General features: G+C 39.1%; 1 protein-coding gene across 1 annotated transcript; it reads left to right on the forward strand.

The window, feature by feature from the left end:
- The first annotated feature begins 48,872 nt into the window (after positions 1–48,872).
- Positions 48,873–51,490, forward strand: LOC118667423 (pre-mRNA-splicing factor CWC22 homolog). The gene is given in 3 exon segments (XM_036330751.1): positions 48,873–51,101; positions 51,104–51,216; positions 51,308–51,490. Coding segments are annotated over 3 exon segments (2,508 nt in total). The 5' UTR covers positions 48,873–48,889.
- The last annotated feature ends 92,689 nt before the right edge of the window (positions 51,491–144,179 follow it).

A 144,179-nucleotide genomic window follows, 5' to 3' on the forward strand; every position in this document is an offset into this window, starting at 1 on the left:
CCCCTGGTGGTCAGCACACATCATAGCGAGCAGTGGAATTTGTGGTCAAACTCCCAGTCGAGGGGACAATTTGCATATTAGGCTTTTATTCTATAGATGGTCTCTCATCTCCCTGCCCATCCCTGTATAATTCACTTATACAGGGCTGGGCAGGCTCTCTGCAACTGCATTCTTTTGTCAGCTGGTTTCCTGTTAGGCTCTGCCAAGAAGGGACTACTTCCTTCCTTTGTTACTTCTATTCTTATCAGGGTAACTCAACAATGTTCATACCATCTATAGCATTTTTTGCTAGAAGTAACACTAATTGTCAATTTGTAGTTTTCTAATAACTTCAAAATGAGCATTTTCTTGCTCACTCAGAAATATCAGTATGTTCTGGGTGGAGTACACTTTCCAAATTCCTGGACCTCAGCTCCACAGACTCCTTCATCCAAGAGCCTGATAATCAGTATTTGCTGAGCAGGGTCCTTAATATCATTGTAGCTTACACTAATATATTAAGTTTTAATATTTCCAACCTTTCCCCTTGTTTTCTTACCCTCCGATTGGTTGCTGCTTCCTGCAATTATCACCTGCACAACATGTGATACTTTAATTAACTTCTTTCCTTCCTCCCTAGTTAACAATTTTTTTTTAATTCTTACTTGAGAATATTTCTTCCATTGATTTTTTTAGAGAGAGTAGAAGGGAGAGAGGAATGGGAAAGAGAAAGAGAGACATCAATCACCTGCCTCCTGTCCGCACCCAGACTGGGCCAAGATCCAGCCCACAACAGAGGTACCTGCCCTTGCTGTGGAATCAACCTGCAGTTCTTTGGTCCCATGACCTTTCAGTCCCTGCCTTAGCTCCAACCACTGAGCCAAACCACCAACAATTCTTTTATAATTTATTTCTTTTATTGTGGCAAAAGTACAGAACATAAAATACAACACTTTAATCATTTAAATGTACAATTTAGTGGCATTAAGTATGTTCATATTATGCAACTTTTACCACTATCCAGCTTCATAATTTTTCACCCCAAAGTGAAACTCTATATCCCTTAAAGCTATAACTCCAAATTCTACCCTCCATCCTATGCCTGAAGACTATTATTCTACTTTCTGTCCCTATGAATTTGACAATGCTAGGTACCTCATATAAGTGGAATCATCCAATATTTGTTCTTTTGTGTCTGATTTTTTTCACTTAGTATAATGTCTTCAAGGTTCATCCATGTTGTAACACTTACATTAATAAACTCTCTCTGTTAAAATAACTGGTACATTTTCTGTCTCTTAACTTGATCCTGACCAGTACAGTGACTACAATAAATCCCCTTTCACTAGCCTTCAATTCTGGGTAAAATGTTAACAGACTTGTTTTCAGATGACAGATCCATCCATAGGGTCAGTTATGTGAACTATCAGTGATACAATACTTCTGGGTGAAGTTCACTTTATCTGACCCACTACATTTTGAAGGAAGCTTTCAATTTTTTCAGGAAAGGGAACGGGTCTTCCCATGACATTTTACCTCAGTCTGATTAATTTAAATTTGTTTAAAAGCAAACATGAACTAATTCTCATGTTTTTTATATAATTGAGATTGAGATCCTTCTATTTTAATAGGGTAGGTAGACGAGGCAAACGAGTGAGAAAAGTGACATAGATGAATCAGAAGGGGAGATTTCGTTATTAGTAGTTTTGATTCACCTTCTGAGTGGGTAAGTGACAGCTAACCTTCTTATGCTTTCTTTTATGTCCTCTGGCGTTTTATATTTCATGGCAATGTCATAAGAGTTATTTATATAGTACTCTTTCTTTGGAAACACTTGTAAGGAAATTTAGGGGCAGAAAGTGCAAACTGAAATGCTTTCATTAAGTCTCATTAATTGGCCTTATGTACAAGCTTTAAGAGCCCCCCTGTACACTCTAAGGTTTAAGAAAGCCTGTGAGTAGTTCTATCTCTATTGGAGCCACTAAGCCATATTCAGTTCTACAGTATTGTTATAAAGAAACAACAGACCTCCCTAACCGGTTTGGCTTAGAGCATCAGCCTGAGGACTCAAAGGTCCCAGGTTCAATTCCAGTCAAGGGCATGTACGTTGGTTGCAGGCACATACCCGGTAGAGAGTGTGCATGAGGCAGCTGATCGATGTTTCTCTCTCATCTATGTTTCTAACTCTCTACCTCTCTCCCTTCCTCTCTCTAAAAAATCAATAAAATATATTTTAAAAAAAAAAGAAACAGCAAACCAAAAATGGAGTCACTTGTACTAGTACTGAGCCCCTCCAAGACTTCATACCTAACCTAACTGCAGTTTCAGTATCTCCCAGGAGTGTATTTTAAACTAATTAGTCTTGATTTTCCGTATCAACACTAGTAAGATAATCTTCTAGATAAGGCCCCTATCTTTCCCTAATGGAAGGTGACCTTGTCTGAAATAATTCACTCTTCTAACTTCCTTTGCTGACTTCCTTCTGCCTATAAATCTTTTCATTTTGTAGAACTCATTGGAGACCTTTTCTATTGCTAGATGGGACTCTGCTTAATTCAAGAATTGTTCAATAAAGCCAATTAGATGTTGTCAGCATAAGAAATCTCCGAACCTGCGGAGAATTTTTATAAGACTTTATTTGAGCCAAAACTGATGGCAATTGCCAGTTAGCAAGATATAAAATGCTCAGAGGAATAATAGTTTTGCAGTTTCTTTTATGCATTTGAAACTAAGGAGGAAACATGAGATTACATGAAGGTGAAAGAAATCAAGGTGGTGATTGGATTACAGGATGGTTAAGTAATGTGGTCTCTTGAGGGTTATACCTTCAAAGGATATTACTGTTTCAAAGGTGTGCTAACTCAGGTGCATAGAACAATGAACAGGGGTTGCTTAAAAACCTTTCACTAGCCGGAACCGGTTTGGCTCAGTGGATAGAGCGACGGCCTGCGGACTGACGGGTCTCAGGTTCCATTCCGGTCAAGGGCATGTACCTGGGTTGCAGGCACATCCCCAGTGGGAGATGTGCAGGAGGCAGCTGATCGATGTTTCTCTCTCATCGATGTTTCTAGCTCTCTATCTCTCTCCCTTCCTCTCTTTAAAAAATCAATAAAATATATTAAAAAAAAAACAAAAAATAAAAACCTTTCACTAAAGAAGTTACAGGCGGAAAACCAAGATGGTGGCAAAAGTAAACACCGAAGTTTGCTGCCTCGAACAACCACTTCAAAAATACAACCAAAAGACAGAACGGACATCATCCAGAACCACAGGAAGGCTGGCTGAGTGGAAATTCTACAACTAGAAGGAAAGACAAAAGCATACCAAGACTCAGAGGAGGCGCAGTGCGAAAGTAAAATACTAAGGTACAGAGGCGCACACGGAGCAGGCTGGCAGCTGAGGGTGTGGTTGTTGTTTTCAATTGGGAGGGAGTCTCAGGCTCTGAGCTCCAGCTCCGGGCGAGTCTCTGGGGACCCAGACTCATACGGGAGAAGCGGGACTGTCTGGCATCGGTCGGAACTCAAGGGCAGCTTTCTCTCAGAGGGGCTTGCAGCGATTGCCGAGACACTGAGGAGCTGGGCCTCTGAGAACAGCCATAACTGCTATCCCCGCCCTGTTGATCAGATGGGACCCACCCCGTCCATGCCCTGCTGGGAGACTTTTGCTGGATAGCCTCAGGCAGAGGCTAGATTAGCACCTCCCTAGAGATCCAGGAACCAGTGTACCCAGAGGTCAGAGTGGGACCATCCAGTTTGCAGCTCCATGGAACCATAAAGGACACACTCAGGGGGCAGACTCAGTGAGAACCAAAGCCCCATTGAAGCAAGTCTTGCCCCGGAGGGGTGTCTCCAGCACAGAAGTTCTCCCACTGCAGACACAGCTGATTCTCACAGCCAACTGGCCTGGAGGTCAATTCCTCTCAGAGATACCTACAATAATCAAGGCTTAACTACAACAAGACTGTGCACAAAGATCACAAGGGGGTGCACCAAGAGTGCCCTCCTCAGGTAATTGGGGAGGCTGACCCACTGGTCCCTAGAGGACACTTAGCACAGAAAACCACTTTATCAACACAGGGGAGCATAAAAAATGCGGAGACAAAGAAAAAGGACACAAATGACAGAAATGGAGGAAAGCAAACTACTGGATATAGAGTTCAAAACCACACTTTTAAAGTTTTTCAAGAATTTTCTAGAAGCTGCCAATAAACTTAATGAGACCTACAAGAAATCTAATGGGACCCTCGAGGTTGTGATAAAGAACCAACTAGAAATTAAGCATACACTGACTGAAATAAAGAATATTATACAGACTCCCAACAGCAGACAAGAGGATCGCAAGAATCAAGTCAATGCTTTGAAATACGAAGAAGCAAAAAACACCCAACCGGAAAAGCAAAATGAAAACAGAATCCAAAAACACAAAGATAGTGTAAGGAGCCTCTGGGACAGCTTCAAGCGTACCAACATCTGAATTATAGGGATGCCAGAAGAAGAGAGAGAGCAAGATATTGAAAACCTATTTGAAGAAATAATGACAGAAAACTTCCCCTACCTGGTGAAAGAAATAGACTTACAAGTCCAGGAAGCGCAGAGAACCCCAAACAAAAGGAATCCAAAGAGGACCACACCAAGACACATCATAATTAAAATGCCAAGAGTAAAAGACAAAGAGAGAATCTTAAAAGCAGCAAGAGAAAAAAAGTCAGTTTACCTACAAGGGAGTACCCATACGACTGTCAGCTGATTTCTCAACAGAAACTTTGCAGACCAGAAGGGAGTGGCAAGAAATATTCAAAGTGATGAATGCCAAGAACCTATAACCAAGATTACTTTATCCAGCAAAGCTATCATTCAGAACTGAAGGTCAGATAAAGAGCTTCACAGATAAGAAAAAGCTAAAGGAGTTCATCACCACCAAACCAGTATTATATGAAATGCTGAAAGGTATCCTTTAAGAAGACGAAGAAGAAGAAAAAGGTAAAGATACCAATTATGAACAACAAATACACATCTATAAACAAGTGAATCTGAAAATCAAGTGAATAATCTGATGAACAGAATGAACTGGTGATTATAATAGAATCAGGGGAATAGAAAGGGAGAGGACTGACTATTCTTGGAGGGGGAAATGGGTGAGGGGGATGTGGGAAGAGACTGGACAAAAATCGTGCACCTATGGATGAGGACAATGGGTGGGGCGTGAGAGAGGAGGGTGGGGTGGGAACTGGGTGGAGGGGAGTTATGGAGGGAAAAAAGAGGAACAAATGTAATAATCTGAACAATAAAGATTTAATTAATAAAAAAAAGGAGTTACAGGCTTGGAGCATGTAACTTCTAATACTAGAAGTTATGATCTTAGAAGTTAGCATTGACTACCCCCCCATGATCTGCCTAGTTAGGAATTTATGATTTATTATAGTACCCTTTTTCTTCCACAATCTTTAATTTTACTCTGCTGCATTTTTGTTTCTTAACAGTTGTAATCTGTGCCTCTGAGCTTCATCTACTATCTGTTAAGCATATGCTCTTGATCCCAAGGGAACTCTTGATTATTAAAGACTAGAGGCCCAGTCATGAAATTTGTGCACTAGGGGGGTAGGGGTCCCTCATCCCAGCCTGCTCCCTCTTGCAGTCCGGAGCTCTCAGGGGATGTCCAACTGCCTGCTAGCGGGCCTATGCTGGCAGTTGGACATCCTTAGCACTGCTGTGGAGATGGGAGAGGCTCCCGCCACCACTACTGTGCTTGCCAGCCCTGAGTTCAGCTTCTGGCTGAGCGGTGCTCCCCTTGTGGGAGTGCACTGACCACCAGAGGGCAGTTCATGCTTTGAGCATCTGCCCCCTGGTGGTCAGTGCACATCGTAGTGACTGATCATTCTGCCATTTGGTCGATATGCATATTAGCCTTTTATTGTATAGGATAAACTAACCCATATAAAAAATAAGGCCTACAAGAGTTTAATTCAAATGGTGCTCTCTTTTCCTAAAGAGACTCATAATCTCAAGAGTTCATTATTCACAGGAGGCCTTTCTATGGTCATTAATGAGACCCTGAAAGGGAAAACTTACTCAAGATTTTGCTAATCATTTTCTTTCATAATTTATTTCACCTGGGTTTAAACAATTTTCCCTTAAAAGTTATGTTTTCTTCATTATTAACAGTCATAATTTAATGATTTCAAAAACATCACAGCATTACACATAACTAAAGATAATGTATTTACCTATAGAATCCCAGCATTTATAATATCAAAGTATTTTTATTACTCCATTACCTTCCATCCTTTCTCACAATATTAAACTGATTTTATTGGCTAGAAACTTAGGAAATATCTGGTCTTTAAGCCAAAATTTGGTGCTATTTGAAAGCTGTTAAAAATTTTAACATAATATATGAATGAAATATTCATTATTTTATCTAGTAGCACAGGCACTATTGCTGACTAAATTTATTTAGCAACCAAAAAAAAAAGTAAAAAAAACCCAGGATTTAACCTCTCTCACCTGATTTATATTTATTATATAAAATTATAGTTGCCAAAACCGGTTTGGCTCAGTGGATAGAGCGTCGGCCTGCGGACTGAAAGGTCCCAGGTTCGATTCCGGTCAAGGGCATGTACTTGGGTTGTGGGCATATCCCCAGTAGGAGGTGTGCAGGAGGCAGCTGATCGATGTTTCTCTCTCATCGATGTTTCTAACTCTCTATCTCTCTCCCTTCCTCTCTGTAAAAAATCAATAAAATATATTTAAAAAAAAATTATAGTTAAGAGTTAAATAAATTTTAATAGAAATATAGTCAGTTTCTTGGTCAAAATATATGAAAAAATACTAGTTGAAGAATATATTTGCTTTATAATTGAGAACTGATGAATGATGCATATTGCATTTATAATATTATATTCCATTAAGGAACTTGAAGGGAATTGTGCTGGGTACTTTAAAATGTAATGTCTGATAATACTCAGTTGCTGCAAAGGTCAGTTTCAGTTTTGTAATCTTAGATTTCACTAAAGATTATAATATTTAAAAGTAAAGCTCCAAAGCAAGTATAAATTGTATGTTAGGTATTCTATTGTATTTCTGTTGCAGACACAGCGTATTAACTAACCTGTAGTTATCCTTCTCCCTACCCCCATTGATCCCAGACACTATCTTTTTTTACTAATAGAACCCAAGTATCTTTAGTCAAAAATGTGCTGGATTTTCAAGATGACCCTTATCAGTCTAAGTCAGTCATATTTTTTGCCAGCTATGTCTTTGCTCAACATTCCCAAACCAGGGCCTACCATGTGACTCAGAACTAGTCAAAGACAGGGAAAGAATGTCTGAGGGTTCTGAGAAACTCTCACTGGAAAAAAAAGAATAAAGGACAAAAAAAAGACTTCTGCTTCTTCGTACTTGGGATATAAATGTTAATAGATTACATCTGAAGATGTGCTAAGCCTTCATATATTCTTTCCCTGTCTTTCACTAGTTCTGAGTTACATGGTAAGCCCCTGTTTGGGAATGCTGAGCAAAGACATAGCTGGCAAAAGGGCTTGCAATTAATATGACTGACTTAGACTGATAAGGGTAATCTTGGAAATCCAGCACATTTTTTACCTAAAGATATTTGAGTTTTATTAGTAAAAAAGATGGTGTCCAGGGTTGATGGGGGTAGAGAGAATAGATTACATCTGAAGATGTGCTAACATTATATTACTTTCCAGATAAATGATAGTAGGAAAAAACTCACATTTTTATAAATATTCATTGAAAACCTGGCTTTTCGTTTTTACCCCACAGAATATGCATGCATATTCTCTTTTGGGAGAATTCATACAGCATATATATATTTCAAGGGTATTTTGCAATAGTTATATATTCATATACTTATTGCCAATATAATTGATTTTGAAACATTGAGTAGAATTAAAATATTTGAAAGTATATTAGACAGTGGCCTCTATTATGTGTGTGTATTAATTAAAACACCAAAATAAAGAATAAAATTTAAATAATCTTTGAATTAATTATAATTAGCCTCTGCTTAGAAATGGAGCAGAATTAAATACTAAAAAAGGTAAATATCTCAAAGTCCTCCATCTTATTTTTAAGACATGCATTTCAGTAGTTTATGTACAAGCTGAATTATCTACATATATAAAAGGCTAGGTGTCCTTCTGACCATCTGACAGGTCGCTATGACACACACTGACCACCAGGGGGCAGACGTTCAATGCAGGAGCTGCCATGATGTGCACTGACCATTTAAAAATAAATGACACGGCAGACCTGGTGCAGACAAACCAACACCTCAGCTTCCCCCAAGTAGGACACAGGCCCCACTATCACCCTGGAGCAACATCCCACCAAATCACAGCTGACACTGCCGAGACCCCATGGCGCAAAATGCTGCTCACAGCCCCGCTCAGCCTGGAAATGGTCACTGTGGGAACCAGGTAATGATGTCACGTAGCAACACCCAGATTCCTTTCCCTAGAGACTAGCCTCTTTGCAGTTTCTTCAGCCCAGGAACATGACTTGCTTTATAGCCAGGTGCAAACATTTTTCACTTTAACCAAATGTCTGTGAAGCATTTTCATGTCCCTCATCTCATTTGGTCCTCACAGAAGTCCTGGAGTAGGTACATAGGAAACTCAGTAGAATCCTATTTTCTTTTCATTAGCTGGAAAACACAGATTTAGAAAGTTTAGAAACTTGGCCATACTGAAAAGAAGTAAGAAATGGTGGAACTTGAAAATGACTTCAGGTTTTCTCGCTGTGCAGAATATAGGCAAACACTGCTACAGTTAAACATTTCACCCTTTGTTCTCCCTGCGTGACCTACAATAATAATCTGCTTCATGTTGATATTTAATGCTGTGTTGCTGACAATTACCTGAAAGAGAAATTGAGGTGCTTCACTGGGCTGGAAAAAGTTTAGCTAAATCAGAAAGCAGATCTAATTAAACAAGTTTATCTGTATATATAAAGCTCTTGCCCTAACCGGTTTGGCTCAGTGGTTAGAGCATCGGCCTGCTGACTGAAAGGTCCCGGGTTCGATTCTGGTCAAGGGCATGTACCTTGGTTGCGGGCACATCCCCAGTTTGGGGTGTGCAGGAGGCAGCTGATCGATGTTTCTCTCTCATCGATGTTTCTAACTCTCTATCCCTCTCCCTTCCTCTCTGTAAAAACTCAATACAATATTAAAAAAAACAAAAGCTCTTGCTGGTGCCAATCGCACACATGTGTTTCGATTTATCATTGTTGATCATGAATTTGGTTGACACTTCTATTATAGACAAAGGGCGAATAGCGATATTAAAATATTTCTTCTAATTAATTTCCTTTCAATGATCATGAATCTGTGCATCGGGGCACTAGTATACAATAATCATTTTAAGTGCTCACCCCATCCTGATATTCCAGGTTTATAAAACACATAAATGCCATCACCCAAACTGTCTCATAGATATAAGTAATATGAAGTTTAAATCTTATAGAAGAAATTCAGGTATGTGTTTGCCTCACAAAGGTGATATTTGTAAGGATCAAAACTAACTTGCTACAGAAATTTTTTAATTAATTATTCATTCTACACATCAAACCTTTAAAAAACTTTATTGTAGTTATTTATGAAGGCCAGCATTAAAGTATTTTGAGGAATGGCACTTCACAGAGAAAATGACTGATTGTTTAATGTCTTGTGGGGCCACTTTAGTGATGTAGAAATTTGTATTATAACTTCGGCCATCATGTATTCCAAACTGAAGCAACATAAAAACAAAAATTAGAGTAAAATTTTACCAAAGTTACACTAAAAATCATAGCTTTAAATCCTTATAGTCATAGCTAAATTTTATTAATTTTTAAAAATGATTAGTCATTAATTTTATATGGGAGAAATAAAGGAACAAACCACATACATTAATTGTATTTTATTTTATTTTATTTTATTTTTTATACCAGATAAAATAGACTTTATGATTTTTGGGGGATTTTGGAGTCTATTTTTTAATAATTGAGAACAGATATTATATTATACAAAAGCATCATCATGTTACATATTTCTCATACAACACATATCATGTTGTAGAGTCCTAAACAAAGTTATTAAGTATAGATGGTATATGACCCATCCATTATTTTCTCAAGTTAACTCAATATTGATTAATTATATACTATCTCAGCTAATAATATCAGAAAATGAGTTTGTGTTAAGATACAACTCTTTTAGCCCTTTTCTACCTATAAAGATGTATGAATCCATTAATTCACCTATTTTTTATTTGAAAATAAAGCAAAGCTAGAAGTAACTGCTATTAAAACAAGTTTCCACAGAATTGCTTATACATTGTTTTATTTGTATAATTTCACTATGAACAAATTAAATTCACTACAGATTTATTAGACTTGGCTTAGACTAGGGATCTAAAAACTGTTTTTCTGACAAGAGCCAGATAATATATACTTAGATTTTGCAAATCCTTAGGTCTCAGCTATTGAAAGTGTGGTGTGTTTTTTAATAGTGATAGCAGCCATCTAGTACCTAAATTGGTGGATGCAGGTGTTTTCCAATAAAATTTTATTTACAAAAACAGGCAGCTGATTGGATTTGGCTTGTAGGTACAAGATGAGACCCTCCATCCCAGATAATAATTCCTTGAAAGTTAACAAAATTAGGACAGACTAGCTTTAATTATAGAAAAGCTCAGAGACTTGGGGAGAAATGTGGAAATAAAATGATAGCATAAAGTAACATGCTTTCAAAAATGGCCCACCCAAGGTTTATGGAGTTTTCAAAGAAACTCTTTCACAAATTTGCTATAGAAGAGGAAACAGCCCTAAAATAAATAGAAAACTGCAAATTTAAAATAAATCTTGGGTGTTCTTTTTCAATCTATTTCTTTTTATTTTATACCTGAATCAGAAAACTAAATCACTTATATTTAAATATAGAATTAAAAAAAATGCCCAGGTGTTCTAGGTTTTGGATAATAAATTACCCCAATAAAACCACAATCTTGTATTTTCTCTTAACATTTTCGAGGGTACAGAATCCAGGAGTAGCTAAGCTACTTTGGATCAAGCAGGATATATTTGTCTATGAATATGCAGTGGATTTGGGGCCACAATACTTTTAATTTGAGGTCACATGAATTATTTTAATTTATTTTAAAATTAGAAGAAAACATGAACTGTTAGGTCAGAGTAAAAATGTAACATGTATTAATATATTCATTTTTATAACAATGTGGTGAATATATGTGGTTAAAATATTGTTTGGAACAAATGTAATACACGCTTTTGTGCAGGGATTCCTCAATCTTCCCTCTTGTGTCCCATCCAGATGGGAGATATAGTTATACATATAGATATATTTTTATAGAGAACGGAGCCAACAAAGGCAAAATTCAAAGTGAATGAAAAGTGCGTAGGGCCCAAGAAAGTCACAATGAAGCTGTGTGGCTCTGGCTTCAGTCTCTCACCAGGTTCAGTCAAGTGTAGTCAGGAATTGTAGTTCCCGAGGCCTTGACTGAGGCTGCAACCAAGCTCTTCATGTCTGATTGCCAGAGACCTAGGTTCCTCTCCACATAGGTTACTGCAAAAGATTAGCTTCCTCAGAGCTAGTGATCGCAAAGAAAAAATGAGAGAACAAACAAAACAGTCACGCCGTCTTTTACAAACTCATCTTGAAAATGGCACACCATCAGTTCTGTCATATTCTACTGTTCACAGAGCAAAACCACAGTGATGTTGGAGAGACTAGGCAAGAGTGTGAATGGCCAGAGGCAAGGATTGTCTGAGGCCACCTTGGAGGGTGGCTACCACAGCAGGGGAGTCAGGATTGCCAAGGGACATCACTATCTGAGAAGCCATGTGGGTAGAAGTGATAACAGTGAACCTGACAGTGTTGAACTCACTCGATCCAAAACTTCAAGCCCAAATTTTATCATGAAAAATTACTTGTAAATAATCTAATAAATCAGAACTTTGTATACTTTACATTCTTTTTAAAAATAATTTTTAGCTTGGTACTTCTTTTTTTTAAATTTTTGGGGGTGACCTTGGTCAACATGATCATATAGGTTTCAGGTGTGGGTTTCTATATTATAAGATCTGTATATTGTACTATGTGCCCACCACCCAAAGTCAAATGTTATCCTGTCACCATATATTAGGATCCTTATCTTCCCCCATCCTCTTCCCTCTGGCAACCAACACACTGCTATTTGTGTTCATGAGTTTCAGTTTTATATCTCACATATGAGTGAAGTCATATGATTCTTAGCTTTTTCTGATTGACGTTTTACTTAGCATAATATTCTCAAGGTCCATCCATGTTGTTGCATATGGCAGTATTTCATCCTTTCTTATGGCTGAGTAGTAGGTACTGAATTATGTATATGTACCACATCTTCTTTATTCAGGCTTCTACCGCAGGACACTTTGGTTGTTTCCATGCCCTGGTCACTGTGAATAATGCTGCAATGAACATACGGGTGAATATAATCTTTGCAAATACTTGTTTGGGTATATACCTCAGAGAGGGATTGCTGGGTCATATGGTAGCTCTATTCTTAATTTTGTGAGAAATCACCAAACTGCTTTCCATAGATCACTGTAACAGAACAGAGAACCCAGCTATAAAACCCCTTACACGTGGACAGATAATTTGTGACAAAGGAACCAGAAACACACAATGAAGTAAAGATAGTCTCTTCAATAAATGGTGCTGGGAAAACTGGAAAGCCTCATACAAATGAATGAAACTGGATTGCAATTTGTCCCCATGTACAAAAATTAATTCAAAATGGATTAAATAAATAAATATAAGACCTGAAACAAATAAGTTACATAGAAGAAAATATAGCTTATGGAATTGGGTCATAGAGAACATTTTATGAACTTGACCCCAAAGACAAGGGAAGGGAAGTACAGGCAAAAATAAACGAATGGGACTATAACTAAAAAAACTTCTACACAGCAAAAGAAACTGACAACAAAACAAAAGGGGCTGCCAACCAGATGGGAGGTGAGATTTGCAAACAGTAGCTCTGAACAAAGGTTTAATTTCCAAAATATATAAAGAACTCATAAAACTCAACACCAAACAAACAACCCAATCAAACTATGAGCAGAGGACCTGAAAATACACCTCTCCCAAGAAGACGTACAAGCAGCCAATAGATATGTGAAAAGATGTTCAACCTCACTAGCAATTAGGGAAATGAGAATCAAAATTACAATGAGATACCGCCTCACACCTTTAGAGTGGCCATTACCAACAAGACAAGCAGTAACAAGTGTTGAAGAGGCTGTGGGAAAAGAGAACCCTCATTCACTGCTGGTGGGAATATAGACTGCTACAATCACTATGGAAAGCAGTCTGGTGATTCCTCGAATATTTTACATTTTTTAGTATAAATAAAATGATGTTACAGGATAACTAAAAACTGCCACTGCTTACTCTACATATGTAAAAATGATAAAGTTGTGATAAAATCCAATTTATTGGGGATAGCCATGCCATATTATTTTTTAAGCCAAACATTCTATAGAATAAAAATATACGCATCAAGTGTTTGTATCTTTTATTTGTTTTTGTATATCACTAACTCAAATATTCTGGAGAACAAAAAATTCATAAATAGAAACAAAACTTGACCTGGATAAGATATAATTCTGTGATAACCTTTCTTTTAAAAGAGGTTCTGTGAAATTAAAACTTGTCTGACATCAACAACTAGTTAATACTTACGTCTTTATTTCATTTCTGATCATTCTGAGTTGCTAGCTCTGCCTGTCCTGCTGGTTTGTCTCAGCAGCTGGATTTGTCTTTTTCCCTGGAGAGACTGCATATAGAGGATGTACTTCACCTGTCTCTTTTCATGAAAAAATGAACACAAGTTGTATACTTCTGAGTGAAACCGGAGCAAGCTCCTTGGGTTTTTTTTCTTCTCCCCGTTTCTTTTTGCTATAATTGCTGACATTTTTTGCTGCTGAGCCCAGATACTGAGAAAACCATGACTCCTTTTCCACCTAATAGAAAATGTGTATCCCTCAGTGGCTCCATGGGGAGAAGATAAATGCAGAGAGGATAAATAAAATTATCAGTCAGAACTGAAAGATGCTGACTCAATTTTGTACCTACAGTGCTATAGCCACTGCTTCTAAAATGTAGTTTTATATAGACACCAGAAGTAATCCTTCCCAACATGAGCTTTCAGGAATAATTTAGAATTGCAAACAGTTGATTAGAAACATTGTCCATGCAGTTTTTGCCCCTTGTATCCAGAAAGCTTTCATCCTATCTAATAAAGAGGGAATATGCTAATTGACCCTCACACCATTGCAAAGATGAGGGCACCCACAGCCAATAAGGAGAGAATATGCTAATTGACTGCCCTGTCCTCAAAGATAGCAGCACCCACCACCACAAGATGGCTGGCAGGGGAGGGCAGTTGGGGGTGATCGGGTCAGCAGGGGAGCAGTTAGGCGTCAATCAGGCTGGCAGGGGAGTGGTTAGGGGGTGATCAGGCTGGCAAGCAGAAGTGTTTAGGGGAAATCAGGCAGGCAGGCAGGTGAGCAGTTGGGAGCCAGCAAGCAGTCCAGGATTGTGAGAGGGCAGTTTGACATCCCCCGAGGGTTCCCAGATTGGAGAGGGTGCAGGCTGGGCTGAGGGACACGCCCCCCCCCCCAGTGCACAAATTTCATACACTAGGCCTCTAGTTTAATATAAAATCAATGGTTATTTAAAATAATAAAGTCGTTTACATGGAAAAATAGTTTATGCCACAAGCATATTTAAAAATTATTTTTGTTTCCTGTGCCTACCTACACCCCCCCCCCCCCGCCCATTAATTACATGACCCTTCTGATGGCATCAAATTCCCTTTCCACAAGATTTTTGTATCTCATTATTTTACCACTCTTCCATTTCTATACTTTATAAGTTAAATGATTTATTCATCAGTTTATTCAACAATTCAACAGTAGTCAAATGCCAATAAAATGAATTTAAACTACAGAAAATACAGATATAAATAAGCCTTTTTGGTAAATTGTTTCAGAGCTGATATTTATCTGTAGGATGATACACTTTTGACTAAACTGATCATGGATCACCTAACTAAAATATGGTTTTAAGTAATTATGTATGTTGATAAGAATAAAGTAATACTTTTGTGCAGAGATGGCTCACTCATCTATTTTTTTGTTTGCTTAATTAATATGTAAATTGAAATTATGAAAAAGCTGTAAGTAATACTCTTCCAATGCACAAAAAAATAAGACAATAAGGACTAGTACATTGTACAAGTGAGAAATATGTCATTGTTGTTGATGGTGATGTTGTTGATGGTGATGCAGAGGGGTCTAGAACGATTAGAGGCAATACATTCAACACACAATTCTACTTATTAAGACAACAGCAAAAGAAGAGACACTAGTAGGAGCTAATGAACAGCTCCTAATTGGAGAAGCAAGAGCAAGAGTGGGACAGATGGAGAACAAACCACTTGGATCAATTTTCATACTGACAATCAACAGCTTTGAGAAGCAGCTGTGCTGGAAGTCTCAGGGTTTTTTTTTTTTTATTTTGTTCTGTTTTGTTTTCAGTGCCTAAACCAAGCAGAAAGCTGGTTCTCATGTGACTCCTCCCTCATAAGACACCAAGCAGCATTGGGAACAGCATTGGGAAGAGCGACTTTTACTATCTGATGTTTAATTAAATTGAATCCAATTTCAAACCTAATATTTTAATATAGGCTTTTCATAGATGTCTGGAAAATGAAGGGAGTGGCATCAAACGACAATGTCCACATTATCTCTCATCTTGGACCCAGAAAAAGTTACCATCACAGGCCAGGTGGCCTTCATCTCAGTTTCCTGAAACATATGGCTTACGTAGTTCTGATAGCCCTCATGGAACCTGACTGTCAGGCTCCTTATCTTTACTATCCAATTAAAACAAGAAGATTCAGATGAAGTGCCATGATTTTCCCAACCAAGCTCAATGGAATGTCATGAGTAGCATGAAGAAATATTAAAAAAATGGTCAAAATTTTGCCACATTTAAAATTATTTTTTTAAACTTTGGTATTTTTAGGTGATAGATCCTATATAATAAAGAGCTAATATGCGAATTAGACTGACCAGCAGAATGACCATCCAGATGACCTTCTGGAAGAAGCTGGGGCTGTGAGGGCTAAGTCCCTTACACAAATTTTGTGCATCGGGCCTCTAGTTGCTATGTAAAAATATTAAACTCCTTTTGTAGGTGAATTTTATCTCAAAACTTATCAGTCAGAATATATTACATAAACTGTATACATTTTAATCAAATTAAATAATGACTTAGAATTTACATGCTGACAGCCTGTTCGAAAAAACACTCTGTCATTATTGAGTGATTTATTGCAAAAAAAATCAAGAAGTCTTAAGCAATGTTTAGAACCTGAGGAATATGTTTTTATCCTTTAGCTCATCCTGGTCTCATACATTCTGATTTTCCAGATTATGAGGACACCTGCACTTTTAATTCTCATTTCTGGGACAAACTTGGGCCTAGAAATCTTTGCTGATAATGGGAGCCATGGAGACCAAGCTCAGGTTCCTAAGGGCAATGGTCAGACTTTGTCCTCGGCATTTACTCACTCGTCCTGTTCACAATGGCATCTATTCGGGGTCTTACGGAATCTTCCCTCAATCTCTCACAAATGTAAAAGTTATCCACCTGCTTCTCCGCTATATTAGCAAAATACCCTCAGGAAAATCAAACATCTGGATGTCAAAAACCAGGAACACAATTATACACTTGCTACTCATATTTAGCCTAGCAACACTAATCTCTCCTGGGGCCAGGACACGAGCATTCTGAAAGGGGAAAAGAGATAACAGGGAGAATAAAACACAAATTAATATCTCATTAAATTATCCTGCCCCACTTGCATCCTTAAAATAGAAAAGAGAAAATCCCATTGTGGTATATGTTAATTTTAGCTGGATATTAGACCTGATTTATTAGTATTTATTTCCACAATAAAAGATAGCTTAATTGTTTGTGTCAGTGAAGTATATGCTCCTTGAAAGATTTTTCACAGCTCACCTATTAAATGTTGAGTCTGATGTTTTATTACAAGTGATTCATTGGGAAATTATAATAATTATAACCTTAATACTATCTATCTCTTAATAAATTTTGTCTGTTATGTGCCAAAAATATGTCAAGAGATTTGCATAGATTATCTCATTAACTCTCAAGGATGCTGAAGCAGGTATTATTGTTCCAGTATTTCATATTAGGCTAAATTAAATGCACATATATAGTAAGTAGAAGCACCTTAAGTCCTGGGTAGTTTCTCAATGGCAGCAGTTTTGCTGGTGATCCAAATTGGTTTGTTTTTTACTCTTGCATTGAAACAAGAAAAATGTAAATTATATGGCACTTCGTTCTCTCTTTTTGTGTTAAATAAATCAAATTAACAACTTGTTTGATTGTCTTTTTCCAAGTCCATGGTGTTGCCTTCATAAGGGGGCAGAGTCTTTTATCCAAGTTCTTCATTAGCCAATGATCGGTCTCTTTATTAAATTTGTTTTCCTAGCTACAGTGTGTATGAGAAGAGACCCTTGGGGGTGAAATCTAAGCTAAGACATGGAATGAACTCATAGCTAAGCTAGCAGGTACACAAACCTGTGTCCTCATACAGAGCAGGAAATTCATTACCAGCTACAGAAGTTGCACCCTTAACCTTCTTGACATGCAACTGCACTAATGAAGGGAGTCACCAAAGATCATTAGCTCCCGCTTCTCTGGAGTCAGATTGAGGCAGGGAGGGAGAAGCTGGGGGAGCAGGGAGAACAGGGAAAGGAGGAGTGGGTTCTGTGCAAGGAACAGTGCCTTTAACTTGAATTTCTTGTTCTCTTTCTCTCAACCTTTTCTTCTAGCTATCAGAATTTTTTTTTCTTAGAATGATATTCATTTCATGAATAGCAGTATTTATTTGGTTGAAATGAGGCTTGTAAAAGAACCCCGGGGATGGGGGGGAATGTTTATTCATCAAAAGACAAAAACAACCACTGCAAGACTGAATTCTCATATATTCGTTCCAAATATGATAGACAGATACTAGCTTATTACGATAAACACCTGTAGGCAATATTCCTGGCTTCTCATTATTTTCCAACTATGTGATGATCCTAATGGGACTTCAGATCCTTTATTACCCATGCTTATTCTATAGTAAAATCTTGTATTTGGAAAGGATAGTTTTGATATATTAGGGATTTAGACAGACATGAGCAGAGTAGGAACAATAGGCCAGGTACAGAAGGTACCCAGGGCAGAAAGCCCCAGGTGCCTAGCAATGGGCAAAATTAGGCTGGAACCTCACCCCAGGGCACGTTTTCCTCCCCTAGCATATTGCTGGGCATGTGGTTAGACTCCGTGACCTTTAATATTGATGGTCTTGCTGTTCGGACTCTCCCCTGACCTTTACTCCCCTGGCATGAGCCTAGTCAGTGGTAGAGAACCTGGTCTTTCCATGGCTGATATCAGGATTAGGTGCAGTGACTAATGACCACTGCCTTGGCTCCAACCAATCAGTAGAGACCACAACCCTGAAAGGACACACCTGAAATGCTGATGAATATTCTATTGAGATCCTCCCCTGAGACCTCAAATAAAAACTTTCAAGATAAAGGACTCAGTGTTCTCACTTTCTCTAGAGCACTCCAGCACCTTCCCACTCCTTTCTTCCCTCAAGGCATACACCTTTGCTTCCTTTCTCCTAAACTCCAAGAGCCCCTCTTTTACCTCTGTAACTTTTTTCCTGAGCCCGTGCAGCCCAGCTGGCTTACCAGGAATGCAGAGGCTGATGGATTAGGTCTCAGAAACACAGGGATGACACACACCCTATCATCACTTGACCAGTTTCAGAATGCTGACCATCCTGTTCCAGGGACTAGTAATGAAGACATTCATTAAGACCCAAGACCCCCACAGGGACTCAAATTCCAGGACTGCAAATCACCACAAACACCTTGTACTATTTACCCCTATTTTCTTCCCCTGATTTCCCTATGTAAGCTTTCTCCTAACGAGCTTAAGGGGAAGGTGAATGTTAGGGTTTTTGCCCATCACCTTCCCAGATTTCCACCTTCTGATATCATTAAATGCATACTTACAATCCAATCTCTGTCTCTGCTTTTTGACTGGGTAGTGAGGGGCAGTAGAAGCCCCAGACGTGGTTGGCCTCTAGTTTCAACTATACTTTTAAAAAAAAAAATCAAAATTTTTTTATTGTAAGAGTTTGCATGTTGTTATGCCCAGATTTCAAGATCCCCCAAAGGACACCACCAGGGAGCACCGAGTCTGATGCAAAAGCATAGAGTCTTTATTCAAGCTGAGCTTGGTCCTTCTGTCTTCACCAGCGCAGCGGTAGGATGCGTGAGGGCCCGGAGTCCCAAGAGAATAAAGAATTTATAGGGCTTGGAGTCCGGGGGGTGGGGGCACTTGGTAGATTCCGGTTGGTTGAGTGAGGGCTGGGGGCTAGTTTCCCTTGCTTTCTCATTGGCTGAGATAAGGGCAGGCTGAGTAACTGATACATTCTGTGGCTTTCCTGGGAGAGGAGTTAGGGACACAACTATCAGTTTCATTCTGTTCTTTCATTCCCCCCTTGTTTTGGAACTTCTGGCTCAATCATGAGACAGACTGCATTTTTATTTCACCGTTGCTAGAAGCCTGTACTGGGTGTGCAGAACTATCGACTGAACTACCCCTATATGCTTCTTTGATAAATTGGACTAGTCTGTTAATAATGCAAGGGCCGAAAGTCAATAGCATTAGGAAGATTACAAGGGGTCAGGCGAGGTCCGCTGTCTTCTTGAGGGTGATCTACAGCGGGTGTGTTTGGTTAGAGGTCACCTTTCACTAAGGCTTTCTGCTGTCCTGGGCACAGAAGGAGCTGGGCTTGTGATTTGGCAGAGACAAATTGTAACAAATGGTCCAGTGGAAGGGAAAGAAACCATTTTAGTTTTAATAATTTCTATTGAAATAGGATTTTTTTAAAAATTTCTTTATGGTTATCAAAAAAAACAAATTAAGACTAATTTATTTACTGTATTCAATTTGTCCTGATGTTTACATAAATACAACAAGAATGGTAACTGACTATCTTTGCTGGAATTTTATGATTGAATTTTAATGTGCCCTGTAGGGCCAGGAAGCCAAGCCATCCAGCTGCCATCAGGCCTGCCTGCAATATTTGCTGTGTAAGGTGAATCCCTCACCTGTAGCAACTCCACCTGAGCCCACGCTCTAGGCTTTAAGGCCCATTTCAGTAGCCCTCCTACTCGTTGCGGCCTAGAGTGTGTGGGGGTTCCGCAGGGATGCAGAGGCATCCTTATTGCTTCCTTTCTATTCTGACCAACTGCCAGTGATGGTAGGGCATGAGCCTGACACTCCAGTGCCAGCCATCTTCAGGGCTTCCAAGCAGGATATCAGGCTTTCTCCAGGGCACTCTTAGTGGTTTTAAGTTTTTAGAGTTCAGATAGGTTTTTTTAAAACATGATATTCCAGTTAAAGTTTTTCAATTAATAAAACCATTATTAGGAACCAGTTTTATTGAATCTATGCAAAGAAGTGTATTGCCATGATTTATTAAGCATTGCCAAATTATAGAGGAATTATATAAGGAGAAAAACATACTGATCTGCTTTAAGATTTTCTGATTTTGCTTGTCAGTTTCTTTTTATGGATTCTTTAGAGTTATAATAAAATAGTAACTGTTGGATTTTTTTATTAGTCCCCCTTAAGTACTTTGGCATAACTATTTACCCTCTGTTTAGGGAGGCAGAATGTAAATTATTTATTTTTTCTGGCTTACTGGCCTGTACTATTTGATTAATTATTTTTACTATTTTTTATTACATATATAATTTTTTTAAATTTTATATTTTTAAACCAGCCTTTAAACCTTCTTTCTATGTTTTTTAAAAATGCATAACCATGCCTTACACCTTTTATTTCAAACAGGCCTTTTCCAGTTTTCTACAGCCGAGGTTTGTACCACCCCTGACATGGGCATGGTCACGCAGGCCCGTAAGACAGTACACAAGCTGTCAACTGTCAATTGTCTCTCAATAGAGAGCAAAACCTGATGGGTATTTTTTTTGCCCAGTTGGGCACCTGCCCTCTTGGCAGCTACAGCTACATTCAAACCTGTAAGGGAAATGAAGGTTAATATAATACATTAATACAATTAAAACATAATATTGGCACCATTGCCGTTTCAGGCAGTTAAATCTTCTGCTACTAAACACGAGATATGGTAGAGCTATACAAACATTTTAGGGAGGTGAATAAAGTCTACTTTTGACCTTCCCTTATAATGCAAAATTGTTCTTGTCTTTTTGGAGCCATGTCCATGAAGATGGAGGCATCATTTAAGTTTATTATATAGTTTTCTGCAGGCCACTGTCAGGGCTGTGCACTGCAGCCAGTTTTTCTTTTTAGCTATAAATACAGTCTGTCCAATTTTTTTAAAATGTATTCTGGCACAGGAGAAAGCGGGTTTGCTGTACATAGGCAGTTCAATCCCTATACAACTGGGCTTGGACCTCTGTCCAGCAAACCGCAGTTTACAAGTTCAATACGCAGCCTCCGGCTCTTTTAACCTAACGAGGTTTCAGCCAGTCTCTGAGTCAGACTCCTTTCTTGGAGAATTTCAAAGTCCTGATGGCTCCCAGGTTCAGGGAGAGTGTCCTTTTGTTAACCCTGTTCATCAGTTACAGGGCCCCGCTTTTTCTCCCTTCCCACCAGTTCCCTTTGTGGCAGAGCTGCAATCAGGCCTCTTCCAAGGGAGTGCACTGGAAGAGGATATCGGCCCCTTCTCTTCCAGCAGCAACAGGTACTGAGCCCTTTCAGTACATTTGTAAACAGGGAGCTTTTGCTAGGTCCGCAGCTTTCCCTAGCTCCTCAGCTTCCCCTATTTTTCTTGCTGATGCTTTTTCTTTTAGGGCCGCAGTGGGCAGCTTAGGCATCCAGCCCCCCTTTTTTGACCTGGCTTTTAGGGGCCGAGTCTGCCTGGCAAACAGTTTTAAATCACCAGGGTGGCTGCAGACTTCAGCTTTGTTTTTCCTCCACTTTTCTCCTGGGAGTTTAGTTTTTAACGTATTAGAATTCTTTATTCTTAGAAATCTTAATCTTTTAATGATTACCAAAAGTGAACATTTAGCGATTTTAGATTAATATTTATGAACACATTTTAAAGTACTTTTACTTTTAAGATATATCTAGACCTTTTGGGACAAAACTAAGAACAGGTATTGGTCTAATTTAGCATTGGAGGGGTTAAAAAGAATAAACCAGGGCAGAGAAAAAATAACTGTGCTTACAGTTACTTTTTGTGACCTTGAAGTTCATTGATAAGACCTGTTAGGTCTGCAGCCAGTAGCATAACTGCCAACACCCCTGCCCCCCTTCTCTCAGCCCAGGCCGATTGCTTTTTCTTAGTTTTTTTTTTTTTTTTACTCTTGATTTCTCTTGGGCCAATTTCCCCAGTCCCCCAGTCCAGTTGCTTGTTTCCATTTAAACAATGGGAGTTTTGAAGAAAACTATAGACTGCTCCTATAGTAACCCTCCCTCCTGGAGGCTGGGGTCCAACCTGTGGAGAAATATGACTCTTAGGTGACCTGGAAAGATAACGGGTGCATAGGGAGATTTATTGCAGGCAGAAAGCCTGGAGACCATCTGAAATCCAGTTACAGATGCTTTCAGAATCAGGATGAGGGAGGAAGGGAAAGACCAGGTTATGTCCTCTATGTGGATTTTAATAAATAATTGAAAACAGCAAGTCAAACAAAACATGTCATAGGCAGGGTTAGGGCCAGTAAATCTCTCCTCCCTGCGGAGCTGTAAGCCCTTTGTGTCCACCAAAGAGATAAGAAAACCATAAATAACAAGTTCTTTGAAATTTACTATTTTGTTAATTTGCTAAGCAAACAGTTAACTTGAAAAGACTTTTTTCTTGTTTTTTTATAAGCAATCTCCGAACTAAGCAATCTTGGAACCTAGCCAGCCTTTATTTTATCCTAGAACTTCAAAATTTCAAGTTAATATAGTGAATTTACAACCTAGGTGAGAGCAACTGATAGACAGAAATTTATATTAACTAAGTGGGCTGATTCCCCTTTAATAGTGAGCAAAAGACTCTGAGAAAAAAATAATTCTCGCAGCTGCTAAGAGATTTTGCAGACTATTTCGGGGTCCAGCCCAAATGTTCAGCCAGATGAATTAACGGAAATGCAAAATAAATTAAAGTAGCTTTTACTTTATACAGACCAGTTAATGAGCAGCCAAACACTCATATTTACACTCTCTCAGTAGACTAGCCCAGACTGGAGCTGAGAAGATAAACAAAACAATGCCCAACTGCCCAGATGGGCGTGGGGGAACTCTTGGCACCCATGTCCCAGAACAGAATCTTCGACCAACATCTTGGTGAGAACCTACCGGAGTAGTTAAGACTGTGTCCAGTCCCCCTTTTTGGTAGCAAATTGGCCAGTCCCACACAAACAAACAGCTGTTCATTCATATTTCCTTAATTTTTCAGCATTCATTCCAATTCCTGAGGGAGCTCTATAGCCTCCCCTAATCTCTTTGAAATGATCAATCATAATGCTTAAAGGAGTAGTTTGAGTCTGTCCCATAATGTCCATCCAGTAAGTCCACAGAATAAAACAGAAAAACACAAAAAAAAGACAACCAAAAAGCCCCAAAAAACAGCCTTCCAACTCCACGGAAACAAAACCAAATGGCGGGAGCGACCCTCCTCGTCTCAAATCCTAGTGAGGGGATTCCACATCCCTCCTGAAATGAGGGGATTTCACATCCCTCGTGAGGGGATTCCACATCCCTCCTGAAGGAAAATCGGCACGTCTTCTGACTCTCCCCGCCCGTGGTCCTTCAGCAGTGCGTCCACCTAGACCGCTTCTGGCACTATAGAATTTTAGAAATGAGCTTACACAGGACAGAACACACAACAACACAGGACAGAACAGACAACACACAGACACTTACCATGGTCAGTTAGAATCTCCGGATCGGGCTCCCTCGTGGGTCTTGGGGATCCCGGACGAGCCCCCAAATGTTATGCCCAGATTTCAAGATCCCCCAAAGGACACCACCAGGGAGCACCGAGTCTGATACAAAAGCATAGAGTCTTTATTCTGGCTGAGCTTGTTCCCTCTGTCTTCACCTGTGCAGCGGTAGGATGCGTGAAGGGCCCGGAGTCCCAAGAGAATAAAGAATTTATAGGGCTTGGTGTCGGGGGGGGGGTGGGGGCACTTGGTCGATTCCGGTTGGTTGAGTGAGGGCATTCCCTCCAGGATTCCCTTTAATCCACATCCTTGCCAGCACTTGTCATTTGTTGATTTGTTGATGATAGCCATTCTGACAGGTGTGAGGTGATACCTCATTGTCATTTTAATTTGAATCTCTCTGATGATTAGTAACTGAGCATTTTTTTTCACGTGTCTCTTGTTCCTCTATATATCCTCCTTGGAAAATTGTCTTTGTCCTTAGGCCATTTTTTAAATTTTTATTGACTTCAGAGAGAAAGGGAGAGGGCAAGAGAGACAGAACCATCAATGATGACAGACAATCATTGATAGGCTGCCTACTGCTTGCCCCACACCAGGGATCAAGCCCACAACCAGCTAACATGGCACAATGGGAATCTAACTGTGACCTCCTGGTTCATAGGTCGATGCTCAACCTTGGAGGACCTTTGCCCATTTTTAATTGAGTTGTTTGTCTTCCTTTTGTTAAGTTGCATGAATTCTTTACATATTTTGGAAATTAACCCCTTATCAGATGTATCATTGGAAAATGTGTTCTCCCATACAGTGGGACATGATAAAAAAACAACAACAAACAAACAAACAAAAACTAGACCACTCACTTGTACCATACAAAATAATAAACTCAAAGTGGATAAAGGATTTAAATGTGAACAATGAAACCATAATAATCCTAGAAGAAACCATATGCACCAAAATCTCAGACATCTCTTGTAGCAATATGATTGCCAGTTGCCAATACATCTTCTAGGGCAGCTGTTCTCAACCTGTGGGTCGCTACCCCTTTGGGGGTTGAACGACCCTTTCACAGGTGTCGCCTAAGACCATCGAAAAACAAATATATAATAACATATTGTTTTTGTGATTAAGCACTATGCTTTAATTATGTTCAATTTGTAACAATGAAAATACATCCTGCATATCAGATATTTACATTACGATTCATAACAGTAGCAAAATTACTTATGAAGTAGCAACGAAAATAATTTTATGGTTGGGGGTCACCACAACATGAGGAACTGTATTAAAGGGTCACGGCATTAGGAAGGTTGAGAACCACTGTTCTAGGGCAAGGGAAACAAAGGAAAAAATAAATAAATGGGACTGCATCAAAATAAAAAGCTTCTGAATAGCAAACAAAATCATAAACAAAATGAAAAGGGATTTCACTATATAGGAGACCATATTTTCCAATGATACATCTGATAAAATGTAACTTTAAAAAAATTATATAGTCTAATTAATCGTGGGCTAACAAGTGCATCATATAGAATGCAATTGATTCCATATATTGAGATATATGTTAAGCTCACCAATTAATTGTAGTTTTGACTAGAAACATTTTTTGATTATCTGCATAGAGAATCATGATTTTCAAATAATAACAGTTATTTTTAAATCTTTATTCTATTAAGTTTTTATGTTTTTGGTTAATGAAATTTTATTAACCAAATTAACATAATTTTATTGGTTAATAAGCTTCTATAAATTTCAAGTGCTTAATTCTATGATACAGCATCTGTATATTGCATTGTGTGCCCACCACCCAATGTCAAATCTCCTCCATCCTTTCAATCTTCATACTTTTAATCTGTTTCTTTTTCTGATATACTGGTCAACATCTTCAAGGAAATGCTAAATAAACTCAGTGGTAAAGATTTTATTATTGTCTTCCTGATTTTAAATGGAATGGTTCAGGGTCTTCTAAATTAATGTAATTGAAGATATGATAATACATAAGATAAGAATTCCCTTCAATCCTAATTATCCAAACACATTTTGTTTGTTTGACTGTTTTGTAATCATGGTGATATTTTTAAAAAATCATAGCTTATAATAATTTTGATTGTTTTAAAAGAACAAATCTTTAGTTTAATTGATTTTTCTCCTTTGTTTCCTTGTTTTCTTATTTTATTTCTGCTATATTACTAAAGGATTTTCTGAAACTAACTTTTGGTTTAATCTTTGGTTATTTATCTAACTTATTTTGTTAGAAACTTGACTTGTTAAATTGAGAATATTTAAATTTTCTTCCTTTTAAAATACCACTAATTGCAATAAATGTTATGTGAAACCTTACTTTCATAAAATACAATAATTTTGATAAGTAGTCTTTTAGGTATATTTGAGTTTATGTATTTTAAAATGAAAATTAGAATTCATATTTGATAAAACATTCACTTAATGACTCATTACATAATTCAATAAAATGTATTTATTTTAATTTAAAAATATTTGGAGTTTTATGTTTATCATTTGGAAGTTTACCTCCAATTAAAATGCATTGTGCTAAGCAAAATAAGCCAGTCAGAGAAAGACAAGTATCCCATGATCTCACTCATATGTGGAATCTAATGAACAAAGTAAACTGATGAACAAAATAGATCCAGAGACATAGAAGCATGGTACAGACTGTTGAATCTCAGAAGGAAGGCTGGGGTTACTGGTGTGTATGTGAGTGGGAAGATATCAACCAAATAACTTGTATGTATATATCCATAGCCCACAAACACTGACAATAGTGTGTTGAAGGCCTGGGGTGGGGGGCAGGGGAGGGCTAAGAAGGGTAAATGGGTGGGTGAAGGGAACTTATGTAATTCTTTCATCAATAAAGATTTAAAATAAACTTTGTATCACTCTTATAAAAATATAAAATGCATTGTGGTTAGAGAATATAGTATCTATCTATTTATCTATCTATCATCTATCTATCTATCTATCTATCTATCTATCTATCTATCTATCATCTATCTATAAAGAGGTAATATGTAAATTATCCAGGACATCATAACAGTCACGACCACTCAGGAGGAGGCTGCACACACAGGTGGGTGGGAGGGGACTGCTGCGCAGTGAGGCAAGCCATGGATGGTGCAGGCCCTCAGAGAACAGGGAGCAGGGCCTGCCCACAGAGAACAGAGCCTGCCAGCCAGGGCCCACCGGCAGTCCTGCCTCTGCGCATGTGCTGCACAGGAAACACCTTTTCTGACTGCTCATTGGCTAAGCTCCCAGTATGCCACTCACAGCGTTCGTGGTAACTTGCGTAATAAGAATCCAAGAAGGTGATCGAGGGTTTTTCCACCTCACTCCTGGAGGAAAAAATAAAGGTCCGCTGCTGGAAGGACTAAGAAATGTCTCATCCTGCTGTAGCCAGTTTTGCTCAGTGGATAGAGCCTCGGCCTGCCGACTGCAATGTTCAGATTCGATTCTGGTCAAGGGCATGTACTTAGGTTGCAGGCTCCTCCCTGGCCGGGGCTCAGGTCAGGGCTCATGCAGGAGGCAACCAATCGAAGTGTCCCTCTCACACTGATGTTTCTCTCTGTCTTTCTCTCTCTCTTCCACGCTTTCTAAAAATCAATGGAAACATATCCTTAGGTGAGGATAAAAAAAAAAGAAAGAAAGAGAAATGTCATATCCTATGAAAGAGACATCGTGAAAATGCCTAAGGAAAGTTGTCACTTTTTCATGGTGAAGAGACTGGAGTCCATGTTGATAAAAACACCTTGGTGGCTGTGGTGACCAGCAGTGGCAGCAGCAGTGGGGTGATAGGAGCAGTGCTTTCTCCTGATCAGCCCCGTTGCCTTCTGCAGAGGGAGGCCAGACTGTAGTTTAGACCCACCTAAGCCATCAGTAGGACATCCCCTGAGGGCTCCCGGATTGAAGAGGGTGCAGGTCGGGTGAGGGACCCCCTTTCTCTGCACAAATTTCATGCACCAGGCCTCTAGTGTATAATAAATAGTCAATGAAATTTGCTGAGACTTGCTTCATAACAAATTCATGTATATATCTCATATGTACTTGTAAATAAGGAGCAATTAAAATTATTGGAAACAGAATTCTTCACATGTTGACAATATGAAACTTGTTACTTATGTTGTTCAACACTATTTTGCTAATTATTATCTTCTTGTTAGTTAATGAGGAGTACCTTTAAATCTTCCATATACTTATTGATTTCTCTAATTATCTCTGTAGTTCTACTAATGTTTATATTTTATGTATTTTAGCTTCAAGTACAGCTTATATAAAATGCTTGTATCATAAATTAAATTAAAATCTTATTTTAGAGTGGCCTGGCTGAGGTGGCTCAGTTGGTTGAGCATCACCCCATGCACTGTAAGGTAGGTGATTCGAATTCTGGTCAGGGCACATGCCTGGGTTGTGGGCTGAATCCCTAGTAGGGGAAGTACAGGAAAAAGCCTATTGATATTTCTCTCTCTTGCTCTCTCTAAAATCAATAAAACATATTTTTTAAAAAAATCTTATTTTATAGTAACCTTTTTTATCCATAACAATATTTTAATCCAACATTTTTTACTGATATTAATAAGGAGATATATGTATATAATAGTTTTGCTTTAAACTATATTTTGTTTGTTTTAGCATGTGTGGAGGTGGTAGAAACAGTGCTCAAATATTTCCTTTTTATGAAACAAAGAGTGCCCTTGTGAATGTGTTGTGGAATAGAAGGCTAACCCCAAATATTTAATGGTTCAATATGAAACTTTCTAAAAACTACCAAATATTTGGTCTCTGTTTACCTATGGAATCATATTGAGGTTGTATCAATATTATCTTTTACTTCTCTCTTTTAAAACAGGAATATTCTGAAGAATAAATTTTTTTTGAAATATCTTTTATTGATTTTTTACAGAGAAAAAGGGAGAGAGATAGAGAGTTAGAAACATCAATGAGAGAGAAATATCGATCAGCTGCCTCCTGCACATCTCCCACTGGGGATGTGCCTGCAACCCAGGTACATGCCCTTAACCGGAACCAAACCTGAGACCTTTCAGTCCGCAGGCCGATGCTCTATCCACTGAGCCAAACCGGTTTCGGCTGAAGAATAAAATTTTGTTTTTGAACTTCATAACTATATTCAGCCCAGTCTTTTACTGACATGCCAGTGATACATTTTTTGAACTTGTGGAATGCATATTTTTGTTAAAATCAAATACTATTATGTTTTCTCCACTTTTCTGGGGGGTATCATCTATATCAAATAATGGAACAGAGCAATGTAAAACATTGCCATAATTGGCATATTGCTAAGTTTTGAAAAATAAATTCATTTAAGAATGTTATTTTATGTACTTTTTTTAAAAAATTGTTTAATTAACATCAATATATGTTTCCTATACATCAGTTTAAATTCACACATTTTCAGAGACATTTTGTTCCTAAGTGGCTCTTAAAATAAATCATGTATTTGGGTATTGATTCTTGAGTCTAGATGTTTATGGACCAATGATTTTTAAAGTTTTAATTAAACAAAACTACCTTTCAGTATCCAAAAGACTGGTTTATACTCTGTGCCATGTAATTTATTATAAACTTCTGCAATTGCCTTTTTTGGGGTGCCTTTTAAATAATAATTTAAGGCACAAGATCCATTTATTTGTTTTCAACAAAAGATAATATTTCAAGAGTATAGTAAGATAAACATTTTTCCCTACATGAGCAATACTAATAAATATGTAAATCTTATTTAATTGGTAACAGCATGGTATGTAAGTGCCATATAATAGTTTAATTTACAAAGTGAAACATATCTTGAAGATATGTCTCTTTAATTTTGATATCAAAAGCTGTTAATAGGATACATGATATTGTGGATATCTTCTGGTAGAAAGAATATACGTGAATTTTCCATCTCATCTAACTAAAGTCTAATACTTCACAAGAGGAGCTGCATGGAGAAGTGTCATGTAGTTCTATCTACTATTTATAAAACAAAGGAAGATTTGAAGAAATTGAGAAGTAGTGACAAATATATGACCCTATGCATTTTTTTACAAGGCCTTGGTAAATTATTTATTCCTGTTAGTTAGCCCTGTCGCCTGGTATTTTGCCAAATGAGTTAATATGCAAGTACTAGAACTATATTATTACCAGAAAGACTTGAAAATTACAAACATGTCTTGTTTAATTGCACTTTGCGTAGAGGCCCGGTGCACAAAAATTTGTGCACTTGGGGGGGAAGGGGGGGGGTCCCTCAGCCTGGCCTGTGCCCTCTGGCAGTCTCGGGAGATAACGCCCTGCTGGCTTAGGCCTGCTCCCGGTGGCAGAGGGCAGGCCCAATCCCTAGGTGCAGCCCCTGGTCCAGCTCAGAGCAGGGCCAATCGGGGAGTTGGGGCGCTGCCCTCTGTCATTCACAGAGCAGGGCAGATTGGGAGGTTGCAATGCCACCCTCAGTCACGCTCAGGGTAGGGCCGATTGGGGAGTTGGGGCACCACCCCCTGTCACACTCAAGGCAGGGTCGATGGGGAGGTTGCGGCTCCACCCCCTGTCACGCACAGAGCAGGGCCCATCAGGGGGTTAGGGCGCTGCCCCCTGTCACACACAGAGCAGGGCCCATCAGGGGGTTGAGGAGCTCCCCCTTGTCACGCACAGAGCAGGGATGATCAGGGGTTTGAGGAGCTCCCCCCTGTCACTCACAGAATAGGGCCCATAGGGGAGTTGGGGCACTGCCCCCTGTCACACACAGAGCAGGGCGGATCAGGGAGTTGGGGCGCCACCCTCTATCACCCACAGAGCAGGGCCGATCAGGGGGTTAGGGCGCCGCCACTGTCACACTCAGGGCAGGGCCAATGGGGAGGTTATGGCTCTACCCCATCACACACAGAGCAGGGCCCGTGGGGGGAGGGGGGTTGGGGTGCCGCACCCTGTCACACACAGAGCCGCAGGGCAATCAGGCGGTTGGGGAGCTCCCCCGTATCAGGCACAAAGCAGGCCTGATCAGGAGGTTGGGGCACCTTCCCCTGTCAAGAACAGAGCTGCAGGGCGATCAGGGGGTTTGGGTGCTGCCCCCTGTCACCCTGATCCCGGTGCCGGGAGGCCTCTCGGCTCCACTGATCCCAGTGCAGGGATGCCTCTCGGCTCTGCTGATCCCGGTGCTGGGAGGCATATTACCTTTTTACTATATAGGATAGAGGCCTGGTGCATGGGTGGGGCTGGCTGGTTTGCCCTGAAGGGTGTCCTGGACCAGGGTGGGGGTCCCCACTGGGGTGCCTGGCTAGCCTGGGTGAGGGGATGATGGCTGTTTGCAGCTGGTCACACACCCTTCAGGGTTGGGAGTCCCCACTGGGGTGCCTGGCCAGTCTGGGTGAGGGGCTGAGGGCTGTTTTCAGGCTTGCGGGTGACTGAATCTCCCAACTGCTCCTTTTTTTCTTTTTTTTTATTCTAGGCCAGCTTTAGCTCTGGCTCCAGCTCTGAGGCCTCTGGTGCTAAAAACAGGTATCTGTTTTTTTGGGGTTCTATAATTGAAACAATATATAACTCCAGCTCTGAGATCCCGGCTTGCTGAAAGCAGGTTTCTGGGGTTTTGTTTAGCTTCTATATTTATTACAATGTTTCAAACTGCAGGCTCAGAGGCCGGCAAGGCAGGCGATGAACGATGGTTTCCTCCATCACTGAAGCAAGCAAGCCTCATGTTAGTTTCAAGCTGCCTGGCTGCCGGCCGCCATCTTGGCTGGCAGTTAATTTGCATATTGCCCTGATTAGCCAATGGGAAGGGTAGCGGTTGTACGCTAATTACCATGTTTCTCTTTTATTAGGTAGGATATATATATATATACATATATATATATATATATGCAGATATATATATATATATTTTTTTCTTTTTTACAAATTTAAGATTTGTGGCAACCTGCATTGAGAAAGTCTACTGATGTCATTTTTTTTTTCAATAGCATTTGCTTACTTCATGCCTCCGTCACATTTTGGGAATTCGTCTGATATATGAAAATGTTATTATTATTATATTTGTTATGGTGATCTATAATCAGTGATCTTTGATGTTACTATGGTAATTATTTTGGGGTACCACAAACCATGCCCATATAAGAAGGTGAACTTAATCCATAAATTTTGCATGTGTTCTGACTGCTCTACAGACTGGCCATTCCTCCTGTCTCTCTCCCACGATTACAGTCTCCCTATTCCCCAAGACACAACCTATGGCCCCTAAGTGTTCAAGTAAAAGAAAGGCATTTATTTATTTATTTATTTATTTATTTATTTATTACTGTAAATCAAAAGCTTGTAATATGAAGCTCAGTGAGTAAGACATGTTGAAAGCTGAGAGGCCAAGAGCAAGACCTCTTGCTCCGGACTCTTAGCCCAGTTGTGAATACAAAGGGAAAGTTCTTGAAGGAAATTAAGTGTGCTACTCCATTGAACACACCAATGATAAGAAAGTAAAACTACTTTATTGCTGCTGTGGATAAAGTTTTAGTGGTCTGGATAGAAGATCAAATCAGCCCCTTAAACCGAAGCAAAATTCAGAATGAGGCCCTAATTCTCTTCAGCTCTATGAAGGCTGAGAGAGATGAGGATGTAAAAGAAAAGTTTGAAGTTAGCAGAGGTTGGTTCATGAGGTTTAAGGAAATAAACCACTCTTATAATGTAAAAATACAAGGAGAAGTAGCAAGTGCTGATGTGGAAGCTGCAACAAGTTAGGCAGAAGATCTGGCTAAGATAATGAAGGTGGCTACACTAAACAACTGATTTTTAATGTAAACAAAGCATCCTTATGTAGGCAGAAAATGCCTTCTAGCACTTTTATAGCTGGAGAAGAGAAGTCAATTCCTGTCTTCAAAGCCTCAAAGGACTGGCCGACTCTTGTTAGGAGCTAATGCAGCTGGTGGATTTAAGTTGAAGCCAATGCTCATTTTCCATTCCAAAAATGGTAATTATGGGCCTTAAGAATTATGTTGAATATACTCTGCCTATATCATCTGTTTACAGCATTATTCATTGAATATTTTAAGCCCACTGTTGAGACATACTGCTCAGAAAAAAGGATCCCTTTCAATATAGAACTGCTCATTGATAACCTACCTGGTCACCCAAGAGATCTGAGAAAGATATATAACAAGGTTCATGTTGTTTTTATGCCTGCTAACACAACACCCATTCTGCAGCACATGGGTCAAGGAGTAATTGTGACTCTCAAATCTTATTATTTAAGAAATAAATTTTGTAAGATTATAGCTGCCATTGATTATGATTCTTCTGATGGACCTGAGCAAAGTAAATTGAAAACCTTCTAGAAAGGATTTACCATTCCAGATGCCATTAAGAACATTCATGATTCATGGGAAGAGGTCAAAACATCAACAATTGCAGGAGTTTGGATGAAGAGTTGATTCCAACCCTCGTGGATGACTTTGAGGGGTTCACACCTTCAGTGGAGGAAGTGGTAGAAATAGCAAGATAATCAGAATTAGGAGGGGAGCCTGAAGAGGTGACTGAATAGCTATCAAGATGAAATCTTAACTGTTGAGGAGTTACTTTCTATGGGCGAACAATGGAAGTAGTTTCTAGACATGGGATCTACTCTTGAAGATGTTGTAAACATTATTAAAATGACAACAAAGGGCCAAGCATTACATAAACTTAGTTGAATAAAAAGTGGCAGAATTTGAGAGGATTAACTCCAAGTTTGAAAAACATTCAACTGTGGGTGAAATACTACCAAATAGCATTGCATTATGTAGAAAAATTGTTAGTGAAAGAAAGAGTCAATCAATTTGGCAAAACACCTTGATCAGTCAGCAGCCATCAAGGTCAAGGCATGATCCTGCACCAGCAAAAAGATCACAATTCATTTCAGAGTCAGATGGTTATCATTTTTTAGCAATAAACTCGTTTTAAACTAAGGTATGCACATTTTTATACATATTGCTATTGTACAGTTAACAGACTACAATGTAGTGTAAACAAAACTTTTATATGAGTTGAGAAACTAAAATATTCATGTACTTGCTTTATTGAGGTCTGGAACTGAACCTGCAATATCTCTGAGGTATTGGTTATGTTGAATTATTTTAACAGGTGAAATACATAGTAGAATTTTCAAGATTGCCCTTGTTTTTTAAAGAAGTACTTACGTTTATGTTAATACTAGTGGCCTGGTGCATGAAATTCATGCACGGTGGGGAGGAGTTCCCTCAGCCCAGCCTGCACTCTCTCCAATTGGGGACGGCTTGGGGGATGTCCCACAGGGATCAGGCCTAAACTGGCAGTCAGATATCCCTCACACAATCTGGGACCGCTGGCTCACCTGCCTGATTGCCTGATTGCCCTTAACTGCCTTTGCCTGCCTGCCTGATTGTCCCTAACACCTCTCTCTGCCTGCCTGATCACCCCTAACCTCTCTGCCTGCCTGCCTGATCACCCCAAACTGCCTCTACCTGCCTGCCTAATCACCCCCAACTGCCCTCTCCTGCCGGCTGATCTCACCTTCAACTGCCTCTACCTTCCTGATCACCCCTAACTGCCCTCCCCTGCCGACCTGATCTCACCTCCAATTGACCTCCCCTGCTGGCCTGATCTTGCCCCTAACTGCCTCTGCCTGTCTGCCTGATTTCCCACAACCTCCCTTCCCTGCTGGCCTGATTGCCCATGACTGCCTCTGCCTCAGCCCCCACCACCATGGCTTTGTCCAGAAGGAAGTCGGATGTCCAGAAGATAACCAGTTGACCCAGTCTAATTAGCATATTACCCTCCCTTTTATTAGTATAGACTAGAGGCCCAGTGCACAAAAATTTTGTGCACTAGGTGTGTGTGTGGGGGGGGGTCCCTCAGGTGGGACTGTGCCCTCTCACAGTCTGGGACCCCTTGGGGGATGACCATCTGCTGGCTGAGTCCTACTCCCCAGGGGATTGGGCCTAAGCTGAGAATCAGACATTCCTCTGGCAGACCGACAGCCCTTGGGGGATGTTCACTTGCCAGCAGGGAGCAGACCTAAACTGTAGTCAGACATACTTGGCACTGCTGAGGAAGCAGGAGAGGCTCCCACCACCACCGCTATACTAGCAGCCATCAGCCTGGCTTGTGGCTGAGCAGAGCTCCTCCATGTGGGAGCTCACTGACAACCAGAGGGCAGCTCCTGCATTGAGAGTCTGCCCCCTGGTGGTCAGTGTGTGTCATAGTGACCAGTCATTCCTAGTCTTTCTGCTGTTAGGGACAGTTTGGATATTACCCTTTTACTATATAGGATAAAGGCCTGGTGCACGGGTGGGGGTCGGCTGGTTTGCCCTGCAGGGTGTCCCAGATCAGGGTGGAGGTCCCTCTTGGGTGCCTGGCCAGCCTGGATGAGGGTCTGATGGCTGTTTTCAGGCTTCCCACACCCCCTTCAGGGTAGGAGTCCCCACTGGGGTGCCTGGCCAGCTTGGATGAGGGACTGAGGGCTGTTTTCAGGCTGGCCACACCCCTTTAAGGTGAGCATCCCCACTGGAGTGCCTGGCCAGTCTGGATGAGGGGCTGAGGGCTGTTTTTAGGCAGGCCAAGCCTGCAACTGAAGCTCCCAGTCTCTCCTTTTTTTCTTTTCTTTTTATTCTGGAATTCATTTACCTTCTGTAATTGAAACTTTGTTGTGGCTCCAGCTCCGAGGCCGGCTGGCTGAAAGCAGGTACCTGGGGTTTGTTTAGCTTCTATAATTGCAACATTGTTGCATCAGGAGCTCAGAGCTGGGCCTTGGCAGGCTGGGAACCTTGGCTTCCTCCATCGCCGGGCAACCAAGCCTCATGTTTGCTTCAGCTGCGTGGCTGCCGTCCACCATCTTGGTTGGCAATTAATTTGCATATCCTGCTGATTAGCCAATGGGAAACGTAGCAGAGGTATGGTTAATTACCATGTTTGTCTATTATTAGATAGGATAGATTATATAGGATATGATTGTTTAAATGGGGGGGAAGCCTTTTCAGCAAGAGGAGATGCTCTTGGCAGACAAAAACACATAATCCCTATATCTGGACTGATAGCCATCCATTTGTACTATACTGCCAAAGTGATCATTAAAAAATTGAACTGCTTTCTAACACCTTACACCAAACAACTGTTTCCCTTAAAACCCCTTCTCAGATCCCACCTTAGGTTCCGTCTTCATAGTTCACCCAGATTATGTTCTGATTGGTCGGTTTCTATGTCAGTCAGCATCTCCAGGCCTATCTCTGGACCTGATCAAAGAGGCAGGGCTGGTCAGCAGCCTGGTGAGAAACAGAGGTGCGGCTGCTGGCGAAGCCAGGAGAGAAAGAGAGAGGCAAGGGCTGATCAACAGCTGCCACTGAGGCTGAAGATCAGACCCTGCCTCTCTCTCTGCAAGCTTTTCTCTGGGTCTAATCCGAAGTCCCCTCAGCAGTCAGTGGCTGACACTATAACACTGACTTCCAGTGTTAGGTAGAGCCTTCAATTGTTGCGGACCCTAGCTCGCTTGCTCGCTCTCTCTCTCTCTCTCTCTCTCTCTCTCTCTCTATATATATATATATATATATATATATATATTGTCTATTGTTGAACCCAGTAGGTTCATTTTTAAAATAACATAAGAATAATTTGGTGCTTTATAGGTAAACATTTAAATTGGATGTTTATAAATATATCTTGACTTTTATAGCATACTATTTCTGAAAATAGAATCCTATTTTGTTATTTTTAATATGAAGATAGCTAACACATAAAGCTTGTTTGTAGTTTTTATAATAGTTATTTTTAGGGTTTTACATTAGAGCATACTTGTGCATAAAGCTAAATGGATATGGTTTGATGCTTTGAAAATTGAAAAATTTTCATCTTCTGATTTTGACATTAATTTATTTAAAGCTCAACAAGAAAACTTCAGCTCAAATCTCTGCTTTGAAATAACCGTAGTTCCTCATACTTCTATTACAAGTTATATTACATAGTTCTGTTTTAGAGGCTATCACCTCTGACAATTAAGTGACATTAGGTCAAGCACTACAATAACAATTGCCACTCCTCATATAAAATACTTTAAGACAGTGGTTCTCAATCTTCCTAATGCTGCGAGCCTTTAATACAGTTCCTCATGTTGTAGTGACCCCCAATTTCATTTTTACAAATTGAACATAATTAAAGCATAGTGATTAATCACAAAAACAATATGTAATTATATGTGTTTTCCGATGGTCTTAGGCGACCTCTATGAAAGGGTCGTTCAACCCCCAAAGGGGTTGCAACCCACAGATTGAGAACCGCTGCTTTAAGAGCTTATGAAACAGAGACAAGATGGCAGCGGAATAGGCAGACGCATCCCAAGGCATGTCCTGGAGCAAATAGAATGAGCAGCTGAAACAAATAACATCCACCCCAAATTGGTGAAGTATACTCAGCTGGTGAGACAGTTTGCAGCCGGGAAGGGCAGAGTTCCCCTGGAAAGGTAAAAACCAGGGAGCTGGGCAGGAAAGTTTGCCAGACCTCTGAGCCCAGAGGGTGAGAGGGAGACCGAGCAACACCCACCCGTGTCCCTTGGGACAGGCACAGCCCCTGACTGTGGAAAGGAAATCTCCAAGACTATTGGTGCTGGGGGATTTGAGATCTGGGTTCCATAATTATGGAGGACTGAGCCTAAAGGGGGCAGCCTGAAGTGCTGACCAGACCATGCAGTGCCGATAAGAGAGGAGCTTACGGAGACTCAGTCTTCCCCATTTCTACAGCCGGCATTTGTTTATTTGTTTTCACTGAACCCTGTTCATAGGACATTCCGAATACAGACACTCAACCGTGCTGAGTAGCAGAAGAAGGTGCGGATGAGTGGAATCTGGGAAGAGGCTGGGGAGAGAGGGGGTCCAGGAGAGGTGGCAGCAAATTGAGTGCTGAGTCATGCCTGAGCCCAGGACTTAGGCAGCCATTTTCTCCTGAGGATATAACTCCTCCCTCCAGCCCCCAGGCAAGGAATACAGCCACACCCAGATTCCACCCTGAATTCTATGAAGGATTAAACAAATCTGTTTAGTCCCTGGGAGTTAACAGGTTCTGACCTATAGAGGGGCCTTCAGTCCCAGCATCAGAAAAAAAAAAATCACAGACACTCCAGAAAACTGGGATCTTAAGCCAGCCAAAGGAATGACATTTCAATTTTTCATTTTTATTTTTTTATTATTATTTTATTAGCTCTTTTTTTTTTTTGCTTTTTTCTTTGTTTTCCTTTTTGTGTTTGTTGATTTTTTTTGCTTTTTTCTTTGTTCTACTTTTTTGTTTTTTGCTTTATTTTCTACTTCTTTTCACATTATTTTTTCATCATTCAATTTTATTTTATTTTTACTTGTAATTTTCTATTTTTATACCATTTTTTAAATCAATTTTTTTTTGTAAATATATTATTTTGTTCCCTTTCTGTCTCTTCTTATCCAGTCATCCCTTTTCTACCTCCGCTATACTGAAGTGAGATCCTCCCCATATTTATCCAATTCTTAACCTTATTTCCTGTATATCAGCTCAGCCTCTACAGATTCTGCCCAACCCTCTTTACTGGGTGTTTGTATTTGTTTGGTTTATCTATTGGTTCTGTGGTGTTTTCTCCATATATATATATTCTCCTTTTTTTTTCTCTCCTATCTTTTTTTTTTATTTTTTGCTGTCTCTCTTAGATATCATTTGTACTCTCTTTGCTCTCCCCTAATTCTCTTTTCTCAGGTGATCACTTATATAGGGGTTATCAGTGTCGTGAGAACATTCCTGATTTGTTCCCCTTGAGTCATGTCTTGTTAAGGTGAATTTTATCCTATCTGGTTAAAGTGCTAGAGAGCAAGCCACATAACAAGACACCTGGAGAAGAGGAGCAGCGACGTGTGCAGCTCACTCCTGGCCAAAGAGCTGCAGCCATGCAAGCAGCCCACCCCCATCTGAGGAGCAGCAGACTTGCAATCAACCTCTCCAAGTCCAAGTAGCAGTAGCCCCACAAGCAGCCCACCACATCAGAGGAACAACAGCAGCATGCAGCCAGCCCCCATTCAAGGAACAGCAGCTATATGAGCAGTCCGCCCCAGTTCAAGGAGTAACAGCTGCGTGTATAGCCCACCCCCATCCAAGGAACAGCAGCCTCGTGATCACCACACCCTCTGTCTGAGGAACAGCAGCTGTGTGAGAAGCCTCCCCCTACCAGCCAGAGGAGCCACCACGGCTGTGAACAGCACCCACCAGAGGAGCTGCTGCCAACTGAGGAGTAACTGCTACAACAACCGCCCGAGGAGCAACCACAGCCCGAAGAGCCACAGCCATCCAAGGAGCAGCCCCTGAATGACTCAACATCTAGATTTGTCGGTGATATCAAACATGGCTAGACAAAGAAACCCCCAAAGGAAAGAAGAGGACTCGCCAGAAAAGCAGCTAAGTGAAAAAGAAGCATGCAACATGTCAGAAAAAGAATTCAGATTAAGGGTCCTAGAGTGCATAAACTGGATGGAGGTAAAAATCAACAACTTATGCAAGAATCAGGAAGAAACAGATGAAAAAATCAAGAACTTATGTAAGAATCAAAAATAAATGGATGAAAAAAATCAATAAATTATGTAAGAACCAAGAAGAAATGAAGAGTGATATAGCTGCAATAAAAAACACCATTAAAAGTTTCAACAGTAGACTAAGAGAAACGGAGGACCGAATTAGCAAATTAGAAGACAGGGAAACAAAACACACCCAAACTGAACTGCAATTGGAGAAAAAAAAATAAAAGACAGGAGGAGAGCCTAAGGGAGCTATGGGACAACATGAAACGAAACAACATACAAATAAAAGGGGTGCCAGAACAACAGAAAGAGGAACAAGGGTTAGAAAACCTATTGGAAGAAATAATATCAGAAAACTTCCCTGAGGTGGGGAAGAAAAAAGTCACACAAGCACAGAGTCCCAAACAAGGTGAACCCGAAAAGACCCACAGCAAGACACATCATAATTACCATGGCAAATGTTCAGGACAAAGAGAGAATCCTACAGGCTGCAAGAGAGAGACGGAAAGTTACATACAAGGGATCTCACATTAGATTATCAAATGATTTCTCAACAGAAACACATCAGGCCAGAAAAGAATGGATGGAAATTTACAAAGTGATGCAAAGCAAAAGACTGAATCCAAGAATACTCTATCCAGCCAGGCTATCATTCAAAATTGAAGGTGAAATAAGAAGCTTCACAGACAAAAAAAGGTTAAGGGAGTTTATCACCACCAAACCAGAAATGCAAGAAATGCTAAAGGGACTGGTGTAAAAAGAAGAAATAAAAAGCTAAGAAAGAAAACAGGCCCAAAAAATAGAAATGGCTACAAACAAGTACCTTTCAATAACAACTTGAAACGTAAATGGGCTAAATGGTCCAATCAAAAGACATGAAGTGGTTGAATGGATAAAACAACAGGCCCCATATATTTGCTGTCTACAAGAGACCCACCTCAGAATAAGGGACTCACACAGACTGAAAGTGAAGAGATAGAAAAATATCTTTCAGGCATATGGAAATGAAAAAAAATCTAGGGTAGCAATACTTATATCAGACAAAATAGACCTCAAAGTGCAGGCCATAACAAGAGATAAGGAAGGCCACTACATAATACTAAAGGGATCAATAAAACAAGAGGATATAACCCTGATAAACATATATGCACCCAATGCAGGAGCACCCAAATACAGAAAAATATTCCTGGAAGATATGAAGGGTGAGATCGACAACAATACAATCATAGTAGGGGACTTTAGTACACCACTGGCATCACTGGATAAATCCTCTAGACAAAAAAACAGCAAAGAAACAGCAATCCTAAAAGACTCACTAGATCAGATAGACTTAATTGACATCTTCAGAACATTTCACCCCAAAGCACAGAATATATGTTCTTCTCAAGTGCACATGGGACATTTTCAAAAATAGACCACATATTGGGTCACAAACAAAGTCTCCCCAAATTCAAGAATATTGAAATCATACTAAGCACCTTCTCAGATCACAATGGCATAATATTAGAAATAAACTACAATAAAAACAACCCCAAATACTCAAAAACTTGGAAGCTGAATTAGCATGTTATTAAATATTGATTGGGTTCCCAATGAAATCAAAGAAGAAATTAAAAACATCCTGGAAACTAATGACAATGAAAACACAACAATCCAAAACCTATGGGACACAATGAAAGCAGTCCTGAGAGGGAAGTTTATACCCCTACAGGCCTACCTCAAAAAAACAAGAAAAAATGGTAGTAAATCATCTAACTCTACATCTCAAAGAATTAGAAAGAGAGCAACAAGAAAAGCCCAGAGTGAGCCGAAGGAAGGAGATAATAAAGATCAGAGCAAAAATGAATGACATAGAGACCAAAAAAACAATACATAAAATCAAAAAAAAACCAAGAGCTGGTTCATTGAAAGGATAAACAAGATTGATACACCTCTAGCCAGGATCACCAAGAAGCAAAGAGAGAGGACCCAAATAAACAAAATCAGAAATGATAGAGGCAAAATAACAACAGACCCCACAGAAATATAAATGATTGTTAAAAAATACTATGGACAGCTCTACTCCAACAAACTAGACAACTGGAGGAAATGGACATATTCATAGAAAAATACAACATTCCAAAACTCACCAGGAAGAATCTAAAAATCTCAATAGGCCAATAACTATGGAAGAAATTGAAGCAGTCATCAAAAAGCTTCCAGCAAACAAAAGCCCAGGGCCAGACAACTTCACAGGGGAGTTTTACCAACCATTCAAGGAAGAACTAAAACCTATCCTCCTCAGACTACTACAAAAAATCCAAGAGGAAGGAACACTTCCAAGCTCATTCTATGAAGCCAGCATCACCCTAATAACAAAACCAGGGAAAGACAACACAGTGAAAGAGAATTACAGGCCAATATCCCTCATGAACATAGATGCCAAAATCCTCAACAAAATCTTAGCAAATTGGATCCAGCAGTGCATCAGAAAGATCATACACCATGACCAAGTAGGATTTATCCCAGGGATGCAATGATGGTACAATATCTGCAAATCAATAAACATGATACATCACATAAACAAATTGAAAGAAAAAAACCACATAGTCATATCATTTGATGCAGAAAAAGCATTTGACAAAATCCAACACCCATTTCTGATAAAAACTTTCAGTAAGGTGGGAATAGAAGGATCATACCTCAACATAATAAAAGCCATATATGACAAACCCACAGCCAACATCATACTCAATGGACAAAAACTAACACCCTTTCCCCTAAGGACAGGAACAAGACAGGGATGCCCACACTCACCACTCCTGTTCAACATAGTACTGGAAGTATTAGCCATTGCAATTAGACAAGAAAAAGAAAAAAAAGGCATCCAAATTGGAAAAGAAGAAGTAAAACTGTCCTTATTCTCAGATGACATGATATTATACATAAAAAACCCTAAAAACTCCATCAAAAACTATTAGACTTAATAAATGAATTTGGCAATGTACCAGGATACAAAATTAATGCCAAGAAATCTATGGCATTTTTATACACCAATAGTGAGCTTCCAGAAAGAGAAGTTAAAAAAACAATCCCATTTACCATTGCACAAAAAAAAATTAAGCTACCTAGGAATAAATTTAACTAAAGAGGTAAAAGACCTCTACTAAGAAAACTACAGGAAGTTGAAAAAAAAGAGATAGAGGAAGACATAAACAGATGGAAGAACATACCATGTTCTTGGATTGGTAGAAACAACATCATTAAAATGTCCATACTACCCAAAGCAATCTATAAATTCAATGCACTTCCCATTAAAATTCCAATGGCATATTTCACAGACCTAGAACGAACTCTCCAAAAATTCATCTGGAATAAAATCAGACCCCAAATAGCTGTAGCAATCATGAGAAAGAAGAACAAAGTAGGTGGGATCTCAATACCACATATTAAGCTGTATTACAAAGCCACTGTTCTCAAAACTGCCTGGTACTGGCACAAGAACAGACTTATATATCAGTGGAATAGAATAGAGAGCCCAGAAATCTACCCGAACCAATATGCTCAATTAATATTTGACAAAGGAGGCAAGAACATACAATGGAGTCAAGACAGTCTCTTCAATCAATGGTGTTGGGAAAATTGGTCAGACACATGCAAAAAAATGAAACTAGACCACCAACTCACACCATACACAAAAATAAACTCAAAATGGATAAAGGACTTAAATGTAAGACGGGAAACCATAAAAATACTAGAGGAATCCAAAGGCAACAAAATCTCAGACATACGCTGAAGCAATTTCTTCACTGATACAGCTCCTAGGGCATTGGAAACTAAAGAGAAAATAAACAAATGGGACTACATCAAAATAAAAAGCTTCTGCACAGCAAAAGAAACCATCAACAAAACAACAAGAAAGCCCACTGCATGGGAGAACATATTTGCCAATGTTATCACTGATAATAATTTAATCTCCAAAATTTATAGGGAACTCATACAACTTAACAAAAGGAAGATAAACAATCCAATCAAAAAATGGGCAAAGGACCTAAATAGACACTTTTCAAAAGAGGACATTCAGAAAGCCAAGAGACATATGAAAACATGCTCAAAGTCACTAATCATCTGAGAAATGCAAATCAAAACAACAATGAGGTACCATCTCACACCTGTCAGACTGGCTATCATCAACAAATCAACAAACGACAAGTGCTGTTGAGGATGTGGAGAAAAAGGAACACTTGTGCACTGCTGGTAGGAATGCAGACTGGTGCAGTCACTATGGAAGACAGTATGGAGTTTCCTCAAAAAGTTAAAAATGGAACTCCCATTTGACAGAGTGATCCCACTTCTAGGAATATATCCCAAGAAATCAGAAACACCCATCAGAAAGGATATATGCACCCCTATGTTCATAGCAGCATAATTCACCATAGCTAAGATCCGGAAACAGCCTAAGTGCCCATCAGCAGATGAATGGATTAGTAAACTGTGGTACATTTACAGGATGGAATACTACACTGCTGTAAAAAAGAAGGAATTCTTATCATTTGCGACAGCATGGATGGAACTGGAGAGCATTATGCTAAGTGAAATAAGCCAGTCAATGAAAGAAAAATACCACATGATCTCACTCATTTATGGATAATTAAGACCATTATAAACTGACGAGCAAAAATAGATACAGTGGCAGAACAACATTGAACAGACTGTCAAACTACAGCGTGAAGGCTGGGTAGGGTTGGGGGATGGGATGGGGGAGGTAAGAGATCAACTAAAGGACTTGTATGCATGCATACGAGCATAACCAATGGACACAGACACTGGGGGGCATTGGAGGCTAGAGGAGGGTCAAAGGGAGAAAAAAAAGGAGACATATATAATACTCTTTGTAATACTTTAAGCAATAAAACAATTAAAAAAACCTGTTAAAAAAGAGCTTATGAGATGAATGAATACGAATTACACAGTAGATGATCAAATTTGAATTTTGTTTTTGCTAATGTTCTCATAGTTATTTTTATTCAGCATAAAACACCTTAAAAGGACAATTATTGCTATGTGTTACAGAAGCAAAATTTTAAGTTAGGCTTTGGAATTTTGGTATGAATAATCTATCAATTATACTGTATTCTAAAGATTTATACTGAGCTAAATTTCTTGATTGAAAATTTTGGTTTTTAAAGTATATTTAGAGAAAACATGGAATTATCAGTAAAGTTAATTAATGTAATTTTATTATCTAAACATAGCTCATATTTATGTTAAAAATAAACATTTCTATTAAACAAATTACTTTTTTTGATAGAAGACCATAGAAGTAAATTTTTCTTTATAATGTCTTTTTTTTGCCATATATAATACAGAATATAGGAATTTTCTCAGGAAAAACAATCAGATATATATATATATATATATATATATATATATATATATATATATATATATATACAAAAGTAAGATATAAAAAGTGTTCATAAAAAAAAAAGCAGAAATCACCTCCCAGTTTTATAATTTTGTCATTTTATAAAATAATGAAATAGGAACTTTAAAAAGACTATAAACATATATCCATTTTAATATATGTATCCACAAATAATTATTTATAATCCTTATTTAATATTTCACTCTATGGTTGTTTCAATTTTACTAAAGCAATTCCTTCCTGTTAATCATTAATATTGATTGTGCTGTTTTCTGTTTTTAACAATACAATGCACTATAAACATAAGTATTTAATCAAAGAGAGTATCAAAATGGAAATCATGAAACTAAAAAAAATTATGTCAGAACAATATCCAATTTGATGAATGATAAACATATTTTAAACAATGTTTATTCTTTTACTTAACATTTGAATCAATAGTTCTCAATAATTGGTTTTAGCATTTATTACATTAGAAACTCATTGAGAATTTTATTTATATAAATTATATCTATTAACATATACCATAATATAAATATCTAAGTTTTAATATACTTATTTAATTGATATATGAAAAATAAATTAATTATACATTAACACAACATATTTTTTTGAATACAGGATGTGGCAAAAGTAGATTTACAGTTGTTCATATGGAAAATAATACAATAATCTATCTACATAAACAGCCAGGGACCACTGCAACCAAACGGACGACCAAACAGGCTGTGTCGGGCAACAAGGCCAGCAGGGGAGTTAGTGAGGGACGACCAAACGACTGAACAGCAGAGGGGGCAGTGAGAGGTGACTAGGCTGGCAGAGGGGTGGCCAGGCTAGGCGATCAGGCTGGCAGGGGGGCAGTTAGGGGTTACCAGGCCAGCGGGGGGAGGGGGGAGAGGACAGTTGGGGGCAACCAGGTTGGCGGGGGGGGGGCAATTGGGGGTGACCAGGCCTGCAGGCAGATGCAGTTAAGGGTGATCAGGCTGGGGGCCAATAGGGGTGATCAGGCAGACAGGCAGGTGAGCAGTCAGGAGCCAGCAGTCCCAGATTATGAGAGGGATATACAACTGCTGGTTTGGGCCTGATCCTAAGAACATCCCCCAAGGGGTCCCAGATTGGAGATGGTGCAGGCTGGTCTGAGGGGACGCGCCCCCCCCCCCCCCCGTGCAAGAATTTCATGCATTGGGCCTCTAGTCCTATATAATAAAAGACTAATATGCAAATAGACCGAATGGTGGAACAACCGAACAATTGGTCGCTATGACGTGCGCTAACCACTAGGTACGATGCTCGGAAGATGGCAGACATTGGCCATGGTAGGATTGTGGAGCAGGTGAGTGGGGGCGCCATACCAAGGAGGGACACTGGTTGCTGTCATTGGAGCAAGCCTCTGATGGTTACTGAAAATTCTTTGCTCTGGCGCACCGCAGTCCCACCCAGCCCTCGCAACTGCTGCCAGTGCTGAAGCCTCCATTTGCACCCACTGCCAGCACCCGATGCCGGCCCCAATTGCTTTGCACTGTCTGCAAGTGCAAGCAGTGGTTGCTGGCCCTGATTGACCCTGAGGGCTTCTCCACCTCCCCCTGCTCCTGAGGGGCGATTGGAGAGCAGCCACCCCTCACACCTGGTGATGGTGCTAGCTTCAATCACTCCTCACTGTCAGCAGGTGTGAGCAGGACTGGCACTATCAGCACGTGGGAGCGGTGGCAACAGGAGCAGGGCTGCCGGCAAACAGGAGACTGGGGGCTGTGGCGGGAGGGGCTGGGTGGGGGCATGGAGGATGGGCCAAGACCCGGTCCTGTGCTCACGGCAGCCTCGCAGCCCACAGTTTTTTTCAAGGTGCACAAATTCATGCACTGGGCCCCTAGTTAATTAATAATAACACAAGAATATATTCTGTTTTGTATACTCACAACTCTTTGCCCACCATGTATATTTTCTAAACATAAACATTAAAGATGTCATTGTTCTGCATTTCTGAAATTTTTAAAATATCTATCTTATTGGAAGAAACTGAATTATTATATTTGTGTTTGCCTCACAATTGTTATAATATTCTCTTTTGATTGAAATATATGAATACATTCTGTCCTCACAGAGATAGGGGGCAATATTTAATAGCCTTTTCAGATAATTGTGAAAATTCTAATTTAATAGTACAAAAAGTTCAACAAGTGATAGTGTCTTTAAGGGTTAATTAAAAGTGGAATCAGAACATATATCTCTAACCATTTTGTTCCCCGGACATTCATGAAGAAATGAAGGTAAAAAAATAAATTATTCCAATGTATTATTAAGTATTAAAATAGTTTTGACATTACATAGCATTGAAAAGGATCTTAGGGAACCCCAGGTATCCCCAGGCCTAGTGTTTAGAATCACTGTTATAATCATTTAAATTACAGTTTTAATGGCACCTCATTAAAAGGGTGTTTATATATTTATTTTTTAAGGATTACAAATAAGATTATATATTTTAATGCATCACTTAGAAATTTTTCAAAATCACAAGATTTAAAATAAAAAAAAAAATGTTCCTTAACAAAAACAAAATACTACTACACATGGTTGACATATTTACATTAATCATTTTGGTGTTTGGGAAACTGATAGAAAGTTGTTCCATTTCTCAAACTTAATATGTAAAAGAGCATAATCTACCAAATAATTGAAATAGATATTTGAATCCTAGGAACTTGTGTCACTGCTATGACACTTTGCTATAAAATCTCGTTTTTTCTTTATGTCACTCCAAAATATGCACTTTGGCATATTGACTATTTTATTTATTTGCTTATGTATATATGTATTTATTTACTTGGATTATTGACACAATTAAACATATTCCTCATTCTTCCCCCCACCCCGACACACACTTTGCCACCTCCACACAGCACCCCCTTCCTCCTGGCCATCATCACACTGTGGTCTGTGTCCATGGGCTACACATAGATGTTCTTTGACTAATCTCTTCACTTGCTTTCATCTATACCTTCCTCACCCCTCAACCCCCGATCTCTGTCAGTCTGTTATATCTGCCTGCCCATGACTCTGGTTCTATTCTGTTAATTTATTTTGTTTATTATATTCCACATATAAATGAGATCATATGATATTTGTCTTTCTCTGACTAGCTTATTTCACTTAACATAATAATCTCCAGATCTATCCATGCTGTCTCAAAAGTTTAAAGTTCCTTCTGTGCTGGAAGCCGGTCCATCCTTGCTGCTTGACACAGTCGCTGCAGGGAAGAAACATCTGCACAGCATATGTTTCAAGGGACCTGGCATTTCTGGCATACTGTTCTTAATATGTTGGCTCCCCTTCTTAGCGTTATGTGTTTTAACCAAGGTCACCTCTCCAAGAAAGGTTGTTTCCCCAGGTGGGGATTTTTCCCTGGAATTAGGGAGGGAATAAAACCCCTTAGCTAAGTGCCAGGTGGGTAATAAATCACTTTAACTACGAACAATCATGCTTAAGCTACATAATCTTTACTTAGGATAATCTCCTTCAGTTACTTCCTTGTAGCTTAATAGAACAATAGAGTAACCTTAGAATGAAGATAAGAAATGCCCTAAACTTTGGAATGCAATGGATAGGATTAAAATCAACTGGTATAAATACAGATGTAACAAGACAATAAACACAGAACTTGGCTGGAGATCCTGGCTAGAGAACCTGGCTAGGTTGCTGATCAACTGAACGCTGTCTCTGAGTCATTCCATCTTTGCCGACTCCGTCCACACCTTTGTGAACCCCTGGACCTGCTGGAGCTGGACCCCAACATTTGTTTATGTGATCCTTGCAGACAGTAAAAGTAAACTGTCAGAGAACTCATACCCTTGGTACTTGTTATTTGGACCCGCTTAAGGAGTCTGATTTATAGGATCAACTGGCAGCAGAAAATGAAAAGTAGTGTGGCACAGATAAAACATTCTTCAGGTCATGACAGAAGGGAAAACAACAGTTCATATCAGAGGACCATCTCTCCAGAAGACAGATATGCAGAACAAGAAAGATCCCCCCGGGATAGAGATTACTTTGACTACAGCAGGTCAGACAATGAATGTTCAAGAAGAGGACGTTCTTATGATGGCAGCATGGAGTCACAAAGTAGGGACTGAGAGAAACGCAGAAAAAGAGAAAGAGATGTGGATTGGAAAAGGTACCGGAAATCTTCATTGCCTGGGAGAAGAAGCCCAGAACCATCGGTAATCCAAAGTTCCTCTGCTCAGGATGAGCCTACTGCAAAGAGGAAGAAAGATGAGCTGGATCCTCTTCTTACTCATACTGGTGGAGCATATATTCCTCCTGCAAAGCTCAGGATGATGCAAGAACAGATCACAGATAAAAACAGCTTAGCTTACCAGAGGATGAGCTGGGAAGCTCTAAAGAAGTCAATTAATGGTCTTATCAACAAAGTCAACATTTTTAATATAGGTATTATTATTCAAGAACTCCTTCAAGAAAACATAGTTAGAGGGAGAGGCCTGCTGTCCAGATCTGTTTTGCAAGCACAGAGTGCTTCTCCAATCTTCACCCATGTTTATGCAGCATTAGTGGCTATTATCAACTCAAAATTTCCACAAATCGGAGAATTAATCCTCAAGAGGTTAATTTTTAATTTTCGGAAAAGCTATCAAAGAAATGATAAGCAACTTTGTCTGACTGCTTCAAAATTTGTGGCACATCTTATTAACCAAAGTGTGGTACATGAAGTTTTACGCTTAGAGATGCTCACTTTGCTCCTGGAAAGACCAACAGATGATAGTGTTGAAGTAGCTATTGGTTTTCTCAAGGAATGCGGCCTCAAATTAACACAGGTGTCACCAAGAGGAATTAATGCTATATTTGAACACCTTCGAAACATTCTCCATAAGTCTGAAATAGACAAAAGAGTTCAGTACATGATTGAAGTGATGTTTGCTGTAAGGAAAGATGGGTTCAAGGACCACCCTGTTATTCTAGAAGGACTTGACTTAGTGGAAGAAGATGATCAGTTCACCCATATGCTTCCTCTGGAAGATGACTATAATCCAGAAGATGTTCTTAATGTTTTCAAGATGGATCCTAATTTTATGGAGAATAAAGAGAAGTACAAAGCTATTAAGAAGGAAATTCTTAATGAAGGAGATAGTGATTCCAACACAGATCAAGATGCTGGAAGTAGTGAAGAGGAGGAGGGAGAAGAAGACGAAGAAGGACAAAAAGTGACTATTCATGACAAAACAGAAATTAATCTAGTCTCATTTCGTCGTACAATTTATCTTGTTATTCAGTCAAGTTTAGATTTTGAAGAATGTGCTCACAAATTGCTGAAAATGGAGTTTCCTGAAAGCCAAACAAAAGAACTCTGCAACATGATACTGGATTGTTGTGCTCAACAAAGAACATATGAGAAATTTTCCAGCTTATTAGCTGGGGGATTTTGCATGCTAAAGAAAGAGTACATGGAATCCTTTGAAAGTATATTTAAAGAACAGTATGATAGCATCCATCGCTTGGAGACAAACAAATTGAGAAATGTTGCTAAGATGTTTGCTCATCTTCTATACACTGATTCACTTCCATGGAATTTTCTTGAATGTATAAAGCTGAGTGAAGAAACCACTACATCCTCCAGTAGGATTTTTGTTAAAATATTTTTCCAAGAACTGTGTGAATACATGGGTCTTCCTAAACTTAATGCAAGATTAAAGGATGAAACCCTACAGCCATTCTTTGAAGGGTTATTACCCCTAGATAATCCCAGAAACACTCGTTTTGCCATCAACTTTTTTACTTCTATAGGTCTTGGAGGTTTGACGGATGAATTGCGTGAGCATCTCAAAAATACACCAAAGGTCATTGTGGCACAGAAACCAGAAATTGAGCCAAATAATGCCTCCTCCTCCTCCTCTTCCTCTTCCGCATCCTCCTCAGCAGAGTCCAACTCCTCTGCTTCTGGTTCGGACAGCAGTGACAGCAGCTCAGAGTCTTCCAGCGAAGACAGCAATTCCTCATCTGCCAGCTGTCAGAGCTCTGCCTCAGCTAAAGCTATAGGAAAGAAGGAACAAGGGAACACCAGAAGCAAAGAGGTAGATAAATTGATCAGGAAACAACAAATACATGATAGGAAGCAAGAAGATCAGAGCAAAGGCACCAAGAAACAAGGACTGAAAGGGAAAGGAGATCAGAAAAACTCAGAGATAAAAATTCAAGGGACCCAAATTGGAGAGACTGACTTACAGGAGCCTGGAAGGGACCTGATGTACTTTTAACCTGGGGGAGAGGATATGCTTGTATATTTCCATAGGACGCAGACTCACCTGTGTGGATTCCAGACCGTAGTCCGACCTTATGTCACACCACCCTCCATCTCCACCACATCGTCTTCCTCCCCGGTATCATCCATATCAGCCGACCCAGAGGGCACAGCTGACTTCTCCCCGGACGCCAACACCTTCATCAAGCGCGGCCCTGATGGACCCTTTGATCTAGCCGTTCAACGCACTGACACTTTGTGAAGCCCATCGCCAGTGACACCGCCCTCTAGCCAGATCAATAAGGACAACCAAACCACCGACTTAAGGACAGCTGAAATACTTGACTGAAGAGACCAGCAACCTTCTACAAGGCTCTGTGTGCACTCCATCCACTATGTTTATTGTTGTGCTCGCTATCATTACTTGTCAGTCTTCTTCCGAGTCTTAAACAACCCAATCCAAGAGGTGGCCGCTGATTTACATGCGCTATCATTTAAAAAATAAAAGAGGGGGAATTTGCCAGAAGCCGGTCCATCCTTGCTGCTTGACACAGTCTCTGCAGGGAAGAAACATCTGCACAGCATATGTTTCAAGGGACCTGGCATATATGGCATACTGTCCTTAATATGTTGGCTCCCCTTCTTAGTGTTATGTGTTTTAACCAAGGTCACCTCTCCAAGAAAGGTTGTTTCCCCAGGTGGGGATTTTTCCCTGGAGTTAGGGAGGGAATAAAACCCCTTAGCTAAGTGCCAGGCAGGTAATTAATCACTTTAACTACGAACAATCATGCTTAAGCTACATAATCTTTACTTAGGATAATCTCCTTCAGTTACTTCCTTGTAGCTTAATAGAACAATAGAGTAACCTTGGAATGGAGATAAGAAACACCCTAAACTTTGGAATACAATGGATAGGATTAAAATCAACTGGTATAAATACAGATGTAACAAGACAATAAACACAGAACTTGGCTGGAGATCCTGGCTAGAGAACCTGGCTAGGCTGCTGATCAACTGAATGCTGTCTCTGAGTCATTCCTTCTTTGTTGACTCTGTCCACACCTTTGGGAACCCTTGGACCTTCTGGGGCTGGATCCCAACACTTCTGTTTTATAACTTTGTAGTGTTCCATTGTGTATAGCTTTTTTACCCACTCATCCATTGATGGGCACTTGGGCTATTTGCTTATCTTGGTTATCTAGCTATATTAATAAAAGGGTAATATGCTAATTAGACCAGACATCTTCCAGACATCCTTCTGGACATAGCCACAGTGGTGGGGGCCGAGGCAGAGGTGGTTAGGGGCAATTAGGCCCACGGGGAAAGCAGTTAGGGGGTGATCAGGCCAGTAAGGGAGAGCAGTTAGGGGCAATCAGGCTGGTAGGCAGAGACGGTTAGGAGCCAGCGGTCCCAGTTTGAGAGAGGGATGTCCTACTGCTGGGCCTAAACCAGCAGTTGGACATCCCTCTAGAGGTCCTGTATTGGAGAGGGTGCAGGTGCTGGGCTGAGGAACATCCCGTCAGTGCACAAATTTTGTGCACAAGGCATCTAGTCCTATATAATAAAAGAGAAACATGTAAATTGACCATCCCTCCGCTATGTTAACCAACCAATCAGGAGTGAGTATGCAAATTAACTTGACAAAGATGGTGGGTTTATTTGCATACACAGGCACTGGGCGGAGAGCATAGCAGGCAAGCCAGCAGCTTGGGGGATGTGGATCCCTCGATTGGTCCCCCAAGCCATTGGGCAGAGAGCAGAGCGGGAGAACTGGCTGAGAGTGGAGAGGCTTGGGGAACTTGTCTCCCCAAGCCACCAGATGGAGAGTAGAGAGGAGAATGGTGGCTTTAAGGACTTGGAAGAGTGGGAGTCCATGGGACAGAGCAGAACAGGAAAACCAAGACTGCAGGGAGCACCATGAATTCTGGGAATAGTAGTTCTGGTGGCAGCCCCGGGACCTGAAGCAGAAGCCCAGAGTGTGGGGAGCATCAGGAATGCTGGGAGTCATAGTTCTGGTGGCAGACGGATCTCCTAGACACTGGAACAAAGTGAGCCTGGAGCAAGTTACTGTTGCGGTGAGGGATGGAGAGAAAGCAAAGGTGAGAGACATAAGAAAAATCAGAGTGTCTAGGAAAAATTAAAGGGAAGATTCCTAAAACTTCCAGGAAATCTCCACCAATGAAGTGAAGAAAAAAAAATGCCTCTATTATTCTGTGAACAACAAACCAAACTGGGTTGGGGATCTCAGATAATTTGCTCATATGATTGCAAAGACAGACAGAAACTCCCAGATTTGAGAGGGCTCCCAGATTGGAGAGGGCGCAGGCCGGGCTGAAGGACACACCCCCAGTGCACGAATCTTAGTGCACCAGGCCCCTAGTGTATATATATATATATATATATATATATATATATATATATATATATATATATATAAAAGTCTAAGTGACCAAATGACTGAATGACCAGTTGAGTGGTAGCTATGACGTGCACTGACCACCAGGGACAGACACTCAAGACAGGAGTTGCCCCTGTTGGTCAGAGCAGTCTCACAGCAGGAGCGCTGCTCAGCTGACTGATGGGTGTCAGATGCCGGGCTCATGGCTGGTGAGTGCCACTTCAGCGGCGAGCTTCTCCCACCTCAGCAGCAACACAACCAATAGGCAGCAGCAGGCACAGAGGGGCTGGGACCGCACTGCTCTGGCTTGGGCTTCTCCCTAGCCACCTGCCGCTTTGGGCACTACTATATCCCTCGAGGGGCCCCAGATTGCAAGAGAGTGAAGGCCAGACTGAGGGACCCTACTGGTGCATGAATCCGTGCACTGGGCCTCTAGTTGTAAATAAAACTGCTATGAATGTGGGGATGCATATATTCTTTCTGATTGGTGTTTTAGAAAGCAAAATTGTTATTGTTCACAAATAACATGATATATTCCACATAGAAAACTCTAAAGACTCCACCAAAAACTACTAGATCTAATAAATGAATTTAGCAAAGTAGTGGGATACAAAATTAATATTCAGAAATCAGTGGCATTTGTATATATTGGTAATGAAATATCAGAAAGAGAAACTAAGTAAACAAGCTCATTTACTATTGCAAGAACAACCACAACAGATAAGGTAACTAGGAATAAATTTAACTGAGGAGGTAAAAGACCTGTATTCAAACAACTATAGGACATTGAAGAAAGAAATTGAGGAAGATACAAATATTGGAATCATATACTTGTTTGTGGGTTGGAAGAATTAACATCATTGAAATGTCCATACTGCCCACAGTAATCTATAGAGTCAATGCAATTCCTATTAAAATACCAATGGCATACTTCACAGATCTAGAACAAATATTCCCGAAATTTATATGGAACCAAAAACACCCCTGAATAGCTTCAGCAGTCTTGAGAAAGAAGAACAAAGTTAGAGGGATCACAATACTGCATATCAAACTATACTACAGAGCCACTCTGGTCAAAACAGCTTGGCACTCCCTCCCAGGAGCACACCTTCCCAGGAGCACACCCATGCCATTCCCTCCCCACTTCCATATCCCTTAACCTCTAAGGGACCCTGTGAGACTTGCAACCAAAGGAGCAATGGGCAGTGGCAATTAGTCCTGGGCTACCCCCTGAACCTGTCTCCAAGGCCCCCCCTTTCCTCTGACTCCCCATGAGACAAAGCAGCCAGGCCTTCGCTCCCCTGTTGCTTCTGCTATGTCCTTCCTTGTTTCGCTCTCCTAAGTATATTTTTGTTGTAGTTAATAAAGTCTTGCTTTCTTTTCTACACTTTTCAAAAAAAACAAAACAAAACAATCAAACAACAACAAAAACAGCCTGGTACTGGCATAACAACTGGCATGTAGATCAATGGTCAATCAATATTTAACAAATGAGGCAAGAGCATACAATGGAGTAAAGACAATCTCTTCAATAAATGATGTTGGAAAAATTAGACAGGTACATGCAAAAAAATGAAACTTGACCACCAGCTTACACTGTACACAAGAATAAATTCAAAATGGATAAAAGACTTAAATATAAATTCCTATTCTTTATTGGTTTTACTACTTTAATATGCTAATTTAGTTAATTTTTTACAACTTAAAACCTAATATATTATTTTTTCAATTATTTATGAAAACACTATGTCACAGGCTAATAAATGAAATTATGTTTTTAAAGAAGGTAATGATATTTCTAAGACTCTTGTTATAACATCAATGAGAGCAATAGTATCAATGCTTTTAAGAAAATGAAAATATATTAAAACAAATTATTGTCACTTTCAAATTATTTATATTTCTTTATATTAATAGGGCTATACACATACTATATACACATATACATCCTGTATAAATACAAATGGTTAACTAGATAGATATCCTATCTAATAATAGACAAGCATGGTAATTAACCGTACCTCCGACATGTTTCCCATTGGCTAATCAGTGCGATATGCAAATTAACTGCCAACCAAGATGGTGGCCGGCAGCCAGGCAGCTGAAGAGAACAGGAGGCTTGCTTGCTCCAGTGAAGGAGGAAGCCAAGGTTCCCCGCCTGCCACTGCTGGGCTCTGAGCTTGCACTCTAAGCAACTATATTGCAATTATAGACGCTAAACAAACCCCATGCTTTCAGCCAGCTGGCTGAGCTGGAGTTACAACAGTGTTACAATTATAGAACCCAAACAAACCCAGATCCCTGCTTTCAGCAACTGAGGTTTCAGAGCTGGAGCCGAGCCTCAGAGCTAAAGCCGACTCTCAGCTCCAGTGACAGCCATAGAAGGTAAATAAATCCCAGAATAAAAAAAAAGAAAAAAAGGAGAGGTTGGGAGCTTCAGTCACCTGCCAGCCTGAAAATGGCCCTCAGCCCCTCACCTAGACTGGCCAGGCACCCCAGTGGGGACCCCCACCCTGAAGGGTGTGTGACCAGCTGCAAACAGCCATCATCCCCTCACCCAGGCTGGCCAGGCACCCAAGCAGGACCCCCCATCCTGATCCAGGATACCCTTCAGGGCAAACCAGTTGGCCCCCACCCTTGCACCAGGCCTCTATCTTATATAGTAAAAGGGTAATATGCCTCCCAGCACCGGGATCAGCAGAGTAAGGAGGCCTCCCAGCACTGGGAACAGAGGAGCCACGAGGCCTCCTGGCCCCTGGAGCAACTTGACAGGGGGCAGCGCCCAAACCCCCTGATCGCCCTGCGGCTCCGTGTGTGACAGGGGGCAGGGCCACAACCTCCCTATCCGCCCTACTCTGTTCATGACAGGGGAAGGAGCCCCAACCCCCTGATTGGCCCTGCTCTGTGCCTGATAGGGGGGAGTTCCCCAACCCCCTGATCAGCCCTGCTCTGTGTAAGACAGGTTGCGATGCCCCAACCCCCCCATGGGCCCTGCTCTGTGTGTGACAGGGTGGAGCCACAACCTCCCCATTGGCCCTGCCCTGAGTGTGACGGGGGGAGTGCCCCAACCCCCTGATCCGCCCTGCTCTGTGTGTGACAGGGGGTGGTGACCCAACTCCCCTATTGGCCCTATTCTGTGCATGACAGGGGGGAGCTCCCCAATCCCCTGATCCGCCCTGCTCTGTGTGTGACAGGGTACAGAGCCCCAACCCCCCCGATGGGCCCTGCTCTGTGTGTGACAGGGGGCAGCGCCCCAACCCCCTGATGGGCCCTGCTCTGTGCATGACAGGGGGTGGTGCCGTAACCTCCCCATCAACCCTGCCTTGAGTGTGACAGGGGGCGGTTCCCCAAACCCCCAATCAGCCCTACCCTGAGCGTGACTGAGGGTGGAATCACAACCTCCCAATCCGCCCTGCTCTGTGCATGACAGGGGGCAGGGCCCCAACTCCCCAATCAGCCCTGCTCTGAGCCCGAAAAGGGGCTGCACCTAGGGATTGGGCCTGCCCTCTGCCACCCAGAAGCAGGCCTAAGCCAGCAGGTCATTATCTCCCGAGGGGTCCCAGACTGTGAGAGGGCACAAGTGAGGTTGAGGGACACACCCCCCGCCAGTGCACAAATTTTTGTGCTCCGGGCCTCTAGTGTATTATATAATATAGATATAAACACATACTCATTGAAATGGAATTTTTGGACTAGGACCAGAATTCTTTGTCTGCCAGAGTCAAAGAATGAATCCACGGACAGAGAGTAGTATAGTAAAGGTGGAGATTTATTGAAGAACAAGTAAAGACTCCCACGTGGGGAGAGGGAAAGAGTCCCACAGAATGGACTCCCACGTTGGGGTGGGGAAAAGGGTCCCACTGAGTTATTTTTCCCTATGGCTTATAAAGGCTGCAGATGCTGCAGCCTTGATATCCCCTCTGATTGGTCACTATTCCCTAAGACTGGTTACTATAGTAACTCCTAAACTCAAAGGTCAAAGACCACATGGGGCAGGTGTTGCCCTCCTCCCTCATTGTTCTTTTCTTTCTGGCTTTCTTTCTTTTTCTTCAATTTGTAAATATAGATCTTTTTGGCTACTTCCAGCTCCCTTGTCTTAAGTAAATGCAACTGTTGTTGCTCCCTGCACCTGGCTTCCTTGTGTTATGGAGATGTATCTTCTCCCAATCTGTAGCCCTGTGTTTTTTCATGGACCCAATTCTAAAAATGCCGTAAGCCTGCCTATATTCCCCTAAAATTCCTGTTTCATCATCATCTGATCTAGCTTCTTGCTCAGAATCCTAAATCTTTATTACAACTGAGTTTTCATGTGGCTACAGAATAAACATATTTTAGTTTATTTCAGCTTGATTTACACATGTTAATGCTTCCATTGTATCTATGAGAATGCTTGTGTTTTCAAAAGCTAAGAATGACTTTTAGTGGTAATTAGGATTAAAATAATAATGAAACATGTTGATCTAAAATTTTTTCATCTATTGATTTTTTTTAAAAAAAATTAAGCCAAAACTTCACTATTCGTATTTTCAAATATTATTTTTAAAACCTGGCCTTTCAGCATAGTCATTGATTAATAAAAATATATTGCCCTACCTGGTTTGGTTCAGTGGATAGAGCGTTGGCCTGTGGACTGAAGGGTCCCAGGCTCGATTCCGGTCAAGGGCATGTACCTTGGTTGCAGGCACATCCCTAGTAGGGTGTGTGCAGGAGGCAGCTGGTTGATGTTTCTCTCTCATCAATGTTTCTAACTCTCTATCCCTCTCTCTTCCTCTCTGTAAAAATCAATAAAATACATTTTAAAAAATAAATAAATAAAAATATTTATTCATATTTGCTATTCATGTACAATCATAAGTGATAAGTATTCAATGTGAAAAATAAAGTTGACCAAATTTAAGCCTTTGTGAAACTTTGAGTCATGTGGCACTGCCCTAGATTAACCATTGCTGCAGGCTTGCTAATTTTTCTAACCTGGCATTGGGGCTCTACCTAATATCCTTGCCCCAAATATAAACAGAATATCTGTTTCAGCTTTGCACAGAACTAGAAGCTTACATAATAATATAATATACACTGTATATTTATAAATGATTCAAGCAATAAAAATGATGATTAAATTTAAAATGTCAAATAGTTTTATAAGAAAATGTTTCTAAATATCAGGTATTGTAAAGCCTGTGTCATTCTCAATGTTATTATATCTTCTTAACCTAAATAGAAGGGATTTCACAACTCTGCATTTGAGAGTATTGGTAATTTCTAATCAATATAACCTTTGACGTCAAAATTGAGCCCACTGATAGACTTCCTGCTTGTGCCAGAGGGAAGTGGTTCAATAAAATGCACCATGCACAAAGTGACAGCTAGATTGAGACCTGGCTAATCAGCCTCCAGGTATAATTTTCCTTCTTTACTGCCCTGACTGAGTTTCTCTCTGATCTCTATAGTAAAAAGCACCTGGTGCAATTACCTGTGGATTGGGGCTGGTGCTTTGTTTTTATGCCTGTTGACAGCTATTAGGTTTTGAGGGAGCCAGATTTCAACCCTTAAGAAATTAAATGACTGAAAATTCCACCAGGAAAAAGAGACATTTAAACTCTTAATTTATTTATAATGTACTTGGGTGACTTTGATACCGAATTTTTGGACTGGAACCTGGATTCTTTGTCCCCCGGAATGGAAGAATGAATACACGGAAAAAAAGTGGTATAGCAAAGGTGGAAATTTATTGAAGAACAAGTACAGACTCCCAAGAAGGGAGGGGGAAAAGGGTTCCACTGGGTTCCTTTCCCTATGCTTATAAAGGCTGCAGATCCTGGTGCCTGATATCCCCTCTGATTGGTCAATATTCCCCTTCAAGTTGGTTACTATAGTAACTCCTGGGCTCAAAGGTTGAACCTCACATCTCCCCCACTCCCTCCCTCTGGGCTTTCATCTTTTCCGTCTGAATGAAGGGCTTCCTTCTCTTTATTTTGTAAATATAGACCTTTCTTGGCTATTTCCAGCGCCCTTGTCTTATGGAGATGTAACTGCACCTGGCTTCCTTATGTTATGGAAATGTACCTTCTCCAGTCTGCAGCCCCTTGCTTTTCTATGGACCCCAATTCTAAAAAAATCCCTAGGCCTGCCTATATTTCCCTAAAATTCCTGCTTCAACTCTAGTAGATTAATTATGTGAAAAAGAGTAAATGAGAAAATGGTAAATAATTGCAGTGAGGCAAAATCCCTTGGTTAAAAGATAAGAGAAAATAATGAGGATATATATATATATATATATATATATATATATATATATATATATATATATTTATATATCATACATGTGCCTATCTAAATAGATAGAATAAAATATTGTTATATTCATAAAATATTTTATAAAAATTAATTTGTTATACATAAATATTTATTAAATTTTGTTTTAAATCTAGAAATGTTAGTAGAATCCCTTTTACATGTTTTCTAAAGAATCTATAATTTATACTTTGAATTGGTATGTCTTATCTATAATAATAAAAGTGTAATATGCTAATTAGACCAAATGTCCTTCCGGACGTCCTTCTGGACGACTTTCTGGAGGAAGCCAGGGCAACAGAGGCCAAGGCAGAGGCAGCCACTGCCATGGTGGGGACCAAGCCCCTTGTGGGAATTTCATGCATTAGGCCTCTAGTTTATCAAATATTGCATAACAAATAACCTACAACACTTTGTGGCTTAAAAGAAAGCTATTGTTATTTCTTAGGATTTTGTGAATTAGAGTTTGGGCTTGGCTAAACTGAGCCATTTTTCTGCCACTCTAAAGCTTGGTAGACTAAAATGGCTTTAATCACTTTCCTGACCACTGGGGTTGGATCATAAGTTGGTTTTTGCTCTCTTGCCCTCTTGTAATTGCCATAAAAAGGATATTTGTGGACTAGCCCAGGGTCTCAAGACGAGGCTGAGAAATAGGCATGATTGTCTTAGAAACTTCCAAGGAGTCTATACAAAAAACCTACTAGAACTCAGAAGAGTTTAGCAATATTTGCCAATATACAAAATTATCTAATCTAATAAAAGACAAACATGAAAATTGACCATACATTCACTACACCTTAACCCACGCGCACCAGCCAATCAGAGCAAATATATGCAAATTAACCCAACCAAGATGGCGGCAGGCAGCCAAGGAGCTGAAGCAAGCAGGAGGCTTGGTTGCTCCAGTGATGGAGGAAACCAAGCTTCCCGGCCAGCTCTGAGCTCCACAGAAGGCAACAAAGTTTCAATTATAGAAGATAAAACCCAGATACCTGCTTTCAGCCAGCAGTGGCCACGGAGCTGGAGCAAGCAGGAGCTGGCTCTGAGCTCCACTGAAGGCAACAAAGTTTCAGTTATAGAAGGTAAATAAATCCAGAATAAAAAAAAAGAAGAAAAGGAGAGGCTGGGAGCTTCCATCGCCAGGGGGCTTGGGCAGCCTGAAAACGGCCCTCAGCCCCTCACCCAGACTGTCCAGGCACCCCAGTGGGGATCCCCACCCCAAAGGGGGTGCAGTCAGCCTGAAAACAGCCATCAGACCCTCATCCAGGCTGGCCAGGCACCCCAGAGGGACCCTCACCCTGATCCCGGACACTCTTCAGGGCAAACCAGCTAGCCCCCACCCATGCACCAGGCCTCTATCCTATATAGTAAAAGGGTAATATGCAAACTGACCCTAACAGCAGAATGACTGGGAATGACTGGTCACTATGACACACACTGACCACCAGGGAACAGACTGTCAATGCAGGAGCTGTCCCCTGGTGGTCAGTGTGCTCCCACAGGAGGAGCTCTGCTCAGCCACAAGCCAGGCTGATGGCTGCCAGTACAGCAGTGGTGGTAGGAGCTTCTCCCCCCTCCTCAGCAGCACTAAGGATGTCCGACTGCAGCTTAGGCCTGCTCCCTGCTGGCAAGTGGACATCCCCCGAGGGCTCCCAGGCTGCCAGAGTGATGTCTGACTACCAGCTTAAGCCCAATTCCCCAGGGAGCGGGCCTAAACCAGCAGGTGGTCATCCCCCAAGGGGTTCCAGACTGTGAGAGGGCATAGGCCAGGCTGAGGGACCACCCCTCCATGCACAAATTTTCGTGCTCCGGGCCTCTAGTATTATATATATGTATATACTAACAATGTCTGACCTTAAAAAGTTCCCTACCACATATCCCATTTTCTGTCTACTTTTTTCCAAAAGAAATGAATGCATATGTCCATATGAACATTTCTAAATAAATGAACAATTTAAAACTTGACACTACGCAAATGTGCATTAATAAGAAAATTGATAAATCGAAATTTTCTTCCACATTTTAAGCTATTTATAATAATAAAAATGTTCAGTTATATTCCGTAAAGCTATATCCCTGACATCCAATGTATTAACTATTAAATACTTTGCAGCATACCACTTTCATTTATTCAACAAAGTATTACCTAATGATCTCAGACTATTCTAAAAAATTCAAGAGGAATGCATACTTCCAAGCTCCTTCTATGAAGCTAACATTATCCCAATCCCAAAACCAGATTAAGAAACTACAAAGAAAGAGAATTACAGGCCAATATCCCTGAAGAACATGGATGCTAAAATCCTCAACAAAATTCTAGCAAATCAGATCCAGCATTACATTAGAAAGATCATACAACATGACCAAGTGGGATTTATTCTAGGGATGCAAGGCTGGTACAATATCCACAAATCAATAACTGTGATGCATCTCATAAACAAATCAAGAGATAAAAATCCCATAATCATATCAATTGATGCAGAAAAAGCATTTGACAAAATCCAACACCCATACTTGATAAAAAACTCTTGGCAAAGTGGGAATAGAGGGATCACACCTCAACATAATAAAGGCCTTATATTAAAAACCTACAGCCAACATCATACTCATGGACAAAAACTAAAACCATTTCCCCTAAGAACGGGAACCAGACAGGGATGCCCACTTTCACCACTCCTGTTTGATATATACTATTGGAAGTGCTAACCACAGCAATCTGACAAGAAGAAGAAATAAAAGGCATCCAAATTGGAAAAAAAAGAAGTAAAACTGTTATTTGCAGATGACATGATATTGTACCTAGAAAACCCTAAAGACTCCATAAAATACTACTAGATTTAATCAATGAATTCAGCAATGTAGCAGCATACAAAATTAACAACCAGAGTTCTATGGCTTTTTTTATACACCAATAGTGAACTCACAAAAAGAGAAACTAAAACAAAACAAAAAAATCCCATTTACCATTGCAACAAAAAAATTAAGATACCTAGGAATAAACTTAACCAAGGAGATAAAGGACCTGTACCCAGAAAACTATAGGATATTGAAAAAAGAGACAGAGAAGACATAAACAAATGGAAGAATATACTGTGTTTATGGATTGGTAAAATCAACATCATTAAAATGTCCATATTACCCAAAGCAATCTATAGAATCAATGCAATCCCCATTAAAATACCAACAGCATATTTCACAGATCTAGGAAAAACTCCCCCAAAATTCATATGGAATAAAAAAGATCCTGAATAGCTGAAGCAATCCTGAGAAAGAGGAACAAAGTAGGAAGGATCACAATAGGAGGTATAAATCTATATTACAAAGCCATGGTTCTCAAAACTACCTGGTACAGGCACAACAATAGACATATAGACCAATGGAACAGAATAGAGAACCCAGAAATCAACCCAAGCCATTATGCTCAATTAATATTTGACAAAAGAGGCAAGAGCATACAATGGAATCAAAACAGTCTCTTCAATAAATGGTGTTGGAGAAATTGGTCAAATACATGCAAAAAAAATGAAACTAGACCACAAACTTATACCGTACACACACACACACACACACACAAAACAACAACAACAGCAACCCAAAATGGATAAAGGACTTAAACATAAGACACAAACCCATAAATCTTATTTGAATCCATAGGCAGCAAAATATCAGACACATGTGGTATCAATATCTTTACTAATACAGCTCCTAGGACAATGGAAACTAAGGAGAAAGTAAGCAAATGAGACTACATCAAAATAAAAAAAGCTTCTGCACAGTAAAAGAAACCCTCAACAAAACAATAAGAAAGCCCACTGCATGGGAGGACATATTTACCAATTTTATCCCCAATAAGGGTTTCATCTCCAAAATTTATAGGGGAGTCATAAACTTAAGAAAAGGAAGATAAACAATCATATCAAAAAATGGGCAAAGGACCTAAATAGACACTTTTCATAAAAGGACACACAGAAGGCCAACAGAAATATGAAAACATGCTGAAAGTCACTAATCATCTGAGAGTTGCAAATCAAAACGACAATGCGGTACCATCTCATACCTGTAAGAATGGCTATCATCAACAAATCAACAAACAAGTGCTGGAGAGGATGAGGAGAAAAAGGAACCCTCATGCACTGCTGGTGGGAATGCAGACTGGTGCAGCCACTGTGGAAGACAGTATGGATTTTCCTCAAAAAATTAAAAATGGAACTCCCATTTGATCTGGTGATCCTACTTCTAGGAGTATGTCCCAAGAAAACAGAAATACCAATCAGAAATGATATATGTAACTCCATGTTCATAGAAGCACAATTTACAATAGTTAAGATTTGGAATAGCCTAAGTGCCCATCAGCAGATGAGTGGATTACAAAGCTGTGATACATCCACACAATGGAATACTATGCTGCTGAAAAAAAAAGGAATAAAAGAGATAACTCTTACCATTGCAACAGCATGGATGGAACTGGAGAGCATTATGCTTAGCAAAATAAGCCAGATAAATATCACATGATCTCACTCATTTGTGGAATATAATGAACAACATAAATTGATGAACAAAAATAGATCCAGAAACATAAAAGCATTGAACAGAACATCCAACCTCTGAGGGAAAGCAGGTGGAGGGTGAGGGGGTGAGGTAAGAGATCAACCAAAGGACTTGTATACATGAATATAAGCATAACCAGAGGACATGGACACTGAGGGGTGGGGGCATTTGCTGGGGGTGGGCAATGGCCAGGGAGAGGTCAATGGGGGAAAAAGCAGACATATGTAATACTATAAACAATGAAGAATTTAAATTAAAAAAAAAAGGGGATGGCCCTAGCTAGTTTGGCTCAGTGGACAGAGCCTTGGCCTGCGGACTAAAGAGTCCCCTGTTCGATTCTGGTCAAAGGCACATGCCTGGGTTGCAGGCTCAATCCCCAGTAGGGGGCATGCAAAAGGCAGCCTATCAATGATTCTCTCTCATCATTGATGTTTCTATCTTTCTCTACTTCTCCCTTTTTCTCTGAGATCAATATCAATATCTATACTAATAATAGAGGAACATGCAAATTGTCTGGGATGCCCTCATGTAATGACCATTCAGCAAACTGTGTCCCCGTCCCCTGCTCAGGCAGCTGCAAGGCTCAGGGTAGGTAGGATAGGATATGATAGGAGGGGATAAGAAAGGAGAGGGAGGGAGAGGAAGGCAGGCCTGCATGCTGACAGGCTGAGAGGAGAAACAGAAATACAGAAAGGAAACAAGAAAAAGGTGCAGAAATGGAAAGGGAAGGAAATGTGGGGCTGCATGTCGGAGGGGGTGGCGACCATGCGGGGGCAGAGCAGCTTCACCCAACAAGGGGCAGGTTGCAGGCAGTGTGGAGCAGGGACACCACCCATACTCGGGAGGAGGGCGATGGCCCCTGGCATGGGCCATTGGGACAGAGGGGTGGATGGTCCTAGGCCTTCTGGAATTTTCTGCCATTATTTCTTCAAACAGGTTCTCTATTCCTAGCTTAGATTCTTCTTCTTCTGGCATCCCTGTGAAGCAAATTTTTTTTATGTTTCATGTTTTACCAGATGTCCCTAAATTCTCCTCCTGCTTTTAAATTTTTTTCCATTTGCTTCCCTGAATGGGTGTTTTATTCTATCTTGTCTTCTAATACATTGATTAGACCCTCACCTTCATCTAGTCTACTCTTGAAACCTTCCAGGGTGTTCTTTATTTCAGCTATGACAGTCCTCATTTCCAATTGATTCTTATTTACTGTTTTAAGTTCTCTTTTCATGTTGGTGTAACTTCTATTAAGTCCCTTATAATTCTCATTAAGTTGCTTGCAGTTCTCACTGAATTGTTTGAGCACTCTTATTAATATAACTTTGAATTTTCTTATCTCAAAAATTGCTTGTATCCATTTCATTTAGTTCCTTTCTTGGCAATTCCTCCTTTTCTTTCATTTGAGGGCTGATTCTTGTCTCCCCATTTTTGCTGTCCCTTTGTATTTGTTTCTATGTGTTATGTAAAACTGCTATGCCTCCCAGACTTTGTGTGGCGGTCTTATGTAATAGGTGTTTTGTGGGACCCATTGGTGCAGTCTCTTAGATCTCCTGGGCTTGGTGATCTTGGAAAGCCCCTTGCTTGACTTATTTGGGTTCTCCTATTGTAGTTTCATATTGAATGTTATTGTCTCACCTGTGGATGGAATCTCTTCTTAGGCTGGCTGGCTATGAGGCTTACCCCGCAACAATGCTTGTGAGCTGTTGTGGAGAACCAAACAATATTCAACACAACAAAAGGAGGAAAAAAATACACAAGATCCCTACAGCAACAATAAACACAACCACTGGAAAAGAGAATATTAGGAAAGAGAAAAGAGAGCAAGAATAATAGTAGAAAAGAAAAAAGAAAAAATCATGAGGAGAAAAATAACACAAAAAGCAAATGTGAAAAAACACAAACAAAAATAAAGGGAGGGAGAAAAATATGTAGGTGCAGAGCTGAAATTAAAAAAAAAAAATGAGGGGAGTAGGGGGAAAAAACAATTTAAAATAAAGGAGGAAGAAAAGAAAAGGAAAAAAGTGAAAAGGAAAATAGAGGAGAAAGCAAATAGGCTCAAAATAAGAAAGGAAAGAAATTATAAAGCAGGAGAAAAGGAAAAGTGGAAAAAAAAGATTGAATAGGAAAATAGAAGAGAAAAATTAGATATATGAACAAAACAATAGACACTAGAAAAACAACAAACCAATCAAGAATATAGATAAGAAGATAATATAGGAAAGAGAAAAAAAAAATAGTGAAGTTGCTTTTGTTTAGCAGAGTTTAGTGCCCCATAGGAGCTCCCTTTGGATCCTACTCTTCTGATGACTGTGGCTAACTGTTCTTTCTTCCAATTCTGGGCTTCCCGTGACATATTTAGGTACTAACCTCTTTCAGAAAATGTCCTCCTTTGGCTTTCAGCAACTTGACTAAAGCTCCATGCGGTCCACAGTTTGTGTCTGTCTCCACAGGACTTGGCTATAAGCAGGAGGGTCAATTTGACCTCTAAAGCGGGTTTGTTTGCAGCATGTGGCCCAGGGCTGGGTCTACAAACTTCCCCTGGTTCCCTGGGCTCTGCTTCTGCCTGCCTTTGCCTGCTCGCCAGTTGTCAATCTTAATCCCTCAAAAGTCTGTTTCTACAAGTGCTTTAGGTGGGGTAGGTGCTGTTCAGATTTCAGGGAATGTGGTTGGTGTCTTTCCCTTTCTCAGAGCTACTCCTCTGTGGATAGTCTAAAATATTACTTTGCCCTTGGCTGGGCAGAAATCTTTGTATGCAGTCCAGTGGGATCAGCTGGAAATCTGAAGTTTCTATCAGCTCTCCTGTTCAGGTGAAGTAGCAGTCAGGTTGCTGGGTTAGTGGGTGTCTTTTTTTTTTTTTTGACATGAGGAATCAGTTTGTTGGTGATTATTTCATTTTAATTGCTGAACTTTTTCTTTTCAAATGTTATTGTCTTGTACAAGGCAACCCCAATAGCTAGCTAGTTTAGGTCTAAAATATATGAATGAATAATTCTTGATTATTTCTGCGATAAAAATATTTAAACCTTTGAGAGCAACTTAGTTGTAATTACAGATGTTGGGACTCCTTATTAGAGTTCACAATGATTTGTCTAGTAAGTGCATATTCTATATAAGAACTTATCCTTTGAAGAAAGCTATTTCTCTTTTGGAAATGCTTGAATTAGTAAGAAAGAAGTCAGCATCTGGGAGACTACTGGCATGTAGTGATAAGTAAAAATAAATGATTCATCTAAGCTGCTCAGGTTGATCATTGTAACAGAATTTCATTGTGCTTTTTGTGTCTTTCATGAGGAAAATAACAGACTCTTCATAATTCCTATCAGGCGCAGGTGTTCATTACCTTTTCTGAGTACATAGTTACAAAAGCATTTATCTATAATAATGGGAAAATGAAAAGGATTCAAAGAATTACAAATACAGATTGGTTAAAATGCAAGAATATTTTTGTCACAGTCTACATGTGCCTTGTTAAATTGTGCCATATCCTTCCTCAGGATGAGCATTGTTAAGTGAGAGCAGAAAAAGCACATTTTATCTACAGAAGTCTCTTAGAAATCATTATTCCTATGAAAACCATAATTTTAGTAACCTTAATTTTATGATATGAACATAAAAGTAAGAAGCAAACCACAAAGCTATCTTTATGTTATTGAAAAAAACTAAATTTGTATTATATTCTGAATTTTCCAGTGTCTTCAGTAATTATCTGGAGATATATATTTGAGAAATCCTTAAATAACAGTTCTATTAGCCTAGCAAAAGAAGATATCACTGTGTCTGTATTTTTTAAGTTGAAACAGTTCTGTTGTAATTATATCGACACTGCAAAATTGTAAGCTAATTTGATTATTAGAGCTAGAACTTTGGTCTGAAAGCTGAATTTGATAATATTTTCCAACTCTTCTTTCCTCTATTGAAGTTTTCAATTTCCTTCCATTGATGGGGTGTAGCAGTAAAGATGTTTTCAGTTGCCTGGATATAAATTTTCACCATTAATTTGCCAGGGAAAGGAAGCAATGCATATCATAAACAATTGCAGCTTTTTGGGTTGTCTTCACCGATATATTAGTACTAGAGACCCAGTGCACAAAAATTTGTGCACTTGGGGTGGGGGGGGTCCCTCTGCTGGGTCTGTGCCCTCTTGCAGTCTGCGACCTCTCCGGGGATGTCCACCTGCTGGCTTAGGCCCGCTCCCCAGGGGACCAGGCCTAAGCTGGCAGTCAGACATCCCTCTGGTAGCCCGGGAGCCCTCAGGGGATGTCCACTTGCCAGCAGGGAGCAGGCCTAAGCTGCAGTCGGACATCCTTAGTGCTGCTGAGGAGGCAGGAGAGTCTCCCATTACCACCGTTGTGCTGGCAGCTGGCAGCCTGGCTTGTGGCTTAGCAGAGCTCCCCCTGTGGGAGCACACTGACCACCAGGGGGCAGCTCCTGCATTGAGTGTCTGCTCCCTGGTGGTCAGTGTGTGTCATAGTGACCAGTCATTCTCAGTTGTTCTGCTGTTAGGGTCAATTTGCATGTTACCCTTTTATTATATAGGATAGAGGCCTGATGTATGGGTGGGGGCTGGCTGGTTTGCCCTGAAGGGTGACCCAGATCAGGGTGGGGGGTTCCGCTGGGATGCCTGGCCAGCCTGGGTGTGGGGCTGAGGGCCGTTTTCAGGCTGGCCATGCCCACAGGCTGGAAGCAGGTATCTGGGATTTATTTAACTTCTATAATTGAAACTTTGTAGCCTTAAGCGGAGCCCAGGTCAGGTTGCCCCTGGCAACTGAGGCTCCCAGCCCCTCCTTGAGTGGAGGCCATGCTGGCTGGAAGCAGGTACCTGGGATTTATTTATCTTCTATAATTGAAACTTTGTAGCCTTGAGCGGAGCTCAGGGCCAGCCAGGGCACGTGGGAAGCTTAGCTTCCTCTATCACCGGGGCCAACGCAAGCCTCCTGCTCGCTCCAGCTCCATGGTCACAGCCATCTTTCTGACGGAGTGACGGAGTGAGGGTGTGATGGTTAATTTGCATATTACTCTGTTATTTGATAGGATTAGTTATCAAACAGGATTTGAGATAGTCATTGTAAGTATTTTTTTGAAGAAAAGATAATTTTGATTTTTCAGAAGATTTATGATTGCTCTAAAGGAAACAGGTACTGCTGGTGCAAAACACTAACAAGGAAAGTGTAGAGGCACATTAAAAACTGTGCAATAGTCAATCTACTGCAAAATGTGACTTGAGACATCCCAGATTAGCTGACCTGAACTTCAGAAAGAATGTACTTGAAGAAGCTCCAGTCAACATTTATGTTGGTAACTGGGCCTTGGTGTTGATCTGGATCATAATCTCCAGGTTCAGTCTCTCAGTGCTTCTTTAGAGAGAATAATATCAGGCTTGTAGCTTTCTAATTTATTTTTAAAATTTAACATATATTCTAAAATATGGTAGACAATATCTACTTGAATGAATGTAATTATAATACACTGTTTAAACACTATATAAAAAATTTTGGTTTTAGCATAAAGACTATGAAGGATAATACAGGGTGGGGTGAAAGTTATTTGTATGGAAAATAATACCATAATAAATAATAATATGAGAATAAACTCGGTGTTTTGTGTACTCACAAATGTAAACCTACTTTTGCTCCACCCTGTATGTATGACATGAAAAAGATCCCTGGTGCCTCATTAAGAACTAAAATCTCCCACATACATTGTCCAATCCAGGTTAACTTTCCTTTCCCATACTTTTTCAATTGTTGAGACATTTGATGCTTCCTCCAGCCCATTGTTTCCTCTACATAAATTAGTTTTGACCTACTCCACAGAGCTCCAATTTTCAAAAAGTCAGATACCATTTTTATCTCACCATTGCATTCCCAGTGACCACAAGAATATCCATAGATAGTAGTTACCAAATAAATATTATTTCAACAAATATGTAAAAAATACATATATTTTCAATATATGCTTTGCTTTTCAATAGTATTAGGAGGACCAAGGGGGAGGAGGGAGCTAGGGAAAAAGAGAGGAAATGGGAGACATCTACAACAGTGTCAACAATAACAAATTAAAACAAAATAGTAGCCATACTTTTAATGAGAGCCTAATATTTCCCTGCTTTCTTTCTTGTGGAAAAACTACATCTACATAAGCTGAGAGATATTCAGGAATACACAAAAATACAGAACTGACTAGTAGTCAAAACTAAGAACTCAAATATATTATCTTTTCTGTTTAAATAATTTTCTAATTAATTATCATTTTTTTTTCTAAAATAAGTCAATGAAATTGCTACAAACTTTTAGAGGTATAATCTATACTAATAAAAGCTTAGGTTGTTCTTGCGCCCTCATGTGTGATGTCGTCACAAGATGGCCACCACAAGATGGCCAGCAGGGGAGGGCAGTTGGGGGTGATGAGGCCAGTAGGGGAGCAGTTAGGCATCAATCAGGCCTGCAGGGGAGCAGTTAGGGGGCAATCAGGCTGGCAGGCAAAAGTGGTTAAGGGCAATCGGGCAGGCAGGCATGCGAGCGGTTAGAAGCCGGTGGTCCCATATTATGAGAGGGATCTGACTGCTGGTTGCGGAATCAGACATCCCTTGAGAGGTCCCAGATTGGAGAGGGTGCAGGCCGGGCCGAGTGACACCTCCTCCCCCATGCATGAGTTTTGTGCCCTGGGCCTCTAGTTATTTATAATAGACAGTGCATTGCTATATTTCCACGATTTTTGGAATAGAAAAATCTGTTTAGTAAAGCAGTTAGATTGTCCGAGATGACTATATATGTACCCTATAGCATCACTGCATACTCATATAAGGTATAATGCAGTGGTTCTCAACCTTGGCTGCACATTAGAATCACCTGGGAATCTTTTTTTTAAATTTTATTTTAATTAAATCTTTATTGTTCAGATTATTACATTTGTTCCTCTTTTTTCCCCCCATAACTCCCCTCCTCTCAGTTCCCGCCCCACCCTCCGCCCTCACTCCCCACCCACTGTCCTCATCCATAGTTGCATGATTTTTATCCGGTCTCTTCCTGCATCCCCCACACCCTTTTCCCCCCAAAGAATAGTCAGTCCATTCCCTTTCTATGTCCCTGATTTTATTATGATCACCAGATTATTTATTCACTTGATTCTTAGATTCACTTGTTGATAGATGCATATTTGTTGTTCATAATATGTATCTTTACCTTTTTCTTCTTCTTCCTCTTCTTAAAGGATACCTTTCAGCATTTCATATAATCCTGGTTTGGTGGTGATGAACTCCTTTAGCTTTTCCTTATCTGTGAAGCTCTTTATCTGACCTTCAGTTCTGAATGATAGCTTTGCTGGATAAAGTAATCTTGGTTGTAGGTTCTTGGTATTCATCACTTTGAATATTTCTTGCCACTCCCTCCTGGCCTGCAAAGTTTCTGTTGAGAAATCAGCTGACAGTCGTATGGGTATTCCCTTGTAGGTAACTGGGTTTCTTTCTCTTGCTGCTTTTAAGATTCTCTCTTTGTCTTTTGCTCTTGGCATTTTAATTATGATGTGTCTTGGTGTGGTCCTCTTTGGATTCCTTTTGTTTGGGGTTCTCTGCGCTTCCTGGACCTGTAAGTCTATTTCTTTCACCAGGTGGGGGAAGTTTTCTGTCATTATTTCTTCAAATAGGTTTTCAATATCTTGCTCTCTCTCTTCTTCTGGCACCCCTATAATTCTGATGTTGGTACGCTTGAAGTTGTCCCAGAGGCTCCTTACACTATCTTCGTATTTTCGGATTCTTTTTTCATTTTGGTTTTCCGGTTGGGTGTTTTTTGCTTCTTCGCATTTCAAATCTTTGACTTGATTCTTGCGCTCCTCTGGTCTGCTGTTGGGTGTCTGTATAATATTCTTTATTTCAGTTAGTGTATGTTTAATTTCTAGTTGTTTCTTTATCACAACATTGAGGGTCTCATTAGATTTCTTGAGGATCTCACTACATTTATCGGCGGTCTCACCAGTCTTTTCGAGGGCCTTACTAAGTTTATTGGCAGCTTCTAGACAGTTCTTGAGAGACCTTAAAAGTGTGGTTTTGAGCTCTATATCTTCCATTTCTGACATTTGCGTCCTGTTTCTTTGTCTCCGCATTTTTTTATCTTTTCTTGGTGCACCCCCTAGTGGTCTTTGTTTGCAGTCTTGTTGTAGTTAAGCCTTGATTGTCGGCAATACCAGGGGTGATTTGACCTCCAGCTCACCTGGGAATCTTTTTAAAATCCTGATTTCTGGGCCTCATCCTCTGGAAATTCTGTTTCTTTGTTACCAATGTTGTGGCCCCACCCCATAACAAAGAAACAGAATTTCCAGAGGATGAAGCCCAGAAATCAGAATTTTAAAAAGATTCCCAGGTGATTCTAATGTGCAGCCAAGGTTGAGAACCACTGGTATAATGCTTGTTGAGCACAAACATGCATGTGTAATAAACAAAAATTATTAACTCAACTTCAGGTACACAAAAACATTCTTATAGAGTATAATATTGCAAGGGCTGAGAGCTCATATCTCAGGAGCCAAAAATGACCCATCTTTAAGAGAGTTCTTGGAGAATGTGCATTTTGAGCAAACCATTCTGATTGAGCTAGTTATTTCTTACACAGACCAACCTCTGATCTTCATTGGTTCATTTTTTATTATTGAGTTAATCAGGGTTTTTTAAAAATAAAAGTCTATAGGTTTCAGGTGTAAAATTCTATAGTATATCATGTGTATATTATATTGTGTATTAAACACCCCAAATAATGCCTCCTGACACCATGATTTATTCCATCTTTACCCTCTTCTACTACTCCTCATCCCCCTTTTCCTCTGGCAATCAGCATACTGTTTTCTGTGTATATGAATTTTACTTTTGCTTAATTCCTTCATATTTTTTACCCATTCCCCAGCCTCATTTCCCCTCTGACAGCTGTCAGGTTGTTCCCATGTCTTTGTGTCTGTTTCTATTTTATTACTTTACTAGAGGCCTAAAGCATGAAATCCATCCCAGCCCCACCCTTCACCGCCACCCACCCTTGGTTCCCTGTTTGCCATTGGGTGATTGGAGCCTGCTGGGGGGAGGGACCAAGAGATTGGCCATTTCTGCCCTCTCACCATCAACCACCCATCCCTGGTTCCCCATTCACCATCGGGCAATAAGAGCCTGTCGGCCACACCACCTGCATCCACTGCCACCCACCACAGGTTCCCCAGGGGAAGGGACCAAGATGTTGGCAGGCAGGCCTGATCAGGCGATTGGGGCCTAAGGGCTGGAGGCCGTTCCTGCATTGAGCATCTTCCCCCTGGTGGTCAGTGTGCATCATAGTGACCAGTCATTCCACCATTTGGTGAATTTTCATATTACCCTTTTATGATATAGGATTGTTCATTAGATTCCACATGTAAGTGTAAATATTTCTCTCTTCTCCACGTTCCCCCATGGCTAGAGAGTGGTCCAGTTCCTGAGTAGGGGCTGCTGGGGATTGAGAAAATGAAAGAAAGAAACAGACACAGAGATGGAAGAAAAAAGCTACAGCCAGGTGGGACCACTGTCCTGTGATGATGAGACAGGGACATGGACCCAGAGCCAATACAGCATATTTATTTTATACAGCACAAAACAGGAAGTTTTACTAAAAGTCAAGACAAAGATTATGTGCATTCTTGGGTGGGCCCGAGTAGTATTCATTCCTGGTGCTTGGCTGGATTTAGATAACGAAACCCACCTGCTGGCACCTGGGCTGAAGGTCAAGCTGACAATACTCCTGCCTCTGGCAAGGCGTGTTTCCAGGACGTGGCTCTTCCAACACCACTGGATTCGGCTGACAATAATTAAAGAAATGCTCATGTGCCTTCCCAGGCACGCTCTACAAATAAGTGAAATTATATGATTCTTGTCTTTCTCTGACTGGCTTATTTCACTTAGCATAATATTCTCCAGGTTAATATATGCTGCCACAAAATTTTAGATTTCCTTCTTTTTTGCACCCTAGTAGTATTCAATTGTGTAAATGTACCATAGCTGTTTTAAGCACTAATCTACTGATGGGCGCTTGGGCTGCTTCCAAATCTTAACTATTATAAGTAATGCTACAAGGAACATAGGAGTGCATGTGTTCTTTCAAATTAGTGTTTTGGGTTTCTTCAGATATATTTCCAGAAGTGGAATCCCTGCATCAAACCGTAGTTGCATGTTTTATTTTTTGAGGTAACTCCATACTGCTTTCCACAGTGACTACACCAATCTGCATTCCCACCAACAGTATACTAGGGTTTTCTTTTCTCCACATTCAAGCAAAACTTTTTTGTGGATTTATTGATGGTAACCATTCTGGCACATGTGAGGTGATATCTCATTGTAGTTTTAATTTGCATTTTTCTAATGATTAATGAAATTGAGCGTCTTTGCATATGTCTATTGGCCATCTGTATGTCCTCTTTCGAGAAGTATCTATTAAGGTATTTTGTCCATTTTTTAACTTCATTGTTTGTCTTCCTTTTGTTGAGTTGTATGAGTTCTTTATACATTTTGGAAATTAAGCACCTATCAGATGTGTCTTTGGTGAATATGTTTTCCCATACAATGGGTTCCTGTTTCATTTGCTGTGCAGAAGTTTTTTAGTTTGAAATAGTCCCTATAGATAGGTAATTTTGTAATTATTTTGATCTTAACAATATTAATCTTCTGACCCATGACCTTGCTTAAGTTCAGCTCCAAATACATCACTCCATATTGTGATGGATTGCAATTGGAATGTTCTATGTTAACAACTTGCTTGGTGTGACACCATTAAAGTTTTACAATGCAGTATCCTTTAGCATAACAGGAGCAATTTTACAAATAGTGTACAATTATCTGCTGTAATTGGTGTTACCGCTATCCAGATCTCTGATGACCTACCTTGTGATTAAGGGTATACATTTGATATATAATCTTAGTTTTTCATGACTATATAGCAATTTTGTCCATGTGTGATAATATTTTTTCTAAATGTAGAATAATTTTAAATGGAACAAAATAATAAACCTATCTAGAACTTATAAAATAATATATTAAAATATTAATTTGCTCTTTAGATTTAAATCTGTTGCTTTAGGGCAACCTTGATTAGAAACATCTGTCTCTGGCAAAATCTTAAATTTTCATCTGATTCTTATTATATTTTAGAAGCTCAGGAATAACCACAGAACCAAATGTAGATCAGATTACTCTCACATCCTACAATACATTATCTCTCTTTTTTCAAAATAAAAAGATAAAAAATTATTTTTAAATTAAATAATGTAGGATGCTCTAATGAACTGCAAAGTAAAAATAAAACTTTAGACAAACTCCAAGATTAAGTTAAAAAAGAATATGTGTTATTTCTGTAAGTTTTATTATAAATGCATGTTTTTAATTTTATTTTTATAACTATTTATACTGAAAATATTTTTAAGTGTAATTTGTTATTTTTACAATTTCTTCTGTGAGTAAGAGGTCAGAAGGTGGTGATTTTAAATTTAGAGTCTATATAATTCTTTAGATAAAAAGATAAATTTTAAACTATAAAATCTACTTTTCCTTATTATGCAATAGGAAAAATAAAGAGTTGGTTAATCATATTAAAATATAACCTAACTCTACAGAATTTTAGAATTGATATTCTTGTGGTATCCTGATTTTAATTATGTTTACTTTCTAAATCTCTCTAAATCAGTCATGATTGAATTTAATAAGGAGTTTAGATATGCCTTAATAACACTTTTGAATTAATCAAAACCCAAGTAATTTAACATTTAGAACATTCATCCAGCAAAGGCTTCATTTACATAAAGCTTTCATGACAATATTTTTGTTAATTAACTTATAAAAACTGTCCACATGGTACATGTGTTATATTGCGGAGGTTTATAGAATAAAGTGGACATTTTTAGAGTAAAATTCACTTGAAACTGGCATCGTGTGTGTGTGTGTGTGTGTGTGTGTGTGTGTTTGCTAAATTCAATTAATACAAGTTTGTATTTATATAGAAATAACTTTAAACGACTAACTCTTTCAGTAAAACAAGCAGTAGTATTAACCGAGAAGTTGCAAGATGTCCACAGAAAAGTTAATGAAGATACTTTATTGAAGTTATATGATATAATGGCTTTGAGGTAATTGAACCCAATCATATTTTATTAAGTGCACAAGTTTTTGAAGTTGGAATATGTCAATGCAAATATCTAAGCAATTAAATAAACCATCTATTATTATTCAACATTTAATATTTTTTAAAAAGTGGGCCAACTCTGAGCCATTATTTTACATGCATAATAAATTAGACATATCAATTTTTAAAAAAATAATTACAAAAGTATATTTAGCAGCCTTAGTGCCATAGAATCATGTATTCATTGAATTAGAAAGGTTAGAATTTGAATTAGAATGGAGAAAGAAGCAGCTAAAATATCTTGAAATGCCATAAAAATTTTGTAGTTAATACTTCTTAAAAGTACTAATATTAAAAGAAAATTTTCCATAAGTTTATCAAACCTCTTGAAAAATTCTTGGAAAAAAGAAAACAAATGATCCAAATGATGGAAAAAGGAATACATACACAAATGAAAGGGTGAGTGGTAATAGATAAATGTCAAGCATACAGTCATCAAATACAAAGAAAATGAGAGGTTACTTTAAAGAAATAATCAGAGCCTGGCTGGTGGTGCTCAGGGATTAAGTGTCCACCTCTGACCCAGGAGATCACATACCCAGGTTGCTGGCTTAATTCCCAGTGGGGAGCAAGCAGGAGACAGCCTGTCAATGATTCTCATTATTGATGTTTGTATCTCTCTCTTTCTTTCTGAAATAAATAAAAATACTTTAAAAAATAATAATTAAAATAATTAAAGAAATTCCTTCAAAAGAACTGGATAGCCAGCTCTCTTCAACTCTCTCCAAACTAAGCAGTTGTTGATAGCATGAGCAAACAATCAAGTCAATTTATTTAAAAATCATTGATGTGTGTTTAACAGGGGGGATTAAAGACATAAAATAAACCTAAAGGAGAACCTGACGTAAAACCTTCTACCTTCAAAGACACCAAAGGTGGGTTAAGTAAAAGAGGAAAAGGAATATCTGCCCCAGAATTAAACCCAATATTGTCTGAAATTAGAATGTAGAGACTGGTGACTTTTAGCATAGTTGTCAGTTTGAAGAAGGAGTCAATGACTTAGTAAATTATTACCATCAAAAGAACAGGAAGATAAGTCAGCTACCCCCACGTGTTACTAGGGGATAGTTTCATGTTGTTCTACCAAAACTTTGAAAAAGAGAACCAGCATAATTAGAAAACATTAAATTACAAGTAAAGAAAGATATACAATTTCAAAATAAATAGTTATCTAATAATCACTAAATATTGAGGATAATATTTAATAATATTTGGGGAAAGAATACTCTCTAATATTTAATATTGGGAAAATTGGACAGCCACACATAAAAGAATGAAAGTGGACCACTATTTTACACCATACATTAAAATGAACTCAAATAGATTAAATGCTTGTATGTAAGACTTGAAACCATAAAACTTCTAAAAAAAAAAAAAAAAATAGAGGGTAAGCTCCTTTTGTTGCCAAAAGCAAAGGCAACAAAAGCAAAATAAACAAGTGGACTACATTAAATTAAAAAATTCCTGTACAGCAAAGAAAACCATCAACAAAACAAAAAAAACCTACTGAAAGGAAAAACATATTTGCATATCATATAAATCTGATGAAAGGATAATATCCAAAATAACAACTCAAGATAAAACAAATAATACGATAAAAATTAATCAAAGAGCTTAATTGATATTTTTTAATGAATACATGCAGATAGCCAACAAGTACATGAAAAGATGCTCTACATCACTAATCATCAGGTACATGCAAATCAAAACCACAGTGAGATATTGTCTCACACCTGATAGAATGGTTATGAAAAAGACTAGAAATTACAAGTTGGTAAGGATGTGGGTAAAAGGGAAACCTGTGCAATGCTGGTGGGAATGTAATTGGTGCAGCCACTGTGAAAACTGTATGGTATTTCCTCAAAACATTAAAAATAGAACTACCATATGATCCAGCAATTCCACTTCTGGATATTGATCCAAAGAAAATGAAAACACTAACTTGAAAAAATACATAAGCACTCACATATTCATTGCAGCTACATTTTTAATAGTCAAGATAGGGAAACAACATAAGCACCCAATGATAAGTGAATAGATAAAGTATGAGATTGTAAATATCCTATCTAATAATAGACAAACATGGTAATTAACCATAACTTTGCTACCCTTCTCAATGGCTAATCAGGGCTATACACAAATTAACTGCCAACTAAGATGGCGGTTAACAGCCAACAAAGATGGCGGTTAATTTGCATACATAGGTGCAATGCTGGGAGGCAAAGGGGAAGGATGGAAGAAGCTGCCTGCCGCTGCCAGTGATCGGAAACTGAGGAGGCAGCCAAGAGCCAGGGGACAGGCTGGCCGCCTTTGCCCTGCCCCGTGATCGGAGAACAGGGTGCCCTTTCCCACTCCCGGCCAGTGATCGGGGGAAGCAGGGGCAGAGAAGGCAATGGGAGCTGGGGGTCCCCTGCCCAGGCCTAACGCCTAGGTCAGAGGCATTAGGCCTAGGCAGGGGCAGAGCTGGAGATCGCGGGGGGCTGGGGGTCCCCTGCCCAGGCCTAATGACTTGCCCAGAGGCGTTAGGCCTGGGCATGAGCAGAGCCAGCGATCATGAGCAGGGGTGGAGTCAGCGATCATAGGGAGCTGGCGATCCCCTGCCCAGGCCTAACTCCTTGGCCAGAGGTGTTAGGTCTGGGCAGGGGCAGTGCCAGCGATCATGAGTAGCAGGGGGGGAGCCGGCCAACGTGGGAGCTGGGGGTCTTCTGCCCAGGCCTAATGCCCCAGCCAGAGGTGTTAGGTCTGGGCAGGGGCGGTTCCAGCAATTGGGGGTAGCAGGGGAGGAGCTGGCGATGGTAGGAGCTGGGAGTCCCCTGCCCAGGCCTAAGGCCTTGGCCAGAGGCATTAGGCCTGTGCAGGGGCTGAGCCAACGATTGAGGGAGCTGAAGGTCCCCTGCCCAGGTCTAATGACTTGGCCAGAGGCGTTAGGCCTGGGCAGGGGCCAAGCCGGCAATCGGTGTGAACTACAGAGGAAACACCTTTTCTGACCGCTCATTGGCTTAGCTCCCTGTATGCCACTGGTAATATTCTTAGTAACTTGGGTAATAAGAATCCAAGAAGGTGACCTAGGGTTTTTTACCACACTCCTGGAGGAAAAAAGGAAGGTCCACTGCTGGAGGGTTAAGAAATGTCATATCCTGTCCTAGCTGGTTTTGCTCAGTGGATAATGCCTTGGCCTACTCACTGCTGGGTCTGGGTTCAATTCTGACTAAGGGCATGTACCTAGGTTGCAGGCTCCTCCCTGGCCCAGGTCAGGGCTCATGCAGGAGGCAACCAATCAAAGTATTCATCTCACTTTGATGTTACTCTCTGTCTTTCACTTTCTCTTCCACATTCTCTAAAAATCAATGGAAACATATCCTCAGGTGAGGATAAAAAATATAATAAAGAAATGTCATATCCTATGAAAGACACATCTTGAAAATGCCTAAAGAAAGTTGTCATTTTTTCACGGTAAAGGGACTGGAGTCCGTGTTGATGAAAACACCTTGGTGGCTGCGGTGACTGGCAGTGGCTGCAGCAGCGGGGTGATGGGGCTGGTGCCTTCCCCTGACCAGCCCGGTCGCCTCCCAAAAAGGGAGGCCAGACTGTGGCTTAGGCCAGCTCCCCAAGGGGAGCAGGGAGCAGGAAGTAGGACATCCCCTGAGGGCTCCCAGTATGTGATAGGGAGCAAGCTGGGCTGAGGGACCCCCCCTCCAGTGCACAAATTTTTGTGCCCTGGGCCTCTAGTCCTATATAATAAATTCCTAATATGCTAAGTGTCCAGTCGTCCAGTGAAGGGTCAACTGTTCAACCAATCAAAGTGTAATATGCTAATGATATACTAATGCCACTCAACCACTCGCTATGAAGTGCACTGACCACCAGGGGACAGATGCTCCAACCAGTAGGTTAGCTTGCTGCTGGGATCCAGACAAATTGGGACTGGGTGAGACAGGGCTGGACATGCCCTGGAGCCCTCCTGCAGTCCCTCCCCAGCCCAATCATGCACTGGTGGGGTCCCTCAGCCTGGCCTGCACCCTCTTGCAATCCAGGACCCCTCGGAGGATGTTGAAGAGCCAGTTTCAGCCCAATCCCACAGGCCACTCCCCTCGGGAGGGTGCCAGATGCAGGACTCACAGCTGGTGAGTGCTGTTGTAGCAGCGCCTCTCCCAATAGGAACTGATTAGGTGTGAGTCTATGGCAGGTGCAGTGGGGCTGGGATGAGTGGAAGCATCAGGTAGGAGCTGCAGGTGGAGTTGGACTGTGAGTTTCAGCCTGATCCCCACAAGCCACCCAGAGGGGCTCAACCCATGCATGAATTCGTGCACTGGGCCTCTAGTAATATAATATTATTCAGCCATAAAAATCATTGCTGTTTATGACAACAATGATGGACCCAGAGGGGGCATTATGCTATGTGAAACAAGTTAGACAGAGAAAGACAAATAATGTATAATCTCTCTTATATGTGAAGCAAATAAATATAAGCTCGTAGATATGGAGAACAGATTGGTGGTTGCCAAAGGCAGGAAGTGGTAGGTAGGATAAATGAATTAACTTTTTTACATAAATTATTTTAAAAATTAAAGAATATTTAAAAGTCCTTTGGTTGATCTCTCCCTCTTACCTCCATCCTCCCCTACCTTCCCTCTGAGCTTTGACGGTCTGATCTATGCTTTTCTGTCTTTGGATCTGTTTTTGTTCATCAGTTTATGTTGTTCATTATATTCCACAAATGAGTGAGATCATGTGATTTTTATTTTTTCCTGACTGGCTTATTTTGTTTAGTATAATGCTCTACAAGTTCCATTCATGCTGTTGCAAATAGTAAGAATTCCTTATTTACTGCAGCATAATATTCCATTGTGTAGATGTGCCACAGTTTTTTAGTCCACTCATCTGCTGATGGGCACTTAAGCTGTTTCCAAATCTTAGCTATGGTAAATTATGCTGGTATGAACATAGGATGCATATATCCTTTCTGATTGGTGTTTCTAGTTTCTTGGGATTTATTCCTAGAAGTGGGATCACTGGGTCAAATGGGAGTTCCATTTTTAGTGTTCTTAAGGAAACTCCATACTGTTCTCCACAGTGGCTGCACCAGTCTGCATCCCCACCAGCAGTGCATGAGGGTTCCTTTTTCTCCACATCCTCAACAGCACTTGTCATTTGTTGATTTGTTGATGATAGCCACTCTGATAAGTGTGAGATTGTACCTCATTGTTGTTTTGATTTGCATCTCTCAGATGACTAATGGCTTTTTGCATGTTTTCATATGTCTCTTGGCCTTTCCTATGTCCTCTTTCAAAAAGTATCTATTTTGGTTGGGTTGTTTATCTTCCTTTTGTTAAGTTGTATGAGTTCTCTGTAAATGTTGGAGATTAAACCCTTATCAGTGATAACATTGGCAAATATGTTCTCCCATGCTGTGGGCTTTCTTGTTTTGTTGATGGTTTCTTTTGCTGTACAAAAACTTTTTATTTTGATGTAGTCCCATTTGTTTATTTTCTCCTTAGTTTCCATTGCCCTAGGACAGTGATGCTGAACCTATGACAGGCGTGTCAGAGGTGACACACGAACTCATTTTTTTGGTTGATTTTTCTTTGTTAAATGGCATTTAAATATATAAAATAAATATCAAAAATATAAATCTTAGTTTTACTATGGTTGCAAATATCAAAAAAATCCTATATGTGACACGGCACCAGAGTTAAGTTAGGGTTTTTTAAAATGCTGACATGCTGAGCTCAAAAGGTTCACCATCACTGCCCTAGGAGCTGTATCAGTGAAGATATTGCTTCTGCATATGTCTGAGATTTTGCTGCCTGTGGATTACTCTAATATTTTTATGCGTTCCCATCTTACATTTAAGTCCTTTATCCATTTTCAGTTTAGTTTTGTGTATGGTGTAAGTTGATGATCTAGTTTCTTTTTTTTGCATGTATATTCTATGAAGCCAGCATTACCCTAATACCAAAACCAGATAAAGACAACACAATCAAAGAGAATTATAGGCCAATATCCCTCATGAAATACTGTAGACGCCAAAATCTTCAACACAATTCTAGCAAATCAGATCCAGTATTACATTAGAAAGATCATATACCATGACCAAGTAGGATTTACCCCAGGATGCAAGAATGATACAATATCCGCAAATCAATAAACATGATACATCACATAAACAAACTGAGAGGTAAAAATCACATAGTCATATCAGTTGATGCAGAAAAAAAGCATTTGACAAATTCCAACACACTTTCTTAATAAAAACCCTCAGCAAAATGGGAATAGAGGGATCATACCTCAACATAATAAAAGCCTTATATGACAAATCTACAGTGAACATCATACTCAATAGGCAAACACTAAAACCATTTCACCTAAGAACAGGAATGCTACAGGGATGCCCACTTTCCTGTTTGATATAGCAATTAGACAAGAAGAAAAAATAAAAGGTATATAAATTGGAAAAGAAGTAAAACTATCATTATTTGCAGATGACATGATATTATTCATAGAAAACCATAAAGACTCCATTAAAAATTATTAGAATTAATAAATGAATTCGGCAATGTAAGCAGGATACAAAATTAATGCCAAGAAATTTATGGCATTTTTATATACCAATAGTGAACTTACAGAAAGAGAGATTAAAAAAAAATCTCATTTACCATCCCACCAAAAAAGTAAGATACCGATACCTAGGACTAAACTAAGGAGGTAAAAGACCTGTACCTGGAAAACTACAGGACACTGAGAAAAGAGATAGAAGAAGACATAAACAGATTGAAGAACATACCATGTTCATGAATTGGTAGAATCAACATCATTAAAATGTCCCTACTACCCAAAGCAATCTATAGATTCAATGCATTCCCCATTAAAATACCAAGAGCATATTCCACAGACCAAGAACAAACTCTCCAAAAATTCATCTAGAATAAAAAAAAGACCCTGAATAACTGCAGCAATCCAGAAAAAGAACAAAGTAGGAGGCATCTCAATACAAAATATCAGGCTGTATTACAAAGCCACTGTTCTCAAATCTGCCTGGTTCTGGCACAAGAACAGACAAATAAACCAATGGAATAGAATAGAGAACCCAGAAATTGACCCAAGCCATTATGCTCAATTAATATTTGACAAAGGAGGCAAGAGCTTACAACGGAGTCAAGGTAGTCTCTTCAATAAATGGTGTTGGGAGAATTGGACAGATACATGCAAAAAATAAAATAAAACTAGACATCAACTTACACCACACACACACACACATACACACTAATGTGTATATATATATATATATATATATATATATATATATATATATATATATATATTAGAGGCCCAGTGCACAAAAATCTGTGTACTCAGGGGTAGGGGATCCCTCAGCCCGGCCTGTGCCCTTTCGCAGTCTGGGACCCCTAGGGGATGACCACTTGCTGGCTTAGGCCTGCTCCCTGGGGGATTGGGCCTAAGATGGCAATCAGACATCCCCCTAGCACCCGGCAGCCCTCGGGGGATGTCCACTTGCCAGTGGGGAGAAGATCTAAGCTGCAGTCAGACATCCTTAGTGCTGCTGAGGAGGCAGGAGAAGCCCCCACCACCACTGCTGTACTGGCAGCCGTCAGCCTGGCTTGTGGCTAAGCAGAGCTCCCCCCTGTGAGAGCGCACTGACCACCAGAGGGCAACTCCTGCATTGAGAGTCTGCTCCCTGGTGGTCAGTGTGTGTCATAGTGACCAGTCATTTCCAGTCTTTCTGCTGTTAGGGTCAGTTTGCATATTACCCTTTTATTATATAGGATAGAGGCCTGGTGCATGGGAGGGAGCCGGCTGTTTTTCTCTGAAGGGTGTCCCAGATCAAGGTGGGGGTCCTGCTTGGGTGCCTGGCCAGCCTGGGTGAGGGGATGATGGCTGTTTGCAGCTGGTCACACCCCTTCAGGGTAGGGGTCCCCACTGGGGTGCCTGGCCAGTCTGGGTGAGGGGCTGAGGACCGTTTTCAGGCTGGCGGGCGACTGAAGCTCCCAGCCTCTTTTTTTTTTTTTTTTTAATTCTGGGCTTTATTTACCTTCTATCTGTCACTGGAGCTGAGAGCCGGCTCCAGTTCTGAGGCCGTGGGTGGCTAAAAGCAGGTATCTGGGGGTTGTTTAGCTTCTATAATTGAAACTCTGTTGCCATCACTGGCGCTCTAAGCTCTGAGCCTCCTGCCGGCTGAAAGCAGGTACCTGGGGTTTGTTTAGCTTCTATAATTGCAAGATTGTTGCATCCGGAGCTCAGTGCTGGGCCACGGCAGGTGTGGAACCTTATCTTCCTCCATCACTGGAGGAAGCAAGCCTCCTGTTCGCTGCAGCTGCATGGCTGCCGGCCGCCATCTTTGTTGGCAGTTAATTTGCATATCCAGCTGATTAGCCAATGGGAAGCATAGCGGAGGTATGGTTAATTACCATGTTTGTCTATTATTAGATAGGATATATATATATATTAAAGAATGCTCATTTTTGTGTGTCCTACATAGGCGAGAGAGGGAAGGCTCTGGCCTCTTCCTTTTAATAGAGACATTAATCCCACCATTGGGTCTCCACCCTTATAAACTAATATAAATGTAATTACTTCCCAAAAGCCTCACCTCCAAAGGCAATCATGTGGGTGATTAAGGCCTCAAAATTTTTTTTCTTCTTTTTTTTCCCTTCTTTTTTACAGCAGCATATTATTCCATTGTGTATATGTACCACAGTCTTACCATTTGCAACAGCATGGATGGACCTGGAGGCATTATGCTAAGTGAAATAAGCCAGTCAGAGAAAGATAAATACCACATGATCTCACTCATTTGTGGAATATAATAAACAGCATAACTGATGAGCAAAAACAGATTCAGAGACAGAGAAGTATTGATCAGACCTTCAACCCTCAGAGGGAAGGTAGGGGAGGGCAGGGGTTAGGAGGAGAGATCAACCAAAGGACTTGTATGCATGCATATAAGCCTAACCAATGGACATAGACAACGGGGGGGGGGAGGGGTGAGGGCATGAGTGAGGGTGGGGGGGCAATGGGGGGATAAGGACACATACGTAATACCATAATCAATAAAGAAAATAATAAAATAAAAATCTATTTTGAGGGGACCCAAACAATCAGTCCACAGGAATATGTTTAGAAAAAAAAATTCTATTTGTGAACAATTAGAATACACGAAGTACTGATGTTAGAAATGCCAGACACACAAATATTTACCAGATATGCATAAAACCAAGTGTTCAATTAAGTGTTTCATCAACCTAGTACATTACTATTTATGTTTTATTAATGCAATTTATTTTTAAAGACAAGAAACAGATAAGTTAACAAAATTAATGTTTTCCTCATCTCAGGACCTATTATAGCTGCATCCAATTTGCATTGTTTCCTTACCAGAATTAATAACAATGGATGGTATTTTTAAAATATTTGTGAACATAATCAGAAAAGAACACATGCATATGAATATAGTGTTCTATTTTCATTTTATGATTATTATAAAACTAATACATGTACTTGAGAATAAAATAAAACTGAAAAGAAAGTCTATTGGCCCATCTCACCCCATTTAATAACTTTCAATGTATTTTTACATCTCTGTTCTTGATTTATCAATTTTAGACACCATGAACTGACTCTAGACAAGGAAAGAGGAAAATTTTAGAAAGCTTTCATGAACCTGTGTGATTATATATACAATTATTGTCATTTCTTTAATTTTTTTTTATAAAAATATTTTCAAAAGTTAATTTTGTTCATTCAAATTAGCGGTATCTGTATTTTCTAGAAATCCCCGAATCTGTATTATGTATAGTAATTTTCTCTCTGTTATCATTGTCTATATAACATCAAGGTTTATGAAATGCACATCTCATTTTCTAGAGAAACCTGTCTTCTGCTCTTCAACTATAAATTTATTCTAAAACTAAAAATCAACAAACAATGCTTGGATTAGAATGATTGCATAATTAATATTCAGTGTGATGAGGATTTCCAGTTAAAGATTATAAACAATTATGTAGTACAAAGAGTTTGGTGTGATTGGTTTTTTTTGCTCTGAGAAGTACTCTTTTATCATATTCTTTTTTTCTTCATACATATTTAACTTTTAGAATCTTTTGAAGGCAATTTTTAAGAATTAAAAAAGAAAACATAACTAAACTGTGCCCTCCGGACCTTCTCAGATCCAATGCCAAATATGCTTTTTCAATCATATAAAATGTCTCCACTACATTCACCCAATGTTATCACTCAGAAAGTGAAATAAATTTTAACTCATAATGGCCAAAAATGATCACAGAGTCACTTCATATCTTATTGTTTGATTCTTAATATAAACCAATATCATAAAAAAACAACTTTATAAATAGTAAGTAGTTTTCTGTAGTAAAAGAAACATTTACACATAACAAGTATTTAATTATATAAATTTGTTTTCTTGTTTTATCTCTACATAAATTTGCATATCTTAAATTTAATGCAGAACACCATGTTTCAATTCCAATCTAAGAATATCGTAACATGTACTTCTTGGTGAATCTAAATATAATAGGATGAATATTTAAATGTATCCCAACAATCATATCAAGTTTTTCTTTGTTCATTATTACTTTAAATTTGTAATGTTTTTCCTTTATTTAGAAATAAAATCTACAACCAAGCACATATTTTACAGCTATTTCTGAAAAAACTAAATAGCATACTCTTTAGTATATCATTAAAAAAGTGGTTATGGTTAAACAAATGAATAAATATTACTGCAACTCATGCATGATATAGTTACAAAGAAAAAGGTTACAAGTTTTATCTGGTCTATTTGCACTGTAATAAAAGAAATCTGGATTAAAATACACAAAAAATTGCTCCATAATCAAAGTTATACATTGCAATTCTCATATTAGGGGTGCAAAAACACTGTACAGCATTTGAATACATTACAGATAGCAACACAGGATATACTACACTACCAAATTACACCATACACAAAATATATATATTTAAAGAGTACCAGGATGGTTTGGTTCTTCTAAGAGAACTATTGCTCATTTTTTTGTGTCCTACATAGGAGAGAGGGGGAAGGCTCTGGCCTCTTCCTTTTAATAAAGACATTAATCCCATGATGGGGTCTCCATCCTTATAAACTAATATAAATGTAATTACCTCCCAGTCAAGGACACATACCTGGGTTGCAGATTTGATCCCCAGCCCCAGTCAGGATGCATGCAGGAGGCAACCAATGGATATGTCTACTCATGTCAATGTTTTTTGTTTCTGTCCCTTTCTCCCTCCTGCCCTTCCTTCCACTCTCTCTAAAAATCAATGGAAAAAATATCCTCGGGTGACAATTAACAACAAAATAATAATAATGAATTATATTAATCTTAAGCATTATAAATTATATATAACAGTATATATATATCAGTATTTTTATGTGCATATAAAGAATATATATATATATATATATATATATATATATATATAGTACATCCATATATAACAGGTATATTTTAAAATTACATATAATATGTATTGTACTTACATATACTAAAATATAAAATACTCAATCATTTAAATATTAGTAATAAAACTGGTAATGCTTTACACTATTATAGCAATATTTAAAGGAGGGAACAACAGCCTGTATCATTTTCCCTCCTGATTCTTAATAACAGTCTATGTTGAGTCTGTTTACTGAGTCACAATTTCTAAACCTACTCAAACTTATTTTCTAGAATAAGGTAAAAGAGATGAGAAAACTTTCCAGCAAACAAAGGGGTTTTAAGGATATTTAACTTCAAAAGGATGGAAAATAGTTATTTTTACTGAGTGTTTTGTTAAAAGAAGCTCTGGATTGAATGTCATATTTAAAGTGTCTTTTTAAAACTTTGATACTCATAATAACAAAAAGTGAGTTAATTGGCTATTATCCTCAGTACTTGAGATTGTGTCCTATTTAGTATGAAAACAAATCAATTCTTTTGTCCATCTTTTTTTTATAACATTTGAAGATAGATTTCTGTTAAAGAATTTGTTAGTAATTGTCATTTAACATATTATGTACCATTGTAATTAAATGACAATTGTCATATAATATATTACTAAATTAGACTGTCCATTTATGAGAATAAAATTTTAAAAAATTAAAAAAAATATTATACTACTTTGAAAATTTCAGGCAACTAAAATAATACACAAAGAGAAAATTAAGAACAAATGTGATACAATAAAAAATGTAATCAAGTTTCCAATTACATTTTTAATAATAATCTTTATTTTTTAACAAATATAGTCACTTCCATCCCCTCCCATCAGTTGTACATAACTAAACATCTTATGTCAGACAACTAGACAAAATTTTTCTTCTAGAAAGTTTGAATAGTATCACCTGAACAAATCTATAAACTTCTGTATGTGTCAGTCTATGCCTCTACATTCATATAGTCCTACCTTCTAGGATTATTTGGATTTTTAAATATAATGAGGTAATTCACTTCACCTGTCTGGTTAGTGCCTGACGTAGCGCATTCTGGGTTCCCCTCTCTCCAAGGCTTTACCTCGGTGTCTCCCTCCAGCCCGGGTAAAACAACAGTTTCCCACAGGCGTGTGCCTCGTCTTTAACCACCACATATGCTCCCGTTGTCCTACTAGCACCTGTAGTAATATTCCCTTCATTACTGCCTCTGAAGTTAAATCCTTTTAATTATGTCACTAATTATCCTTCCAGAGACTTAACAGATAATGCTTTAGTTATTACATGCCAATAATGTATGTCTTGAGGGTAATGTATGTCTTGAAAAATTTAAGTTACTAAATCAAATTTTATTGGATTTATTTTCTTAAAAATCAATGATTTCTTTCACAAATGCACTTGAATATATACATCAAAATTTCACTAAATACTACCCAATATTCTTTCTCTTATTAAAACTCTATTTTCCTCTTAAGATATTTAACATTTTATATGTAACCACTAAAAAATGAAAGTGAGCACATTGTGTGTTTATGATTAGAAATCCAATATTTTTATCATAAAATATGTATGAAAAACTCAAATGAAAATGCATCTTATATATTTGTGTCTGTAACAAGTAATATCAATATGAATTTTATGAGAAAATTGATGCTTGAAGCAGTTATTCAAATAAAATATAATGCCAAGGAGCTGCAAAATATATTTAAAAAGATGAAGAGAATTATAAAAGATTGTCATTATTCATATAAAAGTAGGAAGTACCAATTTTCCAACTAATAGTATTTTTAAAGGTCTTTATGTGTATTTGAGTTTTATAACATTTCAGCATTTTACAAACATGCATTGTATAATAAAGCTAATAACATTTGTTTCCCAATGTGATGCCAAACGGTCTATAGTTATTGCCAACTCAGTTCATAAATAACAAATTAAAAGAATAAATAATTAACAACAAGCTAGAATTAATGAGTTGTGTTTACAACATAAATGATAATGTACTTTGTCAAATAAATGAATGTGTTATGGAGAGTCAAATATAATAAATAAGTCAATCTGTAGTGTCATTTGACTATGAGTAAAGATATTGATCTTTTGACACTATAAAATGCATACTGATTTTTGCATATAACTGCATGTAACTGGGATTCATTCCCTGTTCATCCTATTATAGTATGACATTTGTAGCACTTCAAGTAAGACTGTTGGCATTTCCATTATAAATCCTTTTTTTAAGCCATTTATAAATAAGTGATTAAAATTCTTAATTGTGTACTAGAAAAATTGTAACATTTTTCTAGAACACATTGTAAATACATTTTTAAAGCTGACTTTTACAGGAAGGATATACCAAATTATGAGAAGACTGTGTATTGATAAGTAATGGGTTACTTTTTTATATTTATCTTTATTGTTGAAAGTCTTACATATGTCCCTCTTTTTTCCACATTGACCTCTTCTAGCCCATGCCCACCCCTCACTCCAGGCCCTCACCACCCTATTGTCTGTGACTAAGGGTTATGCATATATGTGCATACAAGTTCTTTGGTTTATCTCTTCCCACCCACCCACCCAGCCTTCCCTCTGAGATTTGATGGTCTGTTCCATATTTATATATCTTTAGAACTATTTTGTTCATCAGTTTATTTTGCTCATTAGATTCCACATGAGTGAGATCATGTGATACTTGTCTTTCTCTGACTGGCTTATTCGCTTAACCTAATACTCGCTAGGTCCATCATGCTGTCTGACAGGGTAAGAGATCCTTCCTTTTTGTAGCTGTATAGTATTATATGGTGTAAACATACCACAGCTTTTTTAGCCACACATCTACTGATGGACACTTGGGCTGTTTCCAGATCTTAGCTCTTGTAAATGGCATTGCTATGAACATAGGGGTGCATGTATTCTCTCTGATTGGTGTTGCAGGTTTCTTAGGATATATTCCTAGAAGTAGGATCACCTGGTCAAATGGGAGTTCTATTTTTAATTTTTTGAGGAAACTCCAAACTCTTTTACATAGTGCCTATAACCGTCAGCATTCCAACCAGCATTGTACTAGGGTTCCCTTTTCTCCACATCCTGGCCAACATTTGTCTTTTGTTGATTTGTTGATGATAGCCATTCTGACAGGTGTGAGATGGTACCTCATTGTCATTTTGATTTGCATCTTTCGAATGATTAGTGACTTTGAGCATCTTTCATGTCTCTTGGCCTTCTGTATGTCCACTTTGAAAAAGTGTCTATTTAGGTCCTTTGCTCATTATTTTATTGGATTGTTTGTCTTCCTTTTGTTACATTGCATGCATTTCTTATATATTTTTTATAGTAACCCCTAATTGGATATATCATTGGCAAGTATGTTCTCCTATGCCAGTGGTTCTCAACCTTCTGGGCCTTTAAATACAGTTCCTCATGTTGTGACCCAACCATAAAATTATTCTCATTGCTGCTTCATAACTGTAATGTTGCTACTATTATGAATCGTAATGTAAATATCTGATATGCAGGATGGTCTTAGGCGACCCCTGTGAAAGGGTCGTTTGACCGCCAAAGGGGTCGCTACCCACAGGTTGAGAACCGCTGTCTATGCAGTAAGCTCTCTTTTCATTTTGTTGATGGTTTCTTTTGCTGTGTAGAAGCTTTTTATTTTGATGTAGTCCCATTTGTTTATTTTCTCCTTAGTTTCCCTTGCCCTACGAGTGTATCTGTAAACATATTGCTGTGAGAGATATCTGAGACTTTGCTGCTTATAGTTTCTTCTAAGATACCGTGTTCTGGGATTGGTATAATCAACATCATTAAGATGTCCATACTACCCAAAGCCATCTATAGATTCAATGCAATCCCCATTAAAATACAAATAGCATATTTCACAGATCATGAACAAACACTCCAAAAGTTTATATTGAACCAAAAAAGACCCTGAAGAGCTGCAGCAATATTGAGAAAGAAAAACAAAGTTGGAGAAATCAGAATACCAGATATCAAGATATACTACAAAGCCACTGTACTCAAAACAGCCTGGTACTGGCACAAGAACAGGCATAGAAATCAATGGAACAGAACAGAGGACCCAGAAATTAACCCAAACTATTATGCTCAATATTGTACAAAGGAGGCAAGAGCATACAATGGTGTAAAGACAGTCTTTTTAATAAGTGTTGAGAAAATCGGACTGATACAAGTAATGGGTTACTATTAATGGTTCTAAAATACTTCATATGTTTCTGCATTGATGAGTGGTTTTTTTTTGTTAAATGAGCAAAATAAGAGATGTTATTAAATAATTCATTTTTCATTAAGAAGAAGAAAGTTTTGTAAATGTATATTTTAAGTAAGGAAATACTGATACAATCTTATGTTTCTAAGTTTACAAAAAAATTGATGAACAGAAAAATATATATGAAATTATTTGATAACTCTGAACATGCCAAACTCACTTCAAATTTTTTTTAGTATATAAAGCAGAGTCCAATTCAAATACTTTTTACATACGTTCTACTTTAATTACAGTAATCCACTAACAAGTACGAATATTAAAATAATTTATTTCTTCTTGGTAAAATTAAACATAACACTACAGCTGAATAGAAATAAAAGTAAAATATTATTACAACCTATTAAATATAAGGAGACAAAAATAAAACTTCATTATTTGTTTTAAGTAAAAATCTGTCATATAGTCCACAATCACAAAACCATAAAAATTATATTAAAATTCAAAGTATTTTGATTCAATGATTAAAAATATTAGTCATACAGCATCTCAAATTATTTTACAAAGGGTTTCATAATAGCAATTATTAAACCTGAAAAATTTATGATGCGAATTTTTTCTCGAAAATAACCTGTTATTTTTTAGCAATTAAGCAAACCATTAGAATTGCTGGCTATAGCTCTAATGGGATTTGTGTTCATGTTAAAATAGTAAGATTTCTAAAGACCAGGAATTTTTCTAATGTAAAAAAAACTAAAGTATATGATCTATTATTATAAAATAAATAAAACAGATGACTGATTTTTTTTTAGATTCCCGAATATATATTTGAAGTACTAAAACAATTAAATTAGTAAATATTCCTTTTAAATGTTGTATATGTTTTCCTGAAAATATATATGTGCTAAAAGTTAAATATGTTATTCTTTCCTGTATTACCTTTGAACTAATCAAAATAATATAAAAGATAAAACTTTCATTAAACCTCCAAATTTGAGAGTAAACATAGAAGAGAAACGTGCTACTGTGGTGAAAATATTTGACTTGGCTTACAAAAAAATTATAAGACATTCATTTGGTAATTGTCTTTCTGATAAAATGCAAGAAGTGGAAATAAACTAGTTAAGAGTCGGTACAGTCAAGCTAATGATTAATTTGAACAGATGAATGTTAAGTGTTAGAAGCCCTTGGGGCCAGGGAGGAAGCATATAATAGGTTACCCACTCATTTAGATACATTATTGAGACATTAGAGAGCAATGAGAAGAGACTACCACTCCCAGTCAAGATTAAGGAAAAGGGACCATATTTTTATTTCTAGCTAAAATGGTTAAAAAATTAGTCAATATATATGAAAAAAAAAATTCACTCAAGGCTTTGGACATCAGTCAATAAAAGAATGAGATCCATAAAAGATAGGGAACAAACATCAAGTGCCCCAAATTGGCTTAGAGTTTAACCTCGAGAACATTTACAGGATGAAGACCAGGAAGATGAACACAAAATAAGCCCAGCTGCCACCCTGAGCTGAAATTTCAGGCAAGTGATGGTTAATAAAAATCACAGGGCAAATTAAAAGAAGAGAAGAATGAGGTCTATGAAGAGAATTCCAGAGATCTACAGAGGATCACCCTTGACTATTCAATTGTGTTTGGTCATAACTTGCATGGAAATAAATTGCCTGAGTCCTAGGGAAGGATTAATGCAGAAATAAATATACAGGGAGTGTTTGGAGCTCACCAAGGGCCTGAAAAATGCTTGTCCTCTATCTAGGATGCACTGGTTAGAATAAAAAATTCTTGCCTCAATTGTGGGGAAATTGGACCCTAATATAACACAACTCTTTCTTATCCAAAAAATAAAAATAGTTTAAAAGAAAGAACTGAATAGATCAAATTATTTCTATATAATCTATGTCCGAGAACACAGTTTTAAAGAATATTTAAGAAAGATGAATAATACAGCACTCCATCTTCAAGGTAAAAAATCACAATGTCTAATATCCTGTCAAACCTTGCCAGATAAGCCAATAAAAACAGTGAAATACACCTGTTATGAGAAGAAAAATCAAACAAAACTGACCCCCAAATGACAGATTATCAAATTAAAAGAAGGACATTAAAACAGTCAGTGTGTGATTATTTCATAAATTTGTTTAGAGCAGGGTTCAGCAATTTTTTTTAAATAAAGGGCCCGATAATAAAACATTTTAGATTTTGTGAACCCCATAGCTTCTGTTGTAATGGTAGTGTGAAACCAGCCATAAATAATATGTAAATGAATGGGTGTGGTTGTTTCAGTACAATTTTCTTCATTAAAAACTCCAAATTTGGACCATGAACAATAATCTACTGACTCCCAAGTTAGAAGAAATAATAATTATTGCAGTAGAAAATATTACTGAACATAATCGATAGAAGTTATCCATCAATAAAAAGTATTCACAGAGACTCATAGACAGCAATAAAATGATCCAAATTGAAACACAGATAAAAGAATTAAACATTTTTAAAAAGTATAGATGAACTGGGACAAAACTTTAAGTAACCAAATAAATATGTAGTTGAAGTCCTCTAAGGAGATGAAAGCAGAGAGGAACAAAAATATATTTTTTTTTCAACATTTTAATTTTTTATTCTATACTCTTTTTGTTTACATGATTTCTTAAGATATTTCCAATGAAATTCTTATCTTTGTTTCTCTATAAGGGGTTTTACCCTCACACCCAGTATCTTTCAAGATTTTCTCCTTATCTTTGATTTTCTTTACTTGGAATATGATATGCCTAGGTGTGGGTACTTTGTTTTTTTGTTTTGTTTTGTTTTTGGATTTGGTATTCTCTGAGCTTTTTGGATCAGTGATTTGTTTTCTATCATTAACTTTGAAAAATTCTGTCATTATTGCTTCAAATATTTCTTCTATTCCTTTCTTTCTTCTTCTGTTATTTACATATCCTATCTAATAAAAGAGAAACATGGTAATTAGTGTACGACCGCTACCCTTCCCATTGGCTAATCAGGATGATATGCAAATTAACTGCCAGCCAAGATGGCGGCCGGCAGCCAGGCAGCTTGAAGCTAACATGAGGCTTGCTTGCTTCAGTGACGGAGGAAACCAACGTTCCCTGCCTGCAGCTGCCGGCCTCTGAGCTTGCAGTTTGAAACATAGTTACAAATATAGAAGCTAAACAAAACCCCAGAAACCTGCTTTCAGCTAGTGGGATCTCAGAGCTGGAGTTGATACAGTGTTTCAATTACAGACCACAAACAAACCAGATACCTGCTTTCAGCAGCGGAGGCCTCAGAGCTGGAGTCAGAGCTAAAGCTGGCCCAGAATAAAAAAAGAAAAAGAAAAAAAGGAGCCGTTGGGAGCTTCAGTCACCTGCCAGCCTGAACACAGCCCTCAGCCCCTCACCCAGACTGTCCAGGAACCCCAGTGGGGACCCCTACCCTGAAGGGTGTGTGACCAGCTGCAAACAGCCATCATCCCCTCACCCAGGCTGGCCAGGCACCCCAGTGGAAACCTCCACCCTCATCCAGGACACCCTTCAGGGAAAACCAGCCGGCCCCCACCCATGCACCAGGCCTCTATCCTATATAGTAAAAGGGTAATATGCCTCCCAGCACCGGGATCAGCGGAGCTGAGAGGCCTCCCGGCATAAGGATCAGTGTGACAGCGGGTAGCGCCCAAACCCCCTGATCGACCTGCAGCTCTGTGTGTGACAGGGGGAGGAGCTACAACCTCCCTATCCGCCCTGCTCTGTTCATGACAGGGGAAGGCGCCCCAACCCCCTGATTGGCCCTGCTCTGTGCCTGATAGGGGGGAGCTCCCCAAACCCATGATCACCCGGTGGCTCTGTGTGTGACAGGGTGCGGCACCCCAATCCCCCCCCCCCACGAGCTCTGCTCTGTGTGTGACAGGGTAGATCCATAACCTCCCCATCGGCCCTGCCCTGAGTGTGACAGTGGTGGTGCCCCAACTCCCCTATCGGCCCTACTCTGTGCGTGACAGGGTACGGAGCCCCAACCCTCCTGATTGGCCCTGCTCTGTGCATGACAGGGGGTGGCGCCGCAACCTCCCCAACGACCCAGCCTTGAGTGTGACAGGGGGCGGTTCCCCAACCCCCAATTCAGCCCTACCCTGAGCATGACTGAGGGTGGCATCACAACCTCCCAATACACCCTGCTCTGTGCATTACAGGGGGCGGCCCCCAACTCCCTAATCAGCCCTGCTCTGAGCCCGACCAGGGGCTGCACCTAGGGATTTGGCCTGCCGTCTGCCACCCGGGAGCAGGCATAAGCCAGCAGGTCGTTATCTCCCGAGGGGTCCCAGACTCTGAGAAGGCACAGGCCAGGCTGAGGGACCCCCTTCCCCCCCGAGTGCACAAATTTTTGTGCACCGGGCCTCTATCTTTTATAATTCCACTGTCTTTGGATATTTTGTTCCATCTTTTTAATTGTTTTTTCTTCTTTCATTTTAATCTTCTAAGTTTCTATTGACATTTCTTTAAACTCACTGGTTCTTTCCTTGATGTGTCCATCATATTGTTGATCCCATTAAAGTCTTCATTTTCTGTTGCCATGTTTTTGACTTTTTTTGCACTTCTTATTGGTTCTTTCTTAGAGTTTCCTTCTGTCTGCTTATATTACCCATACCTTGTATGTTGCTTATTTTTTATGTTAGATACCCTGACACCTTACCTAATAATAGACAAACATGGTAATTGACCATACCTTCGCTACGCCTCTCATTGGCTAATCAGCGAGATATGCAAATTAATTGCCAACAAAGATGGCGGCCGGCAGCAATGGAGCTGGAACGAGCAGGAGGCTTGCTTGCTCCAGTAATGGAGGAAGCCAATGTTCCCTGCCTGCCGTGGCCTGCTCTAAGCTACACTCAAAGCAACAAAGTTTCAATTATAGAAGGTAAGTAAATCCCAGATACCTGCTTTCAGCTGGCTGTGGCCACTGAGCTGGCGTGCAGGAGGCTTTCCCTCCCACTCGCCCTGGCCGGCTCTGAGCTCCACTCAGGCAACAAAGTTTCAATTATAGAAGGTAAATAAACCCCAGATACCTGCTTTCAGCCACAGTGGCCACTGAGCTGGAGCCTTGCGTTGCCCCTGGCGATGGAGAAAGCCAAGCCCTGGCCGGCTCTGAGCTCCACTCCAGGCTACAAAGTTTCAATTATAGAAGGTAAATAAATCTCAGAAAAAAATAAAAGAAAAAAGGGAGAGGCTGGGAGCTTCTGTCACTGGGGAGGCTTGGACAGCCTGAAAACGGCCCTCAGCCCTTCACCCAGAATGTCCAGGCACCCCAGTGAGGACCCCCCACCCTAAAGGTGGTGTGGCCAGCCTGCAAAAAGCCATCAGCCCCTCACCCAGGCTGGCCAGGCAAGCCAGTGGCACCCCAGTGCGGACCCCCACCCTGAAGGACAAACCAGCCGGCTCCCATCCATGCACCAGGCCTCTATCCTATATAATAAAAGGGTCATATGAAAACTGACCCTAACAGCAGAAAGACTGGGGATGACTGGTCACTATGACATGGTCAATGCAAGAGCTGCCCCCTGGTGGTCAGTGTGCTCCCACAGGGGGAGCTCTACTCAGCCACAAGCCAGGCTGATGGCTGCCAGAACAGTGGTGGTGGTGGGAGCCTCTCCCGCCTCCTCAGCAGCGCTAAGGATGTCCGACTGCAGCTTAGGCCTGCTCTCCACTGGCAAGTGGACATCCCCCAAGGGCTCCCGGGCTGCCAGAGGGATGTCTGACTGCCATCTTAGGCCAAATCCCCTGGGGAGTGGGCCTAATCCAGCAGATGGTCATGCCCCAAGGGGTCCCAGACTGCCAGAGGGCACAGGCTGGGCTGAGGGACACCCCCTGTGCACAAATTTTTGTGCACCGAGCCTCTAGTAGTTATCATAATTGTTTTAAATTTATGCTCTGATAATTCTAACACCTGTGCCATATTGAGGTCTGTTCATCATGCTTTCTCTGTCTCTTCAAATTGTGTTTTATTGTACTATGTTTTGTATTTTTATGTTGAAAACCTAGTGTGGACTGAATTGTGTCCACTTAAAAATCATATCTCAAAGCCCTAAATTCTAATATGAATGTATTTGTTGGTGGGGCCTACAAGGAAGTTGACAATGATTAAATGAGGTCATAAGGGTGTGGCCATAATCCAATAGGGCTGGAGCCCATAGGAAATGAGGAAGAGTGCATCAGAGTTTTCTATAAGGCTATATGAAGACATGTCAAGAAGACATCCCTCTGGAAACCAGGAAGACATCTCACTAGAAACCAAATCATCTGAGCCCTTGATCTTGAACCTCTCAGCCTCTAGAACTTTGATAAAATTAATTTCTGTTAAGTTAATCAGTTTGCTCTTTTTTTTTTTTTTTTTTTTTTTTTTAAAGCCAACAAGACTAAGACATGATATACTGGGTAAAAATAATTAAGGTAAATAAATAGGTCTTTGGTGTGAGGTCTCTATTTTTATGATTAGGGATTAGGCCCTTTTACTGATTGTTTCAGTTGTAGGTGTCAGTAGCTAAAATTTCCTTCTTTGTCTCCTCTGTTGTCTTTGGATCTCACAAAAAATTTCATTGTAAGTAAGGTCTGAGATATGCAGTACTTTTGATTGTATTCTCTGTTATTCTGTGGGCATATTTACAGGTGAATACTTTTTTCCTTCTCCCACTGACAGCAGGAGGAGATTTTTCTCTGATCTCCACTGTGAAAACCTGGTTGGGTTTTTGGAGGCTAAATTCACAAATATTTGGAGGTTACCCCCACACACACACCAAATACTGAAGACATTGAATTTTTTAACTCTTAAACTTCTCCACATTGAACTTTTAGCAACCTTCAATTGTATACATTTTTCTACTCTGACCCCATTTCCAGCGAAAATTTCAGTCCTGGGCTTCTGTTCCAGGAAGCTGTGATTCTTCCTCTGTGTTTGTCTCTGCAGATTTGAGCACAGTAGTTTTGTCCCTTGACCTCAGTACTCATGGCTTTAAGAAGAGTTGTTACTTTTCAATTTTTTTTTTTAGCTATTTTGTCGTTGTTGTGAAGACTGGAGTGACAATTTCCAAGATACTCTGGTTTTGAACTGGCAATTGGAAGTCTCAAAAATATGCAATAGCCAAATGTTTACGAATTTGATGAAAAGTACAAACTCATAGATTCAAGAAACCTAACAAATCTCAAGGAAAACACACATTCATAAAACTTTAGCAAGGCAAATTGTTTTAATTTATGAGGAATGCAGCAAACAAGCACCACAGACTCAGTGGCTTAAATAACACGAGTTTATTTTTACTCACAATTCTAGAAGCTAGAAATCTGAGACAGTGGTAAGTTGAGTTGGCTCCTTCTGAGGACAAAAAGGTAAAGACCTGTTTCAGGCTTGAAGATGACAAACGTTTTCCTGATTTTTTCACGTTGTCTTCTCTTTGTATTTGTCTGGTTCCCAATTTCCTCTTCTTAAAAGGACACCAGTTACATTGAATAAGGGCTCTCACCTCATTTTATTTATTTGTTTTTAACATTTTTATTGTTGATAATATTACAGATGGCCCCCTTCCCCCCACCTCATTGCCCCCCCTCCACCCAGTTCCCTTCCTGCCCCAAGCCTTCACCACTCTATTGTCTGTGTCCATAGGTAATGCATATATGCATATAAAATCTTTGGTTAATCCTCTCCCTCCCCCCCCCCCCCCCCCCCCACACACCACTCTTCCCTCTGAGACTCATCAGTCTATTTCAGGTTTCCATGCCCCACATTTTATTCATCTGTTTATTTTGTTCATTAGATTTCTTGTTCATTTATTTTTAGATTCAGTTTTTGATAGATATGCATTTATTGCCATTTTATATTCATAATTTTTCTCCTCCTCCTCCTCCTCCTCCTCCTCCTCCTCCCTCCTCCTCTTCCTCCTCCTTCTTCTTCTTCTTCTTCTTCTTCTTCTTCTTCTTCTTCTTCTTCTTCTTCTTCTTCTTCTTCTTCTTCTTCCTCTTCTTTTTCTTCTTCCTCTTCTTAAAGAATACCCTTCAACATTTCATGTAATACTGCGTTAGTGGTGATGAACTCCTTTAGCATTTTCTTTTCTGTGAAGCTCTTTATCTGACCTCCAATTCTAAATGATGGCTTTGCTGGGTAGAGTAATCTTGGTTGTAGGTCCTTGCTATTCATTACTTTGAACATTTCTTGCCACTCAAATCTGGCCTGCAAAGTTTCTGTTAAGAAAACAGCTGACAATAATATGGGTACTCCCTTATAGGTAACTAACTGCTTTTCTCTTGATGCTTTTAAGATTCTCTCTTTGCTTTAACCCTTGGCATTTTAATTATGATGTGTCTTGGTGAGAGACTTTTTGAGTTCCTTTTATTGGAACTCTATGTGCTTCCTGGACTTATAAGTCTATTTTTTTCATCAGGTAGGGGAAGTTTTCTGTTATTATTTCTTCAAATAAGTTTTCAATACCTTGTTCTCTCTCTTCTCCTTCTGGCTTCCTCATAATGTGAATGTTGGTTCACTTGAAGTTATCCCAGAGGCTCCTTACATGACCTTCATATTTTGGATATTTTTTCTCTTCTAATTGGGTGTTTTTTTGCTTCCTCATACTCCAAATCTTGATTTGATTCTCAAAATTCTCTACTCTACTCCTTAATCCCTGTAAATTAGTCTTTATTTCAGTTAGTATATGCTTAATTTATGACTGGTCCTTTTATATCTTTGAAATTCTCACTAAAAGTCTTAAAAATCTCACTAAGTTCCCTTAAGTTCTCCTTAAGATCTTTGAGCAACTTTATAACCATGTTTTGAACTCTGTATCTATTAGTTTTCTTGATTCCATTTCTTCCATTTGTGACATGTTTCTTTGTCTGCACATTTTGGCTGCTTCCCTGTGTTTATTTCTATGTATTAGGTACAGCTTACATATTCCTGGAATTGGTAGAGTGGCCTTTTGTAGTAGGTGTTATGTACACCCAGCGTTTCAGTATCCCAAGTCACTTGAGCTGGGTCCTCTAGGTGGGATATCCCCTCTGTGTAGACTGTGTGCACACTTTTGTTGTAGTTGAGCCTTGGTTGCTGTTGGTGTCATTGGGCGGAATTGACTTCCAAGGCAATTGGCTGTGAGGACGCTCTGTGACTACAGTGGGAGAGCTGCTGTGCAGGAAACACTCCATATGAAGCAGGACTTGCTCACTATGTTTACCCTTTGAGTGTGTCACATGTGGATGTGTAGAGTAGTAATATGGTATGGTCTGAAGCTGTGCACTGGGTACACTGGTTCTGGGGCCTCCAGGGAGGTGCAAAGTCAGCCACTGCCTGGGGCTACTTGGCAGCAGCTACAGAGAGACCTCTAGATGATTGCTACTTGTGTTGGGTTTGGAAGTACCCAGGTGAGGCCCATCTGTGAAGCAAGGGAGGCTGGTGCTAGTGCTGTCTCATGGGCCTCTTATTGATAGGTTTCAGCACACTAATGCCACCTGCTGCTTGTTTGAAAGATTTTAGAAAAGTCTGAAGCCTGAGCTGGGACAAGCTGTTCATATGGAAAAACCACTGGAAACAACTTGAGTGGGGATACAAATTGGATGTGGCAGGGTCTCAGGTAATCAGAAGGGCAGAGCAACAGTGTGAGCCATGCTGATGCAAACTCAGTTATGGCTGCCAGTTAACCCTGCAATGCAAGAAGTCCCAGAACAGGAACAATGAGCCCTGCAGGCACCTCTGTCTGAGAAAAAGCCGCCCCCGAGTTCCTGCCCTGATGCCAGAGAATTCAATCCCTCTGTCTATGTCCCTGTATTCTCCAAAGCCACCGCCCTGTGCTAGAGCTCAGAGAAAGTGGGACTGTGTAAATTTGTGTGCCAGCCCTCTAAGACGAACTGCCTGGGATTCTAGCAGCCTCTGTGTTATCCAGCCCAGCTGGGTTTTACAGCCCAGAGTTATGGGACTTCTCTTCCCAGCTCTGGAACCTTGGGCTGAGGGTCTGGCATGGGGTTTAGACCCCTTTCTTCTCATGGGAGGTCTGTGCAGCTGAGATATCCCCCCAGATTGAAAAACAAAACAAAACAAAACAAAAAACACCACACATGGGTGTTGGAAGAAGCCTGCTTTAATTTTTCAAACAATCTTTCTATCAAGATATTTGCTCAATTTTAAAACTTTGTAGTAAAAAGAGGAGTGTGGAAGGAAAATTAAGGGGTATATTCCATACTCATGAAAGGCAAATCTGAATCTCCCACAGTATTCAGTCTTTTGATTTAAAATCCATATTAATTTACCCTTCATTTTTTTCAGACTCTCAAGGATAGAAAAAACATATAAGAAATTTCTTTTTAAAACCATACAAGGGATTAGATATCTATAGCAATAAGTGGGGGTTTGTCTTACCTCCAATCTCATGGTAAAAAGGGTTTTATGCTTTCCTAAAAGTATTCAACACCGAGAAATCTTTAAAAACTCAAAAAACAAAAACAATCCGCCTTAATTCACCTTCCACTTCCCTGGAAAAGTCCTCCTGACTCTTGTGACCCAATATTTTTGTGTAATAGCTCTCTTTCACAAGAATTAGATCACAAATTTATTGGTCAGGAAAAAAAATGCTACTAACACTCCAGGGGAGCTAGACACAGTACAACTTTATTTCTCAAAACAAAGATATGCATTTTTTGTTTTGAAAAAGATAGATAATTAGAGACATATTCTGCTTTATTTTGCAGATATTGAGGTAATAAAATAAAAGCCCACTTTCTCTGAGGCATAAATTTGATGAAATGTCAGGCTGAGTATTTATTAACTAGAGTAGTAGATATTGAAATATATTGAAATGAGTATAAGATACAAAGTCTAATACAATTTATATTAAACCTCTCAGAAAATTTTGAATATAGCATAAAAATACTTTTTGAAATTCACCAGGTAAACAATCAATATAATTTAAAAATATTATGAAACATATATTTAATGAACTTAGAACAACACAATCTCTGGGGACAAACTTAAAAGAAAAGTGAAAGAAATATTACTCAATATTAAATAAACAAAGGGAAAAAATAAGATTCTTGGAAAATAGATCGCACCTATCATGCAAATAATAGATACTCTCAAAGAAGAAAAATAATAGATGATAAAAAATAATTATCTGAGAACAATATAATATTTCTCTGATCTAAAGAAAGTCTTCGTCTTCAGATTTCATAGGTGCACAAATTCTTAAGGAAAGTTATTAAAGATACACATACCTATAGATATCTTACTGAAAATCCTGAATTAAATTTTTTTAAAAGTCTTAAAAATATTACAGGCAAAGGATTAACAATATTTTTAGAGAAAATCATACTGAAATTTGACCTTTTGTTTTCAACAATGTGAACAAATAAATTGCTATATGGTATTAAAAACTATGAGATAAAGTAACTAGAACCCTGATACTCAGACATGATAGAATTTTTTTGTTAAGTCCAAACAACAGCAACAATAAACATTGACTAAATGTAAGAACACAGAGAGTATTTTATGCTTGTAATGAATTTGAGAGGAATAGATATTCTAAGATATGCTAACCAAAAGGCAAAAACTTAAATAAGGAAAGATAAAAGTAAAAAAAAAATAATGTAGGCACATCATATAATTTTTGTTTCATATATAAAATATGAGTGGAAATTTATAATAACTTTCAATTCCTGTGTCTTAAAGCCAATAGAATAAAGTGACTCAGCAAAACAGGGGGAATGGAAACATGAGGCTGTTGCCAGGAGAATAGGTTGGAGAATAAAAAGGTAAAGGATTAAAATTTCTTTTTAAGGGAGGCATCTTATTGGAAGAGTAATTTTCATTTTTCAACGTACTTAAAATAGTTGAATTTGAAACACAGATGTTCTATTATGGTGGTTAAGCTTTGAAAGATAACTATTACCAGAAATATTAATCAGAATTTTTGGTAATACAGAGTCCAATTTTCTCATCTAACTCACTAAATGATTTACAGGATACTAGATATTTAAAGAATACAAAGAATTATAGGACACAGAAATCCCATTCTTTCTTTGGAGGAGTCCAGGACATCAGATAAATCTCCAAAAATCCCTCTTTTTCAATGTTAGAATGCATTCTAAATTGAGTTAGTATGCAAAGGTCATTCAAGCCAATTCATGTGGAGATATTACTTATAAAGAGTGCCATTTCACTTATGGAGCATATTCATTTCCTATTCTATTATTTAAGCAGCTTATATGATTATCCTTTATTATTCATCCAGCCATCATAAACCCAAAAATTAATCCATAAATTAAACTTTTTTTTTTTTTGCTTTCTTTAGTAGTTTTGTTTTGTTTTTACAATAAGTAGCCTAGGTTTAAAATAATTCATACCATAAAATGCATTAGCTTTGTGTTAGAAAGCTTCATAAGTATTTTCTAAGAGATCTGGTTAATGGTATTATTCCCCAGCCATTCCCAGCCAAGAAAAGACTGCAGAATTATAGAATCTAGAACAAGCAATAGGAGCAACAGGAATACACCAAAACTGAAAAAAAGAAGGAAAAGAAAAAATGAAAGGGGAATTTTTTTTACTGAATTATAGTAAATCATAAAATATGACTCAATATTATTTATGTTTATTATTATAAATGTGAATGGGCTGAATGTTCTATGCACAAAGAAATGAAAAGCTACATAGAGTTCAAGTAGAAAATATTAGGAATCAAGAATATGTAAACAAAAAGTTAACTAAATGAATACATATCCTATCTAATAATAGCCAAAAATGGTAATTAACCGTACCTTTGCTATGCCTCCCATTGGCTAATCAGGGCGATATGCAAATTAACCACCAACAAAGATGGTGATTAATTTGCATATACCAGCTGGGAGCGTAGCAAGCCAGGCTGCCAAAAACAAGCCGGGCAGTGGAGGTGGGAGCAAAAAAAGCTGGGTGGTGGAGGGAGGTGAGAACAAACAACCTGAGCTTGGCGGCGGAGGGAGGCGGGAACAAACAACCCAGGCCAGGCCGGGCGGCTGAGGGAGGCGGAATGAAAGAAGCCGGACATCCCCTGAGGAATCCCAGAGTGCAAGAGGGCACAGGCCGGGCTGAGGGATGCCCCCCTCTTCCCCAAGTGCACAAATTGTTGTGCACCAAGCCTCTAGTCCTATATAATAAAAGCCTAATATGCTAAGTGTCTGGTCAACTGGTCAGCCATTCAAAGCGTAATATGCTAATGATATGCTAAGGCTGCTCAACCGCTCACTATGATGTGCACTAACCACCAGGGGGTGGCGTGGAACATGGCAGGCATCAGCTACCTAGGGGCGAGGGTGATGGGGATGAAGTTGCAGTGAGAATGTGGGGTGTCTGCTGAGCTCATGCTCACTCCCCCTGCTACCCTCCCCTGAGATTCCAGGGCTCACTTGTCAGGGAAGCCCCCACGCTCAGGTGCCAGACACCCGTGAGGAGCCCGCCCCACACCCGCATGGCCTCTTCAGGGCGAGATGGGCCGCAGACACCTGGACCACAGGGGCCAGTTGGGCTCCCTGTGGGTTTGCATAGGAGTTGGTCTGCGAGGCTGGCTGGGAGAGAACGTGCTGCCTGCCGGGCTTCTGTGTGGCATCACTGGGTGGCCCAGAGGCCCATGCTGCACCCCAGCCTGTAGCATCCACCTGCACTCACCACATCTCTGTGTGGGTACTCAGGCACCATACTCAGGCAGAGGGAGGTGTACAGGGGCCTGGGGGCCCAGGTGCTGCCCAGGGCCCTGAGATCAGCTGGGACTTGCCCTTCCACACAAGACGCTTGCACTTCTATTGCCAGCCAGGCCTAGGGGCCACACCCATGAATGGATTTTGTGCACCAGACCTCTAGTTTACAATAGCCAAGATTTGGAAACAGCCTAAATGCCCATCAGCAGATGAGTGGATTAAAAACCTGTGGTATATCTACACAGTTAAATACTATGCTGCTGTTAAGAAGAAGGAACTCTTACCACTTGCAACAGCATGGATGGACCAGAAATCATTATGCTAAGTGAAATATGCCAGTCAGAGAAAGATAAATATCACATGGTCTCACTCATTTGTGGAATCTAATGAATAACATAAACTGATGAACAAAAATACATCCAGAGACACAGACCATCATCAAACAGATCATCAAACCTCAGAGGGAAGACAGGGTAGGGTGGGCAGGGGGTGTGTGGTGGGGAGGGAATAAGAGATCAATCAAAGAACTTATATTCATACTAGAGGCCCAGTGCACAAAATGCATGCACTCGAGGGTGTTCCCTCAGCCCAGTCTGCGCCCTCTCGCAGTCCAGCAGCCCTTGGGGGATGTCTGGCTGATGGCTTAGGCCTGTTCTCCCTGGGGGGAGGGGGCCTAAGGCATCAGTCAGACATCCTTAGTGCTGCTGCAGAGGTGGGAGAGGCTCCCGCCACTGCCGCTGCGCTTGCTAGCTGTGAGCCTGGCTCAAGACTTCTGGCTGAGTGGCACTACCCCTGTGGGAGCGTACTGACCACCAGGAGGCAGCTCCTGCATTGAGAATCTGCCCCCTGGTGATCAGTGCACATCATAGCAACTGGTTGTTCCGCTGTTTGGTCGATTTGCATATTAACCTTTTATTATATAGGATAAGTATAACCAATGGATACAGACAATAAAGAATAAAAAAATAAATCAAAAGTACCTCTAAATAAAGGATAATGACAATAAGAGTAGAAGTGAAATAAAATGAAAGAGATTCAGAGGTACAGAAAACAAAATGCTTAAAAAAATCTATACAATAGACAAATCTATTTCTTATGAAATAAAAAAGAATAACATTTAAAAAACAATTGAAAAGAAAAAAATATTAGGAAGAATAAAGAACATGATATTGTGACTTAACAAATAATGACATTTACTCATTGAAAATAAAAAAACACATTTTTTCTTATAGAATATCTATTTGAAAATAGTTATAGATGTTAGACACAATTTACACATAGATATGAGTATAGTTACTTTTATAAACATAACTGTAGGTTTATAATAACATTTTTTCTCTGTGATATTTTTCCCTGACCACTAATACAAAGTAAACAAAAGAAGAATAGAAATTATAATTATTTAAATTGAAGTTCTTACTGTAAAAATATGGGTAGTGAGGGTCACCTTATTGTAATATTTCCTTTTTACATTTTAATAAAAATTTAAATCAGCAGAGTTTTCCCAATACCTGTAAAGGTCTAAAAGAAGAAAATGCAAAAAGAAGAGATACATTGCAAATTAAATTATGTAAACCTGAATATGTCAAATCATTTTATGAATTTTATTTTTATATGACACACTAAGAAAAACCTACAATGTTGAAAAGTGACATTTATTTATAATTATTATGTTGTTGATTCTTTTTTGGAACACATGAGAATTTTTAAGGTACCTGAAAACATTACAGATTCTGTGGCACTCAGCTGGAGGCCTTCTCATAAATATGACACATTGTTATTTTTCATTAAACATTATGCTATTTATCAGTCAGTCATTTTGACAGTGTTCATGGCCCATCCACTTTGAATAGATTTTGCATGATGTTATATGTAACATTATATTGAACATTTTAATAATTTCAAGATATGCTAGTATAAATATTTAGCAATTCTGTTAAAGTTATTCAGTTTTAATATGATATATCTTTTTAAAATGCAATCTAGTCATTGTCTGGGGTCATATTATAGTACATATTTAGCTTCCTTCCCTCTTCTCTTTTATTTTTAAAATTATTTCAGAAATAGAATGCTTAGCAATACTTTGAAGGGCATTAAAGGATTTACATCCCTTTAAATTGCTAAAGAAAATGAGATATTATTTTAAATAATGTATGAAAGTGCTAGTTTCTTTGATGTCAAGAGAAACTATCAGAACTATAAATTATCATTGAATATACCTTCTTTTCTTGTTAGCATGGCTATTTTCAGTGTTTTAATTATTTTACTTAAGTGAGAATGCATTGTATTCTTTACCAAATATTTTATAAGATAAAATATGTATTAATATCTCTTTTCCCAGGTAATGTACATAATTTGACCACACTTGCATGGTATTTATTTTTAATGAATTTATTGACTATTGTGTGGGAAAATAATCTTCCACCTGTCTGACTACTGGATTAAGGTACAATTGTCCCCTGCTTAAATATACTTAGTTCTGTTCATGAACCTCTAAGACCTTTATATAGTGGGTTGCTTTGTGCTTACCTCTAATCCCATTAGTTTAGGTGTGACTTTTCTAAATGTCTGCTCTCAAATTGCTTGTTAGTTTTTCTTGTGATAGTTATTTAATTAAATATTAGAGATCTATCTTACTAATTATTACATAATTTGTGATTTTGTAAGAAAAGAGTATATTTCTATAAAATCATTAAAATATTTAGAAAAAACTAGAAAGTCTTTCAAATTAGCAATGTATGCCATTTATTAAATGGAAAATGAACTACAAATATGAAAATTATATACACAGATGATTTTAGAAGTGTCTTTAATTTTTTGATCACTTCTAAAGAAATAAAAAAAATAATGAAAATAGCATAACATGCATTATAGATGTGTTTTTTGTAGGAATTGTGTCAGAGAATAATTGTTATGCAATGCATTTTTAAAAGAATTATTTGCCCATGAAAACCTTGGTGAAAAATGTGCATTAAGTTAAATATATGTCTTCAAAACAGCTTATTAACTTATTAATTGCAATTTCATAGACTCCAAAAATATTTATAAAATTGCAAAGAAACCTAGTTTGGTAGGTTGTTTTTCATTATTTATTGTGTTCATCATATAGGAAACATTTGTGCTTGTTTTATTAGTGTTATTGTAAGCCTGTTTTATTGCAAGTGTACATGTAATACTACATCTCTTATTGGAAATAAATGGAAGTATATTGTTGCTCTTATCTATCTCAGATTTTCTTTGTTTTATTTACTTTTTATTATTTATTTGAGAGAGAGAAACATGGATTGTTGTCCCACTTATTTTTGCATTTTTATTGGTTCATTCTTTTTTTTCTTCCCACCTCTAAGATCATCTTGCACTTAGCTAATAGATAAATAGTAACTGTATTCACAGCTATAATAGGAATTTAGTTTTAATTAATTTACCACATAGTTGTAATAAATCTAACAATTCTTAAAAATCTATGGTTTGTGAGTTTTTTATTTTTACCTTTATTTTTATTGTTGACACTATTACCGATGTCCCCATTTTCTCCTCCTTTGCTCATTTCCTCCTAGCCTCCAGTTCCCCTTCCCTCTAGCCATTACCTGCACTATTGTCTGAGTGTATGTGTTAGGCATACATGTTCTTTGGCTAATTCCTTCATTGGTTGATTCATTTTAAAAAAAATATTTATTGATTGATTTCAGAGAGGAAGGGAGAGGGAGAGAGAGATAGAAACACTGATGATGAGAAAGAGTAATTGGATTTTTGCCTCCCGCACGCCCCCCACTGGGGATCGAGCCTACAACCCAGGCATGTGCCCTACCAGGAATCAACCATGACCTCTTGGTTCACAGGTTGACATTCAACCACTGTGCCACATTGATTATGCTTTTTAAAAAATGTATATTTTTAGACTTTTATTTTTTATTTTTTTAAGAACATGTTTTTATTGATTTTAGAGAGAGGAAAGGAGAGGGATAGAGAGGCAGAAACATAGACATGAGAATGAATCACCCATGGGCTGCCTCTTGCATGCCCCCCACTGTGGATAAAGCCCGCAACTGGGCATGTGCCCTACCTCCCTGCGTGGGTGGATGCTTAACCAGAGAGCCAGGCCCATTGGGCTCCCACAGACTTCCTCTCGCAGCCTTTCAGGTCCTGGCGCACATCAAGATCCACCACCAGCCCTATCTGGTTTGGCTCAATGGATGCATCGGCCTGTGGACAGAAGGGTCCTGGGTCCGATTCCGGGGTACAGGGGGCAGCCGATCAGTGATCTCTCCCATCACTGATGTTTCTATCTCTTTCACCCTCTCCACTATGCTCTGAAATAAATAAAAATATATTTAAAAAAAAAGAAAAAGATCCACCACCGCTCCCTCCCCACCTGCCTCTGCGCCCACTGCCTAGTCAGGAACTCTGCAGACGCACATAGCAAGGAGACACACCGTTGCTATCAGAACGGATGCCGTTTCCCTTGGCGCACAGGCTTCCCCAGCCGATGAATTATCTTTATTGACTTTTAGATAAAGAGGAAGGGAGAGGAAGAGAGAGATAGAAACATCAGTGAGAGAGGAACATTGGCCGGCTGCGTCCTGCTTACGCCTTACTGGGGATGGAACCTGCAATACAGTATCTACTGTCACTAACATTCTGTTTGTTCATATCTTCTTTTACTAACTTTTACATGTGCCCTGACCAGGAATTGAACCAGGAACTTCTTGGTCCATGAGCCACACTGGTCTGGCACCTGTTTATTATTTTTAATTGGTTTTGTTTGTTTGGAACCTTGAATTTATTAAAGAAAAATATATCTGTAACTCAGTTTTATGGAAGACCATTAACTCTGTCTAAATCAAAATCAAAACAGGTGTTCCAAGCAACATTCATATGTGAAATTTTAAACCTCACAAACTGCCTACACAGAAATTATTAAATGAAAGTGAAAAATTTCAATGAGGTGGTCTGCCGAAATGATGAATGTATTTGCCATATTTGCATTTAAGTCTACTGTGCAAATTAGATATTGCATGTTCATTATTCTTTGATTAAATGTTTCTATTTGCTATTACATGTTAAAAAATTCCCAGTATCAAGATTTGAAGTAAACTATCAAGATCTGTCAACTTTTTTCCTTTGTACTACTGGGTTTCTAGTGAATCCAATAGCCCCTAGGCATGAGAGATGCTTAGAGACATCTTATTCCTAGTGAGTGGAACTGTGGGCTGAGAAACTTGCCATTACACTTTGCCAGTATTGAAACTGTTACAAAAGGATTATGAGATTTATCCAGAGCCAGAGTGCTAGTCATTGACTAGTTGGCTGAAAATTATGTTGCAGATGCCTGATTCTTAACCCAATTGGCTATGTAACATCTCTTGAGAACTCGGTGCTAAAAGATTCAGGCTGTTTCAATTTACTCTTTTAATTAAAACATAGAACTGGAGAAGAAACAAATAAAAGAGATGAGAGCAGGCTTCAAAATATCCCCAGGCTCTCTCTCAGTATTCTTTGTTACAATTCTCTAGTAAGGCTCCACCAACAAAGCTCTGAACAACTGCCATGTTTTATTTATTTATTTTATTTTTTCATTATGTAACATGACACATTAGTAGGCTTAAAATGATACTTAACATTCCATTTCCTCAATATAACATCATTAGAAAGAACACATAATTCCAAGCACTGACACCTAGAAAATGCAATGCATTGTGTTACTTCACTGTGCTTTCTCACTTATTTGGAAGTTATAGATTAAAGAATTCATCAACAACTCTTACTGAGCACAAAAATCTACATAAACTGTCAAAGATAGCCAGTAGCTTCTTAGTAAAATAATCACATTTGATTTTAAGAGAATGGTGTTAACATAGTCCTTCCTCTTTACCAAGGAAGGACTAAAAGCTCACTGTGGTCTACATGATTTATACATATAAAACCAGATTCCCCTTCCCACAAAGAAAAGCTTATTCTGATTTAAAGTCACCAACCAGGAAAATAAAACTCATGAGAATTATTTTATTTTCCATTATTCATTCATTCATTCATTCATTCATTCATTCATTCATTCAACACATGCAGGCTTTGTGCAAAATATTAATGAAGAATGAGAGGGACATGGCTCTTCTCCAAAATAGTTTATAATCTATAAGGTAAGGCAGGAAACATGTTTGGTTATAGGAAAATCAGATACTGATTACTGATAAGTGTCAGGAAGGAAAATCCAGAATGGTAAGAATTTGCTATTCAGTGAGCTGAGTACATGACTTGTGAAATTTGGGTTCACTGCATTTTTTTCCAATGTATTTTTAACTATAATGAAACTAAAACCATATCTAAAAGAAACACAAGTAATTGAGATAATTAATTCTGAATGAAAATACAATTAAAATATAATGGCAACAGATTGTTCATTGCTCTGGCAAAAATGTTTCTGGTTAAATATTTATTATTGGTATAGGTTTAAATATGATATGGCTCTATCATTAACAGTAATTGAAAATTATATGGCTAGTGTAGAAATAATCAAAAATAGGTCTACATAGAGATACTAGGGGCTCAGTGCACAAAATTCATGCACGGATAGGGTCCTTAGGCCTGGCCAGCGATCAGGGAGGATCTGTGCGGCGACTGGCAGGGCAATCAGGGTGGGCACCTACTGGCACCCACATTTGCTGGCCTGGGACCTACAGATGCTGTGTTGAGCGTCTGCCTCCTGGTGGTCAGTAAATGTCATAGCGACCAGTCGTCTTGCTGTTCAGTCAATTTGCATGTTAGCCTTTTATTATATAGGATGATTGGGCCACATTTACCTTAATTATTAATACTAGTAGTACAAGTATATCTTTATTTGAAAGGCACATGCATATTTAGAATTCAAGAAAATCTTTATTCAGTATAGTATAGTGTTGATAACATAGATTCTGGAGCTAGACCCACTATATTTAAATCTTAGCTTTGCCACTTAACTGAGCTATATAAATTTGGGCAGAAATTTTAACCTATCTACTATCAGTTAATTCACAAATTAAATATAAGAAAATAGTATTACCTTCCTTTCTTTTTTTATAAAATTTAACTTACTTGACACACTTATGAATGTATTAAAACAGTGCTAGTTTCATGTTAAACAGTCAATACAAAACATGGTAATGATGAAACTTACAATGATAATGATGCTAGAATATGGAGGCAGTCAAATTTAAACTTATAGTTGTTGACTACAAGAAAGAAAATATCTACTAAGAAGGTCTCCTGGTGGCTAACTGGGCTCCAATTTAAAAGCAGAGCCTAGCAGCTGTTTCTAAACTGGGGCCTCTCATTAAAACCACACTTCCTGAGAAGCCTGCACTGAACTACCATTACACTGAACTACCTGCCTGCATGTGTTTCTGCCATGTGAGCCAATCCTTATAAAGGAGTTCCTGGAGTCCTGCGTCAACCAATAGGATTGAGGCTTTCCATAACCAACCAGAATTGTGCAGCTATATCCTCATCAGCATCTTCACCAACCAACCATAGGAACTTCATTCTGATTAATTAGGACAATGGGTTTTGAGCCAAACTTTGAGGATTTGGAATCCTCATTTGCATGAAAACAGACCAATCAGAAACCAGGGTTCGGAACTTCTCTCTGTATAAGTCAGCTATCCTCTGCTGCACTTTCCCTTTCCACCCAAGACTGAAGATTGCCTTTCAGAGTGGATCGGACCTGAGAAGGTGGAGGAGCCCAGAGCCAGCAGAGCCTTCTGGTGCATAGGGCCTTGCCTGAGAGCCACCTTGCCCCGGGGCTGCCTCACAGTTGTGCTGCCCCATAGCTCTGCTCCATAAATGAGCTATTCTCACAAGCATGCTGTATCACAATTGTGCTGTTTGCACTGAATAACGTTTCCTTCTTCACTGTGTGCCCCAAACTTGGGATTCCTGCTGGCACTGAATTGGTGCCAACAGCCATCAGTTGACATAGTATAAGATCAATAAATGAATGTTGCATTGCCTTGCATTTATATTTATATAAGTTAATGTCCAATCATGAGAGAGATATCACACAGTAATTTGAACAGGAAAATTTAATATAAAAATTTATTAATTTTAATAGAGAATTAGAGTAAGAGCAGATTGGCTAGCAAATAGTAAAAGGATCTCTAAATATACAAACAACAGCCCAGACAGGAAGTCAGTTTCATTCCTGGTCAGAGCACATGCCTGGGTTGCAGGCTCAGTCCCCATTAGGGTGCATGCTGGAGGCAGCTGATCAATGATTCTCATAATTGATGTTTCTATCTCTCTCTACCTCTCACTATCTCTCTGAAATAAATTAAAAAAACAAAAAATATGTACAAGCACCAGTCACTAGCCCTAGGGCTGAGAGAGAATGCCCACAGAAGAGTCTGTTTCCCCTAGTCAGTGGTCGGCAAACTCATTAGCCAACAGAGCCAAATATCAACAGTACAACGATTGAAATTTCTTTTGAGAGCCACATTTTTTAAACGTAAACTATATAGGTAGGTACATGTTATTAACTTAATTAGGGTACTCCTAAGGTTTAGGAAGAGCCACACTCAAGGGGCCAAAGAGGCGCATGTGGCTCCCAAGCCGGAGTTTGCCGACCACGGCCCTAGGTCAAGCATGTCGAACTCATGGCCCATGGCCTGCATGCGGCCCACAACAAATATGTTTGCGGCCCAGCCACTATAACGGTATGTAAGAAATGTTTTAATAAAAATTTTGTAACTTAATTTTTACAATATCCTGTTATACATAATTATTAATAAAGAACTACAATGTTCGCTAATGATTGATTACTATCATCGTGTTGCATTCATTTCCCTCACATGCCTTACGCTTAGGCGCACCATTCCTCTCCACTAATACCAGCAGCGAATATTTTAGCAGCCGACTGCCATGCCATTAGTCTTGGACTGACTTGTTTGGTGTGCGTTAACAGGAGATATTTCGCTTTCGGAGAGCAAGAAAAATAGGCTTATTTGTATTACGCTTGTTAATTTGTGCCGTTATTCAGTGTCTGGTAAGTTAATGTTCAAGAAAAAATATCAATTTTTATTAAAATGTTCTCTTATTTTATGTTCACGATTACTCATTTATTTCAGCCTTTCGTATTCAGCATGTATCTATTGAAGTAAACCTACCTTTCTATGAAAATTAAAGCTTTTGTTTTTTTGAGGCCCACATAAACTTAAACCTTGTTTAAAGGCCGGTGTTAGCCTTTGAGTTTGACATGCTTGCCCTAGGCTGGCGTCCAGATCTTGGAGAAGGCACAGCCATGGCTCACTAAATGCCAGAGAAGTACTGTGTTGTTCCAGCTGTGGTGGAATCTGCCAGAAACCCACCCCCTGGATGCCAGGGAGAGCTGTTTCCTGTGGATGCTGCTGAAGGTCATGCACTGCAGGAGCAGGACACTGGGACCTGGGTGTGATGAGGGGTCCCAACCTGCTGTAAAGCTAACTGGTGGTGGCTAAAGGTGGTGGGAGAGGGTGCTCACAACTGCGTGCTCACAGCTGTGCCCAGCAAGAGCTGGGAAATGGAGAACCTGCAAACACTGCAGGGGCTGGAGAGCCTGTGCTACCAGACTGCCAAAATATCAACATCCTGCATACGTTAATCTACTCTCTCCTTCGTTGAGATTCTGCTACCAGACTTGCAGAAGAGGGTGCTGGGAGAAGCTGCTGGCTGCTTAGTGCTTCTCCCTACTCTTTCCTGCAGGAATGGACAGTCAAGAGCTGTACATGCTTCTGGGGAGTCTGCTGCTGTAAGTACAGGTCTGAATTGGGAAGAAAAACTCCTTCCTCTTGGAAAGTCTTTTCAGCCCCTTCTATTAACAATGCTTCTGGATAGCTGGGACAGGACACATATTTAAAGGGTCATGTACCATTTTCACAGAGCAGTCTAACAGGATAAATTTGGAGCTTAAAGGTAATAAATTAACAACAAGAAATATCACAACTAAAAACATTGAATATGAAAACTTTATATTTCTCTTCCTTCTGTTAATTTATTGGACACATTTCATTCCAGTGTGTATCACTAAATCCTCATGAATTGGAAAATCCACAAACATTTTTATTTATAATATTTAAGACAAACTCTCTAATTGCCAACCAGTCTTTAATAAAATAATGTACCCTTGAATTAAACATCTAAAACATTGACCAGAGTTACACAATCTATTAGATATATTTGTATTCCCAGATTTAAAAAATTTATATAAATTTTTTACTATGTAAACATAAGACCAATTTGTGTGTGTGTTTAAGAAAACATTTTTATTGTGATAAAATTGCAATACAAGATTGTATATGTATTTCAGCACATTATAATTTGACTAGGGGTTCAGTGGAAGAATTCGTGCACCTTGAAAGGAATTGTGGGCTGCGAGGCTATGGTAGGCACAAGGGCGGGACTTGGCCCATCCTCCACGCCCCAGCCCGGCCCCTACCTCCAAGGCCTCCGGTCCCTTCTCTGCTGGCAGCCCCACTCCCGCTGCCGCTCCCATGTGCTGATGGCACTGGCCCCGCTCACACCCGCTGATAGTGCAGAGTGATTGGGGTTGGAGGGTGCAAGTGGTGACTCTGGCGCCAGCTGCGGGTGTGAGTGGGGCCGGCGCTGGCAGCAGGGGAGAGTGCTGGTAGGGACCATGGTGCACAGGAGCAAAGAATTTTCAGTAACCACTAGAGGCTCTCCCTGAAGACAGAAACTGGCGCCCCACCTGGTCTGGCACCTCCACTCATCTGCTTCACCATTCTGCCACAGCCGACACCCACCATGTTCCACACACGCACCCTGGTGGTCAGTGCACATCATAGCAACCAGTTGTTTGGTTGTTTGGTTGTTCTAGTTGTTCCACCATTTGGTCTATTTGCATATTAGCCTTTTATTATATAGGACTAGAGGCCTGGTGCACAAAAATTTGTGCACTCGTGGGGGGAGGGGTGGTCCCTCAGCCCGGCCTGTGCCCTCTCGCAGTCTGGGACCCCTCGGGAGATAACGCCCTGCTGGCTTAGGCCTGCTCCCGGGTGGCAGAGGGCAGGCCCAATCCCTAGGTGCAGCCCCTGGTCAGGCTCAGAGCAGGGCCGATTGGGGAGTTGGGGCACCGCCCCTGTCATGCACAGAGCAGGGCGGATCGGGAAGTTGCGATGCCAACCTCAGTAAAGCTCTGGGTAGGGCCGATGGGGGGTTGGGGCACCACCCCCTGACACACTCAAGGCAGGGTCAATGGGGAGGTTGCGGCGCCACCCCCTGTCACGCACAGAGCAGGGCGGATCAGGGGGTTGGGGCGCCACACCCTATCACATTCAGAGCAGGGCCGATGGGGAGGTTATAGGTCTATCCTGTCACACACAGAGCAGGGCCCGTGGGGGTGGGGGGGTTGGGGCACCGCACCCTGTCACACACAGAGCAGGGCCGATCAGGGGGTTGGGGAGCTCCCCCCTATCAGGCACAGAGCAGGGCTGATCAGGGGGTTGGGGTCCCTTCTCCTGTCACGAAGAGAGCAGGGCGGATAGGGAGGTTGTGGCCCCACACCCTGTCACACGCAGAGCAGCAGGGTGATCAGGGGGTTTGGGCGCTGCCCCCTGTCACACTGATCCCGGTGCTGGGAGGCATATTACCCTTTTACTATATAGGATAGAGGCCTGGTGCACAGGTGGGGGCCGGCTGGTTTGCCCTGAAGGGTGTCCTGGATCAGGGTGGGGGTCCCCACTGGGGTGCCTGGCCAGCCTGGATGAAGGGATGATGGCTGTTTGTAGCTGGTCACACACCCTTCAGGGTGGGGGTCCCCACTCGGGTGCCTGGCCAGTCTGGGTGAGGGGCTGAGGGCTGTTTTCAGCCTGGCGGGTGACTGAAGCTCACAACCGCTCCTTTTTTTCTTTTTTTTAAATTCTTGGCCAGCTTTAGCTCTGAGGCTTGGCTCCAGCTCTGAGACCTCAGCTTTTGAAAGCAGGTATCTGGTTTGTTTGGGTTCTATAATCGAAACCCTGTTTCAACTCCAGCTCTGAGATCCTGGCTGGCTGAAAGCAGGTTTTGGGGGTTTTGTTTAGCTTCTATATTTGTAACAATGTTTCAAACTGCAAGCTCAGAGGCCGGCAGCTGCAGGCAGGGAACGTTGGAATCCTCCGTCACTGAAGCAAGCAAGCCTCATGTTTGTTTCAAGCTGCCTGGCTGCCAGCCACCATCTTGGCTGGCAGTTAATTTGCATATCGCCCTGATTAACCAATGGGAAGGGTAGTGGAGTGACACCAATTTGCATGTTTCTCTTTTATTAGTGTAGATATTTGCATATACTACATTGTGTTTACCATTGTAAGTTTGGTTACCATCCATCATCATTCATCTCCTTTTTTCCCTCCTTCCAACCCACTTTCCTTCTGGTAACCAACACTCTGTTTTCTATTTCAATGAGTTTGTTTTGTATTTTCATTTTTTTAATTTATATTTCACATGTAGATAAAATCATACAGATTTTGTCATTCTCCATCTGACTTATTTCACTTAGCCTAATACACTCAAGATCCACCTATGTTGCTGCAAATGGCAAGATTTCCCTCTTTTCTTATGGTTTAGTAGCATTCTACTGTAGATATATACCATATTTTCTTCATCTATTCATCCATCATCAACACAGGTTGTTTGCATATCGTGGTTATTGTAAGTAATGCTGCAAAGAAGATAGAGGTGCATGTATCTTTTAAAATTAGTGTTTACATTTTTTTCAAATAAATACCTTCAGAATATTTCAGGTATGTTTTCCTCAAAAACTTCGGTAATTCAAAAAGTTTTGTATATACATATATATATATATATATATATATATATATATATATATATATAGTCTTTAACCACTTATGTAATCTTTTAAAATTATAATTTATTTTTATTATTCAACATTCTTCTTTTTACTTTTTTAGTTTTATTAAATTGCATTAAACTTAACTCAAGAAAGAAATATGCCTAGCAGACACCATATTTTAGACACTGCAATCTAAGACATTAGTTTTGCCCATGTATTGTTTACATTTATACAAATTAATTTCAATAATTATTTTACTGAATTATATCTGCTCTCATGAAGCAAGTAAAACAATATATTTTAAAATCTGATAGGTTGGTAATAAAAAAGTAAGTATTTTAATATCGTGACCAAATATGATGAAACTGTTTTATAAAAATGTTTTTGTCATAGGATTTAAAGGTATATATATATATATATATATATATATATATATATATATACATATATATATATAGAAATATATTTCTTTATGTTTTTATTGAAATATAATTTTTATAATAATAGTTTGTATCATAATTGAGTATGGTACATGTTATCTCCTATACTGTAAATTCATACACATCGTGAATGCTTCATAATCTGTAAATGATAATGGAGGGAGTCCACAGATGGAGATGCTTGCTGGGGTAGCATTTATGAGCATGTGAGCTCTAAAGCAGCAGGTGCTAATTGAATCATAGACTACTTACTAAGTCTGGGCCTAGTGCATTATATGTAAAATGGGAATATTATATCTACAGTGCAATATTGTTTTGAAAAATAAAGTAATATGCTTTACAAGGCAGAGGTGTTTCACAAATGTTAACTCCTCTGTTCAACATTATCACTATACTAGAGGCACAGACTCAGCGGGGTCCCTCAGCCTGTCCTGCACCCTCTCTCAGTCCAGGAGCCCTCTGGGGACGTCTGACTGACGGCTTAGGCATTGGGATTGTGGGAGGTTGGCTGTGGGAGCACACTGACCACCAGAGGGCAGCTCCTGCATTAAGCGTCTGCCCCCTGGTGGTCAGTGTGCATCACAGCAACTGGTTGTTCTGTTGTTTGGTCACTTAGGCTTTTATATATATAGACTAGAGCAGTGGTTGGCAAACCACAGCTCGTGAGCCACATGCAGCTCTTTGGCCCCTTGAGTGTGGCTCTTCCACAAAAAACAACGTGTGGGTGCGCACATACAGTGCTATTGAAACTTTGTGGCCGATGAGCAGAAGTTGGTTTTCGGCCTGAGTGAGTCGATTTTGAAGAAGTGGTTCGGAAGTGAGGGGTGTCGTTTGGTCGGGCAACGGGAGACAAGGCGCAGGCGGGCCGCAGGATACACAGCATGGCAGAAGCGCGCGTGATTCATGCACAAGTTGAGTGAGCCAGTCAGTCAGCGGTCTCATTGTGCAGTGGTTAGTGCTAGTTGTGTCCACAAATTGTGCGCAGGTGACAAAAGTACCTACTTGAAGCATAAAGTTACCTGTATTTTTCCAACCAGCTGCAAATCCTACAGGTATTTTTGTCATCAATTTAAGAATTGTAATTATTTTGTGTTGGTGGCTTTATTATTATAAAATGAAACATTTTTTAGGTGCCCTGTTTGACATGGCTACAAAGAAGAAGCAAAGAAAAATGGAAGACGAAAACCGTGAATTTAAAGTTGAATGGACCGAGACTTTCGCGTTTATTCAAAACTTAAATGGCCTTCCGACATGTCTTATTTGTCAGGAAAAATTGGCGCATAACAAGAAATCAAATTTGGAGAGACACTTAGAACTAAACACGTGTCATTTAGTACTAAATATCCTGTCAGTGATGCAAGGAAGAAAGCAGTTGAGGAACTTCAGGAGAGTCAAGAAAAATCAAGTTCTGCATTTAATTACTGGATGCAATCTTCCAACAATGTTAATATTGCAAGTTTTGTGGTTAGTCAAGAGATTGCTAAGAGAGGAAAACCATATACAGCCGGCGAATACATAAAAAGTTGTTTTATAAATGCATCCGAAGAGCTATTTCAGGATTTTTAAGAACAAAGCAGATATTCTAAAAAAAATTAAAGAGTTACCATTGTCTGCTAAAACAGTGAAAGATAGAACAGTCAAAATGTCTTGGAATATAACCAACCAGCAAGTCAAAGATCTTAAATTGGTTTCATCTTTATCAATAGCAGTTGACGAGTCTTGTGACATAAATGATACAGCGCAAGTTTCACTTTTTGTACAATTTATTTCATCTACAGGTCCTAAAGAAGAACTTTTAGGATTATTGCCACTCAAAGGTCAAACACGTGAAGAGGATATAGCAAATGCTGTGATTGAGTGCATTGAAAAACATCATATTCCACTCGATAAAATTGTCTCAATTTCAACAGACAGGTCGAAAAGTATGACCAGTGTAAGAAACGGGTTTGTTGCTATTTTGAAAGAAACAATTAATCACGAGATACTTACTTACCATTGCATCATTCATCAAGAAGTGCTCTGTGCACAGACATTTCCAGAAGAAATTTTCCAAGTTATGGAATTGGTGATTAAGATTATCAACTCCATTATAGCTAAAGCTCTTAATCATCGCCAATTTAAAGAATTTTTAGTTGAAATGGAGAGTGAGTACGCAGATCTGCTGCTGCATAACAAGGTACGTTGGTTATCAAGAGGAAACGTTTTGAAATGTTTCACTTCCTCATTAAGAGATATTAAAGCATTTCTCCTTGAGAAGGGTGTTCGCTATCCAGAACTAACGAACGATCAGTGGATCCAAAAATCTTATTTCATGGTAGACGTTACGTCTCATCTAAATCAGCTTAATCGTAAACTACAGGGGAATGGAAACACAGTTTTTTCGATGTTAGAAGAAGTTATTTCATTTGAAAACAAATTTTCTCTTTTTGCTCAAGATTTTGAAAGAGAAACTGATTCATTTTCCAAGCCTGTTGAAACATCGCCAAGAAAATAATTCAGATATTGACATTTGCTATTTCAAAACAATACTTTTAAATATGAGGGCAGCTTTTCTCAACAGGTTTCAGGAATTCAGAAACAGCAAAGTGATGTTAGCCTTTGTTAAAAAACCTCTCAGTGCTACTGTAACAGAATTAAATTTTTCTCCCTTTAATATTGACATTGGCAACTTTGAAATGCAATTGCTGGATTTAAAAAACAAAGAACTGTGGAGCTCAAAATTTGAACATCTTTGTGCTGATATAGAAATATTGGAGAAAAACAAATGTGAACTTAGTTCACAGCACAAGTGGTCTGCTTTGAAAGACCTGGAGAAGGAAGATATGTTGATTTTTAACACCTGGAATAGTATTCCTGACTCATATAATCAACTGAAAAAACTAGTGTTTGCCGTTCTTTCCTTATTCAGGTCTACATATTTATGCGAACAATCATTTTCAAGCATGAACCTTATCAAGAGTAAATTGAGAAGTTGTCTTATTTATGAGAACCTGGAATCGTGCCTAAAATTAAAAACAACAGCATAGAAACCTGACTTACCCAAACTTTCCAAGGAGATGCAAGGCCATTGTTCACATTAGTGTTTGTCAGTCATTGTCATGATTTAATTTTATGAATATTATAAGGTAAATTGTAAGGAATTTAATTTTATCAATAAATAATATCATTATTAAGTATGATATCAATGTTTATTCAATGTACCTATAGTTTAACTAAGACTTAAAACTTTAAGTAAAGTCTATTAAGTTAATTTTAGGGAATGTTGTGGAGTGAAGGAAGATGATGAGAAAGGTATGTTGAGATGGTTTGGACATATAGAGAGGATGAACGAAAGGAGATAGACGAAACAAGTATACAAGACGAGTGTGGATGGGAGAGTTGGAAGGGGTCAACCTCAGCGAATGTACCTTAATCAGATTGAGGATGTTTTTAGCAAAGGCCAGTTTAGGAGTACCCTAATTAAGTTAATAATAATGTACCTACCTATATAGTTTAAGTTTAAAAAATGTGGCTCACAAAAGAAATTTCAATCGTTGTACTGTTGATATTTGGCTCTGTTGACTAATGAGTTTGCCGACCACTGGACTAGAGGCCCGATGCATGAAATTCATGCAAGAGTAGGCCTTCCTTCCCATGGCTGCTGGTATCGGCTTCCCTCTGGCACCCAGGACCCAGTTTTGCTTCCCTCTGGCTGCCGATGGGCACCCAGTACCCGGGCTTCCCTTGCAGTCCCAGCTTTGTCCAGAAGGATGTCTGGTCTAATTAGCATATTGTGCTTTTATTATTATAGATGGTTAAAAAGTTTCTGTGCAGTGTATTTATATATCATTAGTAATGGAAACAAAAATATATTAAAAAGTGTGCCACAACCAGGGCCACCATCTGGCATAAAGCTAATAATAATCAGTGCTCTAAATTATCTTCCTGTAAGAATAAATTTAGTATTTTGACATTTGGGAAATGGCTATATCTAAGCAGAGAAGTGCTTTGTATATTCTTACTATAGAAAGATGAATCTGCAGTTGGACTGTAATTTGGATGACTAAATAACAATTGTAGAAAAAAAGGATGTGGTTTTCATAGAGATATCAAGTTTATAATGTTTATTTATTTGGTAATAGACTTCAGGTTGTCTCCAGAACTATCTGAAGAGATAGTGCCATGGTTGATTAATGCAGATATTTTTATTTATCTGACATTTATATCACCACAGTGGAAATATGGAATATCAGGTTTAGGATTCAGTCAAAAAGAACCTATTGGTTCATTTTTTAGGGTGCTGTGATTATCAAGGTATCGCCTATATGTTTACTGATTACCCTTTTAAAATCTGAACAGTGTGAAACTAAATCAACTTTGTATCTATAAACTGACAAACTGATGAAAAACAGGGTAAATCTGCCAAGTTTAATATCACAAAAATAAGTCAGTTGTCATTTATTTGACATCTTACTTTAATTTAAAAGGCAAGCACCCCTCAACATACAGGAATGGGCAAAAGTAGGTTTACAGTTGTTCATGTGGAAAAAGACATACAGGTTATGATTATTAAAATACTTTTATTAACTCAAAGGAATGTTACACCATGAACCTACTTTTGCCCAACCCTATAAGAAAATTTATGCACATGATATTTGCAAGCATTAGATGAATTTAAGAGAAATGTTAAAAAATAATAATTTACATATCATCTCCCCATACTCTTCAACAAAATTGAAATCGAAATGATATTAATTTTCTAAAATCTTTTATTCTTTAGACCTATTCTCTACAGATAGGCACTTGAATGATGCAATATATGTATTTTATACCAAAATTCACATACATTCAACTCATTTGTATAGTCCCTGCCTTTGAGATAACAAATCAGATTGCATTAGAAAAAAGAAAAAAGAAAAAAGAAAAAAGGACTAGATAAAGGTAACTTAGGAGCAGATATAGTCAACAAATTAAACTATATCAGAGATTAAGATACCACATTCTTTCATGAATTCTCAAGAAACAAAATACAAATTGAAAACTATACCATGGTGATATGTTTTTTCATTATTATAAAACCAAACTTAAGGTTATTTTGTTGTTTTAATTTAAGTAATATAACTTGGTTTTCAATGTTCTATTTCAAAGTTGAGCCCCCTTTAACACTTTTGAACTGTAATTTTAATTGGAAATTCCAAAATATTTAAGCATTATTTCCTGCTTAAAATTGTATCATATTTTGAAAATAATATACTTTAACAAAATGTGACATAGCGTTTGGATTTTAGATAAATCTATACAATTAATGTTCAGGATAAAGCAGTATTTAAGATCAAGAGTTGTGCCTGACTATGAATCCCAGCTCAACATTTATTGCTGTTTGCGGTGAGCAAATAAATATTCTCATAGTGTCTGATTGAGTAATATATAGCAGTAATATATATAAAATCTAATAAAAGAGAAACATGCAAATTGACCATTCCTCTGCTACGCCCAAGCCATGCCCACCAGCCATGCCCACCAGCCAATCAGAGTGACTATATGCAAATTAACCGAATCAAGATGGCGGGTTGGAAAGTCATGGAGCTGGAGCAAGCAGGAGGCTTGGTTGCCCCAGTGATGGAGGAAGCCAAGCTTCCCACCTGCCCTGGCCAGCTGTGGCCTCTGCGCAAGGCAACCAAGTTTCAATTATAGAAGATAAATAAATCCCAGATACCTGCTTCTAGGCAGCTTCCACTGGGAGCTTGGGTGGCTGGGTGCCGTGGCGAACCAGCAAACAGCTATCAGCCCCTCACCCAGGATGGCCACACCCTCATGGGGTGAGGGTCCCCGCTGGGGTCTTGGCCAGCCTGCAAACAGCCATCAGCCACTCATCCAGACTGGCCAGGCACCTCAACAGGAGCCCCCCACCCTGAAGGGGGTGTGGCCAGCCTGAAAACGGCCCTCAGCCCCTCAACCAGGTTGGCCAGGTACCCCAGCAGGGACCCCCACCCTTAAGGGGCTGTGGCCAGCCTGCAAAGAGCCATCAGCCTCTCACCCAGGCTGACCAGGCAACCTAGTGGGGAGCCCCACCCTGATGGGGCTGTGGCCAGCCTGCAAACAGCCAACAGCTCCTCACCCAGGCTGACCAGGCACCCCAGTGGGGACCCCCACCCTGAAGGGGCTGTGGCCAGCATGCAAACAGCATCAGCCCCTCACCCAGATTGGCCACACCCTCATGGGGTGAGGGTCCTTGCTGGAGGGCTTGGCCACCCTGAAAACAGCCCTCAGCCCCTCACCCAGGCTGGCCAGGCACCCAAGCGGGACCCCCACACTGATCCGGGACACCCTTCAGGGCAAACCAGCCGGCCCCCACCTGTGCCCCAGGCCTCTATCTTATATAGTAAAAGGGTAATATGCAAACTGACCCTAACAGCAGAACGACTGGGAATGACTGGTCACTATGACACACACTGACCACCAGGGGGCAGGCACTCAATGCAGGAGCTGCCCCCTGGTGGTGAGTATGCTCCCACAGGGGCAGCTCTGCTCAGCCACAGCCAGGCTGACGGCTGTCAGCACGGTGGTGGTGGTGGGAGTCTCTCCTGCCTCCTCAGCAGCGCTAAGGATGTCCGACTGCGGCTTAGGCCTGCTCCCCGCTGGCAAATGGACATCCCCTGAAGGCTCCCAGGCTGCTAGAGGGATGTCTGACTGCCAGCTTAGGCCCAATCCTCAGGGGAGTGGTCCTAAGCCAGCAGGTGGTCATCCCCCAGACTGTAGAGGGCACAGGCAGGGCTGAGGGACCCCCCCACCCCCGAGTGCCCAAATTTTTGTGCACCAGGCCTCTAGTGTGTATATATATATACATATATCTGTATCTGTATATACATACAAATATATTGCAGTAAATATACTTCTAGGTAGCCATTAATCTAAAACATGAAACTAGTTTGGTTAAGAACATTTACAGATTTGTAGTAATAATTTTAAGATAACTAAAAAATATCACTTTATTTTCACATTTAAATTTTTTTAAATTTAAATATCTAATTTTTCCAACAATATTTATTTAAAAGATTATTATTTCTCTTTTGAATTTCTATATGTTTTCTTTTGATAATGAACAAATAATTCAAAATTTAGTGGTTGAAAACAATGATTGTTTATTATTTTTTATTGTTATTCTGAATCATGAATTCAAGAGCATATTGGCTCATAGTTTTAGCTGGAATTTCTCATGATGTTGCATTGATTGAGTGGCCAGGGGCAGAGGATTGTCTTAAAGTTTTCTTCACTCAAGTGTCTGGTGTCTGGGAAAAACTGAACAGTTGGGAGCTAGAACAGGTAACACTTCTCGGTCTATCTCTATTTGTTCTGCCATGTGGTCTCTCCAACATAGAAGCTTCAGGGTAGTCAGACATCCTCCACAGATACTCAGGGCTCCAAAGGCAGGAATCCTAATGGAGAAAGACCTAAGAGAACAGTTTGCAAATGTTGAACAGCATTACTTCCACTACATTTTCTTTGTTAAAAGTGAGTCATTTTTGAGAAATTGAAAATAGGACTCTGATTTTTGTGAAAGGAATGCCAAAAAAATATACAAACAAGTTAAAATCACCATTGTCTGTCATAAGCCTATAAATCACTGGTATTTCTTCCACATTCAAAATATATTCTCCCCTCAATTGACTGCCAAAATTGCATCATTTATAGCACTAGGCATGGGTTCAAGGGCTCAGGTTCTAAGATCTCATCATTTAAGTGGGGTCCAGGAATAGATGAGGCAGCTTTAGTGTCATTCCTTTAGTACAGCAGCTTAAATACAACTCTCCACATGAGAGCCTTGACTAGAGACAATTATGCTCCCCATCTCCACCACACCAAAGAGGCAAAGATAAGACAGGAATAGGGTAAGTACAATAGTTTCTTCATTTAAAATGTGTATGTGTTAAGAAACAGAAGGTAAACAATTCAGTGTGGTGGTGGAAAGCACCATTTAAAAAGAACTTCATAACACAACTTTCATTTTTTTACTAAAGTATAAACCATAAATCAGAATCATATAGTTTCAGAAAAGAAAGAAAATTGAAGATTATTTCCTCAAAATTTAGTGCTCGGGCCATGTGCTTCAGAATAATCCAAGGTACCCAACAATAAAATACAGATTTCAGCACAGATCTAATGAAGCATATTTTAAATTTGTAACCTAGTTGTTTCCTTTTTTAGCAAGGCCAAAAGTGGTTATTTTGTAAATTATTTAAAGACATATTGTATTCAGTTAATGCTTATATTTCATAGATGAAAAATATGAATTGAAAATTAAAGTTTTAACAAGTTAAAATTTTACAAAATAATAAATATATAATCTTAAGGAAAAAAAACAAACCATGCTGTAGGTTGATTCTTTTATGACATTTTATGCATTGTAATAATTTAAATTTTATTATTTTTTTTGGTTGGTTATTGTATTTAAAGTAAGGAAACATATTAAATTATATGAAGTGAATAAATCAATACATTTCAGACAGGAAGCATCATGTGAATATGAAAGATATAAAAACAATACATAGAGAAAGCACTATATTGTATAAATTCCTAGCACTTAGGTAACCCCAAAAGATCCTGGATCATGACCAGTTTACACACTGGGGTCATCCAGATATGGAACTATAGGCTGTGCACTCCCATTGATAGATTTGATGAACATGATGGTCCAGTTTGACTTCCATGAGCAGCAGCCACTGTTTGTCTCTGGAGGAGATGACTATAAGATTAAGGTTACAAGCTTTGGCGCTGTCTCTTTACATTGCTAGGCCACTTAGACTGCATACATACCATATTTTTTCATCATCAGTATCCTTGGATTCTGAGTGATTCAGATGATCAGACCATCCAAGGGTGCAACGGGCAGTCTAGAACCTGTGTCTGTGTTTCAATGGGGCACAACCATTATGTAATGTGTTCTCAGTTCCACTCCTTAGAAGACTCGGTTGTATCAGCCAGATAGCCTTGCCAAACTATGTGTTTGGGATATTTTTGGTCTAAGGAAAAAAAAAAAAACACACAAAAAACTCGTTCCGTGGCACAGATGAGGCAGATGTGAGAGGAATAGCGGGTTGATCTGTTTGGAACTTTCTCTCTCTCTTTCTTCTTCTTCTCTAAAATAAAACAAAACAAACAAAAAAACAACAACAAAAAAACCCATAATCTCAGGTGAGGATTTTTTATAAAATGGAAAGCAAAGCAAAATATTTAACTTCAATGTTTACCTCCCTATATGGAGAAATAAAGAATAGAAGCAGGTCTATTGAACATTAATAGATGTTCACAGATAAAGACCTTAAAAGAATGAAAAAGAGGTGACTGATTTGACAAGAAGAATATTTAAACATGTGTTTAAAGATTATTGGTTGTTTTGAATAAAGTAAAAGTTGAAGCATTGCAAAAGGATCCATACTAAGAATGTGATTGAAAAAGACCCTGAATTGGAAAAAAAAAAAAGGTGTATATCCTATCTAATAAAGATGGAATATGCAAATTGACTGCCACTTCACAGCAAATATGGCGGTTCCCACAGCCAATAAAGAGGGAATATGTAAATTGATGTGACAAAGATGGCTGCGGCCAGCATGCTTGCATCGTTGCCATGGCGACAGAGCAAGTGTTCCACCGCGCCCCGGCCCTCTGGGCAGCTCGAGAAGGCGGAAGGCGGCTCCAGGCCAGAGCTAAGGTGGTGCCAGCAGCCAGGTGAAGGAAAGCCTATTCTTGCACGAATCTTCATGCATTGGGCCTCTAGTTGATTAGATAAAATAATTAAAATATAGTTACAGTACACTTATATGAACTAGGCAATTTTCTTACAATTATAAGATCAAGAAAAATCATATATGCCTCCAGAATTTTTTAAGATGACATTTTTAGAAAGAACTTCAGGACATGCTGCCCTTAAATAAATTCTGATAAACTTTTGAGAAGAGAAAAAATATAGTTAAATTTACTGAAATTTTTTATCCAAGAATTTTAAACCTAGGTTATTTGCTAATCTTTTAACATTCATAAGCATATTTTCAGTAACATAAGATTCTAACAGAATTTATGAATCAACAAGATAATTCAATTTCATGTATCTATAACAACATATTTTAAAAATATAAATGAAGATGTACTATGACAAAGAAACATTTGACAAATATTTTAAAAATTGCTCATGTTAATGGAAACATTATGATGTATAAGTCCCAAAAGTTAAAAGATGGAAAGAAAGGCTAAAATATTGTTATACATTTTATTAAAATAGAATTAACTTATAAATTATGCTTCTTAAAATGAACTGTGCATAATGTGGTATGCGCGTGGAGAACATTTTTATTAAGAGAGCAGTGAGAGAGAAAGATAGAGGCTGAGAAGGAAGCAGGTCATGAGGCATTGCAAGGGTTTTAACTTTATTCTGAGTAATGAGGAACCCCTGGAAGGCTTCAAGCAAGGAAGACACATGACCAGATATGTATTTTAGAAAGGTAACAGAAGGTGAAATAAAAATCAATAATAGTAGAGTAAGATTGAAACCTGACAGTCCATTTAAGGGTCTACTTTAAGAAGCCAGAAAAGAGATAATGGGCAAGAACAGGAAAAATGAAGACAAGTAGAGACCTAAAAGATATTTCCAAGATACACTGAAGCCAGTCTGTGCTTGTTTAAATATTTACTTACATATATGGAGGTATCCCAGACTTCACATTCAGTGAAGAGCAATGAAAATAATAAAGTCATCGTGATGCAATGGATCTTCAAATAATCATTATTACAGCTAAAAGAAAATATACAGAGTGATACTGCCTTAATTTTACTTTTGTACTTAAGACCATAATTCTTACAAAATTTCACCTATTTCACCTGGTGACAAACAAGGTGTCCAATAGTTCCTTTTTATTTAAGTTAGATGAAGTAGTCTTCTAACTCATACCTGCTGTTTTTGTGGTTTGTTACTTGTGTGTTTTGTTAGAACCTAAGAAGACTTAGTCCGATAACCTCAGGTACTTGAATCAAGCATTTGAATTCAGAATATTAGAGATAAGGCGTAGAATATGATAAGTGTTACGGAAGGGACCTGGCATCGCTCTTAATGTAAAAGGAGATTGCTATTCTGATATAGTAATAGTGAAAATAACAAATAGTATCAATAAAAAATAACCAGGAAGCATAAGTGGGTCTTTCCCCAGATTTTATAAGCAAAACATAGTCCATGAATATACAGTAATGTACTTAAAACCTATAGTCCTCAGCTGAGTGATTTTGCCAAATTCTACTGAAATAGAATTTTTTCAAGATTATGAAATTTTTATATTAAAACATGTTTTATCTATTGTTATTCTTGGACTCATTTCAATAACCTATAAAACTGAGGATATTTGATCAGAGCAACATGGTTTGTTAAAGGATAAACAACTCATGACACAGTCATTAAAACCTTAAAGTGAGTTTTTCTAATACATTCATTACATATCATCAAACTTTGTCTCAAATATTTTAATTCATCTGCTTGAAAGTGTAAACATATAAATTATTTTAAAGTTTCAATTGTAAATAACAATTATGTTTTTGTTTTGTTTTGTTTTTGGTATTCTACCATTAGAAGAAAAATGAATTAACTGGTGTGCTGATATGGACATAAGAAATTCTAACTCTATTCGAAATTGGTTGAAATGAGCTTTTCTTCACAGCATAAAAACCATTGCATACTTTATTATAGAGGATGTGCAAAGAATTTCAGTATCACTAAGAAAGTCTACATAAAGGGGAAGTCTTCATCAGGTGAAGTACTCTTGTTTACTATACTGATCTTTGAAGTGTACAACTTAGATAGGCTAGTCCCAAGAGGGCTGTGGCTGTCAGATAACTCTAAGTCAGGAGAGAGCTCCTATCTTCTTTGAAGAACAGCCTCTACTTCCTTAGCTGACCTCTTAATGCATTAGGGGTATCTTATTCTCTGTATGCTAATTTGTATTCTATGTACACAGAAGCACACACTTAAGGGTTTCCCTATAAAATGGTTCTTTTTATAGTTGACATTATCTTGCTTATTAGTTAAGTTTCCTGTGCAATAACCCATCCCATACCTACTAGAGGATTAAGACACAAACATGCGTTAGATGGGCAGGTCTGTCAGTGTGGACCAGCTCAAATGTTCTCTGCAATTGGCTGAACCGAATGGTCTAAAGCAGCCATGGGCAAACTACGGCCCACGGTCCGGATCCGGCCCGTTCGGCTGTTCTATCCGGCCCGTGGAGCCGAAAGAGCGGAGGGTTCTCTTGCTCTCCCCTCCGCTCCTTCACCAGCAGCAGTGTTAACATGGCAACGTCGGGAAACACGGCCGCAGATCTCTTCTGAGTCCAGTTTAAGAACCCATTGTGGCCCTTGAGTCAAAAAGTTTGCCCACCCCTGCTAAAGGGCCTCAGTCATGTAGCTCATGGTTGTCCCGATATCAGCAGTTATGATCAGATTAATTTGGTGATATTCTTGTGTCTCCTATCATCCTGAAGGCAGGTTAGGTCAGGCTTCTTTACCTGGCAAATAGGTTCTAAGAGCAGCAAGAGAACAACCCCTAAGAAGAAGAACTTTACAAGTGTTGTTGGTGTCATGTTTGCTACTGTCTCATTGTCTAAAACAAGTCACAAAGCTAACCCAGAGCCGTTTGGAAGGATATTAGAAAAAGATATGAATTAGGAAAAAGAACATGTTGTATTTATAATTTACCACACCCACCAAACATGGGGCTAAAAATGTTTTAATAGATGGTGCAATTTAGAGATTATCTTGCAAAAGTGTAAAGACCCAGTCTAAGTTTGCTATAGATGCTACTAGAGGCTTGGTGCACAAAATTCGTGCACCGGGGGAGGGGGAGGCGGGAGGGTCCCTCAGCCTGGCCTGCAACCTCTCGCAATCCGGAACCCCTCAGGGGATGTCTGACTGCCAGTAGTCTGACATTCCTTTCGCAATCTGGGACTGCTGGCTCCTAACCACGTGCCTGCCTGCCTGATCACCCCTAACTGCTCACCTGCCTTCCTTATTGCCCCAACCGCCTCTGCCTCTGCCCCCACTGCAGCAGCCTCATCCTGAAGGATGTCTGGAATGACATCCAGAATCATGTCCAGAAGGTTGTTCAGCTGTCCATTCTAATTAGCATATTATGCTTTTATTATTAAAGATAACTAAATATCATATACTGGGTGGCTTATACACAACAGAAATATATTCTCACAGCTCTGGAGGCTTGACTTAGTGTCTGGTAAGAGCCTACATTCTTATTTATAGAGAGAGCTGTGTTTTTACTGTATTTTCACATGGCAGAAGGGCCCAGCAAACACTGCAGGGTGTCTTTTGTAAGGGCATAGTATTCCATTGTGTAGATGTACCACAGCTTTTTTATCTACTCACCTACTGATGGGCACTTGGGCTGCTTCCAAATCTTGCCTATTGTAAATAACACTGCAATGAACATAGGGGTGCATATATTCAAATTAGTGTTTTGGGTTTGTTTGTATATAGTCTCAGAAGTGGGATCACTGGGTCATAAGGAAGTTCCACTTTTAATTATTATTATTTTTTTTTTAGGAACCAGAGATACAGAGAACAGATTGACATCTATCGGAGAGGAAGAGGGTTGAGGGATGGATGAAAAAGGGGACAGAATTAAGCAGTACAAATTGTTAGTGGGAGAATAGCCACAGGAATGTAGATTACAGCACAGGGAATATAATCAATAATATTGAGATAAATAGGTATGGGACCAACTGGATACTTGAAGAAGTGGGGGACACTCTGTAAATTATGTTCTAACCACTTTGCTGTATATCTGACACTAATACAGAATAATATCTAATATAAACTATAATTGAAAAATAAATAATAAATAAAAGGGAAAGAGTCATAGAAAATAGAGTCTCTCCCTGCCCCCCCTCCCAACTAGTTATTGCTGGATACAGACATTTTCATATGTCTCTTGCCCTTTTGTATGCCCTTTTTGGAGAAGTGTCTCCATTATGATTTTTTTTTAAATTTTTCATTGTTGAGTGTATTGCAGATGTCTCTCTTTTCTCCCATTGCCCCACTCCACCTGGTTCACATCTTGCTCCAGGCCTTCACCACACTATTGTCTGTGTCCATGGGCCATGCAAGTTCTTTGGTTAATCTCTTCCTGACCCCCAGCCCCCTTCTCTCAGAGATTCCACAGTCTGTTCCATGTTTCCATGCCTCTGGTTCTGTTTTATTCATCAGTTTATTTTGTTCATTAGGTTCCACATATAAGTGAGATCATGTGATATTTGTCTTTCTCTTACTGGCTTGTATCTCTTAGCATAATAACCCCCAGGTTTATCCATGCTGTTGCTAAGTGTAATAGATCCCCCCCCCCTTTTTTAAAAATAGCTGCATAGTATTCCATTGATGGGCACTTGGGCTATTTCTAGATCTTAGCTATTGTAAATAATGCTGCTATGACCATAGGGGTGCACATATTTTTCTGGTTGGTGTTTAGAGATTTTTAGGGTATATTCCTAGAAGTTGGATAGCTAGGTCAAATGGTTGTTCCATTTTATTTTTTTTTGAAACTCTACATTATACTGTTTTCCATAGTGGCTGCACCAGTCTGTATTCCCACCAACAGTGTACTAGGGTTCCCTTTTCTCCACATCCACACTGGCACATATCATTTGTTGATTTGTTGATAGTAGTCATTCTAGCAGGTGTAAGATATTTACCAATGATACATCTGATAAGGGGTTAATTTCCAAAATATATAAAGTAATCATACAACTTAGGACAGACAGTACAATAACTTGAAAAGAAAGCTGTTAATTTTATCCTCAAGGAGACATCCAAGAATAATATATCCTAATGTACAAGTGAAGACAATTACTAGACTTTTCCTAATCTTCATGTTTAGAAGTCACCCAAAGCTCTAAACCTTAAAATTTATCTTTCCTTGTGGTTAAGTCAGCAACAACTACTCAGATAGGTGTCTGGGTCTAATCTCTAGGAAAAGCTCACATGGTGTATTTTGACCAGAGACTTTGACAAACATAAAGGTGCTATTGTACACCCCCCAGGAAGAACTGGCTCAGCAGCAGTATGCACACATGTGCACTCTGTGAAATTTTACAGGAGAGTAATGCGGCATGCCTGCAAGACCGTACTTCTCCTTCTTAGTAAAGTGAATAGTAGCTACAAGGAAAGATGTTCCTCAGCATTTTTATACATTGGTTTTGTGTGTAGCAGAGTCTCCCTGATGGGCTCACTCAGTCTTGAGGTGACTGAGCAACTGGGAAGGCTGGAGACTTGAAGTTTGGCTCAGATGGAACTCGTGTGGATCATGATCAAGAAGCAGGCAGGCGATTACACCAGCTAATTTTCCATCTGTGAGAAACACAGATTCATAAACTGAGAAGCTGTGTGCTACAGGAAAATCTAACGCACGGCATTTTGGTACTTAAAAGTGAATATTATTTTCCAAACTTCTTATATAATGGTATTGTGGCTCTAGTCATAGATCTATTGTGGCCTCTGGTCATAGATTTGTGAAGTTAAAGTACCTAATCTTTATAAAGCATTTATCACTATGGCTAACATGTAGTAAGTATTTAATCAATACCAGTGATTTATCTTTATTAATAAAAGTATTGGTACTAAGCCCTGGCCAGTGGTTAAATTGGTTGGAGCCTCATCCCATATACCAAAAGTATTGGTACTACTTATTTTAAGTGTTCAATCTATTACGTATGTATACTTATATGTCTCTTGTCGCAACTAAGTATATGAAGATGTTCCATGAAAGCTTTGCAACCTGTAACTTACAAGGCTGGTACTGAGAGTGTACCATTTCCTGAATTGGTTCACTTTAGACCTTGGGATTCTCATGAAAGACTTATTGTCCATATGGGAAGACGCTGAACCCATGCCTCCTGTGCTGTGCCTCCTAGACTGCATTTAGCCCATGGTGGCAGAAATGCCTGCCCTTGCCCTTACGTCTGCAAACCCATGAGTTAGTGCTCCTGGCTAACTTCTTGTAGTTCTCTTGTCAATATACTTCACCCATTGGCTGAGCAATGATATCAAATTGCTTTTAAGTATACTTTCATATTGAGTTATCAAAATAAAATTTATGCTAACCTAATGAATAGAAAAAAATGAACATTGATTCCAGATTACAAAAAAAGTAAATTGGAAGGAAAGGAGGAAAGAAAGAAGGAAAGAAAGAATGAAGGAAGTTCTGTTATTATTTTTGCTTTTTCTAAGGGGAAAGACAAGGAATGTAAAAGGAAATAAAAGGTGGAAAAATAGAGAGGTTATGCTTGGGGGTCAGAATAATTATAGAGCAAAATGTCCAGAGTTGTGAGAAAAAGAAAGAGAGGATTAGACATGGCAGGTGACTATGACCTCAATCATAAATTTTATGTAATGTGACCACGGGATTTGAGGAGAATTTTACATATTATTTTCTGTAACCTAAGTGTGGATGGGTCCATTGTTTTTCTCTTTGCTCCTTTCAAGAGCATAATGAATGTTAAACTTTCTACTTTTAAGTATATTTCCTTCTAGTACCTGTCACAGATGAGATGAGACATCTCTGCTGCCACTCAAGGTCATTGGGCATTCTCAATCCTAATTAACTCAGGAATAATGGCCCCTACCACTGAAGGAAATAAACAAAAAGATCCTCTAGCTACCATTTCTCTTTTAACAAATACAAATTCCATGTATTTTTTTTTTAAGGGAACATGCATATATAAAAATTATATACTGAAAGTAGAGGACTGAAGAAAATGAAAGTTAGGAAGAACAAAGTTTGAAGTTCTCACACAATTAAACTTTATTGTTTTGCATAAGGAAAAATAGTTCAAAACTTAATGCCTTCAGAGATATGTATAGCCATAAATATCATTTCTACTCATTACATCATTCTTTTTTTGTAAATGTTCACACTTAACATTCTTTCTCTTTCTTTCTCTGTCTCTCTCCCCTCACCTTGAAGCCTTCCCATTTGAAATCATACAACTTTCTTACTTTTTGGCAAATCACCCCCTATTCACAGCATAAAATGTTGCTCTGTAATTCCTTCCAAAATTCTCATTTTGCTGTAATATCAGAAATCTTAGTCAGGAGCATATGGGTATTTACACTTGCAAAGATGTAAAGGCACAGGTGTCTTATGAATGATAATCAATGGAGACGAACTAAATTCTATTCCAAAGCTTCCTTAACTGAGAGCTACACATCAGCTGTCTTCCTTCATGGTAGGTAGTCTATTCTGTCCATAGCATGATTTTCGCTCTGTGGTGACAGCCTAATGGCACATTGAAGAAGAAATAGTCCCCCTATTTGGAAAGATTTGGCCCTGTCCTCTAAACACAGCACCATCCCATTACTGTGCTTGGGGACATTAGTCTTTGTTCTGCTCTGCCTGTGGCCTGTGCCACAAAGAAATTGCAATAATCACTGTTCTTTTAGTTTATTGAGAGAAAAGTAGAGGCTCTGATTCCAGGTTTTCCTTTTAGTGGGAGGCTTATAGGCAGTGCCAGTTTTTTCAACAGCAACAGTCTTGCTTTTGGCAGAACGGCAGACACCGCAAAGGAGGCTCGGGATCCTTTGTGTCCTTTTTGAAATTACTCCCTCCCGTCTCCAATACCAGTGTGGGCAAAGACCCAGTTCAAGTCTCCTCTCAGCTAATTAACACCAAAAAACCCTACTGTCCATAATTTTTGTAGTTTATCGAGAAGGATATAATGAAATAAAAATGCATTATTAATTATATTATTTTACTAAAATTAGTTCTATTGCTAACAAGCTTTACGACAATCTAAAACGTTCATAAAAATGAAACAAAGTCATACTATTTTAAAATTATGATTTTTTTAAAGTTTAAAAACTGAGAATTATTGCTATTAGTTTCTGTTCTATTCTTTATTTGTTGTTTGTTTCTCATGCTTTGTGTCATTTTTCAGGCTATGCATATCTGAAATATAATGGACCTATATGGTAACATATTTGAGTTTTCAAAACAAAAACTGTGTCAATATAAATGTATATGGTTATATGTATTATTATATTTTTAACATATACATGTTATTTTGCACTGCCTTCTATAGAATGATGTTCAGATAAAATTACTTACAGGAAATAAGCTAATACTCATTGTCGGTCACAATGAAACTCAGAATCCAGAATGTGCTTCTCAGTGGGGACAGTACTTCCCACAAGATGCATTTTAGAAATTCATGGAGGTAATTTCGGATGTCATGTTTGTGTAAATGTTATAGGCAGATGCTACTGATGCTACAAGTTCAAAAAACGTGTTGCTGACATACAATGAAGAGGTCTGTGTCCTCCTCACATTTTGAAAGTACCATAGAAAATCATGAGGTCATATATGTTTTAGCATCTGATTACATTTTACATAAAACAATAACATCTGATTACATTTTACATAAAACAATAACACATTTTTGCATCATTTTAACATATACTGATGTTTTAAAAAATGTAATGTTGAATAAATGAAGACACGGACTGCTCTCTTTGGAATTTTGACCGAAGTTATTTGCCATTTCAGAAAATAATCTGAATGATGGCAACATACTTTTTGAAATACTTGGTCACTGATAAAATGTAACTGCATTAATTGGCATTTGTAGCTCTCGCATTCAAAGATTACACACACACATGCACACACATACACAGACACATTTAGCCAGATAACAAAATGGTAAATACAAAAAAATCTAATTTGTTGAATATTTTCTTACTATTAGTACACACAATTTAAAATTTATACCTAGTTCATTATGTATACAAATCTATAGAAATGACTATTATTAGATAAATGGAAGAGATTTCTCTTTTTTTTATTACTCGTACTCACTCTCTCCTTTCCTGTCACTCTGCCCTCCCCTTGAGGCAAATCTCATGAAAACTTATTTAATTCTTCCAAAAAGTTGAAAACATTCCTGGTCATCTTGGGAGTGAAATAGTGGATAATAACATTATACTTTTGTTAACTTCAGTTGACTTTTCAGAACATAATTGTAGAGAAAACACTATACTCATATAGGTATGACAACTTATTTTTCAACATTTATCCTTATTAAATACCTATAAATTAATGTTTAATAAGAGATATACATATGAATACTAAATATTTTTATAATTTTGTTATCTATAAAATTTAGAAAAAGGCCTTTGTAATACTTAAAAATTTTTAGATTATATAAGATGTCAGAATTCAAAGTAAATATCTGGCCACTACTTTCAACAATTGATTGTGCTTACTACTAAAATAAACCCCTTCATACTATTGTGGTATTGTGAGCTGCAAATAAAGGGTAAAATTCTTCTAACATATTTTATTATAGGCTCATTCAATAATTATGAATTATGCCTTATTAAAAAACATTATCCATCATTTTTGTAATGTGACATACACTTAATATGCTATTTTATTTTTGTTTATGATATTAAATTTGCATATTAAAATGTAATGAGCCGAAACCGGTTTGGCTCAGTGGATAGAGCGTCGGCCTGCGGACTGAAAGGTCCCAGGTTCGATTCCGATCAAGGGCATGTACCTGGGTTGCGGGCATATCCCCAGTAGGAGATGTGCAGGAGGCAGCTGATCGATGTTTCTCTCTCATCGATGTTTCTAACTCTCTATCTCTCTCCCTTCCTCTCTGTAAAAAATCAATAAAATATATTTAAAAAAAAATGTAATGAGATTCTATCTAATAGTAATTGCAACTTTGTAAATGATGTTTACTATGTTTCAATTTTAGATTTTGTAATTCATTTCTATTTTATATTTTTACTTGCTACTATTTTTGTTCTGTACTTTTGGCAAATTATTGATTACTGAATTAATCTTAACTATATTTTTCCAAGAAAAATCAGGAATTCTAATTTTAACAGTGTTTCCCCTGATGTTTGTCATGTGACTATATTTCAATTCTACAGGTCACAATGGATTTTAATGCATATATGCATAACTCATGGGCAAAGATGATAGTGTGAGGAAGGCCTGGGGTGGGGTGGGAGCTGGGTGGAGGGGGACAAAAGAGGGAAAATGGGGGACATCTGTAATACCATCAACAATAAATAAAAATAAATACATTACCTTGATAAAGAATCAATCTCCTAATAATTGCATTAGATAGATTAAAATTAATGCAACTTTTTAACTTAAAAGTAAATATTTAAGTAATTAAAAAATAAAAACAACAATGGAGATTTCTTCAAATGGGTAAGATTTTACACTGACTGTGAAATATCCAATCTGTAATCTTAATATATAAAGAGGTAATATGCAAATTAGGCCGGGATGCTGTAATGGGATGACCAAACAGGAGGAGGTTGTGCACGCAGGTGAGGCCCTGAGCGGACACAGGCGAGGGCGGGGGGGGGGGGGTGGCAGGGGGGGAAGGAGGGGAGGGAGCTGGGGCTGGCAGCCCCAGAGTGGACACAGGAAGGGGTGCAGGGGAGGCCTGGGGTGGAAGTTAGGTGCAGTTCCTGGCCGCCCACGGCACCAGTCAGGCATGGGTCCCGGCCGCCCATGGTGGCAGTCCGGCCTGACTCCCACGGCGGCCCGTGGGGTACCTCCTGGCATGGTGGGAGGCTGGGCATCTCCTCACAAGCGATTTCAATCACGTACTGGGCCTCTAGTATAAAATAAAATCATTAAATGTTTTGAGAACTTTCGATGGCTATGTTGCTTCAAAATCATTTTTTAAATTTTATTTCTTTATGTTGACAGTATTACAGATGTCCCCCATGCCCCATCCCTCTTGCTCTTCTCCACCCAGGCCCTACCCCACCCCAGGCCTTCACCACACTATTGTCTGTGTCCATGCGTTATAAATGCATATAGTTCTCTGATCTGGTCAATCTCTTTCTGTCCCCACCTCCTCCCCTCTAAGATCCATCAATATGTTCCATATATCCATGCTTCTGGAACTATTTTGTTCATCAATTTATTTTGTTAATTAGATTTCACATGTGAGATAACATATTTGTCTTTCTCTGACTGGATTCTTTTGCTTAACATAATACTCTCCAGATCCCTCTATGCTGTCCCAAAGCATAAAAGATCCTTCTTTTTTATAGATGCACTAGAGGCCTGGTGTATGAATTCATGCATAGGTGGGGTAGGGCCGGCCCACCCTGACTGGGGCCAATTGGGCCATACTAGCCTGTGGGAGAGGCCAGGGGCGGTTGGCAGGCCAGCCCTGCAACTGATCAGGGTGGGGCGGGTGATTGGAGGTGGAGCTGGCCCGGGGGAAAGTTGCGGGTGGTTGGCCGTTGACTCCACTCCCTGGTTGAACTCCTGGTTGAACTCCCAGTCGAACTGCCAATCAAGGGGACAATTTGCATATTTGCCTTTTATTATATATTGTAGTATTCCATTGTGTAAATTTACCACAGGATTTTTATCCACTCATCTACTGATGGGCACTTGGACTATTTCCAGATCTTAGCTATTGTAAATAGCACTGCTATGAACATAGGGGTGCATATACTCTTTCTGATGGGTGTTTTAGGGTTCCTATTATATTCCAAGAAGTGGAATAGTTGGGTCAAACAGCAGTTATATTTTTAACTTTTTGAGGAAATCCCATACTATTTCCCACAGTTGCTGTACCAGTCTGTATTCCCACCAGTAATATAGGAGAGTTGCCTTTTTTCCACATCCTCTCCAGCACTTGTTTGTTGGTTTATTGATGGTAATCACTCTGGTACATGTGAGGTGATCCATCATTGTAGTTTTAATTTGCATTTCTCTGATGACTACTGATGTTGAGGCATTTTCATATGCAAAGTGCAAATAGAAGGATAATAGCTCAATATAATAAAGGCCATACATGACAAACCTACAGCCAATATCACACTCAATGAGCAAAGACTAAAAGTGTTTCCTTTAAGCTCAGGAAGTAAACAGAGACGTCCACTTTCATTACTCTTATTCAACATAGTACTGGAATTCCTAGCCACAATTATCAGACAAGAAAAAGAAATGAAAGTCATCCAAATTAGAGGGGAAATAAAATTATCATTTTCATAGATGACATGATATTATACAAGGAAAACTCTAAAGACTCTCCCAGGAACCAATAGACCAAATAAATGAATTTGGCAGTGTAGAAGGATACAAAATTAACATCCAGGAATTGATGGCATTTTTATATACCATTAATGAACGCTCAGAAAAAGAAAGTTAAAAAAAATGATCCCATTTACCATTGCAAATAAATAAATGAATGAATAAATGAATAAATAAATAAATAAAAAGATATCTAGGAATAAACTTAACCAAGGAGGTAAAAGGCATGTACTCAGAAAACTATTGGACATTGAAAAAAGAAATAGGAGAAGATACAAACAAGTGGACTTATATACCTTGTTTATGAACTGGAAGGAATAACATGATTAAAATGTTCATTCTACCCAAAGCAATATATAGATTCACTGCAATCCCTATTAAATGCCAATGGAATATTTCACTGATCCAGAACAAATATTCCAAAAACTTATATATGGAACCTAAAATGACCAAGAATGGTCTCAGCAAACTTGAAAAAGAAGAAGAAAGTTGGAGAGATCACAATAATGGGTATCAAACTATACTACAAAGCCTTTGTAATCAAAGCAGTCTGGTAATGGCATAAGAACAACCTAATTTAATAGAATAGAAGAGAGACCCCAGAAATCAACCCATTCCATTATGGTCAATTAATATTTGACAAAGTTAACCAGTGCATACAATGGAGTAAAGACAATCTCTTCAATAAATGGTGTTGGATTCCCTATAAATTTTGGAGATTAATCCCTTATCAAATGTATCATTGGAAAATATGTGCTACCATGCAGTGGTCTGTCTTGTTATTTTTTTGATGGTTTCTTTGTTTTGCAGAATCTATTAATTTTGTTTATTTTCTCCTTTGTTTCCATTGTCCTAGGAGATGAATCAGTAAACGTATTGCTAAGAGAAAGGTCTGAGATTTTGCTGCTTATTCTTCTTCTAAGATTTTTAAAGTTCCATGTCTTACATATAAGTTTTTTGTCCATTTTTATTTTATTTTTGTGTATGGTGTAAGTTGGTGGTCTAGTTTCATTGTTTTTGCATGTATCTGTACAATTTTCCCAGCACAATTTATTGAAGAGATTTTCTTGACTCCATTGTATGCTTTTGCCTCCTTTGTCAAATATTAATTAGAATAATGGTTTGGGTCGATTTCTGGGTTCTCTGTCCTGTTCCATTGGTCTATATGTCTGTTCTTGTTCCAGTACCAGGCTGCTTTGAGTACAGTGGCTTTGTAATACTTGATATCTGGTATTGTGATCATTTCAACTTTGTTCTTCTTTATCAAGATTGCTGTCAGTATTTCAGGTCTCTTTTGATTCCGTTTAAATTTTTGGAGAGTTTGTTCTAGGTCTGTGAAATATATCATTGGTATTTTAATGGGGATTGTGTTTAATCTATAGATTTCTTTGGGTAGTATGGACATTTTAATGATGTTGATTCTATAAATACCTGAACACAATATATTCTTCTACTTGTTTATATCTTCATCAATCTCTTTTTTCAACATCCTGTAGTTTTCCTAGTACAAGTCTTTTACCTCCTTGGTTAAGTTTATTTCTAAGTATCTTAATTTTTTGTTTCAATGGCAAATGGGATTTTTTTTTTAGTTTCTATTTCTGAGAGTTCATTTTTAGTGTATATAAATGCCATAGATTTCTGATTGTTAATTTTGTATTCTGCTATGTGGCCAAATTCATTTATTAAATCTAGTAGTTTTTTGATCAGGTGTTTAGGGTTTTATATGTACAATATCATGTTGTCTTCAAATGATGAGAGTTTTACATCCTCCTTTCCAACTTGGATGCTTTTTATTTCTTCTTCTTCTCTGATCACTATGGCTAGCACTTCCAGTACTATGTCAAACAGGAATGGTCATCCTTGTCTTGTTCCTGTTCTTAGGGCAAATGGTTTTAGTTTTTGCCCATTGAGTATGATGTTGGCTGCAGATTTGTCATGTAAGGCTTAACAAAAGGAAGATAAACAATCAAATAAAAAGAAAATGGGCAAAGGACCTATATAGACACTCCTCCAAAGTAGACATACAGGAGGCCAAGAGGCATAAGAAAAAAAATGCTCAAAGTCACTAATCATCTGAGAGATGCAGATCAGGACGACATTGAGGTACCACCTCACACCTGTCAAAATGGCTATCATCAACAAATCAACAAATGACAAGTGTTGGCAGGGATGTGAAGTAAAGGGAAACCTCATGTATTGCTGGTGGGAATGCAGACTGGTGCAACCACTGTGAAAAACAGTATGGAGGTTCCTCAAAAATTAAAAATGGAACTCCCAATGACCCAATGATCCACTTCTAAGAATATATTCTGAAAAATCAGAAAAACAAACCAGAAAAAATGTATGAACCCCTATGTTCATAGCAGCGCAATTTACAATAGCTAAGATTGGGAAACAGCCTAATTGCCCATCAGCAGATGAGTGGATTAAAAAACTGTGATACATCTACACAATGGAATACTATGCTGCTGTAAAAAAAAAGAAATAAAGGAACTTATACCATTTGCAACAGCATGATGGATCTGGAGAGTATTGTGCTAAGCAAAAAGAGCCAGTCAGAGAAAGATAAGTATCACATGACCTCATTTATATGTGGAATATAATGAACAACATAAACTGATGAACAAAAATAGATCCAAAGACATAGAAGTACTGAACAGATGGTCAAACCTCAGAGGGAAGGTGGGGGAGGTGGGTGGGTGGGAAGAGATCAACCAATAAACTTGTATGCATATATTCATAACCCATGGACACAGACAATAGGTTGAAAAAGGCCTGGGGTGAGGCCTTTGGGCAGGCTGGGAGAGGTCAATGGGGGAAAAGAGGACATA

The sequence above is a fragment of the Myotis myotis genome, unplaced genomic scaffold, assembly GCF_014108235.1.
Source record: "Myotis myotis isolate mMyoMyo1 unplaced genomic scaffold, mMyoMyo1.p scaffold_m19_p_1, whole genome shotgun sequence".
Classification (NCBI taxonomy): Eukaryota; Metazoa; Chordata; class Mammalia; order Chiroptera; family Vespertilionidae; genus Myotis; species Myotis myotis.